Genomic DNA, 144,179 nt, shown 5'->3' with positions numbered 1-144,179 from the left:
AGATACAGCCCATGGATCTGAGATCTCATGAGATCTTCCCCTATGGAAGTCACATCCAAAGGCCAAATAGAGGTAAACATTTTATCTGTGTGTGAACAGCTATTAACTTTATAACTCACCAGCTTTGGAGAAGAGTCATAATTCATGGAATTTCAGTCAGTACAAATAAGGATTAAGAAATACTATTATTTCACCATGGAGCATTGATTAGAGAAGGAATAGTAATGTCAAGCGACTGACATTGCTGTATTGCAGTATATCTAGTTTATGTTCTGTGTAAAATGATATTTTTAATACTTTTAAGATATCAAAATAAATGGTGCAGACTGGTGGGTGCCTTGGGGGTTTTACCTGGTGGCTGATATTATGGGAAGAACTATACACACAATAAAGTGCATATATAAGGTCTAGAAATTGCCTAATCGAATATATTGGGAGTGATCAGCTGAATGATGCAGGCCAAGTGAATTTAGGTGTATGAATAGCAATCCAGATAATACAAGGAAATTTTTCTCATGTCTAGGTAAACAAAACGTATTAGATCACTTCTAATTCCTACTGTATTACACAGATATGGCCTCCAAATTACAGAGCAGTTGATTTATTTCCCAAGTCAAAGTAAGCTCTGTCTGGGCAAATTCTCTTGAAGAGTTTCATTATGGGCTCACAGGCCTCTGTGTGTGTGCGCATATGTGCGTGCATACGCACTTAAAAATAACATAAATTATACTGGCAAAAGCAAGGAAGAAATCATACCTGTTCTCTTCTGTTTTTATTCTTTGCCTGTTTTTCTGTAAGGTACTTTGACCTTCTCATGTCACTTCATAGTGTCTGTTAAATGTTTTGTGGATATTTTAACCAATCCATCATTTGTCTTTTGACAACTGCATTTTTATTAAAATTCTTTCAGTATTATTTGCTCAACCAAAAAACTTTAAAACACAAATTTCAATGTAGTCAAATCTGTCCATCTTTATTTATGGTTAAGAATGTCTTTCCTACAAGCTTAATAATATCTTCCCTCACACATAGTTAAACTTTCTCTCAAATTATCTTTGAATATTTTTACTATGTTTCTTCGTTCATAACTTTTAATCTATTGGGGATTTATTTTTGTTTCATGGATTGAATTTAAAAAATCTGTAAAGGACTTCCCTGGTGGCACAGTGGTTAAGAATCCGCCTGCCAATGCAGGGGACACGGGTTGGAGCCCTGGTCCGGGAAGATCCCACATGCCGTGGAGCAACTAAGCCCGTGAGCCACAACTACTGAGCCTGTGCTCTGGAGCCCGCGAGCCACAAGTACTGAAGCCTGCGCACCTAGAGCCCATGCTCTGCAGCCAGAGAAGCCACCGCAGTGAGAAGCCTGCACACTGCAATGAAGAGTAGCCCCTGCTCAGTGCAACTAGAGAAAGCCCGCGTGCAGCAACGAAGACCCAAACACAGCCAAAAATAAATAAATAAATAAATTTATAAAAAAAAAAAAAATCTGTAAGAACATGAAAAGATGCTCACCTCCCTAAGTTCACTGAAAGGAAAATTACAGCATGTGACACATCATTTTGTTCAAATCAGAATGGCAAAAATCACAGAGTTAATAATACCTCTGCTGGTTAGCATGTGTATAAATGGGCATTAGTACATACCACTGATAGGCCTGTGATTTGCTATAGCATTTTCGAAATGTAATTTGATGACATATTTAGTTTTGAGAATCTAACACTTAGAAATTTGAAAAAGCACTGATACATAAAATATTTAAAAGAAGTTTCAAGGGACACTTTCTTAACGTAAAAATCATGTTTGTTTGTCATCTGAGAGAAGGACTTGTGCACCCACAATTTGGAAGGTGATTCAGTGATGGGAATGAGGGACCAGGGGGAGTGAGACAGGGAAGATTGACAAACCAAAATAAGAATGAAATGTGATCATCCCTGAGGGAAATAAGGCCTGATTCTGCCACCTGAATAACTTACAGGATCGTCCACTGGAGGTCAGAGGTGACAACACAACCATTAGAGAAGCTCCAGAGGGAGAAGGAAAAAAAAAAAAACCAAAAGACTCAGGGCACATGTTTGAAGCAACATGCTGTCAGCTTAAGCTGATTCTGCATTTGCATGGAATTGTTCTCTTCAACTGTGGCTGGAATCAGAGGTGGCCCGAAAGAACTTGTCAGGAGACTCCTGATATAATATCAATCAGTAGGTGACTGCTTCCATAAATTATCGTATATCAGTTAGATGGAACATGATACAGCTATTTAAAAATGAGTGGCATACACCTATATTGACCTAGAAAAATGTCAATAATATATTAGTAAGTAAAATGTGGAAGGACTTATACTTTCATGATCTCATTTTTAAAATTAAAAACCCTGCATGTGTGTGTGTGCATGCACCCATGCATGTGCACAATTTTATTGTATATCTTTGTATAAATATAGAGAACATCTAGAAGAATATATACCAAACTGTTAATATTTATCAACTTAAAGATTAGGAGTAGAAGAGAGGAAATTATTAAGCATTCTTTCCCAACTCTGCATTGTCTAAATTGTTGCCCCCAAATTATTGTTGGGGTTTTTTAAGTAATTAATTGAGGGACATTAAAAGTTAGCTGATACATTCCTAGTTTGAGCTTTATTCCCACTCAAGAGCTTCCTCTGGAAGTCTGTTGCATTGCTGGACAGTCATAATTCTTTATCACTAATAAAAATCATTCTACTTCTAAGCCCCAAAGAAGTCTCTATTTTTGTTTGTTCTATTTCTACTCTAGATTGGCACTGTTCAGTACGGCAGCCCCCAGACACATGTACTATTATTAAGTATTTGAAATGTGACTAGTCCAAATTGAGGTGTGCTCTAAGCATAAATACATACCACATTTTGAAGACTTAGTACAAAAAAGAATGCAGATATCTCACTAATAAATTTTTTTATTATGTGTTGAAATGATAATATTTTGGATATATTGATTTAAATAAAATACATTAAAATTAATTTCCACTATTTCCTTTTACTTTTTTAATGTGACTACTATCAATAGAAAGTTTAAACTTACATATGTGGTTTGCATTATATTTCTATCGGACAGTGCTGCTCTAGAAGAACATTATTTTTTCTTCATGTCAATTGGTTCAATCTTATCAGATGATGCAGTTTCTGGAATCATCTCTCAGCTATTATCCTGGTTTCTGTACTTCAGGAAGTACTTGACACATAATAAGCACTCCATAAAGATGTGCTGTTGTTGACTTGAATAGGGCTTTGTAACATAGGAGAAGGTGCTTTCCAGGAAAGAGCTGTCATCAGGAGAAGACTCTACAGAGGATTTGGTGATTAAGAAATCATTAATGTTCTTGGAAGCAACATGCTCTTCATGATGTGTAGGACAGAAGTAAGACTACACAAAGTTAAGAAGTGAGTGAGTGGTGATTAAGTAGAAGCTATAAACTTAGATTCCTTTGTTGGCCAGGATACAGAGATAGTGATTTAGGTGGTCCAGAGAAAGTTTAAAATAAAGAGACTTAAGTATACTTTTTGTAAAGAGAGACACCATTCCTGAGCCTCACTCCATCATTACAACCACCTCATACCCCTCTTTTTTCCCTTTTAATGGGATTTTAATCGGCTGAAAGATGACACCAACAATTAGCAACAGCTTTCCTGAAGATGGAAAATACTAAATAATTTCACCCTTATTCCATCTGAGACCACCTTTCAAAGAAGTGCGGGCAATGCACTGCCCAACCTAGAGGGCACCGTGCACGTAGGCCACCCTGATTCAAGCTGGTGGATGTCAGTGATGGGTAGAAGTCAAGGAAGAGGGAAGATTAAGAAATAGGGTAACAATGTCTGTTGTCCACACTAATTGACAATGAAAAAAATTTTTAAGTTTGATAAGGGAAAAGCTTCATAACATTGGTTTTGGCATTGATTTCCTGGATATAACACCAAAAGCAAAACTAAATAAGTGAGACTACATCAAACTAAAAAGCTTCTGCACAGCAGAGGAAACAGAGTCAAAAAACAGTCTATGGAATGGGAGAAAATACTTGAAAACCACATACCTGATAAAGAGTTAATATCCAAAATATGTAAGGGACTCCTTAAAAAAAGCAAAAAAGCAAATAACCCGATTTCAAATGGACAAAGGACTTAATACACATTTTTCCAAAGAAGACATACAAGTAGCCAACACATGTAGGAAAAGACGCTGAACATCACTAATCATCAGGAAATGCAAATCAAAACCAAAATTAGATATCACCTCACACCTGTTAGAATGGCTATAATCAAAAAGACAAAAGATAAATGTTGAAAAGGATGTGGAGAAATTGGAACCCTTGTGCACTGTTGCTGGGAGCATAAAATGGTATAGCCTCAATGGAAAGCAGTATGAATTTTCCTCAAAAAAATATAAAGAGAACTACCATACACTACAGCTCCCACTTCAGGATATATATATCCAGAATTGAAAAAAATAAAATTAATTGAAATCCAGACCTCAAAGAGATTTCTGCACTCCCATGTTCATGTCAGCATTATTCACAATAGCCAAAAGGTGGAAGCAACCTAAATTGCCCATTGACAAATGAACAGATAAAGAAAATGTGGTATATATACATACAATGGAATTTTGTATTCATATTCAGCCATTAAAAAGGAAATACTATCATGCGAGACCACATGGATACACACTGAGGACTTTATGCTAAATGAAATACACCAGTCAGAAGGACAAATACTCCATGATTTCACTTCTACAAGGTATCTAAAGTAGTTAAACTCATAGGAACAGAAAGTAGGATGATGGTTGCCAGGGGATGAGGGGAGAGGGATATGGGGAGTTGCTATTCAATTGGTATAAGATTTCAGTTACGCAAGATGGAAAATCTCTTGAGATCCACAGTACAACACTGTACTGTACACTTAGAAATTTAAGAGGGTAGGTCTCATGTTGCATGTATTTTACCACATTTTTTTTAAAAGAACATATTGGCTTTTTCATTATTTAATCTGTGACATTTTTCCTCATGAAACTCATTGTTCAACTCCACTGGCTTACAAATATTCAAACTGACCATGTTGCTCAAACCCTTGTAATGGAATTGAATAAAAACTTGGATTAAAAGATCAACTTTGAAATATGCATAATACATTCACTGACTTAAATCTAAAACAAAAAGTGTAATGATTTCTTTTAGTGGATGGAGATGATCGTAAATTAAATGTAAAGTTATTTGCTATTTCTTGCTGATGCCAAAGTTTTGTCACATCAACAATAAGATAGAGTTTGGTTTGGGGGTTATTTGTTTGTTTGTATTTAGTTTTCATAGCAGCTAGTACAAGAATTCCTCTTACGGGAAGAGTTGTTTTTGTTGGGAAAAATGCTTTGATAAGCCCACATGGAGCATAAGCTAAAATTTATGGGTCTTGGCATTGGGTGGTGACAAAACTTTGTAGAAAGATAGAAATCACTCCATATAATTGAAAGAAAAGAATTAGGAGCTTCAGAGGAAATTCGGGAAGTTGGGGTGGAAAGTAAGGAGGGGAGAAAGAGCGCAAACAAAATGATGGCTTGCTATGTGTGATGTGACCCTTTTAAAGAAAAGGCCTACGAAAAATAATCTAACACTAGTTCATCAGATTCTTGTGGAGTCTGAATAGGCTGCATTTAAAAACAAGATATCTTTACAAAATTATCATTTCTAAAATAAATTAGATATGTTGTTTTTATCTACTGAAAAAAATGCCACATTAATAATATCACCTGAGTAATGTGGATGATGTGCTTATATTTTACCTAAACTAAGCAAAAAAACTGAAGGAAGATAAATATTTGGAGTCTAAATTATCTAGTTTTTCTGACATAACTCAACTGCAGTACACTGTTTATTTCCTCAGGGTTTTAGGTATGTGTGTGTTCTAAAACTGACCCAAATGCTAACTAACATTTAGACCTTTTTATGTTTAAAAGTCATTTGTGTTCAAAATGCCAAATTCATTTCCTATTCCTGGACTGTCAAAACTTCACTCAGCAATTATATCCAGTTACCAAGCTCAGATGCCTCCTGGGTAGGGAGTTCATAGTCCAAACAATCCTAGGTGGGGCAAATATGTAAAATAGGTTGTTGCTAGGAATTTCCAGGTCCTTCAATTCCCTTTTTTAGAGTTTCTGTACAAGATCTTTCTCAATCATCTGATGCAGCTTAATTCTAAAACTTAAAGAATCTGACGCAGCTTAATTCTAAAACTTAAAGAATAAATTTGCCTTATTAAACTAAGTCACACCAAAAGGAATGAAATTGTGCCATTTGCAGAGATGTGGATGGACCTAAAGACTGTCATACAGAGTGTAGTAAGTCAGAAAGAGAAAAACAAATACTGTATAATATCGCTTACATGTGGAATCTAGAAAAATGATATCGATGAACTTATTTGCAAAGCAGAAATAGAGACACAGACATATAGAACAAACGTATGGATACCAAGGGGGGAAAAGGGGGTGGGGTGAATTGGGAGATTGGAATTGACATAAATACACTACTATGTATACAATAGGTAACTAATGAGAACCTACTGTATAGCACAGGGAACTCTACTCAATGTTCTGTGGTGACCTAAATGGGAAGGAAATCCAAAAAAGAGGGGATATATGTATACGTATAGTTGATTCACTTTGCTGTACAGCAGAAACTAACACAACATTGTAAAGCAACTGTACTCCAATAAAAATTCATTTAAAAATATGGTAAAACAGAAAAAAAGTACTTTATCTAATTTACAAATACTTATCTATAAGGGAACGGTTGTTTTAAAATAATTCTTAGATCAGAGAAACTCTTTGTGTGTGATACATTAAATAAATAGGTAGCTGTTCAATTCAAAATGAATAAATAAATAAATAAACTAAGTCACACCAAGAGATTTGCTGTGGAAAGAAAAACTGAATTCTAAAGGAGATTACTGGGAGTGGGCAATGCTGAGCGTAAAGGAATGAATCAAAAATAATATAATATCCAGTGCCAGGAGCAGGTCAATGTGAGAAATATATTTGAGTAGGTATCACACTCCATTGACTGACTGTCTCTTTATGTCTTAGTCTAATCTTGACCCTTTGGGCATCCCTGTGGCTCAGGGATAATGATGGAGGAAATATTTGATTTTGAAGCGTCAAAATTTTCTAGAATAAACAAAATGCTTTCTAATTCCCCTCTCACTTGAGTAATATAGGAATAAAGTAACCAATAGCATTCCGCTGTCTTGAGTTTCACTAGTTAGTGGAGAGAAGCCTCCTGTTTATATTATTTATAACAAATTGTATTAGTTCCATGATCAGCCTGACAAATAGGAAAAGCACAGTGTCACAGAATAGCAGATCTGCTCTTTGAAAGCAAAGGCCATTTCTTTATATGTCCCCAAAGAGCTTTACCCTAGTAACATTCAATGAAGTTTGCTGAACAATTTATCTCAAACATTATTTAGTAAAATATTCACCCAATGCAGGAATTAATACCAACAAATAAAGATCCCCACTCAAAGTGTCATGAAAATAATGTTTTGTTCATAGTGTCCCCCCCCAAAAAAACCCCTGATGAATGAATAATTTTTTAAAAATATATCATTGGCCTTCATCAGGTACATGAAAAGATGCTCAACATCACTAATTATTAGAGGTACCACCTCACACTGGTCAGAATGATCATCATTTAAAAAGTCTACAAATAACAAATGCTAGAAAGGGTGTGGAGAAAAGGGAACCATCCTACTCTATTGGTAGGAATGTAAGTTGGTACAGCCACTATGAAAAACAGTATGGAGGTTCCTCAAAAAACTAAAAATAGAGTTGCCATATGATCCAGCAATCCCACTCCTGGGCATATATACAGCCAAAACTCTAATTCAAAAAGATACATGCACCCCTATGTTCACAGCAGCACTATTCACAATAACCAAGACATGGAAACAACCTAAATGTCCAGTGACAAATGAATGGATAAAGAAGATGCAACACATATATACAATGGAATACTACTCAGCCATAGAAAACAATGAAATAATGCCATTTACAGCAACACAGATGGACCTAGAGATTATCATACTAAGTGAGGTTAGTCAGAAAGAGAAAGACAAATACCATATGTTATCACTTATATGTGGAATCTAAAATATGACACAAATGAACTTATCTGTGAAACAGACTCACAGACATAGAGAACAGACTTGTGATTGCCAAGGGGGAGGGGGTTGGGGGAGGGATGGATTGGGAGTTTGGGATTAGCAGATGCAACCTATCATATATAGAATGGATAAACAACAAGGCCCTACTGCATAGCACAGAGAACTATATTCAATATCCCATGATAAACCATAATGGAAAAGAATATTTAAAAATAAGTATATATATGTATAACTGAATCACTTTGCTGTACAGCAGTAATTAACACAACATTGTAAATCAACTATACTTCAATAAAAAAATAAAATAATATAAAAGGAATCATACAATTTAAAAAACATAATAGAAAAGAATATGAAAAACAATGTATATATATGTATAACTGAATCACTTTGTTGTACAGCAGAAATTAACATTGTAAATCAACTATACTGGACTAAAATAAAGTTTTAAAAAATACATATATATATATATATACACATACATACATATAGAAATACATATAAAAATATATATGTATATAGTTATATACATATATATGTATATGTGTATGTATGTGTATATGTATATACATATATGTATATGTGTATATGTATATATGTATATACATATACATATATATGTGTATATATGTGTATAGGTGGCCTTGGCCAGAACAATGGACAGAAAAAATTAAAATTAACAAATTTAACCAATTGATTTAACCAATGAGATTCAATTGAAAAGACATGTAAAGTCCAGAATTTAGTATAAAATAAAGGCATATGCACTATAGCCTATCCAAAGAAGCAGATGATTAGACTATGGAATAGACTTGGAGGATATGGCAAACCTCTTTATATATCAGAAAGGCTGTCTTACGTAAAAGGGCTGATCTTAATTTGTCTAGCTTCAGAAAGCAGAATAGGACCAATGAGTTGAAGTTGTAAGGAAACATTTTTTTAAAGGCTTTATGGTAATTATAGCTAACCAATGAAAAATACTCCTTATACTCTATCATTCCAGTCCACTAATTGATTCTATATGGTAGAACCTCAAACTATTTTTCTTATCTTTTAAATCATGCTTGCATAATTTTAAAATGAGTGAAAAGTTCAAATTCCATGCAAGTATCATAAAGTATAGTAAGATTGATTTTTCTTTTCATCCAGCTGCCTTAGTGTCATGCACTCTCAGATTTAATTTCTACATCATGAAAAAAGAGTGATTATTGCTTTTAATTTCAAGATTATTAGGACTTTAAGACTTTAAGACCTAGTGCAATTGCCCATAAAATCCCCCCTCAGCATTCCTACTGGTTGGACATTCCCAGCAATGGGTGTAAATCACTGGTTCCCAAGACAACCCATAGCATCTCTAAACCACCATGGCAATTAGAAAGTTCTTAGTGTGGTGCGTAGAATAATGGCCCCCAAAGATTTTATATCCAAACCCCCCAAACCTGTGAATATATTATCTTATATGGCAAAACAGAATTTACAGATCAAGTTAAGGATCTTGAGATGGGAGATTATCCTAGATTATCCAGGTAGGCCCAATAAGGGTCCTTATAATAGGGAGACAAGAGGGTCAGAGTCAGGGAGATTGGAAGATGATACACTGCTGGCTCTGAAGATGGAGAAAGGAGGACAGGAACCAAGGAATGAAGGCTGCCTCAAGAAACTAGATAGGCAAGGAAACAGATTCTCCAGTGCAGCCTTGCTGACACCTTGACTTTAGTCCCATAAGATCCATTTCTTCTGACCTCTAGAACTAAAAAGTAATAAATCTGTGGTATTTGCAGCCACTAAGTTTGTGGTGATTTGTTACAGCAACAAAAGAAAACTAATATACCTTCTATTGAACCAAAATGTCTCTCCCCGAAGCATCATTGGTCTCTGGTCCACGTTGAATAGGTTTAATCTTTTTTCCGTATGAGGGCTTTTCAACAAATCGAAGATCAAAATTTTGACCTCACTAAAACATTCCTGTTTCAGCTTTTACATCCTTAGTTCCTTCACCCTCTTCTCACATGACTACTCTAATTTAATTAGCTTTCCTATTCTTTGTCTTCTGGAAAAGTCCCCTTTAGTTCTGTGGCTTAGAGCAGAATCATGTTATCCAAATGTCATCTGACCAGCACAATGGTATAATTCTTTGGTGGCAGCAAAACCCACTGACACAAATCACATTTAGTCCAATCTCTTATTTTTCTTTAACTTTTACTGAGCACTGATGTAGAACACACTACAACTTACTAAGAACAGTGGTGTTTAATAATTTGAGCAAGACACAAGACATCATTCTTACATATTACTAGAAAAGTTTCTTGAGGTTTCTTAAGATATGGTCATAGAGACAATTAATTAAATGAGTTTACTCAATTAATAAAATGAGTTTACAATTACCTGCAATTATTCATGTATACTTTCTCTTCTTGAGAAACCTAACAACATCCTGGTTTCTGTTTCATTGTATTTGATCAACTTTTGAACTTTCTTTTTCTTTCTTATACTTTCAGGGAGATTTTAAGATCTGCTCTTTATTCCCAGTGTTCTGAAGTTTCACAATAATGTGATTTGGTGTGTGGTTTGCTTATATTGTTACACTAGGCACTTGGCAAAGCTTTTTAATCTTATTTTCTTATATTATTTCTTCTATACTTTTCTTCCTTCCATTTGTCTGCTTTCTCTTTATAAGATCTTGAACCACTTAAATTATTTGTCTAATTTCTTTTTGTTCTACATTTTCCATCTTCTTGTTTTGGGTTGCTCATTTTGGTTTTGTTGTTGCTGTTACACTATTTTCTGGGAAATTTACTACATTAGTTTCCTATGGCTGTCATAACAAAATGCCACAGAATGGGTGGTTTAAATGACAGAAATTTATTTTCTCACAGTTCTGGAGGCTGGAAGTCCAAGGTCAAGTTGCCAGTGGAGGTGGTTTCTTCTGAGACCTCTCTCCTCAGCCTGCACGCATCAGCCTTCTCACTGCTCTTCACAGGTTGTCCCTCTGTGTGCACACACCCTGCTGTCTGTCTGGGTGTTCTATATGAACATCAGTCAGATTGGATTAGAGCATACTCTAAGAGCCTCATGTAACTTAATTACCTCTTTAAAGCCCTATCTCCAATTACTGTCAGGTTCTGAGGTACTGGGGTTAGGGGGATGGGTTAGGGCTTCAACATATGAGTCTGGTGGGGGACACAATTCAGTCTGTGACATTTATTCAACTTTTCTATCAAACATTTGGTTTAATTTTTAATTTCTGCCATCAATTTTTTTCTAGAGCTCTTTTTTATTCTCTTAATATACCTTTTTATTGTATCCTGTCCTTGTTCATGGATTTATTATCTTTTCTTATCTCTCTGAGAATCTGTTTGGTCTTTTCTTTTTTCTTTACTTCTTACGTTGTCTTTGCTTCCTCTGAGTTCACTTCATGTAAAGTTTTTCCTCAAATATCTAGGGATCTTTGAAAGTTCATCCACATTTAAGAGGGACCTATTTAAGAGACTGAAAAGCTGATTAGAAACTGTGAAAATAGGAAAGACTTGACAGTGGACTTTGCTGTAGGATGATCAGGCTGTAAGCCAGCTTATTTTGTTGGGTCAAGAGAAAGGAGCACATTAAGGAAATGAGTGATGAGCAGTGAGCTGTGGCCATGGAACACAAGGTTAAGATCATAATAGATTTGTTTGTGATAGTTCCCTGTATGATGGGAGCCCTCAGGTCTCAATAAATTCAATGAACGTGAAGAACAACAATGGTGTGGGATTGATTTCACATGGTCCAAAGAGACGAGAAGCTTTAAGCTAGCATAAAACTCATACACACCGTACACAAAAATAAGCTCAAAATGGCTTAAAGTCCTAAATGTAAGACCTAAAACCATAAATCTGCTAGAGAAAAACTTAGGCAGAACACTCTTAGCAATATCTTTCTGGATCTGTCTCCTGAGACAAAAGAAACAAAAGCAAAAATAAACAAATAGGATCTAATTAAACTTAAAACCTTTTGCACAGCAAAGGAAACCATCAACAAAATGAAAAGACAACCTACTGAATGCGAGAAAATATTTGCAAATGAAATGACTGATAAGAGGGTAATATCCAAAATATATAAATAGCTCATATAGCTCAATATCAAAAATATAACCCAATTAAAAATGGGCAGAAGACATGAATAGACATTTTTCCAAAGAAGACATACAGATGGTCAATACGTACATGAAAACATGGCCAACATCACTAATCATCAGAGAAATACAAGTCAAAACTACAATGAAATCTCACCTCATACCTGTCAGGATGGCTAGCATCCAAAGGTCTACAAATAACAAATGCTGGCAAGGATGTGGAGAAAAGGGAACCCTAGTACCCTGTTAGTGGGAATGTAAATTGGTGCAGCCACTGTGGAAAACAGTATGGAGGTTCTCAAGAAACTAAAAACAGAACTACTATATAATCCAGCAATTCCACTCCTGGGTATATAACTGAAGAAAGTGAAAACACTACTTCAAAAAGATACATGCACCTCAATGTTCATAGCACCATTACTTACAATAGCCAACATATGGAACCAACCCAAATGTCCATCAACAGATGAATGGACAAAGGAGAAGTGATATATATATATACAATGGAATATTAGCCATAAAAAAGAATGAAATTCTTCCATTTGCAACAATGTGGATAGACCTAGAGGGTATTATGCTTAGCAAAATAAGTCAGAGAAAGACAAATACTCTATGTCATCACTCATATGTGGAATCTAAAAAATAAAACAAACAAATGTATATAACAAAATAGAAACAGACTCACAGATATAGAGAACAAACTAGTGGTTACCACTGGGGAGAGGGTAGGGGAGAGGGGCAAGATAGGGGTAGAGGATTAAGAAATACAAACTACTATGTATAAAATAAATAAGCAACAAGGATATACTGTACAGCACAGGGAAATATAGCCATTATTTTGTAAGAACTTTAAATGGTGTATAATCTATAAAAATATTGAATCACTGTGTTATACACCTAAAACTCATATAATATAAATTACCTACACTTCAATTAAAAAAAAATCATGGTCTAGCCAGAAAGTAGGAGGTAGGGGGACTTGACTGGGCAAGAATATAAGAGGGATCTTCCTGATGCAGGAACCACAGGGTGGGCAGTATAATACTGTGAGTTTTTGTGGCACACCAAACAAGACATCACGTTTATCACTGCCACTTTGGCACTGTTCTCTGCTATGTTTGTGCAGTGGGCGTAGGGCAAGATGGAAGGAAGAGCTTGTTCTGTATTGCATTTAAGTGCTTTTATAATCAGAGGAAAAACAGTAATTCAATTTTAAGAGACTTTCAAATCAAGGCTACTCCACATAACCTCCACTCAGTTTTAATAATATTTTGCATTTATTAAAAATGTTTCTACTTGTTCAATTAATGTATTTTGTAAACTTTGATTCATTCTCTAAGCCCTCATCAGAACTGTGGCAGGAACTAGCCCCTCCATCGCTTGAGGGCACTAGGTGTTAAGAACATTGCCCAGATCAACAAGCTGGGAGAAGAGGACAGCTCTATTTCCTTTAAACCTGGTTGTTTCCCTGTCACACAGAGTGAAAAAAAAAAAAAAAAAAAAATGGGCCTTAGTATCATCTGACAGAGCAGCCCTGCCAAAATCCACCAAAGGAAAAAAACTAAGTAAAGAAATAGTTACCTTCAAGTCTTTTCTCATGAAGTCTTTCTGCCTTAAGGAAAAGAGAAGGTATATTGTGCTCATCCTATCCAAATTTCTTCCTTCTGTGTCCCCCATGCCACCACCCCCTAGTCTTCTTAACCTGAAATTCCTTTAACCAGAGACCAAAAAAAAAAAAAAAAACCTTGAAAATACCAATACCATAAAATTAAAAATCACATTTACTTTCTTTTTTTTAACTTTTTATTTTATATTGGAGTATAGCCAATTAACAATGTTGTGATAGTTTCAGGTGCACAGCAAAGCGACTCGGCCACACATATACATGTATCCATTCTCCCCCAAACTCCCCTCCCATCCAGGCTGCCACATAACATTGAGCAGAGTTCCCTGTGCTATACAGTAGGTCCTTGTTGGTTATCCGTTTTAAATATAGCAATGTGTACATGTCAGTCCCAAATTCCCTAACTATCCCTTTCCTCCACCCTTCCCCACTGGTAACCGTAAGTTCGTTCTCTAGGTCTGTGAGTCTGTTTCTGTTTCGTAAATAATTCATTTGTATCATTTCTTTTCAGAATCCGCATATAAGCGATATCATACCATTACAAATCATATTTTCTTTAAATTACACAAAAATGTGTCCGAAGATGCCTCTTAGTTGAGGGGAGACGGAAAATTTGTCTTATTTGCATTTTACTTTATTGTTTAAAAAAATGCCTAGAATGGCAGGGAAAAGACCAGAGAGGAAGAAGCTGGGAGCACTAAGTGTGCTTGTTTTCTACTTTCAGTCACTCCCCCATTTCACTTGGGGCCCAGCTTAGTAAGAGAGGGTTTGTTCTCAGGCAGGTATGGAGGGTTTGACAACCACTGAGAGTTACTTAGAAACAGGAAATTGAAATGCCAAAGACAGCAAATATTTTTACAGACCACACTTTTCCTTCATTCTCATTGACAAAATTGCAATTAAATAACTTTTATCAAGAGGCAGTAGGAGTCGTTTGGTTTTTTTTTTTAAGTTTAAAAATTTTTAAAGATAGCTCACATGGTCTCATATTCTGAAAAAATACAGATTATGAGACTTCAAAAAACAATTTGAACTAGGACATGTGGTCTTTCTCTACTAAAGAGAGCTTTGCAAAGAGATTGTTTCATTAAAAAACAAGTTTAAAAGAATCAAGCCCCACTGGAATCAAACCTTTATCAGAGCTAGAACCTCTGAGAGCTTGTCTTGAGTCCTGAAATCCCTATCAGAAATCACTCCTGGAAATTAAGAGATTAAAAGCATTGTTGATCTGGGTGTATATTATGAGAAAGACCCACAATTCGGGTCTGTCTCTGGCACTTACAAGTCACATATCCTTTGCCAACTTACTTGTACTCTTGGATTTCAGTCTCTCCTCATTTGTAAAGAGGGCCAATAACATTTGTCTGCTAAAATGAGGATTAGATGGGGTGATGCGTGAAAAGCACAATGCCAGACACTCAGTAAACCATATCTACTATTAGTAGTAGTAGTAGTAGTACTACTTATTAAACCACCCATTATCTTCATGCCTCTAGGAATATGACAATCTGGTATTGGATCTGGGGGGAAGGAAAGGCTTATCCACAGAGATTTTGCAGGCCAGTCCTGAGGAAGTGCCCTGTGAAGAGCTCCAAGCAGCTGAGGGCCAGCATGAGGACACTGGTGAAAAAGAAGAAGGGGCCAACCACAGGGCTGCTGAAAACCCTCTTAGAGAACTGCCCAGAGCTGTCCCTGCTCTTGTTCACTGGCTTAAGGTTCAGATTAATATTTCAAAAATGTGCCGAATATTCTTCTTAAAAGATTTTTAATAGACTGAAACCTAAATATAGACTACGAAGAGAGTGGGGAGAAATCCAATCAACTGTTTAGTTCCCAATACCTCTTAAGTTGCTCCTGACCGTGAGCATGTGAAGAATGCTCATTAGGAGCAAATCTGAATGCTGAGAACGATATCCATCTTCAGTCCCAGAGGAATCCCAGGGCTCTTGTTTCCATCTCTTGCTGAGAACAAGCAATACTGCCAAAACGGACAGACAGAGTGCCCTGGGAGACCAGTTCACCAGTGGGTTCATGAAGGCTACACATGTGGGGTGAGTGGACGTGTTCTAATGACTCACCCACAAGCCTGGTGCTCAGAAAGCAGCAGAGAAAGGAGGGTCTCCAGTGTAGACCTGGGGAATTTAAGGGAGTCAGGGCAGGGTGAGGGGATGGTAAGCACAGGATTCTGAAAATTCGCATTAAGGATAAGGAATTCCAATTTTTACTATGCAGACAAATCAAATTTCCCAGGAATTTCTAGAAAACTCAGAATCATCCATGATAATCATCAGGGCCTCTTTCTCCAGTCTAGTCACTTGTTGTATCTGTCTGTTCTTTCATCAAGCCTCTTGCATCTGCCCCTTTCTTTCTATGACCACTACCCAAATTCAGGCCCCTACCCCGTCATGTCCTAACTTAACGCTATCATTTCACAGTGCTCTTTCTTACCCCTCCTCCTCCTCAGAGGTAAAGTCTTCTAAAAATTCTCCTAGCTGCATGTGAAACTGTAGCAGGATTCTCAACCAGAGTGTAAGAAACATTCACTTTAAGAGTAACTAGAAGATTGTTGAGGTGGCCCTAAGGGGTGTGGGATGAGGGAGGATGACTTACATGAGAGATTGAAAATAACTCTTCCTCAGGGAGGGGCGGCCCTTACATAAAAGCTTGGCCTGATAATAATGCTTCAGCGTTAGAAGAGAGGGCAGATTTTCGGTATGATTCCAGTTAGTCAATTTTCCTCTGAACCAGGCCCTATGGACTCATGATGGAGTCCCCAAGGAGACAGGGCCTAAACGTACAAACAGAAAGAATGAAGCTCTGGGCTTCCCTGGTGGCGCAGTGGTTGAGAGTTTGCCTGCCGATGCAGGGGACACGGGTTCGTGCCCCGGTCCGGGAAGATCCCACATGCCGTGGAGCGGCTGGGCCCGTGAGCCATGGCCGCGTACCGCAAAAAAAAAAAAAAAAAAAGAATGAAGCTCAGTATGAAGACAGAAAAGAGAGTCTCCCCACATCAGGGAAGAAAATGAAGTGGTTTCAGTGTGCCGAAGAAGCAATCATGGTAACGAGGGCCCTGTGAGTGGCATTGGCACCATCCAGTGTCCAGCCTCCATAACAAAAGGTGGAAGCTGGCAGTGATAGGAGGGGGATTTCCCAACATCTCCCCAAAGGCATCAGAAGGTTCTTGGCACCTTTTGCATTTGCTTCACCGGAAGCAGCAGTCCCAGGAGCAAATGGTCCTGTACAGCCAAAGCAGAGAAGAACATGGCAAACCAGTGTGAGCTGGAAACACTGTTGTGCTCATTATCTTTATTTTTTATTTATTTATTTTTTGCGGTACGCGGGTCTCTCACCGCTGTGGCCTCTCCCGTTGCGGAGCACAGGCTCTGGATGCGCAGGCTCAGCGGCCATGGCTCACGGGCCCAGCTGCTCCGCGGCATGTGGGATCCTCCCACACCAGGGCACGAACCCGTGTCCCCTGCATCGGCAGGCAGACTCTCAACCACTGCGCCACCAGGGAAGCCCTGTGCTCATTACCTTTTGTGAGATAGTCCTAAGACTCTACAAATTTGGGAAGATTTCTTTGAAGGGAATTTGTAAGTCTCCACCAAAATGGTGGGGACATTTATGCTATTGCTGTAGTCCCTTTTTTACCTTCAGGTTGGGGTGGCTTGAGGAAATCTGGTATTTAATCACAAGACAGTTCACCGGAGGAGAGAAACTGATACTTGTTAAATGCCTACTATATGTTAGGTATCACGATAAGTACATTTGCCTCTATTAATCTTTACCATAACTCTAAAATCAGATGTTTTTATCCCTTTTTAATTAAAGGTGAAGAAACTGAGGTTCAGGGTAGTTAAATTACCTGCACAGGATCACATAGCTTGCCAGGATTGTGAGCTTGAACGCTTTCCTTCAACAAAGCTGCATTTACCGTCTTGCCCATCTTCCTGGCTGTCTTAGCTCAGGAAATGGCTCCAACATCCACCCAGTTGTCAAGCCTGAAACCAAACATCCAGAGTGACTTGTCTCTCCCTTTCCACTCACACCTAGTCAACCATTGGATCCTTTTGTCCCTACCTTCTAATTATTTCTCCATCCCTCCCTTTGACCTCAACCTCACTTATACTACCTGAGCTAAAGTCACCATTATCTCTTCTCTGATTTGCAGAAAAACTTTCCAACTGATCTCTCTCCATGCTGTTTGTCCTCATTAAATCATTCTCCAAATATATCAAAAGTAGTCTCATTTAAATTGTGGTAAAATACACATAAAATGTATCATCTTAACCATTTTTAAGTGTGCAGTCAGTGGCCATTAAGTATGTTCACATGGTTCTCCCATCATCACCACCATCCATCCACAGAACTCTTTTCATCTGACAAAACTGAAATTCTGTGCAAGTTAAACAATAACACCCATTCCCTCCTCCTCCCAGCACCTGGCAACCATCATACTGTTTTCTGTCTATGAGTCTGACTACTCTAGGTACCTCAAATAAGTGGAATCACACAATATTTGTCCTTTTATGTCTGGCTTATTTCACTTAGCATAATACCCTCAAGTTTCATCCATGTTGTAGCATGTATCATATTTCCTTGCTTTTTAAAGCTGATTAATATTCCATTGCATGTATGTATAATGCTTTGTTTATACATTCCTCTGTGGATGGACACTTGGGTTACTTCCACCTTTTAGTTATTAATAATGCTGCTATGGACATGGGTTTATATCTGTTTGAGCCTCTGCTTTCAATTCTTTTGGTTATATACCTACAAGTGGAATCATATGGTAGATTTAATTTTTTGAGGAATCACCATACTGTTTTCCATGGTGGCTGCACCATTTACATTCTTACTAAGAGTGCACAAGGGATCCAGCTTCTTCATATTCCTACCAACACTTGTTATTTTCTGGTTTTTTGATAGTAGCCACCTAAATGGTGATATCTCATTGTGGTTTTGATTTGCTTTAGTGATGTTGAGCATCTTCTTGTGTGCTTGTTGGACACCTGTGTGTCTTTTTTTGGAGAAATATCTATTCAAGTCCTGTGCTCATTTTTCAGTTGAGCTGTTTGGGGTGGGGGTAGGGTTGTTATTAAAGTACAGCCTTACTTTTATTTTCCACTGTAATTTTTAGTTTCCAACTATTATTCTACCAGATTTTATTTCTTCACAATTTAAGGCCATGTTTAAGGTGTACAACAGTTAAAGATAGTTGTGTTTTTTTAGTAGATTGTTCCTTTTACCAATCTGGAAGGCAGACATCCCTTTTAATGCGTTTTGCCCTGAATCTGTGATTTTAATATTGATATACTATGTATTTGTTGTTGCTGTTTAGTAATTGCCTGGCAATCAGCTTTTACCTTTCATAATTTTCATATTTCTAGTCATGACTTTTCTTTTCCACTTAGAGAAGTCCTTTGAACATTTGTGACAATATGGATGGACCTCGAGGGCATTATGCTAAGTGAAATAAGCCAGACAAAGACAAATACCATATGATCTCTCTTACATGTGGCATTTAAAAAAAAAAAAAAAAGCTCATAGATACAGATACACAGAATAGATTGAAGGTTGCCAAAGGCAGGGGTGGGGGAGAAATGGGTAAAGTGTATCAAAAGGTTTTAAAAAAAAAAGATGTAGAATCAATTTCACCCATCATTCAATCTGGGCTAACTTTTGACTTGCTTCATCCAACAGAATGTAGAAAAAATAAATGCTTCTGCTTTTGCTCCCTTGGAACACAGCCCTGAGACTGCAAATTGAGGGAGTCGAGTCTAGCCTACTGGAGGACGAGAGGCCAGTGGAGGAGAGCTGTTCCTGCTGAGTCCCCAGAGACCAATCATCTGACCAACAGTGTGCTCCAACTGTGAGCAAGGCCGTGTTAGATCATCCAGTCCCGGTTCAGAGGCCATAACTTCTGCAGCTGCAAAAGTAATTCCAGGGGATATCAGCAGAGGATCCCAGACCAGACTGCTGACCGCAGAATCATGAGCTAATAAGATGGCTGTGATTTTAAGAAACTAAGTTTGGATTGGTTTGTTACATGGCAATAAATAAGTAATACACCAAGTGTAGCATGGAGGCTGGGACTTAAAAAAACAAAAACAAGGGAGGAAATAACCAGTATCAGGATTACTAAGGGAGGCGTTTTGCTGGGCATGATTGGTCTTCGCAGAGTTTAAGCCTTGGCCTCTGCTTCAAGATGCTGAAAATACAGAAGAGAGACAAAACATGTGTCCATGAAAAGGATCAGGAAGATATTTGGGGCAAGTGAGTGATCCAGGCAGGAGGTTCAGAGGAGAGAGAGACCCTGACTGGGGAAGCCCTGGAAGCTACTCCAGCGGGGGTAGGAGCTGAACCCCTGCCACTTCCTACCATGAGAGCCTTTAATGCCTAAGAGACTCAAATGATCTGAAAGAAGACTGCATTTCATAGTGGCTACAAGTGTGGGCTGGGAAGTCAAATGGAACTGAGTTTGCATCCCATCTCTGCAACTAATTGCTTTGTGACCTTGTGCAAATTGCTTGACCTCTCTGTGCCTCTATTACCTCATTTGTAAAATGGGAGTAATAATAGTACCTCCCTTATAAGCTTGTCATAAGCAATTAAAGAGATTGGTACAGAGTACATGTTCAGTTGCATTGAGTATTACTAACATTATCATTTTCTTACACCTCTATGAACAGAGTTTGATGTACCAGTTTGGGCAGGGAGACAGACTGCACTTCTGTGGAGAGGCCCAAGCAACAGGCATCCCTCATTCCTCTATCCCCTCAGCTGTCATTTATGATGCACACTGTATGTGCTAAGAACAGCTACCATTTCCGCCCAGGTTGTTGAGGAACTGCCCAGAAGGGAATTGAAGGGAAATGAGTCAAATGTGATTGTCATAGAGCACACAGGTTTTGTTAATGTTCTACTTCTAAAGGTGGGTGGTAGTAACATGATTGAGGATTTTTAAATTATTTTTTAAACATAACACATATGTTATTTTCATCCTTTGTACATACATAAATTTTGGAAGTAAAAATATATAAGTAGGTAGATATACATCAAGGGTTGAAAAAGTCTAGGTTTTGGCCATACCATGTTGGTGTACACAGCATTTTAAAAATTTTGATGAAGTGACCCACATTTTTAAATAAGGAAAATGTTATGTAAAAATCCAAATTTTGGCCTTATCTTGAAAAATTGGAAGACGGGGCAACACTGAGCATAGTCCTGAAGGTGATGCTCAGACCTGGAGCAGCAACAGTTTTTGGGTTTGGAGTGTTTGCTCAAGGTCCCCCATGCCCACCACTTCCTATTCTCCCTCAAATCTGGATCCCTTATCATTCAATTTTGTAATTCTCCATATGATTTTAATGGCTATACATATAATATAGCAATTCTACAATAAGCAATGTAATCATAAAATCTGTGTAAAACTTTACAGTTACTTCCTTAGGAAATTGCTCAGAAGTGTAACATATGTGTCAAAGGATATTCTCATTTAAAACTTTAATTCCAGGAAAATGAATATTCATTCATTTTAAAAATTAATTAATTATTAATTTAGAATGTATGAGAATGCCTATAGTCTCTGAATGGACTGGAATATATGAGAATGCCTATGGTCTCTGACTGTAACCAATAAGGAATATCAGTAATTAGCCTTTCCTACTCTAATGGATGAAAACCAATAGCTAATTATTCTTCTAATTTGCATTTATTTAACCAAAAATAAGGTTAGCCCTTTTTTCATGTTTATGACCATTTCTACAGTAAGTTGTCTATTTACATCTCTGGACATTTTCTCATCATTTCTTAGTGATTTATAAAATATCTTTGTGTATCAGAGATATTAACTGATAGTACCTATCAGTTTGTCATCTATTTTTTAAATTTATTTTATTGAAGTATAGTTGATTTACAATGTTGTGTTAATTTCTGCTGTACAGCAAAGTTATACACATGTATACATTCTTTTCATGTTCTTTTCCATTAAATTTATCACAGGATATTGAATATAGTTCCCTGTGCTTTATAGTAGGGCCTTGTTTTTTCTCCATTCTATATATAATAGTTTGCATCTGTTAGTCCCAAACTCCCAGTCTACCCCTCTCCCGCCCTTCTTCCCCTTTGGAAACCACAGGTCTGTTTTCTACGTTTGTGAGTCTGTTTCACAGATAAGTTCATTTGTGTCATATTTTAGATTCCACGTATGGTATTTGTCTTTCTCTTTCTGACTTACTTCTCTTAGCATGACAATCTCTATGTCCATCCATGTTGCTGCAAATGGCATTATTTCATTCTTTTTTATGGCTGAGTATTCCATTGTGTGTATGTACCACATTTTCTTCATCCATTCATCTGTCAGTGGTGTTTGTCACCTATTTTTAAGCATTGTTTATGATGGGCATTGAGAAGGGTTGTCAACATAGAGACTTACAATGTTATGTTATGTTAGTCTTATTAATCTTTATAAGGGCCAATAGAAAGAATTAAAATATTGATTAGGTACCTTTTTTCTTTCAAATATAACAAATTTACCTTTTGTTATGAAAGTAATATGTCCATTGTTTTTAAAAATTCAACAGGATTGAATACAGGAATATTTAAAGAAGAAAGTAAAATTAACTCCAAATCCTACCATCCATAGTGTCTATATTTTAAATATTACAGAAAAAACTTTCTCTGCAAGTTTATTGAGCCCCTTGGAGAAAAATGAATGTATATCTTTATCACTATCTTTGCTAAACAGAGGAACTTTGCTGGTAAAATTTGGCTCTACTTTTAACCACCACAATGTAAATAACTTGGCTTGTTTATAAAGTAGCCACACAGGGGCAGCTTTCTAATCTTTCACCCCGAAATCAAGTGGCAGGGCTGTTCTTAGAGATGGCCAAGCCATATAGGGCCTTTGGATCATCGGTGGCTCATCAATGACCAAGTACACAGGCCAAGTAGGAGTTTCCCCCCTTTTCTGGTGGACTTTCAAGGCTAACAGTCAAGGACACTCACCTTTGTCTGCTTTTTCGCTAGTCTTCTGAGCACATAGCGAATGGGCCATATTAGGGAAAGTGAGGCCTAGGTATCAAATAGCAATAAAAGTCTAAATGGTGTATGAGGACAAAAGGCCAGCAGCCTTATCCCGTACCTTCAATGCCTAACCCCCTGTCTTCTTTGGAGACTTTATTTTTTGTTTATGTCTATAGTCTAATCATTTTACATTAAAGAACCCAATGAGTTTAAACTCAATTGTCATTTCTCTAAATTCATTTATAAACTCTATTTCTACTTCTCTAAATCCATTTGTTGGGAGTACACATATTTGATACAGGTACAACTGTACAAATATTCTATTATGTGTTGTTCATTATTCATCTCAACAATCTCTTATGTACTTTTCAGTGACCAAAAGAACCCCCAGAGCTTTTATTTCTAGTGGCTTTGTAGCATTCTATCTTCTTAAAATAACTTTTTTGATTATTTGTTTTGCTATTACTTTCTTCCTGAACACTTGAATTGCTCTCAATGTTATATCCTTTTAAATTCAAGACAAGTCTGTACGAATCACGTTTTGGTTGTTTCCTTTGAGTTTATTTCCTTGAGTCGTAGGCCCGAGGTTAAACGTTATAAACAGCTTTACAACTCAAGTGAGTAGCACTTTCGGTGAAACAACTGTGGTCTCATCATGTGATCTCCTTTCATCAGAGTTAGTTTCATTAGTACTAATGAAGGAATAAAGAAGAATTTCTCTGGTGGGAACCACTCAGCTGTGACAGCCACCCTTGGCCACTGCCGAAAACCCATTGACATTTTGCTCAAATTCCCTCAGACCTGGGCCCTGCAAAAATTTCTCAAAGGTGAGTCTGACCCATTCACTCAGAAAGAAAGAGCTTCTCTGTGGGCAGCTGTCCTGTTTGCCAACCTCAACACGTTGCTCCATCACAAGGCCTCCAATAGACTAAGTAAGTGCCTTAACCCCAAAGCAGACAGCAGACACTGCTCTGCAGTTCCGCACTCAACCACAAAGACATCAGGTTGCACTCTCTGGAGTGTGCCCTCCTTACCCAGGTCATCCATGAGCAGTCTGGCCAGGGGCCTGGCCTCTCTGGAATTTGTGTAGTGTATTTTGTGAATGCTGCCAACCCTGCCCACCCTTCCTATAACACCCAAGTCCAAACACCATGAACTCCACTTCCCTCAACCAATAAATATCTTTTGGGAGCATTTACTTCCACGCTTGGCCCCTAATCAATTCTCAACATAGTAGCCAGAGTGATCCATGTAAATGTAGATCAGATCATGTCTGTCTTGTGCTCAGCACACTCTACCCTCCCCCAAAGTCTTCCCAAACCAAAGGACTTTCAATGGCTATAAGGCCCTCTGCAATCTGGCTCCCTGTCAAGTATATGACCACTTCTCCTACCTCCCACTCACTCTGCTCGAGACATGCTGGTTCTCTTGCTACTCTCCAGCACATCAAACTCACTCCCACCTCAGGCTTTCTGCCCTCGTTCTCTCACAGAGAGAACACACTTCCCCTAGAAAGCAATCAGCATACCTCACTCCCTTCCTTTAGGTATTTGGCCAAATGACATATCTCAGTGAGCCTTCCTTGAACCAGGTTGAAATTGAAACCATACCCCTCTTTCCACTTACTATTCTCCTTTCCTGCTTTTATTTCCATACCATTACTACACATACCCACTATATTACAATTATACATACACCTATGTGCTTATAGCCAGTCCCCACCACCATGCCCTAAGGTCCATGAGAGCAGAGATTTTTGTCTGTTTTCTTCACTGCTATATCTTCAGTGACTCCCAGGCTGACTCACTGGCACATGGCGGTCATCCAACACGAAATTTTTGATGAATTACTACAGGCCTTGCACAATGCCAGGCACTAAGGAGATACAAAAATTTACAGGAACAACCCCCATCCCCCAGAAACTCTTGGTTTAGTTGGGAAGTTGGATAATTGCTAATACCTTATAAAGTCAGATTTCTAAGGCTGACACCCTAGAAACTACTTAGTTCCTCCCAGACACTGTGACTGCACCTAAGAGGAGATGCCTCCCGGAGGAGGGTATTTTATGGGTTGTGGTTTTGTGGCCGAACCGCCTGGTTTCACATAGACACTGCTAGCTTGGACTAAAGCTAAAAATATTTTAGCTTTTTTTTTTTTTAATCCTCATTTGTGCTTTTTCTATGCACATTTTTTTTTATTAAAATGGTAGAGGATAATAATTTTCAATCTTGGATTATATGCAACTTTGAGTCAAACAGGCCCATATAACAAAGTGTCTAACTGAACTTTTAGAGAGAGTTTCTCTTGATTCAAAACCATACCTAGAACAACATTAGGATGACTACTATTTAAAAAAACAAAACTAAACAAAACAGGCAATAACAACTGTTGGAGAGGATGTGGAGAAACTCGAACTCTTGGGAGTTGGTGGGAATATAAAATGGTGCAGTCATTATGGAAAACAGTATGGCAAAAACAGTATCCTCAAAAAATTAAATGCAGAACTACCATACGATGCAGTATTTCCACTTCTGGGTATATACCCCCCAAATTGAAAGCAGGATCTCAAAAGAGATATTTGCACCCCCATATCCATAGCAGCATTGTTCACAGTAGCCAAAGAGTGAAAGCAACCCAAATGTCCATCTACAAATGAATGGATAAGTAAAATGTGGCATACACATACAATGGAATATTATTTGGGCTTACAAGGGAAGGAAATTCTGACATATGCTACAACATGAATGAACCTTGAGGACATTATGCTAAGTGAAATGAGCCAGTCACAGTGTATGGTTCCACTTACATGAAGTACCTAGAGTAGTCAAACTCATGGAAACTGAAAGTAGAATGGTGGTGGTCAAGGCTAGGGGAGAAGGGGAATGGGGAGTTGTTTAATGGGATCGAGTTTCAGTTTTGCAAGTTGTAAAGGTCCTGGTGATTGACTGCACAACAGTGTGATATACTCAACACTACTGAACCATACGCTTAAAAATGGTTAAGATCGTAAATTTTCCATTATACATATTTACCACAATTAAAATTTTTTTCATTAAAAAAACACCTAGAAAAAGATAAGAATCTCCCTGTTGGACATTTAAATACCTGGGCACCAACTCTTTCTTGTGCAAGCACATCGGTCTCAGTAGATCAAAACAATTTTTTTAAAAGAAGGAAAAACATCAGCAGGTATTAGATGGTCTACAGTGGGAATACCACAGTAATCTAAAGTTTCTCTATATTCAACCCTTCCTCCATTTCCTGAAATGATTGTCTTCTGATGAAATCAATAGTCCCCAAGTGAGGAGTGAGCTAGAGGATACTTTTCACACTTAGGATTCACCATCTACTGATGTAGCCTGTCACAAAGTATAACTGGTTCATGAGAGACGGTGCCTCCAAGAGATGAAATGGTTAAGGAACTAATGATATGGATCTTGGGGCTTAATTAAAGACTGACCGGTGAATAAGATTTCTTCTCATTGCAGGCAGAGGACCCAGCATGAGGAAGACAGAGAGGCCTGACAGGGAATAGTGTATGTGTCAGCATTGGTTTCAGTGAATACTTTGGTGTTTGTAGCCATGAGCATGCATAGGAAGGACTAGTGATAGAAGAGAACATTCTATTCATTATCTTTGGGAAAATTATTTAATCTCTCTAAGCTCAGTTTTCTCATTTAAAAAGTGGAGATAGAACTGCTAACCTCACAGAGTTGTTGCAAAGGTTAGATGAGATTAACTGAAATGTCCTGTTATACTGACTAGCCCATGAGACACATAATAATTGTTAATTATCAGTATTATTCTGGAAATCATGAAAGATCTCATGATCCAAGGCAAAGAATTTTAATTATAGCCTGTAAAAATGAAAAGCCAATAAAGGGTTTTTTTTTATTCTTTAAAAAAAAACGCTTAAGAGCAGTATGACTAGATGTACATTTAGAAAAAAATATTCAGGTGACATTTTAGAAATGGACAAGATCACGGAGCAGTAAAGGAAGGGAGACAAGTTTGGAGCCTGGTACAAGTTCCAGGTGACAAATAAGGAGTGTGCGAACAAAGGTAACTGACCAAAACATCCAAACGGATCATGTTTATTCTCAGTCAGCAGGAATGGGAATATTCAAGTGAGCATGGGAAAGGTTTCTTTTTGTTTATTTCTCTTTGTGTCTCCCAAGAGGAAAAGAGATAGCAGTAAAAATAATAAACAAAGTTTTCCTGCCCTAGGCCCTATAAGCAAGTAGCCAAGGTCTATAGTGCTATGCAGGGAGCAAACTGACTGCAAGTTCTTCTGAAACTGAACTTCCCAGAGCCTGAAACATACAGGCATAGGACATAAATACTGGGGAGATTCCATCACTGAGAAGATTCTCGTTGAATTATTCACTCTCAGCTAAAAGAAGAAGCTGCTTCTGGTTAAACAGTGAAATAGATTCCCAGATGGATCTGGGTATTTGAAAAATCTTTTGTATAATCCTATTTAGATACAACAAGGATTTTAAAAATATTTTTACTAGCAGTACTCTTTATTTAAATTAAATCATGCACAGATCAACAATATATAAAAGACATGAAAGTCTTGAACTGTTTTTGACTAAATATGGATATAATACATTTGAGGCTGGCATGGAGAAGATGGGTGGGAAGGAAAGAAATTTCCTCTCAACAGCCTTCTCCACGATCCTTCTAGAAACCAGTTTGAAAACCACTTATGCACAATGAGCAAAACTTTTACCCTTGCACAGAAGGCAGCTTTTTCAGTTTGGAGTTTGAATGATGCCAAATAGGAGTGCACAAGTAATAGAGTGAACTTTTTTTTTTTTTTAACATCTTTATTGGAGTATAATTGCTTTACAATGGTATGCTAGTTTCAGCTTCACAACAAAATGAATCAGTTATATATATACATATATTCCCATATCTCTTCCCGCTTGCGTCTCCCTCCCTCCCACCCTCCCTATCCCACCCCTCCAGGTGGTCACAAAGCACCAAGCTGATCTCCCTGTGCTATGCGGCTGCTTCCCACTAGCTATCTACCTTACGTTTGGTAGTGTATATATGTCCATGCCTCTTTATCGCTTTGTCACCGTTTACCCTTCCCCCTCCCCATAGCCTCAAGTCCATTCTCTAGTAAGTCTGTGTCTTTATTCCTGTTTCACCCCTAGGTTTTTCATGACATTTTTTTTTTTTTTAAATTCCATATATATGTGTTAGCATACGGTATTTGTCTCTCTCTTTCTGACTTACTTCACAATAGAGTGAACTTTTAATATATTAAGCGTATATCCCCACCCATGCCACCTCTTTGTTTTCTAGACTTTACCTAGGAGTCAGATAACATTAAATCCTCAGGGTCAGAGCCAAAGCAATCACAGCCAGAGAACAAAGAATTCTAGTCACATAGGTTCTGGTGATACACATTTCAAGCCTCAAATTATACTTCTGTAAATCCATGTCATAAACCATAGCTTTATGAAATGTGGTTTTATAATTTTTTTAAGTCTTTATTGAATTTGTTACAATATTGCTTCTGTTTCATGTTTTGGTTTTTTAGCCACAAGGCATGTGGGATCTTAGCTCCCCGACCAGGAATCGAACCTGCACCCCCTGCATTGGAAGGCAAAGTCTTAACCACTGGACAGCCAGGGAAGTCCCAAGATATGGTTTTTTAAAATATCAAAAAATAATACTTTTAGAAGAATTCTAAACTTATCAGCATGAAAAATAAGTTTAGAAGAAGTCTTGCTTGGTCACTTAAAGAGGAGAATAAATGCTAGTTAATTCATTAATTAATAATATTTCTGAAATCAGAGAAGTCATGGGCATTCTGACCGCTTCGCCCCATTCCTATCCCTTGAGAGTGGGGAGGAAAGAATGACCAAAGTTCCATTAGCTCTGGGGAATTCTGAAAGCTGGGCCTCACTTCCCATGCACCAAGGGAAGAGACAACACACCTAGCACAGATTTTGATACATTTATCCCACCATCAATATGGTCTGGCAACAGTAAATTTAAAACAGTTTAGGGAGAGAGGCACTGCAAGGCTGGGTCCCAAAGGGCCATGAGAAGTATCTGAAAGCTTCCTGTGCCTCCAAGAGGAGCATGGGAAGTGGCCAAATGAGGGCCCCAGTATTGGAGCAGGAATTTCAGGCTTATTTCCCTGAACTAACCAAGTCAAAACCTTAAATGACTTAGTAATCACTAATTTAACTGAATTTACCTGATGTTTTCTGCCGGTGGAGATGGAGCTTTGAGGTAAAAAACGAATTCAGTTATAAGAAAATAAAGCAAGCACATTTTGTGCAACTGAATTTATGACTTGTGGAAATCTGTACCCAAACACTAATAAAGAATATTTTTGCTATCAAGAATCCCAATCTATGCTAGAAGTTAGCTTTATTAAAGCATCTTCAGATGGATCATAAAATTTAAAAACAGAGATATACAGTAGTTTCTCCATAAGGACAATAACAGAACCGTATTTTATTACAAAAACCCTTGGGGGCAGATGAGTTTCTGAACTCAAGACTATTTTAGATTTTATACAGGTAATATGTAATATTATATATTACCCCAGCAGGGTCTGGGATAGCACATCACAATCAATCAGAATATGAATATACACACTACATGAGATAAAAACTACAGATAAAGACAAGTCAGTGCAATTCAAGTTTTGTCTCCAATTTGTTTCAGATTAGTCTAGGTTTTGCTACTAAATGAGTTATTTAAAAGCTTTCAGTTTTCAGAGCATCTTGAATTTAAGAATTGAAGATAAGGGATTATGAATCTGTAGAAAATTTCATATGGTTCAGAGAAGGTATCAAAACAAAGTGAAACTTGAGTTGCACCTTGAAGACTTGGAAGGACTCTAAAGGGGAGAGAAGAAAGACATACAGACAGAAGCAATGACCTGACTACAAGATGTAAGAGAGGACAAATATGTCTAGGAAATCCAAGTAAATCAGATTGGAAGGGTTGTGGTAAGACCTAAGATTTTAAAGGTAGGAAGAAGGAGAAGATAGGAGAAGATTTTGGAAGGTCAGGCTAAAATTAGAGAATTTTTGTAGAAAGCACTCAGAGGGCACAGTGACTTTCAATCTAGAGAGAGTCGTGATTATTGGTACACATGATCAAGTGCCAAGAGCTGAAAGCTTCTATGACAAGATACAACAGCAAGGGGAGAAGCAGGAGGCTCACACTGGTCCTGTCCCAGAGACCAGTACCAGACAAGATTCTGTACAGTGTTGAAGGGTTTGGTCATCTTCAACCTCTGTTCAGAATACACTCAGGACCAAGACTTTAAGATGAAACAGCAGGATGTCTCAAATGGCAGTCAACAGGAACCAGATGTCCCCATAACACAGAAAACCACTGGAGGAAGAAAAGGAATTCATATTTCATTAGTTTCAATACAATTACAGGAGTACCTCACACGTGGTACTTATTGTTTAACTGCTGTTTTAGTTAGGAGAGGTTGAAATCTAAAACATTTTATTTCTTGCTCAAGTTCCATGGCCAGCACTTGTCTGTGGAATTCTCTCCTGTCTACAGTGTCCCAGAAACTTCAGTTGACAGAGGTTCTACCATCTTGTGCCTACACCAGCTCGAATGTGTGGTGTCCCAGTTTGCCTTGGCCCAAAAGAGACATGTGTCTTTTCTACTTTCTATCTATTGATGGCCCCAAAGGAGGCTAGGAAATGAAGGGAAACAGAATATTTGGTGAGCGCTAGCTAAGTCACAACTGACTTATCTTATAATAATTTTATAGATTGTTTTATAGATTTTATAATAATTTTAATTTTTTTAGAAATAGATGTCTCAGGATAACTTTGTGGAATATTGAAGAAAATATAACTTTACTTAGCATTAGTTGTAAATATATTCTTGCTTTGCTTATAAATCCGCACATTGTGAATTTTACTGAAAATTCTTTCCATGCCAAAATTCAAGACATAAATTAGACAATACTGAAATAATTCAGCAAATTTTAACTCAATAAAGTTTGACATTACCTTGTGAATTTTATATTTGCTTGGGTATCTATCCCTTACCCCAAGACTTATTATAAAAGCAATTGCTTTATTTACCAAGAAATAGTATTTATCTGTAAACCTTTTCCAATCAAGAAAATGTTCAATGATTATAAAGTGGGCATATGATGTTTTTTCTTCACTTTTCCAGATAGGAAGCAAATTCAGTCCAGGGCAGTGGTTGGGGGTAGACATCATCTTGACAATCAGAACTATGATTTGGAAAGATTAATCTGATGCCAGTATTCCAAATGGGCTGAAGATTGTAGGTAAAGAAAGCAGATAAGCAGCTAATAAAAAGTTCAGCTGTGAAGTAATGATTGTGTGCCATTTCACAAAAGAAATACTTCATGAACAGGAACCTTCTTTCAGGCTAAGACAGGGACAATTCAGCCTATAGTGTCTAAACTTCATTAGGACAGAGGTTACCATGCAGAGATGATGTCTTGGGACCACTGGATCTTCCAGCTTCCCTTTCCATTTCATTGGTGCCTTCCCTTAAGTCAGAGGAGATAAAGCTGCTGTGGCACTGACTGTGCCACAACCACAGGCCCTGACTCACACTATTGGTAAACAGAGTAGAAGTACTGTCACAAGGCCTGGGGCTTGCTGAGGAGGAAGCCTGAGATAATAAACCCCAGAGCTTAATTTAGAAGAACACTTACAATGATAGGCTTATGAAATAGCACTTTACTGCCATTAACCAAAAAAAGAATGTGGTGGCATTTCAAAAAATATAAACTTTGTGCTCTTTTTCATTCATAGATCACCTAAAGATGAAAACTTTAACTGCGGGGAAGCAACCTTGCTAGTTACCAAACTTTACGGCATTCTCAATTTTTGGCAGAGGCATCCACTTTATTTATCTTACCTGTGGTCGGAAATAACCATTGGTTATTTGGGGGGCGGGGGGGTTGTCTGTCTGTTTATTAGTTTAATTTGGTTCTGTTTTAATTGGTCTTGAAGTTAACGTGCTCAAGAATTTGCAGTAGAAAGAAGTTCTATGAAGGCAGCAGATTCTTGATTTTTTTTTTCCTTCTCTAAGATTCCCCATTAAATGCCCACATTCAACCCAATAATAATTAGAGGTACAAAAAAGAAGTGAAGAGTAAGCTCAACACGGTAAAATTCTACCTCCATGTGTTCCACTCATGTAGCTTTGTTCCCCTAACACTTTTCTAGGCACAAGACACCTATAGGAGAATAAAAGCAAGCTATTGGTCTCCCCTCCTGCCCTTCCTTCTTCCCCCAACCCCTTCCCCAGCACACACAAACACACACAATCACTCATTTCTTTGAAAACGATAATTACCATCAGAAACATGCAAGGTTAAATAAAATGTTCTTTGGACTTACTAGTAATTCACCTATGCTTCCCATTTTTTTTGAGACTCTTTAAGAAAATGCAGAGAAGGGTGCTGTGCCAGATGAGTCAAGAAAAGCAAACTACAGTCCTCATTTTCAAAAGAGGAATGAAGTTGGAGGCTACAAACTCCAGATAAGTGATGGAAATATTATCAAAGATATTAGTAAACATGGTTTGTGAACTTATAAGGGGGAATGATGGCTCACTAGAAGACGTCACGTATACTCTAAGAACAAGTCATACAAGACTGAGTTCATGTCCATTTTTGAAGATTCAACTCATGAGAGAGCAGGAGAACCTCATGGCTATAGTGAGTGTATCTAGATTTCATAACACATGTGGTCTTTCATAATCTCCATGAACTCTGATTAAGTGTGGGCTGGATGCCAGTACAGATGGGTGACTTAACTTAGAGGTGAATAGCTAAACACCCCACGTTCAGGATCCATGCCCAGCTGAGTTAGTTTTCTAGCAGCTTGACACAGGGCTCATTCTCAGAGCTCATTCTCTGTGTTACTTAACCCATTTATCAAGAACTTCCATTGGGACCTACGTATCAGGGACATCAAATCTGCACAACTTAAAATTATAAGAGTTGTTGACAATTAGCTCCAAAGAGATCTCAGCAAGATGAAATAAGGAGCCATATCTTAAAACACATGAGAAATAAAGCCTTGCTTTAGAATTTCTCTCATAAAAGCTGAAGCATCTTTAACTTTTTAATGCTTCACCTATCATATTTGTCTCATATTTTTCCTAATGTGCTATTTACCCATAAATTGCCTTTCTGGCTGTCTGTATCTTAAACTTTAATATATAGTGAAATCTAAATACTTTTCCTTTGCAATTTTTTCAGTGCCTTTATATTTAGAATTATTTTTCTCAGCCAAAATGCAGATAGAGGGCTTCCCTGGTGGTGCAGTGGTTGAGAGTCCACCTGCCGATGCAGGGGACACGGGTTCGTGCCCTGGTCCGGGAGGATCCCACATGCCGCGGAGCGGCTGGGCCCGTGAGCCATGGCCACTGAGCCTGCGTGCCCAGGCCACAACAGTGAGAGGCCCGCGTACTGCAAAAAAAACCCACAACAAAACAAAAAACAAACAAACAAAAAATGTAGATAGAAATTAACAATACTTTTAACATTGTTTATAGTTTAACATTTTACCTTTAATTTTTCAAATTATTTCTAATTTATCTGTGTGTATTGTATAAGAGTAGGCTTCAAATGTATTTTTGTTTTAAATATCCAAGTGTCCCAATAATTTATTGACTAATCTATCCCCTCCCCTTTAATTTGGCATGCTTCCTTTATCACCTCTTATATTCTTGTTTTTCCTAGGGTGTGCTAATTAATTATCTTTCCTAGGGTGTGTTTATTAATTAATTAATTATCTTAATTATTTATTTATAATTAATTATTTTTATATTATATTTTAATATAATAATAAAATATAATATATTATAATATATATAATATATATAAATATAATATATTTATATTATATTTATAATTAATTATTATAATTAATTATTATAATTAATTATTAATTAATTAAAAATCAGAAGACTAGCAGAAAAGATCTTCAACAGCTAAAGATATAAAGAAGGATAATTACAATTGCAAAATACCTAAAAGTATTTTAAAGGTTTAATTTCAAAACAAGAGAAAGAGAGCTGGCCTGAAGTGGGAAGGAGGAGAGAAAGTATGATAGAAATTTCCCATACAATATCAGTATTCCTTTAGAATTAATATCCAGAAGAGGAATTGTACTGTCAATGGATTTCATATTTATGACTTTAAACATATATTGTCAAATTTCCATCTGTCAATGTCATGAATTTAAAATTCCATCTAGTAGTATATTAGAGTTTGGTTTCTTACAACAGCTTAAAACCTAATTAAACATTCTAAGATTGTATTTTTTCAAAATGCAAATAGCTGTATTTTTTCTGAATGTAAGAGTGACGTCTATTCATTGAAAACATTCAGAAAATAAAATATGAAGAGGAATATTTAAAAAGAAATTTATTTAAATTTATTTAAATTTTAAATTTATTTATTTAAAAAGAAATTTACCGTACAACTCTGCCAAATTCTAATCTCTGTGTTAAGATCAGCAAAGGAAACCATCCTCCTTTTTCTGCATGTCCCCTAACTCTACTTGAGCTTAAAAACCTACTTTTAAAGCAAGTTGGAGAACTGTTGGAGTAACAATTATCACCACATGACTGGAGGGATGTCCACAAGCCATAAGGAACTGCTAGTCCTGCCTGGGTGTTACTCCACCTTAGGAAAACACCCCCAGAATGATAATGGTGGGAACACTGTCATTAGAGTTTCACAGAGCTAATTTAAATACTGTCACATCCTGGCTGTGTGACCTGGGTGTGGTTCTAAGTATCTATTTCCTCTCTATAAAATGAGATATCATTGGACTCTTGTGAGAATTAGATGAAAAAATGAATGGATGGCATTTGACAGTGCTGAGCACACAGTAGGTATTCAGTAACAAATGGCTCCCTGCCCCTCTCCTAACTGCATCTTTCCTGAGAGAGCCCAGGGGTATGCGAACAGAGCAGCCACATTCTTTGTCCTTCATTCCGCAGTAAGACCAAGACAGAGGTTTTACTAGGAGTAGTGGCCACACAGGTTTCCCAGTCATCGTCCCCCACTGACCTTTGACCAAAGTTAACTTCTGTGGCAACTACCCACAAGGTTTAAGAGACCAGTTAATGACCCAAGACCTTCCTCCTATATAATATTTTCCATTGATCCCTTTCCATCCATTCTTTGTCCTGAAGTCTGGCAGACAATTGATTCAAGTGCATAATATTATAGAACCTCCCCAGGGTAGAGGTAGTGGAACAGAGCCTAGTCTGACTACAAAGTTAGTAGTGGAATCACCCGAACCACCTCTCATGTTTCTAAGGGTGGGGGTGAATCTAAGGATTATAGGGAAACAATTTGAACAAGACATCATTTATCATTAGCCAGTGTGAGAACACATTATAATGTAACTCAGGGCCACAGAATCAGTGAATACTATGTTAGCAATATTAACCAGAGTTATTCATTCAAGAGAATATAAAGTCAGAGTATCACGTTAAGTATTGACAATCAGTAATGCCTGAGGCTACAACATTTGCAATTCACAAAAAGGAACTAAGAGACTAGAAATTTGATTATTGTAGTGAGGGTCCTAGAAAAAAAGTGTGGGATTAGGTCAAAGATATCAACAGTGAAGGGGTTAAAGGAGAAGAAATGCTGGAAATAGAAGAAGAGAGAACTATTAAGAAAGAGATTTTGACTGTGAGACAGCCCTCCCAGCCCCCCAGGCCTAAGCAGTGAGTCCTGACCCTCATGGGAGCAAGAGACCAAAGGGAGCTATGGAGATATACCTTGGGCAAGGTGTCCAATTTCCCCACACTACCCACAAACTTGTAGAACTTCGAGAAAATTACCTAAACTCTCCAGTATAATATGATGTGAGCTTTCACAGGGGTTCCATGTGGTTTCAGCTGAGGGCAAGTGAATCACTAATTTCCTCATCACGACCACATGAGGGCATCAGTAGCCCCTCACTATGGACTGCTGGGCAGTGAGAAAAATCCACCTGCAGGTAATGGCCTCACTGAAGACACACTAAGACAACCTCTGTCAAATAGTGAAGGGGTGGGCTGCCACGTAAGTGAGTTACACAGCCAAGAGTTGTTTAGACATTTTGGTAATGGCTCTTTCCATGGGGAGATTGCCCTTCTCCCTATTTCCTCTCTCAGACAGAGCTGAGTACTGTTTTCCCCATCCTTAGATATTTGGAAATGCTGGCTCTTCCTGCCTAGGCCCCAGGGCCTCCATCTTAGGTCTTCATGTTCATGGTTACCTGCCGCTACTGTTTTAGACTCTGTCTCAGAAATTTCTCTTCAGCATCTCCCCTAGGGTGCAGCACCCACTCCCTGAGTCAAGTCCCCCAAGCACAGTCCCCCATTTCCATCACCATTTCCTGCTTCCCCAGCCCCTGCTCCCACATTCCACTTCTTATTTGTCTCTACCTGGTCACAATATTAGAGCTCTTTGACCAGCTCCTCCCCTGGCCCTATTAGATTAATTCACCCTACATTGCAATTTTTTCTGCAAATTAATTTATGAACTGATCTAAATATATGATCCTTCAAGGTGGGGGTTTTGATCTGTTTTGTTCACTGCTGTGCCCTGAGCATCTGGAATGAGCCTGGCACCTAGTTAGCTGTTAGTAAATATTTTTCTGCGTTAATTAATAAATCACATTAGAAATGAATCCTTTCTTCCCACAACTTCTCCTCTAGCTTCAGCATCCATCCTTCAGCCAGAAGGTCCCCTTCTCCTTGCCATGGTCAACCCAGAGCCACCTCAAGAACTTGAAAGCCACATTTATATTTTTAAAGAGAATCAACCCTCAGAAGCTGTTTTGTTTTCTTATAAATTTTTAAATACCTAAGACTCCATATTTACATACCTTACAAATATATATTATCTACTTCCTTTATTTAATCTTTTGGGGGGTTTCTTAGTCTCCAAATCTTTCAGGTAGAGAGGAATGCTTTGAGAAAAAGACATATTCTTCTCTCTCTGTATAAACTCATAGAGCGTGACTTTGATGTATGGGATGGCACATACTTTAAATATGAAAGGAGAACCAGACGTTAAGAATTTGAAACTATTGAGGGAGTGGCCTAGATGGCGGAGTAGGAAGAAACTGAGCTCACCTCCTCCTATGAGCTCACCAAAGTTACAGCTATTTACAGAACAACTATTGACGAGAAAAACCAGAAGACTAGCAGAAAAGATCTTCAACAGCTAAAGATATAAAGAAGGAACCACAATGAGATGGTAGGAAGAATGGAGACGTGATATAGTCAACACCCATACCCCTGGGTGGGCAACCCACAAACAGGAGGATAATTACAATTGCAGAGGTTCTCCTCAAGGAGTGAGGGGCCCAAGCCCTACATTGGGCTCCCCAGCCCAGGGGTTCTGCATCAGGAAAATGAGCCCCCAAAGCACTTGGCTTTGAAGGCCAGCAGGGCTTACGTTCAGGGGAGCCAGAAGGCTGTGGAAAATAATCTGGGGGAGCTCGCTCTACAAAGAGGACACTGGTATTGGCAGACACAGTTTTGGAATCCTTCTTCTAGCTTATTAGCACTGGGACCCAGCCCTGCCCCCTGCCTTTTGGCACCAGTACTGGGATGTCTTGGGCCAAGCAACTAGGCAGAGGCACAGCCCCACCCACCAGCCAGCCTGATGCCTTAAGACCCCCTGAGCCCACAGCCACCCCATGTCCCAGCCCTGCCCACCAGAGGGCCCAGGATCCAGTCCCACACACCACTGTGAAGCACTAGTCCCAGGTCCCTCAGGGCCCTGCAGTCAGAGACCCTAGGATCCAGTTCTACCCACCAATGGGCCAGCACTAACCTTGGAACCAGCCTCACCCACCAGTGGGTAGATACCAGGACCCCCTGGGCACTGGCCCAGCCCACCAACAGGAAAAACAACAACTCCAGGATCCCAGGGCCCTGCAACCAAAGACCCTGGGACCCAGATCTGTCCACCAGTGAGCCAGCCGTAGCCCTGGGACCCACTGGACTTTGGCCTCACTCACCAGTGTGCAGGCACCAGCTCTGGGCTCCCCTGTGGCCCAGCCCTGCCTACCGACAGGTCAGCACAAGCCCCAAGACTCCCTGGACCCTGGCCCTGCCCCTCAGCAAGCCAACACCAGCTTTGGGGTACCCCAAAGCCAGCCAGACATGTCAGGAACTGGCCTTGCCCATCAGCAGGCTGACGCTAGACCTGAGACCCCCAGCTCTGCAACCACCCCTCCAGAACCCAGCTCTGCCCACCAGTGGGCCAGCACTAGTCCTGGGACTACCCCCCCACCCCCACCCCAGGGCCTTGCAGCCAGCAGCCTCATGACCCAGCTCTGCCCATCAGTAGCCAGCAGCCTCCACTCAAGGCAGGGCCTGGCAACCAATCAGAGCTGGAGCCAGCCATGCCTACCAGACTGCCCACAGTAGTCAGCCAGCCACAACAGAAGAACCCATGCAACCCAAACAGATGAGACCACTAGAGCGTATAGCTCTGATGACCAGAAAAGAGGGATGCATAGGATGTCTCCTACTAGAAGCCACTTCTCCAAGGTCGGGAAACATAACCAACCTACCAGGTACATAGAAATAAAAACAACAAATTAGGCAAAATGAGGGAACAGAGGAAGAAATATGTTCAAAACAAAGGAACAAGATAAAGCCCCAGAAGAACTAAGTGAAGTGGGAGAGGTGATCTACCCAATAAAATGTTCAAGGTAATGATTGTAAAGATGCTCAAAGAACTCAAGAGAAAATTGGATGAACAGAGTGAGAGGTTAGCAGTTTTTAACAAAGAGTTAGAAAATATAAAGGAGAACCAAACAGAAATAAAGAATACAATAACTGAGATGAAAAATACACTAGAAGGAATTAGTAGTGGATTAGATGATACAGAGAAACATCAGCGTGCTGGAAGACAGAGTAGTGGAAATCACTCAAGCTGAACAGAAAAAAATTTTTTAAAATAAAAAGAAATGAGGACAGTATAAGAGAATTTCAGGACAACATCAAGCATACTAACATTCACATTGTAGGGGTCCCAGAGGAGAAGAGAAAGAAAGGAGCAGAGAGCATATCTGAAGACATAACAGCTGAAAACTTCCCTAACCTGGGAAAGGAAACAGGCAACCAGGTCCAGGAAGTGAGTCCCACACAAGATCAGCCCAAAGAAGATCACAAAGATAATTAAAATAGCAAAACTTAAAGATAAAGAGAGAATATTAAGAGCAGCAAGGGAAAAACAACAAGTTACATAGAGGGAAACTCCCATAATGCTATCAGCTGACTTTTCAACAGAAACTCTGCAGGCCACAAGGGAGTGGCATGACATACTCAAAGCAATGAAAGGAAAAAACCTACAACCAAGAATACTCTACCTGGCAAGTCTCTCATTCAGATTTTATGGGGAGATCAAAAATTTTACAGACAAGCAAAAGCTAAACCCCAGCTTTGCTTGCTATTGACACCACCAAACCAGCTTTATAAGAAATGTTAAAGGGACTTCTCTAATCGAAAAAAAAAAGGCCACAACTAGAAACATGCAAATTACAAAAGGAAAAATCTCACTGGTAAAGGCAGATATACAGTAAAGGTAGTAAATCAGTCATGTATAAAGCTAATAGGAAGGTGAAAAGACAAAAGGAGTAAAATCATCTATATCTGCAATAAGCAGTTAAGGGATACACAAAACAAAAGCACATGAAATATGATGTCAGAAAGAGTAAACTTGAGAGGGGGAGTAAAAATGCAGAGTTGTTAAATTGTGTTTGAACTTAAGAGATCAGCAACTTAAAATAATCACATGTATACATAGACTACCTGTAATATCTTTGTATGGTGACATTGTAACTGGACTTACCATGGTGATCATTTTGAAATGTATAGAGATATCAAATCACTCTGTTGTGTAACAGGAACTAAAATAGTGTTGTAGGTCAATTATACTTCTAAAACAGACAAACAAACTCATAGAAAAAGAGATCAGATTTATGGTTACCAGAAGCAGGGGGTAGAGGGAGCGGAAATTAGATAAAGGTGGTCAAAAGATGCAAACTTCTAGTTATAAGATAAATAAGCACCAGGGATGTAATGTTCAACATGATGAATATAATGAACACTGCTATATGTTATATATGAGAGGTGTTAGGAGAGTAAATCCTAAGACTTCGCATCACAAGGAGAAAAATTTTTTTTCTGTTTCTTTAATATTGTATCTACGTGAGATAATGGGTGTTCACTAAAATCACTGTGATAATCATTTCATGATGTATCTAAGTCAAGTCACTATGCTGTACACCCTAAACTTATAGTGTTATATGTCAATTATATCTCAATAAAACTGGAAGAAAAATGAATTTGAAACTATTAATAAGTAGCTTGTGCTGCTGCCACTCCACGTTTTAGGTTTTAACAGTGACACAGAAATACATTGGCTTTGGAGCCCACTGAGTTCAGCCACTATGTGCTTGACCTCAAACAAATCGTTGCAGGCTCCTGACCCTGAGGTACCAGAGTGTAAAATGAGGGCAACAATATCTACCTCACAAAGTGAATGGTGTGAAGACAAAAGATTATATATATGAAGCAAATGATGCAAAAATCTGGTATATAGTAAGTGCTCAATAAATTATAGTTATTTTTAAATATTTCTACTATTACTCAAGAGGTCATTTGTGTCATAATGAACTGTGTCTTCAATTAAATTAAGAAGCCACAGGATGATGTTGATGTCTTTATGGCCTAAGTAGTAGAAATCATCTTGTCTTCTTTTTCATTTCACCAAAGTATTTGGTATTTTCAAATACCAAACTAGAGAAGGTTTTTGCCCAAAGTCTCCCTATCAGGTCTCTTGGTTTTCTGTCCACTAACCATAGTTCAGGTATAGTTTACCTGAGATGGAAATAAGTGTGCTTTTCTTGTTTGGTACAATAGGATAGAGCTCTATTTTTAAATATAAAAGTTATTAATATACAGAACACACATTTTAAAGCTAACAATCTAAAAAGAAAATAAATACCAAAGGACAATACTTTTGGTAGGTTTTTCATTAATATTTAACTGATAGGGTTTATTTCAATACCAAATCTTGATAACTCTCTTGACTTCCATTAACGTAAGTCCCTTTCTGGAAACTGTAACCAAATCAAAGATCTAGGGCTTCCAGCCCTCTCAGTATCTTTTAGATGGTGGTTCTTCTCATCAATTTCTAGTTTCCTTCCTCTAGTTAACCAAAGGGTAGACTTTCCTTTCCTTTCTCCTCTCTCTCTTCTATGGTCACAAAAGCACAACTCCTCATGTCTCCGCACTAGTTGCAGTCTAGGAACCAACATCTTAGGTGCTGCACTGGACCCCCACCGAAGTCTTGTCTCTCCAACTAACTAGCAGAGCTATGAGGTTTTGGGCCAGTCACATCACCTCTCTGAAAATTCAGTGCCCTCATCTCCAGAACTATGTAACCTTGAGTTTACTGAAGCTCAAAGAATCTATGACTTCATGATTCCTCACCTTGCCAAGTGTCATGTATAAATGAAGATTAAAATGGTTAACTTTAAAGTTAGCAGAAATAATAATAATATAGGAAAACAAATTCAGTAAAACTAGGCCTCTTGCATAGACAATCAAAATATTGATATAACATAAACTTCTGACAGATTCAGCTGCTCCAATTTCTTGGAACCCAATCAGAAATCAGATCAATATTTTAAGGGTCTCTAATGAGTTCCTTTCCTCAATTTTTGATTCATGCATGCCTTTGTGCTTTGTCCCTTTTAGATTGTAAATTCTGCCAAGAATGGGAATAGATTTTTTCTAGCTCGGTATCTATCACATAATAATCCATCAAGAAACACTTGATAATGGAATATTACTCAGCCATAAAAAGAAATGAAATTGAGTTATTTGTAGTGAGGTGGATGGACCTAGAGTCTGTCATACAGAGTGAAGTAAGTCAGAAAGAGAAAAACAAATATCGTATGCTAACACATATATACGGAATATAAAAAGAATGGTCATGAATCTAAGGGCAAGATGGGAATAAAGACACAGACCTACTAGAGAATGGACTTGAGGATACGGGGAGGGGGAAGGGTAAGCTGGGACAAAGTGAGAGAGTGGCATGGACATATATACACTACCAAACGCAAAATAGATAGCTAGTGGGAAGCAGCCGCATAGCACAGAGAGCTCAGATTCCTGCTTTGTGACCACCTAGAGGGGTGGGATAGGGAGGGTGGGAGGGAGGGAGATGTAAGAGGGAAGAGATATGGGGACATATGTATATGTATAGCTGATTCACTTTGTTATAAAGCGGAAACTAACACACCATTGTAAGGCAATTATACTCCAATAAAGATGTTAAAAAAAAAACACTTGATAACTGATTAGTGACTCACCAATTAACAAAATCTGCCTTTTATTGACAGTTACATGGATCCCATTTGACAGCACTGTAAAAAAATATGAAATGCATTGAACACTTTGACTTTTATTTGGTTTATGGTCTCCATAGTTTACTCTTTCATTGGGAAACCTATCAAATAAATTTACCTGGTCCTGCATTTATGCCAAATTATATGTACTGTGAACTCCATAATTTATTTGTGCTTTTCATACCACATATTCTTTCAGTAGTTCCACATTTCAAGATATTGTATCTGGTGGCATAGACTGTATAACCTAACAAAAAAGTATACAGTTAAAAGTGCTCATATTTTACAATTCATTCAAACCCGAACCGTAAACTTCCTTTAAATAGAAAAGGGCAATACCTTTACTAATTCCCAACCCTTGTTAAACTCTTGCATATAATTTCTCCATTCTTGTTCCTAGGCTACATAGCATTGCTGGAAAATTTTTTATAAACCCCATGCTTAAAAGTGTCTTGGAGACGGGCTTTCCTGGTGGTGTAGTGGTTGAGAGTCCGCCTGCCAATGCAGCGGACACGGGTTCGTGCCCTGGTCCGGGAAGATCCCACATGCCGCAGATCGGCTGGGCCCATGAGCCATAGCTGCTGGGCCTGCGCGTCCGGAGCCTGTGCTCCACAACGGGAGAAGCCGCAACAGTGAGAGGCCCGCATACCGCAAAAAAAAAAAAAAAAAAAAAAGTGTCCTGGAGTAAGAAAATAAAGGACAAATACGAACAGGGTCATAACCTGCAATTCAAATATTGATGGCTAATACATGTGCTTAAATGAAAAGCCAAGGTAAAATTTAACAACTGTTCGAAAATTCAGTTTCCTTACTTTGTTATTTCTGGCTTTCAACTGTTATAATCAAAGGCACTGATTTCCCATGAACATCAAAGACAGCAGATACACACTATAAAGTGCATGAGAAAATTTTGTTTTCAGTTTTTTGCCAAAATTGCATAGATACTTCAAAGGGAGAAACAAAGTGTGAGAATTCTAGACTCATCTATGCTCGTCACCAACTTGAGATTTGTTGTGAGTTCCTTATTGTAATCACCAGTGCCCCTTGTTATTATCTTTTCCTTTCCCACATTCAACGCTGACTAAGTCTTTTATTCTGGCCAACTCATTTAACCTGTCTGGCAGATTCTGATAGATTCTTTTTTGTCACTCATCAAGCTCATAACAAAGTAGTGAAAATTTGGGAGATTTTGAAGACTTGAAGAATGTTAAATGAGGGCTTCCCTGGTGGCGCAGTGGTTGAGAATCCTCCTGCCAATGCAGCGGACATGGGTTCGATCCCTGGTCCAGAAAGATCCCAAATATCACAGAGCAACTAAGCCCGTGTGCCACAACTACTGAAGCCCATGTGCCTAGAGCCCATGCTCCGCAACAAGAGAAGCCACCGCAATGAGAAGCCCGCGCACTGCAATGAAGAGTTAGCCCCCACTCACTGCAACTAGAGAAAGCCCATGCGCATCAACAAAGACCCAACGCAGCCAAAAATAAGTAAATAAATTTATTTTTTTTTAAAAAAGAATGTCAGATGAAAAGGGTATTTAATGGTGATGTAGTGGAGGTGCTCGAAAGATAGAGATTGGAGATAGATATGGGTACAAGGACTCCCAGCAGATACCCAGATATGTAAGCCAACGCTCAACATTGTGCTCTGTGGAAATCCACTGATTGTGAACTAGCTCACCTACAACCTCAGCCTTCTCTTGGATTGTTCCTCCCCCGACCTTGACCTGACAGTAGGTCAAAACTCCCCAGCAGTGTCTACTTCCGCCAATCCCCAGAATTACATTAATATAGGAAGCAACGTACTCTGACCTCCTCCCAGTCACTGCCACACCATCCCTCTATCACCAGCTCTCAGCAATGCCTCATCCATTGACTCCCTGTCCCCTTCTTGCTGCTGTTTTCTACCGACCTCTAGACCCTTCAGTATCTCTCTTGATAATTTAGCCTTTGGCTTGCAGTCTTCTCTCAACTGATTCATGGCAATATCTTGTTAATCTCAATGTCCATCTGAATGGCCCTTTCCACACTCCAGCCTCAGCATTTTTACACCACCTCTGTACCTTCATTGAAGCACCCACATTTACCTTTGGGTTGTTATTCTGCAGAATTGCTCCCTTTCAAGTTTTTAAGTCTAGATTTCCCTTCTTTGACAACACCTAATCCTTCCTCCCTTTCCATGTCCACTGAAATTGCCGCTCAGTCACCCTCAGCCCAGCTTTCAGCCTGTTCGTTCCTCCCTTACCTCACTTCCTCCTTTATTTGCCTTCTTTTCCACTCTTGGCTCTGGTAATGAGCAAGTTTAATAAAATTCCTATTAGTACTCCAGAATCCCTTATACCTTCCTTCTTCCATGACCCTGGCCTTGGCAAGCCCTAGCTCTGAGCAAACTGTCATCTACTTTCTCTGCTCACCTATCAGGCTGCTGAATATTACTGAAGAAATCCTCAAACTTGAGTCACCTGTTTCATTCCAAAATCTGGCCTCAGTTGGGCCTGCACTGCTGTTCACAATTTTGGAATTTACCTCTGAACGAGCCTCTATCACATGCTGTATCAAACTGTTATTAGAAATCTCCAAGTCTACCCTCCTCCTCTTCTGTTTTCTTAATAATGCTCCATATGATGTAAATTTAATCGCTTTCCCTTCTCTGTACTTCAAAATTTCAGCTTGTATTGTATAATCCATCCTCTTCTTCTTTGCTCCTTTTTCAGAGGCAGGCATTTCTGTCCTGCTGATTACATGTGTCCATTCCTTTCCCAACTCCTCCAAGAATGTATTCTACTCATCATCACACCCACCTCTTCCTCAGGCATACTTTCTCAACCTACAATTACATCCAGGTCTCCCTCATACTCATACAAATTTCCCTCAGCCAACCTACCCCCATGAGGTACCACACTTCCTGTATCTTCTTGCAATCATCAGATGGAACAGTGTCTACGCTTGATGCCTCCAACTTCAACTTTCATTTACTCCTCAATTATGTGCATCTGACCAAACAAGGTCAGTCTCTCCAAGGTCACCAATGACCAACTAGTCACATAATCTTTTTCATTAATAAGCATTTTCTCAAGGAACATTTAAGGACATGGGAAACTTCCCATGATATAATGTTAAATTTTTTAAGTAACAAAATTAAACAGTACGGTCCCAATTTGTATTATTTAAAGTGTTGGCAAGCATGTTAACGTGTGTGTCTGTTCAGGAAGGGAGTGGGATTATACGAAGTACCTAGAATAGTCACATTCATAGAGTCAGAAAGTATATTGGTAGATACCAGGGGCCGGCGGGTGGGATGGGGGAGGAGGAATGGGGAGTTGGTGGTTAGTGTTTAAAGGGGACAAAGTTTCAGTTTAGGAAGGTGAAAAATTGGGGAGATGGATGGTGGTGAGAGTTGCACAACATGTGGATATACTTAGTGCCACTGAACTGTACAGTTAAATATGGTTAAAATAGTATGTTTTATATTATATAACTTTTACCACAATAAAAAAAAGCATAAAAAAAAGTGAGGGGGGAAAAATCCACCAAAATATTAAAAGTTATCAGATTAAAAATTACTGGTAAAGAAGTCAAATTACGGGGCTTCCCTGGTGGCGCAGTGGTTGAGAGTCCACCTGCCGATTCAGGGGACGTGGGTTCGTGCCCCAGTCCGGAAGGATCCCACGTGCCGCAGAGCGGCTGGGCCCGTGAGCCATGGCCGCTGAGCCTGCGCGTCCAGAGCCTGTGCTCCGCAACGGGAGAGGCCACAACAGTGAGAGGCCCGCCTACCGCAAAGAAAAAAAGGAAAAAAAAAAAAAAAAAAGTCAAATTACGGATACTTTCTATACATTTTTATGCTTTTCCAAATATTCTTTAATGAGTATTACTTTCATAATCAGAGGGGCAAAAAAGGATTGAAATATATATTTTTCCTCATTCTTCTTTCTCAATCCCCTAACGTATCTGGCCCTATTGATTGCAAGTCCCCAGAACTCTTCCCAGGACTGTCCTCACAGGTGTGCAGTCTGTGCACTCACATAGGGTCCCATACTTAGAGACTCTGAACTCAGTTCAGGGCTCCTTCTGTCTCCATTTTGAAATTCTCAGTACTTTTTTAACAGGGGCCCCATATTTTCATTTTGCACTAGGCCCTACAAATTATGTAGCTGGTCCTGATTCTTCCCTTAGCTACAGACACTACATTCTCTTTTTCCTACATCTCTAACCCCCCTTTTCTATTTCATTATTCCACTCACTAAATTCAGTTTTTTATAATCGTTCCCATCACCCACCTTACCCCTCTGCTTTGTTATTCTCACCAATGGCTTCAGCTTTCACTTTGTCAAATGCCACCTAAATATGCTACCTGAATCTTGAGCTTCAAATCTGTGTTTCCACCCATAATCTGGATATTTCCACAAGGATGTTCAATTAGCACTTCATACTTAACATGTCCAAAAAGGAATACAGCCTCTACTTATGTGTTCTTCCATGACCTTCTTCTTCCCCTCAACTTTATATTTTGGAGATTTACTCTTGTTGATGCATGTCGCTATAGTTCATTTATTTTCACTGCTCTATTATATTCCACTATTTGAACATACTTCAATTTATTTCACCATTCTACTTGAGATATATATTTGGGTTCTTTGCCAGGGCGGGGGGTAGGGGGGAAGGTTCATTATTTCTCGTTACATCCTGGTGCACACCTGCAAAAAAAGTTTCCTGGATTATGAAGGTAGGAGTGATATTGCTATGTCATAGAGTACACACAAATTCAACTTTATTCGACAATACCAAACTATTTTCAAAATGGTTGCCGTCAAACTCCTAATTTATCCTGCTGCCCCCGTTTAACCCTTTACCATAAGTTTGTTTTCTATGTCTAGGGGTCTATTTCTGTTTTGTGTATAAGTTCATTTGTATCATTTTTTTTAGATTCCATGTATAAGCGATATAATATGATATTTGTCTTTCTCTGTCTTACTTCACTTAGTATGATAATCTGTAGGTCCATCAATGTTGCTGCAAATGGCATTATTTCATTCTTTTTTATGGCTGAGTAATATTCTATTGTATATATGTACCACATCTTCTTTATCCATTCTTCTGTTGATGGACATTTAGATTGTTTCCATGTCTTAGCTATTGTAAGTAGTGTTGCAATGAACATTGGGGTACACATATCTTTCACACTACTATATATAAAATAGATACCAACAAGGACCTACTGCATAGCACAGGGAAATATACTCAATATTTTGTAATAACCTATAAGAGAAAAGAATCTGAAAAAGAATATATATATGTGTATAACTGAACCAATTTGCTGTACACCTGAAACTAACACAACATTGTAAATCAACTATGCTTCAATTTAAAAAAAAGTTGTTGCCATCCGTTTACATACACTCCCACCTGCAGTATGTGAAAGTTCTTGTTGTTCTATATCCTCACTCACACTTGATATTGTCATATTGAAATTTGTCAATGTCATGGTATTTCACTGCGATTTTGATTTGCATTTCCCTGATAATTAATGATAATGAACATCTTTCATATGATAATTATATATGAAAAGCATCCTGTTCTTGTAGTGCTTTTATAATCAGAAAATTGCTTTTTTTAAATTAAACTCTATACCACAGCCAGCTGTTGTCAGTAGAGAAAATTTTTTCACTCAGTCCCGAAGAAGAATAAAATCTAAAGTCCTATCCTCTCTTAGATGTTAAACTTGACGTCAAGCAGTTCTATTTTAGGATTTGATTGAGTAATATACTCTCAAGACGATGATGTTCTGTAAAACTAGTTCTGTATGGAATCTTTCCATGCAACCAGCTCAGTGCCGTATTTAGAGACAGATTAACTTCAGGGTTAGACACAATGTAGAAGAAAAAACTCTCATGTCACCCAGCAGAACTCAGGTCCTAACACAGCAAGAACAAGAACTAGGGAAGAAAACACAAATATCTATTGTTTGGTGAAGAGTCTACTCCACTCAGGAAAGGACATGTGGAAACCATGGGAAATGAAATTACCCTGCCAACCCCGGCCCAACCCAGCCTCACCTTTCCTATATACTTCCCCTAACACTTTCTGGAATTCCCCAGGCATGTTCTCCTCTTAAGTCACTGCTTCCTGTCCATCATTACCTAAATATTTCACATCAGGGAAGACTAAGTATCCTGAGGCAAGGAATCCCCCAAATTGAGTTGAGGTTAATTAGCTTACAAAATACACGTGACCATGAATTTCAAGTTCCTGAATTACAGAGATGAGATGATGATTAATTCAGTTCAATCTGACAGATATATTTTAAGTAACTACTATGCCTCCCCAAAATATAATAGAACCCTTGCCACTTAAGTAAACAAAGTTTATACATCAAGAACAAGAACAGATTTCACAGCTCTTATTTGAAAATAGAAAGACCACTATTAAGCCACACCCTTATTGCATCATATCTTTGTGCAGTATATTTAATAAAATGCTATATTTAATAAGTCTTTTCCTCACATTTCTCCCCAGTATCTACTGTGAGAAAGCCAGCCTTGACATTTATTTCAAAAGATTCTTGGTAATTCACAATCAATTATTGCTCTACCACTCTGGCCTCTAAAGTAAAAAATAAAAATGGCTAGGTACTTTCCTGGTGATGCAGTGGTTAAGAATCCACCTACCAATGCTGGGGACACAGATTCGATCCCTGGTCCTGGAAGATCCCACATACCACGGAGCAACTAAGGCCATGCACCACAACTACTGAGCCTGCGGTGTAGAGCCCGCAAGCCACAACTACTGAGCCCATGTGCCACAACTACTGAAGCCCGTGTGCCTAGAGCCCATGCTCTGCAATAACAGAAGCCACTGCAATGAGAGGCCCGTGCACCACAACTAAGAGTAGCCCTCACTCACCACAACTAGAGAAAGCACACGAGCAGCAACGAAAACCCAACACAGCCAAAAATATATAAATAAATGTATAAAAAATAATAATAATGGCTAAAATTTATTGAGTGCTCACTAGTGCCAGGAGTTACAGCAAGTGATATGCATAGCATCTCATTTAAACTTCACAACAACCCTCTGAGGCATATTCTCTGCTGCTACTGCTGCTGTTGTTGTTTTATGAATAATTCCCATACAATAATGAGCTATATTTAAAGTATACAAGTTGATAAGTTTTAATAATGTATATTCCTCTGAGACCATCACCATAATCAAGACAATGAAAATATCCATCGCCCCAAAACTTTCCTCATGACCTTTCATAATCTTTCCTTTTCACTCCTCCCTGTTTTCTCCCTCCTTCCCATCCCAAGCAAATACTGATCACTGTAGATTAGTTTGCATTTTCTAGAATTTTTCAAAATGGAATCTCAGAATATGTACTCTTTTTCTGGCTTTTTTACTCAGCATAATTATTCTGAGATTCATTCATATTGTTGTATTTGTCAATAGTTTTTCTGTTTGTTTGTTTTTGTTATTATTGCCTAGTTCCACATTCCATTGTCTGGATATACCATGATCTGTTTACTCATTCACCTCTGACATTTGACCTGCTTCCAGGTTTTGGCTATTACATATAAAGCTTCTGTAAACCTTCACATACACGTTTCTGGATGAGCAGATGCTTTCATTTCTCTTACGTCAATATCTAGGGGAGGAAAGACTAGGTCACCTATAGGTTAGATACATGTTTAATATTTGAGGAATCTGCCCATCCTATTCCTGCTCTAACAAATTACCAAAAAAAAAAAAGTGACTGGCTTAAAACAACACAAATTTATCTCATAGTTCTAGAGGTCAAAATTTTGAGGTCAAGGTGTTGGCCAGGCTGTGTTCCTTCTGGAGGATTCAGGGGAAATTTTATTTGCTTTCCCTTATTAACCACTGATCTGCCTGCATTCCCTAGGCTCATGGTCTCTTTCTCTAACTTCCTGCTTCTATGATCACATCTCCTACTACTGACTCTTATCCCATACCTCCCTCTTATAAGGACCTTTGTGATTATATTATACTCATCTGGATAATCCAGGATAATCCCCTGGATCTCTAAGATCTTTCACTTAATCACATCTACAAAGTCCCTTTACCATGAAATCTACACACAGGTTCCAGGCATTAAGATATGAACATTTCTGAGGAGCCATTATTCAACCCACCAATCTGTCTTCTGAAGAGGTTGTATCATTTTACATCCCCATCAGGGGGATAAGGGAGTTCTAGTTCTTCCACATCCTTACCAACACTTGTTAGTCATTTTTATGTTAATCATTCTAATAGGTTTATATTGAAATCTCATTGTCATTTTAATTTGTACTTCTTGAATAACAGATGTTGAATATCTTTTCATATACTTCTTTGCCATTTGTAAATCTTCTTAGGTGAAGTGTCTGTTCACATCTTTTTCCATTTATTTATTGCCCATTTTGTGGTTGTTTTGCTGTTGGATTTTAAGAGTTCTTTATATATTCTGAATACAAATCTGTTATTAGATATGATTTGCAATATTTTATGCCAACCTGTGGCTTCTCTATTTGTTCTCTTAACAGTGTCTTTCAAAGAGCAGAAGTTTTTCATTTTGATTAGGTTCAATTTATAAAGTTTTTCTTTCATAAGTTGGGCTTTTGGTGTCGTATCTAAAAAATCTTTGCCTAATCTAAAGTCAAAAAGATTTTCTCTTGTGTTTTCTTCTAGACCTTTTATAGTTTTAGTTCTTATGTTTAGGTTTATGGTCCATTTTGAATCAAGCTTTGTGTATGGTGCAAGACATGAATTAAAGTTCTTTGTTTTGCCTATAAATATCTAATTGTTCTAGCACCACTGGTTGAAAAGTCCAACCTTTCTCCACTGAATTGCCTTTGTGCCCTCAGTTGTCCATATATGTGTGTGAGTCTATTTTCACAATCTCTGGTCTATTACATTCATCTATTTGTCTATCTGTATACCATTAGCACACTGTTTAGGTTACCATAATTTATAATACTTGAAAGCAGACAATGTTAAGTCCTCCAACTTTGTTCTTTTCTCAGTTGCCTTGGTTATTTTGAGTCTTTTGCCTTTTTCATTTGAATTTTATAATTATCTTGCAATGCATATGTAAAAGCCTGTGGGAATTATGATTGGGATTATATTAAATTTCTAGATCATTTTGAGGAGAAATGACATCATGGCAACATTGATTCTCCTGACCGATGAACACTGTATATCTCTCCATTATTGAGTTCTTCTCAACAATGTTTTTGTAGATTTCAGTATATACATGTCTTACTTACGTTTTGTCAAATATAACTCTAAGTATTTTCATATTTTAATGCTATTTTAAATAGTGGATTTTTCTTTCAAATTCTGATTGTTCATTGCTAGTTTATACAAATACAATTGATTTTTGTGTATTGATGTTGCATCTTACAAACTTGATAACTCATTTATTAGATCTAGTAGTTTTTTATTTTAACATCTTTATTGGAGTATAACTGCTTTACAATGGTGTGTTAGTTTCTGCTGTATAACAAAGTGAATCAGCTATACATATACATATATCCCCATACCTCCTCCCTCTTGCATCTCTTTCCTACCTCTAGGTGTGTCCTCTAGGTGGACACAAAGCACCCAGCTGATCTCCCTGTGCTATGCGGTTGCTTCCCACTAGCTATTTTACATTTGGTAGTGTATATATGTCCATGCCACTCTCTCACTTCATCCCAGCTTACCCTTCCCCCTCCCTGTGTCCTCAAGTCCATTCTCTACATCTGCGTCTTTATTCCTGTCCTGCCCCTAGGTTCTTCAGAACTTTTTTTTTTTAGATTCCATATATATGTGTTAGCATATGGTATTTGTTTTTCTTTTTCTGACTTACTTCACTCTGTATGACAGACTCTAAGTCCATCCACCTCACTACAAATAACTCAATTTCGTTTCTTTTTATGGCTGAGTAATATTCCATCATATATATGTGCTACATCTTATTTATCCATTCATCTGTCAGTGGACACTTAGGTTGCTAGTAGCTTTTTTTAGACATTGAATCCTCTACATAGAATATTATGTTGTCTGTGAATAAAGACAGTTTTATTTCTTCTTTTCCAAACTGAATGTCTTTTTTCTCCTTTGGTTTGTGTTATAAATTTCCTTATAACTACTAATTTAGTGGCATCCAACAAATTTTCATATGTTGTGATTTCATTTTCACTCAGTTCACAGTTCTTTCTAATTTCCCTTTTGATTTCTTCTTTGACCCATGTGTAATTTAGAAATGTGTTGTTTGGTTTCCAAATATTTGGTGGTTTTTCAGAGATTCTTCTGTTATTGATTTCTAATTTAGTTCCACTGTGGCCAGAGAACATACTTTGTATAACTTCTATCTTTTTAAAGATATTGAGACTTCTATGGCCCAGAATATGATCTTCGTAAATATTCTATACGCACTTGAAAATAAATGTCTGCACCTGAAAATAAACCGCTAGTGTTGAGTGTTCTATAAATGCCAATTAGGTCAGGCTGGTTAATTGTCTTTCAAGTCATATATCTTAACAAGTTTTCTGTCTTTTTTATCAACTATTGAGAGAATTATATTGAAATATCTGATTATAATTGTGGATTTGTCTATTTCTCCTTGCAGTTCTGTTTTTGTTTCATGTATTTTGAAGCAAAGCTCTCTGTTCTGTTTTCGAGAGTATGAACCTTCAGGAACATTATTTCTTCCAGATAAATTGACACCTCTATTATTATGTAATGACCTTCTTTAACCCAAGTAATAATCTTTGCTCTGAAATCTACTTTATGTTATTAATATAGCCACTCCAACTTTCTTTTGACTAATGTTAACATATCGTTTTTCAACCTTTTATTCTTTGTCTTCATGTGTCTTTGTATTTAAAGTGCATTTCTTGTAGACAACATACAGTTAGATCTTCCTTTTAATCCAGTGTGATTTCTACCAATTTCTACCTTTTAATTGGGGTGTTTAGTCCATTTACAATTAATGTGACTATTGATACAGTTAGATTTAAGCCTATCATCTTGCTGCTTTTTCTATTTGTCTCATGTAATATTTGTTCTTTTTTTATTTTCTGCCTTTTTCTAAATTAATTGAATATTTTTTATATTTGCATTTTATCTCCTTTGTTGACAATATTAACTAAAACTTCTGTTTCAACAATATACATTCATTTGCCCATTTCAGCTTCTGTGTTACTTTTGTCACACATTTTATTTCTACATATATATATTACTTTCTATATATGTATATTAGCTTCTACATATGTTTATTAGTTTTCTAGTTTTCTGCATAACAAATTACCATAAACTTAGAGGCTTAACACCACACCCATTTATTATCTCACAGTTCTATAAGAAGTCTGGGATGACCTGGCTAGGTATTGTGCATGGGGTCTCACAGGCTGAAATCAAGATGTAAGCCCACCGTGTTCTCATCTGGAGCATGAGGTCTTCTCCCAATCTTCTTACTGACAATTCAATTCCTGTGGTTTTAGGGCTGAGGTCCCCATTTCCTTGTTGATGGTAGACAAGGGGTCGTTCTCAGTTCCTTGTGGCCACTCTCCAATCTTTGCACATGAACTCCTCTATCTAAAAAGCCAGCACCAATACATCAAATCTTTCTTGTGCTTTCAATCTCTCTGCCTTCCTTTCAGCTACCAGATGGAGAAAATGCCCTGCTTTTAAAAGTATTCATACAATTAGTTAGGTCCACCTGGATAATCTCCGTATCTCAAGGTCAGGTATGCTATAAAACATAACATGGAAGAACATTAGAATATAACACAACAATAATGATACCATCATATTCAATGGTGCCAGAGATTAGAGCATGGTTCTTGGGGGATATTTTTTTTAATAGATCTTTATTGGAGTATAATTTCTTCACAATACTGTGTTAGTTTCTGTTGTACAACAAAGTGAATAAGCCATATGCATACATATATCCCCATATCCCCTCTGTCTTGCGTCTGCCTCCCACCCTCCCTATCCCACCTCTCTAGGTCATCACAAAGCACTGAGCTGATCTCCCTGTGCTATGCTGCTACTTCCCACTAGCCATCCATTTTACATTTGTTAGTGTATGTATGTCAATTCTACTCTCTCACTTTGTCCCAGCTTCCCCTTCCCCCACTATGTCCTCAAGTCCATTCTCTATGTCTATGTCTTTATTCTTGCCCTGCCACTAGGTTCATCAGTACCATTCTTTTAGATTCCATGTATATGTTAGCATATGGTATTTGTTTTTCTCTTTCTAACTTACTTCACTCTGTATGACAGACTCTAGGCCCATGCACCTCACTACAAATAACTCAATTTCATTTCTTTTTATGGCTAATATTGAATTGTATATATGTGCCATGTCTTCTTTATCCATTCACCTGTCGATGGACATTTAGGTTGGTTCCATGTCCTGGCTATTGTACATAGTGCTTCACTGAACATTGGGGTGCATGTCTCTCTTTGAATTATGGTTCTCTCAGGGTATATGCCCAGTAGTGGGGTTGCTGGGCCATATGGTAGTCTATGTTTAGTTTTTAAGGAACCTCCATACTGTTCTCCATAGTGGTTGTATCAATTTACATCCCCACAAACGGTGCAAGAGAGTTCCTTTTTCACCACACCCTTTCCAGCATTTATTGTTTCTAGATTTTTTGATAATGGCCATTCTGACTGGTGTGAGATGATACCTCTTTGTAGTTTTGATTTGCATTTCTCTAATAATTAGTGATGTTGAGCATCTTTCCATATGCCTCATGGCCATCTGTGTGTCTTCTTTGGTGAAATGTCTATTTAGGTCTTCTGTCCATTTTTTAATTGAATTGTTTGTTTTTTTTGATATTGAGCTCCATGAGCTGTTTGTATAGTTTGGAGATTAATCCTTTGTCCATTGTTTCATTTGTAAATATTTTCTCCCATTCTAAGGGTTGTCTTTTCATCTTGTTTATGGTTTCCTTTGTTGTGCAAAAGCTTTTAAGTTTAATTAGGTTCCATTTGTTTATTTTTGTTTTTATTTCCATTACTCTAGGAGGTGGATCACAAAAGATCTTTCTGTGGTTTATGTCACTGTCTGCAGATGACATGATACTATACATAGAAAATCCTAGAGATGCCACCAGAAAACTACTAGAACTAATCAACGAATTTGGTAAGGTTGCAGGATACAAAATTAATGCACAGTAATCTCTTGCATTCCTATACACTAACAATGAAAAATCAGAAAGAGAAATTAAGGAAACAATCTCATTTACCATCACAACAAAAAGAATAAAATACCTAGGAATAAACCTACCTAAGGAGGCGAAAGACTTGTACTCAGAAAACTATAAAACACTGATGAAAGAAATCATAGATGACATAAACAGATGGAGAAATATACCATGTTCTTGGATTAGAAGAATCAACATTGTGAAAATGACTATACTACCCAAAGCAATCTACAGATTCAATGCAATCCCTATCAAACTACCAATGGCATTCTTCACAGAATTAGAACAAAAAATTTTACAATTCATATGGAAACACAAAAGACCCCGAATAGCCAAAGCAATCTTGAGAAAGAAGAATGGAGCTGGAAGATTCAGGCTCCCCGACTTCAAACTATACTACAAAGCTACAGTAATCAAGACAGTATGGTACTGGCACAAAAACAGAAATATAGATCAATGGTACAGGATAGAAAGACCAGAGATAAACTCATGCACATATGGTCACCTAATTTACAACAAAGGAGGCAGGAACATACAATGGAGAAGACAGCCTCTTCAATAAGTGGTGCTGGGAAAACTGGACAGCTACATGTAAAAGAATGAAATTAGAAAACTACCTAACACCATATACAAAAATAAACTCCAAATGGATTAAAGACCTAAATGTAAGAGCAGACACTATAAAACTCTTAGAGGAAAACATAGGAAAAACATTCTTTGGGGGATATTTTTTAAATTCTCCCTACCACAATATGTTATAAACCTCACACCACATTGTTATTATCTTTTTAATATTTAATTTTCTTTCAAAATATTTAAATAAGAAGAATATCTTATATATTTACCCATGTAGTTAGCATGTCCAGTGCTCTTCATTTCACTGTGCAGATCCATATTTCCATCTGCTGTCTTTTTCCTTCTGATTAAACAAGTTTGTTTGTTTGTTTGTTTTAACATTTCTAGTTATGCAGTTCTGCTCATGAATTCTTTAGGCTTTTGCATGTCTAAAAATTCACCTATGTTTCTCAAAGATATTTTTACTGGGTATATAATTCTCAGCAACAGTTTTTCATTTTGGTACATCAAGATGTTGAGTCACCGTCTTCTCAACTGCATTGTTTATGATGAAAAATCTGTTACCATCATTATCTTTGTTCCTCTGTGCATAGTATATCACCCTTTACCACTTATAAGATTTTCTCTATCACTTTTTTAGCAATTTGATAATGATGTGCCTTTGTGTAGTTTTCTTCAAGTTGCTTGTGTTTGGATTTCAACAAATTTCTTGAATCTGTAGGTTTATAATTTTCACTAAATTTGGAAAACTCTCAACCATTATTTCTTCAAATACTTTTCTGTATTTTCCTTTTTCAGGAACTTGCATTACATCTACATTAAGCTGCTTTAAGTTGCCTGAAGGTTCACTGATGCTCTGTTCATTTTTTATTCCTTTTTTCTCTGTGTGTTTCATTTTGGATTGTTTCTATTTCTGTGTCTTCAGGTTTATTATTTTTTTCTGCAATGTCTAATCTGCCATTAACTCCATTTATTGTATTTATTATCTCTGACATTGTAATTTTAATCTCTAGAAGTGGATCTGGGACTGTTTTATGTCTTCTATGTTCTAATTTTATTGAACATATAGAATATAGTTATGTAACTGTTTAAATGCCCATCTGCTAATTCTAACATCTGTACCAGTTATAGATTGGTTTTGATTGATTTTTCTCCTCATTATGGGTCATATTTCCCTGCGCCTTTGCATGTCTGGTAATTTTTGATGGGGCGCCAGACATTGCTCATTTTATTTTGTTGAATGCTGAATATTTTGTTGTTCTAAAAATACTCTTGAGCTTTGTTTTAGGATGCAGTTAAGTTACTTGAAAACAGTTTGATCATTTCAGATCTTGCCTTTAATATTTGTTAGGCAGAACCAGAACTGTGTTTATTCTAGATCTAATTATTTCTCACTATAGAAGCAAAAATCTTTGAGTACTCCACCTGTGAATTATGACATTTTCTAGTCTAGTGAGAACACACTATTCCTGGCCCTGTGTGAGTACTGAACACTGTTCCCTCTACTCCTTTTCAGTGTTTCTGGTGTTTTTCTCCAATCCTGAATAATTTTTCAAACACAGGTGCTGGTCAGAACACAAATAAATACTTGATCAGGTCCTTCTGCAGCTCTGCAGAGTTCAAATATCTGAAAATACTTTGTACTTTCATTCTAAATAACCCAAGGATATTCTTGCCCCTGTCATATATCTCAGCACTATACTGTCATAATCCCTAAACCACTTCCAGCAGTGTGTACACTACTTAAAAATCAGAGTACTTTCTCTAAGTAGGTGCTACATCACCTTTGATAATCTAAAACCTGTTACAGAACTTAAAGATTTTCATTTTTATCTCATACAGCACTTTTCAATAAAATATTGACTACAGGTGTATCATTAATTTTCTTGAAGGTCATATGCATTCAGAACTTCCTAGAGTGATGTCATCTCCTTGCCCATTGCTTGTCCATATTACAGCCCACTCAGGTGGTTCAAATGACTTTTCTGATGGGGCACTCCTACAAGACAAAACAATTCAGGGTCCCATTGAGGGACCCAGGTATTTATATTTAACAGGACAGAATGGTGACTTAGCTTCCTTTTTGGTAAAGTGAAAAAATTTAAACCAGAAATGTGAATATACCTAAATAATAATGTCCTTAAATAACACTAAAAAGCATTATTTCAGTTTGCTTTATCTTAATTTCTGGTGATACTTAATCAGCACTGGTTTGGAATACTATAGCTTTAGGTAGTTTACGTTGTTGGGCATTTAATGACCTGTAGAGAAATACTTGAGAAATTAGCACTCAAAACTAACCAACAATCCTTTTTTAGTCCTTTTACAAGGTAGTGATGTCGCCTTCTAATTTCTCTTTTTACAAACCAGATGTTCAAGTACTACTATTAAGTGTTCTATTTCATAATGCAGAAGACTGAAAGACTTTTGTTGTCATGATAGTTTGTTTTCTTTGGTGATGGACAGCCATAGGAATCTCCTCAATGAGGCAATCCCTTGGAGAGCACTCTGTTCAAATGACTCTTCTCTCTGCCTTCTTCATCTTCAGTTAAGCCTGTCAATAGTCTCTTTGTTCTCAAAACAAAACTACTACCACCACCACAACAACAATAAAAAAAAGAATGTTGGGGAAATCTTCCTCCTTTTCTGAGATGCTATCTGCTGTCTCTCTTTCTCACCATCAAACTTTTTCAAATGCTTGCCACCTCCACTTCCTCATTCACTACTCATTCCAAACTCCTTATAATCTGGCTTTTGCCCTCCATTAATTTACACACTATAGTGTTGTCTGAAGCTATACTATTTCAGAGGTCATCATATGATCAGTTAGTAACAAACCAAATCCTCTTTGGCCTTTACAACTCTGCAACACTTAACATAACAAATCATCCTTTCTTGAAACTCTCCTCCTATTGCCTTTATGATACAACACTCTTTCACTGTTCCTCCCACATCTGCAAAACAATCTCTCTGCTTACTTATCAGGCTCCTTTTTCTGCCCTGAACCCCTAATGCTTAATAAATATATAAGTAATCAATAAGTATAAGATGCCAAATTAATAAGTCAATTCACCAAACTTTAATGCTTCATAAAGGGAAAAAAATGATGTGTGAGATGGATTCCTTGATCTCTCAAAGAATTTCAGTGCAAGGAGTATGTAATCAATGTTGCATGGGTGAAGAGATAATCAGTGCTCTAAGGCAGTCTTGCTTAGAGTGAGGATGACTGGGGGGTCTTCTTGAAGTATTTGGTGTTTGAGATAGACCTGGAAGAATAGGGAGGATTTTGTAGGTAAAGGTGCAGAGGAATAGATTCCCAGTTCAGTGTGAACAAAGGCACAGAGAGGCAGGAAAGTACGAGGTGTTCAGATAATAATGAGTAGAACAGTTTGACCAAAGGAGAGAGTTCATGTGAGGGATACTGAGAGATAAAGCTGGAAAGGCAGATTAGGGTTAGATTATGTAATCTTTGTCCCATTGGTGGGTGGAGCTGGTGGCAACTGCCAGGGAACAATGAACATTGGCCTTGCCAGCATCAAAATTATCAGCTACTCACTTGACCATGATGACTGTGGGCATTTTCCCACTTCTCCACAGTTCCCTATGGCAGCATGTTATCTTATAAGAGTCAGTTCCAGATTTTCTTTTCTTCCAGTTTATTCAAACATTCATTTTAAAACCTACTATATTCCAAACATTGTGCAAGATTCTAAGGATTCCAAAATAAATAGCCTTGCTTCTGTTCCCAGGAGATTCACATTTCAGTAAAATGCCAGCCTTTAGTTTTTTCTTGGCTAAAAATGTTATGCAGATGACATGAAGTCTTATTTGGGGTACAGTCTAAATAAGTTTTGTGTTTCATCTGTTTTGTTTTGGTCATTTATTGGACTTGTCAGTTAATATATATTATTTTTAAAAAGGAAAGGGAGCTAGTCATTCTCATTCTCACTTTAATAAAAGTACATCAAAAAAGACTTTCTCCCTACGGAAAGAGTAGCTGATCTATGTGATTCAGTTATTTACTTACCATCTTCTCCAGGAAGGAAAATGTCAGAATTGTTTTACTCCTAGATATATTTTAGTGTGTGGCTAGAGTAATGCCCTGAAATATTCAGATTTTATTTAACCTAGAAACTCTAGCAGTTTCAGAGGCAGTAGCACTGTTTGGGATGTTTTTTCTGAACACAGTTACAGTAAATGATAACTGAGATTCTGTACCCCACCCCCAACCTCTAACCTAACTCACAAACTATGAAGTAATGCTCCCAAATTATTTTTTTTTTTTGTCCTTCTGGGGAAGAGGAAGAAGAGTAGATAAGGGATTTTCTCTCTTGGATTCTTTGTGACTTCAGAAGCTTAAGATATTAATTATACTACTCTCGCATGAAACTGCTGACACCATTATTTTGGTGCCCATGAACTTCCTCTTTCCCGTCATCATTTCCTCTTTAAAAGCTGTTTCCTATTACTGTCAATACTCTTTTTTATATAACAGTTATATTTTTAAAAGGCGGCAGATGAGCCTGCCCATAAAGCTGACATAGTTATCAAGTGGAAAATCAAATGTAGCAGCAATGTCGCAAGGGCAGGTTTCATTATCAGTATCTTCTTTCCCCCTAAAATAACAAATGAATGTTTTCTTAATAGCATCTTCATTGGTTTTAATGACTGCTGAGAGGGAGATATTTAACAGGGGAATTATATGGAAGTCCAGAGAATGCCCATCCGGAGCTTACTGGATTGTTCTGATGGCACAAGGTAATTCTTTGGGAAATAGAGTTAGCAAGCAGGATCATTTACTAATCATCAGGAAAATGCAAGTCAAAACCACAATGAGATATTACCTCACACCTGTCAGAATGGCTATCATCAAGAAGACAGGAAATAAGAAGCGTTGACGAGGATGCGGAGAAAAGGGAATGTTCCTGCACTATTGGTGGGAATATAAATTGGTCTAGCCACTTGGAAAACAGTATGGAGGTTCTTCAAAAAAATCTAAAATAGAACTACCATATGATCCAGCAATTCCACTACTGGGTATTTATCCAAAGAAAACAAAAATACTAAATTGAAAACGTACCTGCACCCCTGTGTTTGCTGCAGCATTATTTACAATAGCTAAGATATGGAAGCAACCTAAGGATCCATAGATGGATGAATAGGTAAAGAATATGATACACAATATAACGGCATATTATTCAGTCATTAAAAAAAGGAAATCCTGCCATTTGTGACAACATGGATGGACTTGAGGGCATTATGCTAACTGAAATGAATCAGACAAAGAAAGAAAAATATACTATATGACCTCACTTATATGTGGAATCTAAAAAAAACAAAATAAAACAAACAAACAACAACAACAGAAAAAAAAAAAACCTCACAGAAACAGAGAACTGATAAGTGGTTGCCAGAGGCAGGGGATAGATCTTAAAATTCTCATCACAAGAAAAAAAAATTGTAACCAAGTATGGTGATGAATGTCAACTAGACATTATGGTGATCATTTCACAATATATACATATACTGAATTATTATGCTGTATACCTGAAACTAATATAATGCTATGTGTCAATTATATCAACAAAATAAAAATAATAAACCTAGAATCTATAGATTTATGAGCCATGGTCCCCTAGAAAATGTCACATAAACCAGGGTATAAAACGGAGATGTATCATAGACTAAATACTCCCACAATATGAGATAATGTCTCAATACCTCACTTAGAGATCTTGTCTACTCTGAACTAGATAACATGTATTTGATGTAGAAAGGAAAACCCTGAGAGCCACCTTAGCATCTCAGATCTCTTGCTGCTTTTTCTGAGCCTCTTTATTATTTCTATACTGAAATTATTATTAACACTTGATACTGGCTAATATTTCTGATTCTTGTGAGCCTGTCTGACAATCTGATCCTTTGTTTTAGCTCACACTCCTAGGAATGAACAGTCCTATGCCTGCTGTCATCCCTGGCAGAGCAGAAGGAAAAGAAGGAGTCTTCCTTTGACATGGGAGGAAAAACTTTTAATAAAGTTTTAATGCTGGTGATTCAAGCCTCTAAAATCCCCAGACACAAAGAGAATCTGCACCCATCTGCCAACACTTATCCATAGGCCTTCTCCATGTGCTCACAAGAAAGACTGGAGTCAGATAAGAGGAACTGAGAAAGAATGCCAAGGCCCAAGCATAAGAGACATTTGTCTGAGGGAAGAACAGAAGAACTAAGAGAAATCCTCCAGGCACTCTAGGCCTTCATTAAGTATGAAGAAGGGGTCACCTGTAGCTGAGATGGGGCAAAAGAGCTGAGAGAACCCCTTTGAGGTGCAAGCATGTGAATCCTGCTCAAGTCTGAGAACAGGAGGATTAAAAGAAATTTTCCAGGAACTCTAGTCCTTACACTGAGTACAAGGCAACAGAAGTGTATCACTGAAGAACAGGCAGAACAACTGAGAGAGACCCCGTCTGAGATGCAGATACCAGGGTTCTGATCAAATTTGATGCCAGGGCTAAAGAACTGAGAAAAATATTCTGGTCACTTTGGGCTTCAGCAGCAGCCACCTGTTGTTGAGGAAAACAATATAACTGAGAGAGACTCCCTGACATGCAGGCATGTAGGGCTGCTGAATGCTAAAAGCAAGGAAAGATCCAGGCACATATATCTCATGCTTGCTACAGAGAAGATCCTTATCTCACCTTCAAATAATTTAAAGCCATTGGTGAACTGAATCCAACTGAAGTAACCACTAAATCCAAAGCGAGCTCAGCCACAGACTAGATTAACTCAGTCTCCTAGTGGGCTGACAAAAGGAGAGATGTGACTTTCATGAGCAAAAATATTATTTACTTCAAGATCTCATGCTCTTTACACTCAGAGTTTAAAATTCAATCAAAAATTATGAGACACATAAAGAAATAAGGTCATTCAACTTATCCCTAGGAAAGTGTTATGAACTGAATTGTGTTCCCCCCTCTCCCCTGCAAAAAAAAAAAAAACTCGTAGATTGAAGCCCTAAGCTCCAATGTGATTGTATTTGGAGAGAGGACCTTTAAGAAGGTAATTAAGGTTAAGTGAGGTTATAACGGTCAGGCCCTAATATGATAAGATTTTTATCCTCATAAGAAGAGGAGGGACACCAGAGACCTTACTTTCTCAGTGCATACACAGAGGAAAGGCCATGTGAGAACACTATGAGAAGGTGGCCACCTGCAAGCAAGGAAGAGAAGACTCACCAGAAACCAACCCTGCTGACACCTTGAGCTCAGGCTTCTAGCCTCCAGAACTGTGAGAAAATGAATATCTGTCATTTAAACCACCCAGTCTGTAGCTTGTTATTGCAGCTGAGCTAACTAATATAGAGAGAAAACACTCAATAAAATCAGATCCAGATATAAATCAGAGATTAGAATTATTAGACAGGGATTTTAAAGTAACTATAATGAACATATTACAGGATCTAATGAACAAGGAGAAAAACATACATGTACAGATGGGGAATTTCAGCAGAGATATAGAAACTATGTACAAAGCTATGGTACAAATGAACTTATTTACAAAACAGAAATAGAGTCACAGGTGTAGAAAACAAACTTATGGTTACCGGGGTGAAGCGGGGCTGAGGGTTGGGTATAAATTGGGAGACTGGGATTGACATATACACACTACTATATATAAAATAGATAACTAATAAGTTATCTTATTAGTACTGAGAAGGGAACACTTCTCAGTACTCTGTAATGACCTATATGGGAAAAGAATCTAAAAAAGAGTAGATATGTATAACTGATTCACTTTGCTGTACAGCAGAAACTAACGCAACATTGTAAATCAACTATACTCTAACAAAAAAAAATTTTTTTAAGCTAATGGAAATTCTAGAAATAAAAATAAAATTAGACAAATAAATATATTTTTCAGTGGGCTTATCAGCAAGCTGGACACAACAGAAAAAAATCACTGAATTGAAAGTAATTATCAATATTCAGGCTAGGAGGGCAGACAACCAATAATGGCTGATTTCTCATCTAAATTAATGGAATCCAGAGGACTATGGAATTTTTTTAAGTGCTGAAAGACATAAGTTAATTTAGCATTCTATGACCAGAAAAACTATTCATCAAAAATGAAATAAAGACATTTCTGACACACAAAACTACAAAAAATGTTTCACCTGCACACCTGAATTACAAGATATGCTAAAAGAAGTTTCTTAAGCTGAAAGGAAATGACTGCAGATGGAAATCCAGTTCTGCAAGAAGGAATGAGAAACAAACAAAAAAAGTAAATACTTTAGAAAATATATGACTTTTTAAAGCTTATTCATACATATTTTTTAATCTCTTTAAAGGAATATTGATTGTTAAAAACAAAAATAATACTCTTGTAACATTTACTATCTATGTAAAAATAAAATATATAATAAAAAAGCAAAAAAGTCAGGAGTGAAAACTGTAAGGTTTTTACAATTTGTGAAGCAGAAGAACATTTTTTGAAAGTTAGCAGTAATAAATTAAAGTCAATAGCAGAGGCAAAATGGAATACTAAATATACTCAATTTAGAAGAACAGATAGAAAAGGAGAAAGAAGAAAATGGTGCATAAAAGGAAAACAGAAAACAAACACAAGGTGATAGAGTTAAACCCAACATATTTCTAATGATATTAACAGTAAATAGATAGAAACTTAATTAAAAATGTGCTGTTTTCAGAGACCTTCAAGATGGTGGAGGAGTAAGACGTGAAGATCACCTTCCTCCCAACAAAAACATCAGAAACACATCTACATATGGAACAACTCCTACAGAACACCTACTGAACACCAGCAGAAGACCTTAGACTTCCCTAAAGATTTTTTTTTCCTTTTTCTCTTTCTGTGAGTGTGTAAGTGCATGCTTTTTGTGTGATTTTCTCTGTATAGCATTGCTTTTACCATTTGTGCTAGGGTTCTGTCTGTCCAGATTTTTTGTTTTCTTAGTATAGTTTTTAGCGCTTGTTACCATTGGTGGATTTGTTTTTTGGTTTGGTTGCTCTCTTCTATCATTCTTTCTTTCTTTATTTATTACCTTTTAAATTTCTTTAATTTTTAATAATTTTTTTACTTTTCACTTTATTTTATTTTTTCTTTCTCTCTTTATTTTTTCTGCCTTTCCTTCTGAGCAATGTGGCTGACAGGGTCTTGGTGCTCTAGCCAGGTGTGAGGCCTGTGCCTCTGAGGTGGGAGAGCCGAGTTCAGGATATTGGTCGACCAGACAACTCGTGGCTCCACGTAATATCAAACAGCAAAAGCTCTCCCAGAGATCTCCATCTCAACACTAAGACCCAGCTCCACTCAATGACCAGCAAGCTACATTGCTGGACACCCTATACCAAACAACTAGCAAGACAGGAACACAACCACATCCATTAGCAGAGAGCTACCTAAAATCATAATAAGGTCACAGACACTCCAAAACACACCAACAGATGTGGTCCTGCCCACCAGAAAGATAAGATCCAGCCTCATCCACCAGAACACAGGCAGCAGTCCCCTCCACCAGGAAGCCTACACAACCCACTGAACCAACCTTAACCACTGGGGGCAGACATCAAAAACAATGGTAACTACCAACCTGCAGCCTGTGAAAAGGAGACCCCAAACACAGTAAGTTAAGCAAAATGAGAAGACAGATAAACACACAGCAGATGAAGGAGCAAGGCAAAAACCCACCAGACCAAACAAACAAAGAGGAAATAGGCAGTTGATCTGAAAAAGAATTCAGAGTAATGATAGTAAAGATGATCCAAAATTTTGGAAATAGAATGGAGAAAATACAAGAAAGGTTTAACAAGGACCTAGAAGAACTAAAGAGCAAACAAACAATGATGAATAACACAATAAATGAAACTAAAAATTCTCTAGAAGAAATCAATAGCAGAATAACTGATGAAGAACAGAGAAATGACCTAGAAGAGAAAATAATGGAAAAAACTACCACAGAGCAGAATAAAGAAAAAAGAATAAAAAGAATTGAGAACAGTCCCAGAGACCTCTGGAACAATATTATATGCACCAATATTCAAATTATAGGGGATCCAGAAGAAGAAGAGAAAAAGAAAGGGACTAAGAAGGTATTTGAAGAGATTATAGTTGAAAACTTCCCTAATATGGAAAAGGAAATAGTTAATCAAGTGCAGGAAGCACAGAGAGTCACATACAGGATAAATCCAAGGAGAAACACAAGACACATATTAATCAAACTATCAAAAATTAAATTAAAGAAAAAATATTAAAAGCAGCAAGGGAAAAACATCAAATAACATACAAGAGAATCCCCATTAGGTTAACAGCTGATCTTTCAGCAAAAACTCTGCAAGCCAGAAAGGAGTGGCAGACCATATTTAAAGTGATGAAAGGGAAAAAACTACAACCAAGATTACTCTATCCAGCAAGGATCTCATCCAGATTTCATGGAGAAATTAAAAACTTTACAGACAAACAAAAGCTAAGAAAATTCAGCAGCACCAAACCAGTTTTACAGCAAATGCTAAAGGAACTTATTTAGGCAGGAAACACACGAGAAGGAAAACACCTACAATAACAAACCCAAAAAAATTAAGAAAATGGTAATAGGAACATAAATATCAATAACTACCTTAAATGTAAATGGATTAAATGCTCCAACCAAATGTCATAGACTGGCTGAATGGAAAAAAACAAGACCCATATATATGCTGTCTACAAGAGACCCACGTCAGCCCTGGGACACATACAGACTGAAAGTGAGGGGATGGAAAAAGATATTCCATGCAAATGGAAATCAAAAAAAGCTGGAGTTGCAATTCTTATATCAGACAAAATAGACTTTAAAATAAAGACTATTATAAGAGATAAAGAAGGACACGACATAATGATCAAGGGTTCAATCCACGAAGAAGACATAACAGTTGTAAAAATTTATGCACTCAATATAGGAGCATTAAAATACATAAAGCAAATATTAACAGCCATAAAAGGGGAAATAGAAAGTAACACAATCATAATAGGGGACTTTAAAACCTCATATTCACCAATGGACAGATCATCCAAAATGAAAATAAATAAGGAAACACAAGCTTTCAATGATACAATAAACAAGATGGACTTAACTGATATTTATAGGATATTCCATACAAAAACAATAGAAGACACTTTCTTCTCAAGTGCTCATAGAACATTCTCCAGGATAGATCATACCTTGGGTCACAAATCAAGCGTTGGTACATTTAAGAAAATTGAAATCGTATCAAGTATCATTTCTGACCACAACGCTATGAGACCAGATTCCAATTACAGGGAAAAAATCTGTAAAAAATACAAAAACATGGAGGTTAACCTATACACTACTAAATAACCAAGAGATCACTGAAGTACTCAAAGAGGAAATCAAAAAATACCTAGAAACAAATGACAATGAAAACATGACAACTCAAAACCAATGGGATCCAGCAAAAGCAATTCTAACAGGGAAGTTTAGAGCAATACAGTCCTACCTCAAGAAATAAGAAACATCTCAAATAAACAACCTAACCATACACGTAAAGAATTAGAGAAAGCAGAACAAAAAAAAGAAAACCCAAAGTTAGCAGAAGGAAAGAAATCATAGAGATCAGATCAGAAATAAATGAAAAAGAAATGAAGGAAATGATAGCAAAGATCAATAAAACTAAAAGCTGGCTGTTAGAGAAGATAAAGAAAATTGATAAACCATTAGCCAGACTCATCAAGAAAACAAGGGAGATGACTCAAATCAAAAGAATTAGAAATGAAAAAGAAGTAACAACTGACACTGCAGAAATACAAAGGATCATGAGAGACTACTACAAGCAAATATACACCAATAAAATGGACGACCTGGAGGAAATGGACAAATTCTTAGAAAGCACAACCTTCTGAGACTGAACCAGGAAGAAATAGAAAATATAACAGACCAATCACAAGCACTGAAATTGAGACTGTGATTAAAAATCTTCCAACAAACAAAAGCCCAGGATGAGATAGCTACACAAGCAAATTCTATCAAACATTTAGAGAAGACTTAACACCTATCCTTCTCAAACTCTTCCAAAATACAGCAGAAGGAGGAACACTCCCAAACTCATTCGATGAGGCCACCATCATTCTGATACCAAAACCAGACAAAGATGGCACAAAGAAAGAAAATTACAGGCCAATATCACTCATGAACATAGATACAAAAATCCTCAACAAAATACTAGCAAACAGAATCCAACAGCACATTAAAAGGATCATACACCATGATCCAGTGGAGTTTATCCCAGGAATTCAAGGATTCCTCAATATAGGCAAATCAATCAATGTGATAAACCATATAAACAAACTGAAGCAGAAAAACCATATGATCATCTCAATAGATGTAGAAAAAGCTTTCAACAAATTTCAACATTCATTTATGATAAAAACACTCAAGAAAGTAGGCATAGAGGGAACTTACCTCAACGTAATAAAGGCCATATATGACAAACCCACAGCCATCATCGCTGCCAGTGGTGAAAAACAGAAACCATTTCTTCTAAGATCAGGACAAGACAACGTTGTCCTCTCTCACCACTATTATTTATTTAACATAGTTTTGGAAGTTTTAGCCACAGCTATCAGAGAAGAAAAAGAAACAAAAATAATCCAGATCAGAAAAGGAGTAAAGCTGTCACTGCAGATGACATGATACTACACATAGAGATCCTAAAAACGCTACCAGAAAACTACTAGAGCTAATCAATGAATTTGGTAAAGTAGCAGGATACAAAATTAATGCACAGAAACCTCCTGCATTCTTACACACTAACAATGCAAGATCTGAAAGAGAAATTAAGGAAACAATCCCATTTACCACTGCAACAAAAACAATAAAATACCTAGGAATAAACCTACCTAAGGAGACAAAAGACCTGTATGCAGAAAACTATAAGACACGGATGAAAGAAATTAAAGATGATAAAAACAGATGGAGAGATATACCATGACTTGGATTGGAAAATCAACATTGTGAAAATGACTATACTACCCAAAGCAATCTACAGATTCAAAAAATCCCTATCAAAGTACCAATGACATTTTTCACAAAACTAGAACAACAAATTTCACAATTCGTATGGAAACACAAAAGATCCCAAATAGTGAAAGCAATCTTGAGAAAGAAAAATGGAGCTGGAGGAATCAGGCTCCCGGACTTTAGAGTATACTACAGAGCTACAGTAAGCAAGACAGTATGGTACTGGCACAAAAGCAGAAATATAGATCAATGGAGCAGGATAGAAAGCCCAGAGATAAACCCACGCACATATGGCCACCTTAATTTTGATAAAAGAGGCAAGAATATACAAAGGAGAAAAGACAGTCTCTTCAATAAGTGGTGCTGGGAAAACTTGACAGCTACATGTAAAAGAATGAAATTAGAACACTCCATAACACCATACACAAAAATAAACTCAAAATGGATTAAAGACTTAAATGTAAGGCCAGACACTATCAAACTCTTAGAGGAAAACATAGGCAGAACACTCTATGATATAAATCACAGCAAGGTCCTTTTTGACTCACCTCCTAGAGTGTTGCAAATAAAAGCAAAAATAAACAAATGGGACCTAATGAAACTTCAAAGTTTTTGCACAGCAAAGGAAACCATAAACAACACCAAAAGACAACCCTCAGAATGGGAGAAAATATTTTCAAATGAAACAACTGACAAAGGATTAATCTCCACAATTTACAAGCAGTACATGGAGCTCCATATCAAAAAGACAAACAACCCAATCCAAAAATGGGCAGAAGACCTAAAGAGACACTTCTCCAAAGAAGATATACAGATTGCCAACAAACACATGAAAAGATGCTCAACATCACTAATCATTAGAGAAATGCAAATCAAAACTACAGTATCACTCACACTAGTCAGAATGGTCATCATCAAAAAATCTACAAATCTACAAATAATAAATGCTGGAGAGGGTGTGGAGAAAAGGGAACCCTCTTGCACTGTAGGTGGGAATGTAAATTAATACAGCCGCTATGGAGAACAGTATGGAGGTTCCTTAAAAAACTGAAAGTAGAACTACCATATGATCCAGCAATCCCACTACTGGGCATATACCCTGAGAAAACCCTAATTCAAAATGAGTCATGTACCACAATGTTCACTGCAGCTCTGTTTAAAATAGCCAGGACATGGTAGCAACCTAAGTGTCCATCGACAGATGAATGAATAAAGAAGATGTGGCGCATATGTACAATGGAATATTACTCAGCCGTAAAAAATAACAAAATTAAGTTATTTGTAGTGAGGTGGTTGGACCTAGAGTCTGTCATACAGAGTGAAGTAAGTCAGAAAGAGAAAAACAAATACCATATGCTAACACATATATATGGAATGTAATAAAAAATAAAAATGGTTTGGAAGAACCTAGGGGCAGGACAGGAATAAAGACGCAGACATGGAGAATGGACTTGCGGACACAGGGAGGGGGAAGGGTAAGCTGGAACGAAGTGAGAGAGTGGCATGGACATATATACACTACAAAATATAAAATAAGATAGCTAGTGGGATGCAGCTACACTGCACAGGGAGATCAGCTTGGTGTTCTCTGACCACCTAGAGGGGTGGGACAGGGAGGGTGGGAGGGAGATGCAAGAGGGAAGAGATATGGGGATATATGTATACATATAGCTGATTAACTTTGTTATAAAGCAGAAACTAACACACCACTGTAAAGCAATTTTACTCCAATAAACATGTTAAAAAAATTAAATGTGCTGTTTTCAGTTCCTATATTTTTTAACATCTTTATTGGAGTATAATAAAGTGAATCAGCTATACATATGCATATATCCCCATATCTCCTCCCTCTTGCATCTCCCTCCCACGCTCCCTGTCCCACCCCTCTAGGTGGTCACAGAACACCGAGCTGATCTCCCTGTGCTATGTGGCTGCTTCCCACTAGCTATTTTACACTTGGTAGTGTATATATGTCCATGCCACTCTTGCACTTCATCCCAGCTTACACTTCCCCCTCCCCGTGTCCTCAAGTCCATTCTCTACATCTGCGTCTTTATTCCTGTCCTGCTCCTAGGTTCTTCAGAACCTTTTTTTTTTTAAGATTCCATATATATGTGTTAGCATATGGTATTTGTTTTTCTCTTTCTGACTTACTTCACTCTGTATGACAGACTCTAGATCCAGCCACCTCACTACAAATAACTCATTTTTATTTCTTTTTATGGCTGACTAATATTCCATTGTATATATGTGCCACATCTTCTTTATCTATTCATCTGTCGATGGACAGTTAGGTTGCCTCCATGTCCTGGGTATTTTAAACAGAGCTGCAATGAACATTGTGGTACATGACTCTTTTTGAATTATGGTCTTCTCAGTGTATATGCCCAGTAGTGGGATTGCTGGGTTGTATGGTAGTTCTATTTTTAGTTTTTTAAGGAACCTCCCTACTGTTCTCCATAGTGGCTGTATCGATTTTCATTCCCACCAAAAGTGCAAGACAATTCCCTTTTCTCCACACCCTCGCCAGCATTTATTGTTTGTACATTTTTTGATGATGGCTATTCTGACTGGTATGAGGTGATACCTCATTGTAATTTTTTTTGGTGTTTTATACACATTTATTTTAAAACATATAAGAAAATGTAGAGTATCTCACAAAGCATTTGATAAAAAATAGCTTTAAGTACAATTTTTAATCTCTAAAGTCTCTACCAAGGATAAGTATATATACACTTTTAGTCCTAAAAGTGCAATTTTAAAGGCAGATTTCAGACCCTTTAAGCTACATGATAGCTAATGGTCAGATAAAGGACATTAAAAATGTGAATTTATAAAATTTGAGTCAATTCATGAAAGTGTTTTATAAACATTATAAACAAACATCTACCATATAATGTGGTAGATTTCATAATCTGTTTACAAATGCTTAAATCCTTTCTTTTAAAACATTATCTTATAAAGTTATTATTATAAAGTTTTAAATATCCTGGTTTAATTTCCCTTATGTCACCTTCACTAATATCAAGCACATGTTTGTACTACACATATATATACGCTACTGTTTTCCTTGCATAATGTCCCTCCATAAGAATATCTTTAGTCCGAGGAAAAATCGCAGCATGGCAAAATGCTGCTTTAACTGCTTAATAAAGTGTTAAGTGCCCAGGTGATCTGGAAATGCTGCTTCAGACTTCTGAGCAGCAATATAGCTCCTCTGTAGATCTCCCATCTTATCAGATACTGTTGCAAAATTAAAATGCAGCTCATACATGTGGGGTGCTAAGGATGAAGCAGCTTGCAACTGTGCAGTGCTCTTGCGTGTTCGACATGGCCCTTCTGCATCTCCAGCATGGTCAGGTTGTTGTAGGTCTCTGCATGGTTATTGTTGTTAACCAGACCCAGCTTGAAGCACTGATGGGCCAGATTCGTATCTCCTATTCCCACAGCTACATGTCCCAAGTTGTGCCAGACCTCAGCTACCTCCTCTTCATTTTCAGCCAGAGAAAAGGCATGTTCAAATGAGGTCAGAGTCATATCATACTGCTGGGCATAGAAGCAACAGAGCCCCAGGTTGTTGAAAAGCTGGCAGTTATAAACACCCATCTGCAGGAATCGCCTGTAAAACCAGAGAGCTACTTCTGGTTGATCAGAATAAAAATGGTTGCTGCCAATGCATGCAATGGCTTCCACCTGAGTGTTGTCCTGTTTCAAAACCTCGTTGTAGTATTCAGTGGCTGATAAAATATTGTTCATTTCCTCATAGATCCTGGCAATTCCACAAAGTAGGGTTACTTCTCCTGGAAACTTATCTAAGCCTTGTTTGAAAAGATTTAAAGCAGTCACAGGTTGATTCAATGAGATGTAAACTTTTGCCAAGTAGAGAAAAGTATCTACCATTTCCTGCTGCTTCAGGGCTGATTTAAATTGTTTTTCTGCTTCAAGATACATTCCTAACCTGTAGTAACATTCTCCAATCTGCACTTTCCATCACCAGTCCTTGTACTGAGAATGCTCTGTGGAAAGGGCAGCCAAATCCACAACAGTCTTAACATCATTTTCATGATGAAAGATATACTCAAACAAAGCCTTTGCCAATTTAGGTTTCTGGGCATACTTTGTTAAATTCAGTCTAGATAAATTTATAAAAGGTCCATCAGGACTTGTAAGCATGGAAGCCATTCCCAGCCTAAAAAATCTTCCAGATGAGCTGGTGATAGGGCAAGCTGTGTAGGCAGTGCTGGGTGTTCTAATGGCCTATTCCATAGTTCCTGGCCTTCCACTTTGTGTGCTGGGTCTAAGGAAACCTATAATGGGTATTTCAGCTTCAGTGATTAGCCTGACAGCTGGACTAGGCCCTCCTGTCTGGTTAGTTCCAGGGAGTTTCAGAGATGTTCCAGGACATGGAATGTGAGCAATAGTATTTTTGTTCAGTATCATTTCTGCAATTCCTTCCTGATCTACGTCAATTTCATCTATGTACACCACTTCATCTAGTGCTCGTGCTTTTAAAATCCAGGCTGCCAGCTTTGTAACTTTGTACACATTACTTCACCATGTGCCTCAGTATGCTCAATCTGGTCATAAGGGGACTTCTCCAGCATCTGCATGCACAGATCTGCCCAGAGCTGGAAATTCCTGTGCCTAAAATAGCTCCAGGCCAGGAGCAACGGCTCCATCTCCAAGCCCATGGCAGCCGGGAACCAGCCGCGAAAGACCAGGGCCCAGCACAGGGAGGGCGGGGGGCAAGGAGCAGCTCATTGTAGTTTTGATTTGCATTTCTCTGATTAGTGATGTTGAGCATCCCTTCATGTGCTTGTTGGCAATCTGTATATCTTCTTTGGAGAAATGTCTATTTAGGTCTTCTGCCCATTTTTGGATTGGGTTGTTTGTTTTTCTGTTATTGAGCTGCATGAGCTGCTTGTACATTTTGGAGATTAATCCTTTGTCGGTTGCTTCATTTGCAAATATTTCCTCCCATTCTGAGGCCTGTCTTTTCGTCTTGTTTATGGTTTCCTTTGCTGTGCAAAAGCTTTGAAGTTTCATTAGGTCCCATTTGTTTATTTTTGTTTTTATTTCCATTTCTCTAGGAGATGGGTCAAAAAGGATCTTGCTGTGATTTATGTCATAGAGTGTTCTGCCTATGTTTTCCTCTAAGAGTTTGATAGTGTCTGGCCTTACATTTAGGTCTTTAATCCATTTTGAGTTTATTTTTGTGTATAGTGTTATGGAGTGTTCTAATTTCATTCTTTTACATGTAGCTGTCAAGTTTTCCCAGCACCATTTATTGAAGAGGCTGTTCTTTCTCCATTGTATATGCTTGCCTCTTTTATCAAAATTAAGGTGGCCATATGTGCGTGGGTTTATCTCTGGGCTTTCTATCCTGCTCCATTAATCTATAGTTCTGTTTTTGTGCCAGTACCATACTGTCTTGATTACTGTGCTTTGTACTATAGTCTGAAGTCCGGAAGCCTGATTCCTCCAGCTCCATTTTTCCTTCTCCAGATTGCTTTGGCTATTCAAGGTCTTTTGTGTTTCCATACAAATTGTGAAATTTTTTGTTCTACTTCTGTGAAAAATGCCATTTGTGGTTTGATAAGGATTGCATTGAATCTGTAGATTGCTTTGGGCAGTATAGTCATTTTCACAATGTTGATTCTTCCAATCCAAGAACATGATATATCCCTCCATCTGTTTGTATCATCTTTGATTTCTTTCATCCGTGTCTTATAGTTTTCTGCATATAGGTCTTTTGTCTCCTTAGGTAGGTTTATTCCTAGGTATTTTATTCTTTTTGTTGCCGTGGTAAATGGAAGTGTTTCCTTAATTTCTCTTTCAGATTTTTCATCATTAATGTATAGGAATGCAAGAGACTTCTGTGCATTAATTTTGTATCCTGCTACTTTACCAAATTCATTGATTAGCTCTGGTAGTTTTCTGGTAGCATCTTTAGGATTCCCTATGTAAAGTATCATGTCATTTGCAAACAGTGACAGTCTTACTTCATCTTTTCTGATTTCGATTCCTTTTTTTCTTTTTCTTTTCTGATTGCTGTGGCAAAAACTTCCAAAACTATGTTGAATTATACTGGTGAGAGTAGACAACCTTGTCTTGTTCCTGATCCTAGAGGAAATGGTTTCCATTTTTCACCATTGAGAACGATTTTGGCTGTGGGTTTGTCATGTATGGCCTCTTTTATGGTGAGGTAAGTTCCCTCTATGCCTACTTTCTGGAGGGTTTTTATCATAAATGGGTGTTGATTTTTATCAAATGCTTTTTCTGCATCTATTGAGATAATCATATGGTTTTTCTCCTTCAATTTTTTAATATGGTTTATCACTTGATTGTTTTCCGTATATTGAAAATTCCTTGCATTCCTGGGATAAACCCCACTTGATCATGGTGTATGGTCCTTTTAATGTGCTGTTGGATTCTGTTTGCTAGTATTTTCAGTTCCTATTTAGAAAAGAAGAAAGGTATAAAAATCTGTGTTTCAGAGATTGGTTCAAGATGGCGGAGTAGAAGGACATACACTCACTCCCTCTTGGGAGAGCACTGGAATCACAACTGACTACTGAACAATCATCAACAAGAAGATGCTGGAACTCACCAAAAATGATACCCCACATCCAAAGACAAAGGAGAAGTTGCAATGAGATGGAAGGAGGGGCCCAATCACAATAATATCAAATCTCACAACCACTGGGTGGGTGACTCACAAAATGGAGAACACTTATACCACAGAGGTACACCAAAGGGACTGAAAGTACTGAGCCCCAATTCAGGCTTCCCAACCTGGGGGTCTGGCAGCGGGAGTAGGAATTCCTAGAGAATCAGACTTTGAAGGTTAGTGGGATTTGATTGCAGGATTTCAACAGGACTTGGGGAAACAGAGAGTCCACCCTTGGAGGCCACACACAAAGTAGTGTGTGCATCAGGACCTGAGGGAAGGAGCAGTAACTCCATAGGAGACTGAACCAGACCTACCTGCTAGTGTTGGAGGGTCTCCTGCAGAGGCAGGGGGTGGCTTGGCTCACCATAGGGACAAGGACACTGGCAGCAGAAGTTCAGGGAAATACTCCTTGGCATGAGCCCTCCAAGAGTCTGCCATTAGCCCCACCAAAGAGCCGGGTAGGCTTCAGTGCTGGATCACCTCAGGTCAAACAACCAACAGGGAGGGAACCCAGCCCCACCCATCAGCAAACAAGTGGATTAAAGTTTTACTGAGCTCTGCCCACCAGAGCAACACCCAGCTCTACCAGTCCCTCTCATTGGGAAGCTTGAACAAGCCTCTTAGATAGCCTCATCCACCAGAGGGCAGACAGCAGAAGCAAGAAGAACTACAATTCTGCAGCCTGTGGAATGAAAACCACATTCACAGAAAGACAGACAAAATGAAAATTCAGAGGACTATGAACCAGATGAAGGAACAAGATAAAACCCCAGAAAAACAACTAAATGAAGTGAAGATAGACAACCTTCTAGAAAAAGAATTCAGAATGATAGTGAAGATGATCCAGGACCTTGGAAAAAGAATGGAAGCAAAGATCAAGGAGATGCAAGAAATGTTTAACAAAGAGCTAGAAAAATTAAGAACAAACATAGATGAACTATACAAAAACTGAAATGAAAAATACACTAGAAGGAAATAATAGAGAATAACTGAGGCAGAGGAACAGGTAAGTGACCTGGAAGACAGAATGGGGGAAATCACTGCCATGGAACAGAATAAAGAAAAAAGAATGAAAAGAAATGAAGACAGCCTAAGATACCTCTGGGACAACATTAAATGCAACAACATTCTCATTACAGGGGTCCCAGAAGGAGAAGACAGAGAGAAAGGGCCCAAGAAAATATTTGAATATTTGAAAATATTTGAAACAATTGAATATTGATTATAGTCGAAAACCTCCCTAACATGGGAAAGGAAATAGCCACCCAAGTCCAGGAAGTGCAGTGAGTCCCAGGCAGGATAAACCCAAGGAGAAGCATGCTGAGACATATAGTAATCAAATTAACAAAAATTAAAGACAAAGAAAAATTATTGAAAGCAACAAGGGAAAAATGACAAATAGCATACAAGGGAACTCCCATAAGGTTAACAGCTGAATTCTCAGCAGAAACTCTACAAGCCAGAAGTGAGCAGCACGATATATCTAAAGTGATGAAAGGGAAGAACCTACAACCAAGATTACTCTAGCCAGCTAGGATCTCATTCAGTTTTGATGGAGAATTCAAAAGCTTTACAGAAAAGCAAAAGCTAAGAGAATTCAGCACCACTAAACCAGCTCTACAACAAATGCTAAAGGAACTTCTCTAAGTGGGAAACACAAGAGAAGAAAAGGACCGACACAAAGAAACCCACAACAATTAAGAAAATGGTCATAAAATATATATATTGATATTTACCTTAAATGTGAATGGATTAAATGCTCCAACCAAAAGACACGGGCTCACTGAATAGATACAAAAACAAGACCCATATATATGCTGTCTACAAGAGACCAACTTCACACCTAAGGACACATACAGACTGAAAGTGAGGGGATGGAAAAAGATTTTGATAGCATATAAAAATCAAAAGAAAGCTGGAGTAGCAATACTCATATCAGATAAAATAGACTTTAAAATAAAAATATTACAAGAGAAAAGGAAGGACACTACATAATGACCAAGGGATCAATCCAAGAAGAAGATATAACAATTATAAATATATATGCACCCAACATAGGAGCACCTCAATACATAAGGCAACTGCTAACAGCTATAAAAGAGGAAATCAACAGTAACATAATAGTAGTGGAAGACTTTAACACCTCACTTACATGAATGGACAGATCATCCAGACAGAAAATTAGAGAAACACAAGCTTTAAATGACACAATAGACCACACAGATTTAATTGATATTTATAGGACATTCCATCCAAAAGCAACAGAATACACTTTCTTCTCAAGTGCACATGGAACATTATCCAGGATAGATCACATCTTGGGTCACAAATCAAGCCTCAGTAAATTTAAGAAAATTGAAATCATATCAAGTATTTTTTCTGACTGCAACACTATGAGATTAAAAATCAATTACATGGAAAAAAATGAAAAAACACAAACACATGGAGTATAAACAATACATTACTAAATAACCAAGAGATCACTGAAGAAATCAAAGAGGAAATCAGAAAATACCTACAGACAAATTACAACGAAAAGACGATGATCCAAAACCTATGGGATGCAGCAAAAGCACTTCTAAGGGGGAAGTTTATGGCAATGCATCCTACCTCAAGAAACAAGAAAAATCTCAAGTAAGCAATCTAACCTTACATCTAAAGGAACTAGAGAAAGAAGAACAAACAAAACCCAAAGTAGTAGAAGGAAAGAAATCATAAAGATCAGAGGAGAAATAAATGAAATAGAAACAATAGCAAAGATCAATAAAACTAAAAACTGGTTCTTTGAGAAGATAAACAAAATTGATAAACCTTCAGCCAGACTCATCAAGAAAAAGAGGGAGAGGACTCAAATCAATAAAATTAGAAATGAAAAAGGAGAAGTTACAATGGACATTGCAGAAATACAAAGCATCATAAGAGATTACTACAAGCAACTCTATGCCAGTAAAATGGACAACCTAGAAGAAATGGACAAATTCTTAGAAAGGTATAACCTTCCAGACTGAACCAGGAAGAAATAGAAAATATGAACAGACCAATCACAAGTAATGAAATTGAAACTATGATTAAAAATCTTACAGCAAACAAAAGTCCAAGACCAGATGGCTTCACAGATGAATTCTATCAAACATTTAGAGAAGAGCTAACACCATCCTTCTCAAACTCTTCCAAAAAATTGCAGAAGAAGGAACACTCCCAAAGTCATTCTATCAGGCCACCATCACCCTGATACCAAAACCAGACAGAGATACTACAAAAAAAGAAAATTACAGACCCATATCACTGATGAACATAGATACAAATATCCCCAACACAATACTAGCAAACAGAATCCAACAGCACATTAAAAGGATCATACACCATGACCAAGTGGGATTTATCCCAAGGATGCAAGAATTCTACAATATACGCAAATCAATCAGTGTGATACACCATATTAACAAATTGAAAAATAAAAACCATATGATTATCTCAATAGATGCAGAAAAAGCTTTTGACAAAATTCAACACCATTTATGATAAAAACTCTCCAGAAAGTGGGCATAGAGGGAACCTACCTCAACATAATAAAGGCCATATACGATAATCCCACAGCAAACATCATTCTCAATGGTGAAACACTGAAAGCATTTCCTCTAAGATCAGGAACAAGACAAGGATGTCCACTCTCATCACTATTATTCAACATAGTTGTGGAAGTCCTAGGCATGGCAATCAGAGAAGAAAAAGAAATAAAAGGAAGAGAAATTGGAAAAGAAGAAGTAAAACTGTCACTGTTTGCAGATGATATGATACTATACATAGAGAATCCTAAAGATGCTACCAGAAAACTACTAGAGCTAATCAATGAATTTGGTAAAGTTGCAGGATACAAAATTAATGCACTTGGGCTCCCCTGGTGGCGCAGTGGTTGAGAGTCCGCCTGCCAATGCAGGGGACATGGGTTTGTGCCCCGGTCCAGGAAGATCCCACATGCCGTGGAGCGGCTGGGCCTGTGAGTCATGGCCGCTGAACCTACACATCCGGAGCCTGTGCTCTGCGACAGGAGAGGTCACAACAGTGAGAGGCCCATGTACCACACACACACACAAAAAAATTAATTAATTAATGCACAGAAATCTCTTGCATTCCTATACACTAACAATGAAAAATCATAAAGAGAAATTAAGGGAACAATCCCATTCACCATTGCAACAAAAAAGACGAAAATACCTAGGAATAAACCTACCTAAGGAGGTAAAAGACCTGTACTCAACAAGCTATAAGAGACTGATGAAAGAAATCAAAGATGACACAAGTAGATGGAGAGATATACCATGTTCTTGGATTGGAAGAATCAATATTGTGAAAATTACCATACTGCCCAAAGCAATCTACAGATTCAATGAAATCCCTATCAAATTACTAGTGACATTTTTTACAGAACTAGAACAAAAAATCTTAAAATTTCTTTGGAGACATAAAAGACCCCAAATAGCCAAAGCAGTCTTTAGGGAAAAAAACGGAGCTGGAGGAATGAGACTCCCTGACTTCTGACTATACTACAAAGCCACAGTAATCAAGACAATATGGTACTGGCACAAAAACAGAAATATAGATTAATGGAACACGATAGAAAGCCCAGAGATAAACCAACACACCTGTGGTCAATTAATCTATGACAAAGGAGGCAAGGATTTATAATGGAGAAAAGACAGTCTCTTCAATAAGTGGTGCTGGGAAAACTGCACAGCTACATGTAGAAGAATGAAGTTGGAACACTCCCTAACACCATACACAAAAATAAACTCAAAATGGATTAAAAACCTAAATGTAAGACTGGACACTATAAAACTCTTTGAGGAAAACATAGGAAAAACACTCTTTGACATTAATCTCAGCAAGATCTTTTTTGACGGACCTCCTAATGTAATGGAAATAAAAACAAAAATAAACAAATGGGACCTAATGAAACTTAAAATCTTTTGCACAACAAAGGAAACTATTAACAAAACGAAAAGACAACCCTCAGAATGGGAGAAAATATTTGCAAATGAATCAACGGACAAAGGATTAATCTCTAAAATATATAAATAACTCATGCAGCTCAATATTGAAAAAACAAATAACCCAATCAAAAAATGGGCAGAAGACCTAAATAGACATCTCTCCAAAGAAGACATACAGATGGTCAAGAGGCACATGAAAAGCTGCTCAATGTCACTAATTATTAGAGAAATGCAAATCAAAACTGCACTGAGGTATCACCTCACACCAGTTAGAATGGCCATCATCAGAAAATCTACAAACAAAAAATGCTGGAGAGGGTGTGGAGAAAAGGGAACCCTCTTGCACTGTTGGTGGGAATGTATATTGATACAGCCACTATGGAGAACATTATGGAGGTTCCTTAAGAAACTAAAAATAGAATTACCATATGACCCAGCAATCTCACTACAGGGCATATACCCAGAGAAAACCATAATTCAAAAAGACACATGCACTCCAATGTTCATTGCAGCACTATTTACAATAGCCAGGTCACGGAAGCAACCTAAATGCCCATCAACAGACGAATGGATAAAGAAGATGTGGTACATATATACAGTGGAGTATTAGTCATAAAAAGAAATGAAATTGAGTCATTTATAGAGACATGGATGGACCTAGACTCTGTCATACAGAGTGAAGTCAGAAAGAGAAAAACAAATATCATATATTAACGCATATATGTGGAATCTAGAAAAATGGTACAGATGAACCAGTTTCCAAGGCAGAAATAGAGACATAGATGTAGAGAACAAATGTATGGACACCAAGAGGGGAACGTGAGGGGTGGTGGTGGTGGTGGGGTGAATTGGGAGATTGGGAGTGACATATATACACTAATATATATAAAATAGACAACTAATAAGAAACTGCTGTATAAAAAATAAATAAATAAAATTAAATTAAAATTTTTTTTAAAAAAATCTATGTTTCTACCTTAAGAAGCTAGTTTAAAGGAAAAGAAAGAGAAAATAAAATTCAAAGTATCTAGAAGAAAAGAAGTAAAAACAAGAACAGAAAACAAAGCAGAAAATGCAGAATAATAGAAAAAATTAATAAGGTCAAGAGTCTTTTTAAAGATTAATAAAACTGATAAATCTCTAGCAAGAGAAATTAAGAAAAAGAAAGAAGATAAAATCTCCAAATATTAGAAAAGAAAGAAGGTTCCTTATTACAGATCCTACAGATATTAAAAATAATAAGAATTTAGGGGTTTTTAATAAATTATTTATATTTATTTTTGGCTGCATTGGGTCTTCGTTGATGTGTGCAGGTTTTCTCTAGTTGTGGCAAGTGGGGGCTACTCTTCGTTGTGGTGCACAGGCTTCTCATTGCAGTGGCTTCTCTTGCTGTGGAGTACAGGCTCTCGGTGCGTGGGCTCAGCAGTTGTGGCACACGGGATTAGTTGCTCCACGGCATGTGGGATCTTCCCAGACCGGGGCTCAAACCCGTGTCCCCTGCATTGGCAGGCAGATTCTTAACCACTGCTCTACTAGGGAAGTCCAACAAGTTGTTATTTTGAACAACATTTTGCCAATATGTATAACAACTTACATGAAATACACACATTTCTTGAAAAACATGTGTTGTGTACATGCCTGACATTAAGTTTTTAATTGTAATGTTAAGTGCCTGACATTAAGCTTTTCATTGCTGAGGCATCCATTTCAAAGATATCTATCACAAATAAACATATTGCCAGCTGTATGACAGAGCAAAATAACTAGATAAGAAACTAGGCTACTCCTACTGATGAAATTCCCCTTTTATAAAGCCCTAGGTAGCCTAGATAACTGACCACTTTAGTGACCCCTGCCTTTCCCTAATTCCCACTCTTATGCTTTAAATTCACCAATAAAGAGTGAACTCACAAAGCCCTAGACATCTTACTCTCAGACTCTAATAGAGGCAGATCTCCAGGTTTCCTCTCTCTTTCTCTTTCTCCAAGGCCTTGCTGTGTGGCCCTCAGGCATGTTGTGTACCCGCCAGGACCTGTGAGTAATAAATCTTATTCTTAAAAGTTCCCTGATCATTTCTTGCTGAAGTGCATCCTGCAGTCCTAATAAGAACCATAAGGGCCAGCCCAACAACATTGGCCCAGCCACAATACTGGTGAGGGTGAGGGGAGTGTTCTGTGAGTGAGGGTAGGGGAGGGTTCTGTAGGGCAGGGTGAGTGCCTCAGGCACTCCCAGCCAAGAACATCACCATCAAGAGGCGGGTAGGACACAATGACATAACTTATCAAAACTGACAAAACAAGGGAATTCATTGGTGGTCCAGTAGTTAGGACTCTGCCCTTCCATTATAGGGGGCATGTGTTTGAACCCTGGTTGGGGAATTAAGATCCCACACACCATGTAGTATGGCCAAAAAATAAAAGAGAAATTTTTTAAAAAGCAAAATATTTTTAAACAAATGACAAAACAAATAGAAAATCTGAATAGCCTTATATCTGGGATTTTTTAATATCAAATTTTTAATTTAAAAACTGCTAGGGCCCAATAGCTTTGATGGTGAATTCTATCAAACATTTAATAAGGAAATAATGCCAATTCTATAAAACTTCTTTCAAAAACTAGAGGAGGGAAGGAACAATTTCCAAGTCATCACATGAAGACAGGCATAATTCTAATAAAATAAAACAAGCACTATTTAAGGAGATAAAATTACAGACAAACTTCCCTCAAGAATACAGATTTTTAAAAAAATAATAATGATGATGTTGACCTTTTCTGAGCCTTCTGACTTGAATCAACTAAAGCTTGGACTCTGTCAACCACCCAAGCCCCTTCATGAATATGCATGTTCCCTTAGCTTAAAACTTCTCCAATCTTGCTGTTCAGGGAGACACTGCTTTGGGAAAGATCCCCAGTGTTCTCCTTACTTGCTACAAGTAGTAATAAATCTTCCCTTTGAAACCAAGTAGGACCCTGTGGGGCTCCTGAACATGGAAGCCTTTCTGGGTCCCCTGATTCTTGTTTGTAGGGAATAGGCTTCAGCCTCCATGACCTTCCCTGAGTTCCAAAGGGCAGGTTCAAACATTTGCTAATCAGGGAAGGGTGGGGATGCAGAGACAAGGCAGGAACAGTCAAAAAACAATAGTGTAGCCTTGAGGCAGTGGTGTCCTGGTTCCACCTCAAGGAATACACATAACAATATCTTTGAGGTCTTCTGCAGAACTAAACCCCCATCAAAATGGACAATGTTAACTACTTGATGAACATTCTTCATTCCAGAGAGAACGTCACAGTTTGATAACATTGAGAACAACAGAAGCTCATCAGGAAACCACCTAAGGACACATTAAAGGAGTGCAGGCCCTGTACACACCCTGATCCTTATTGGCAACCCCACCCTTGAACCATTGCTATAAAATTCCTTACCAAATCCCCCTGGGTTGGGACACACGGTTTTGAGGGCATGAGTCCGCTGTTTCCCCCTTTGCCTGGCAAAACAATAAAGCTATTCTTTTCTACTTCACCCAAAACTCCGTCTCCGAGATTCAATTCAGCACCAGTGCACAGAGGCCGAGTTTTTGGCATCACTTTCTCCCCATCTTTGGCTTTGTTGTGTTTTTTGGCTTGACACCCTCCAAGAGATAAACCAGTTTTCTGGTAACAGTTGCAGAGTTGATCCAAAGCCTCAGTTGTATTTTTATATATTCTAGCAATGAACAACTGGAAAATAATTTTTTCAATCACAAACTACTAAGAGAAATTTAGCAAAAGCTATGGGAGACTGCCACACATAAAAGCTTCAAAATATTGCCAAGAGAAATTAAAGAAGATCAGTCCTAAAGAGATGGAAGGATATACCATACCATGTTCACAGATTAGAAGACTCAATGTTGTTAAAATATCAGTTCTCTTCAAAATGATCTATTGATTCAGTGCAATTGCAATAAAAATTTTGGCATACTTCTTTGTAGGAATTGACAGTATGACACGAAAACTTACATAGATATGCAAAAGACTTAGAATATCTAAAATAATCTTGAAAAAAGCCAGTATTGGAGGACTTACTCTACATAAGACTCATTTTAAAAATAAACTAATCATTTGGCACAAAAACAGACATATAGATCAATGGAACAGAATATGGAGCCCAGAAATTAACCCACTCAAGTAATCTACAACAAAGGAAGCAAGAATATACAATGGAGAAAAGACAGTCTCTTCAATAAGTGGTTCTGGGAAAATCAGGCAGCTACATGTAAAAACATAAAATTAGAACATTCTCTAACACCATATACAAAAGTAAACTCAATATGGATTAAAGACCTAGATGTAAGACCGGAAACCATAAAACTCCTAGAGGAAAACATAGGCAGAACACTCTTTGGCATAAATTGTAGTAATATTTTTTTGGATCTTTCTCCTAAAGCAAAGGAAATAAAAACAAAAATAAACAAATGGGACCTAACTAAACTTAAAAGCTTTTGTACAGCAAAGGAAGCTATAAACAAAACAAAAAAACAACCTACAGAATGGAAGAAAATATTTGCAAATGATGTGACTCACAAGGGATTAATTTCCAAAATATACAAGCAGCTTATACAGCTCAATATTAAAAAAAAAACCCAATCAAAAAATGGGCAGAAGATCTAAATAGACAGTTCTCCAAAGAAGACATACAGATGGCCAAAAAGCACATGAAAATATGCTCAGCATCACTAATTATTAGAGAAATGCAAATCAGAACTACAATGAGGTATCACCTCACAGTGGTCAGAATGGCCATCATCGAAAAGTCTACAAATAACAAATGCTGAAGAGGGTGTGGAGAAAAGGGTACCCTTGTACTCTTTACATGAGAATGTAAATTGATGTTACCACTATGAAAAACAGTATGGAGATTCCTTTAAAAACTAGAAACAGAGCTACTGTATGATCCAGCAATCCCACTCCTGGGCATATATCCAGGAAAGATTAAAACTCTAATTTGAAAAGATACATGTGCCCCAATGTCATAGCAGTACTATTTACAATAGCCAAGACATGGAAGCAACCTAAGTGTCCATCGACAAATGAATGGATAAAGAAGATGTGAGATATATATATACAATGGAATATTACTCAGCCATAAAATAGGATGAAATAATGCCATTTTCCAGCAACATGGATGGACCTAGAGATCTTCATACTAAGTGAAGTAAGTCAGACAGAGAAAGACAAATATCATATGATATCACTTATATGTGCAATCTAAAAAATGATACAAGTGAACTTATTTACAAAACAGAAATAGGTTCACAGACATAGAAAACAAACTTATGGTTAGGAAAAAGGAAACGGAAGGAAGGGATAAATTAGGAACTAGGGATTAACAGATACTCACTACTATAAATAAAATAGATAACCAACAAGGATCTACTGTATAGCACAGGGAACTATATTCAATACCTTGTAACAACCTATAATGGAAAAGAATATGAAAAAGAATATATATATGTATATATATGTGTATTATGTGTGTGTGTGTAACTGTATCACTTTCCTGTATACCTGAAACATTGTAAATCAACTATATTTCAATTTTTAAAAAGACAGTTCACAAAAGAAGATATAGGCATGGCAATAAGCATATGAAAAATGTTTAACTTCATTAGTCATCAGGGAAATGCAAGTTAAAACCCCAGTGATTACCACTATATACCCACTAGAATGGATAAAATGAAAAAGACTCATAATACCAAATATTATCAAGTACATAGAGCAACCAGAACTCTCATATATTACAGGTGTATGTGTAACACAGAAAACTGGCAATTTCTTAAAAAGTTAAACATACATTCACCCTATGACTCAGCAGTTTCATTCCTAGGTATTTATCCAAGAGATATGAAAACTAGGTCCACAAAAACACTTGTACAAAACTGTTTAGAGCAGTTTTATTAATTATAGCCAAAAACTGAAAACAGTTCAGATGTCCAACAGGAAAGTATATAAACAAAATATGATATATTCATACAACAGCATGCTACTCAGTCACAAAAAGGAATAAACTACTAATACACACAACAGCAAGAAAGAATCCCAAAAACACTATGATAAATGAAAAGAAGCTAGACACACACACACCAAAAAACACATAGTATATGCTTCTATTTATATGAATTTCTAGAACAGGCAAATCTAATCTATGGTGATAGAAAGCAGAACAGTAGTCGCTTCTGGGAGTAAGGGTGGACTGAGAAGGGACATAAGGCATTTTCCCGGGGTGATGAAAATACTCTGTATCTTGACAGAGTTGTGGGTTACATAGGTAAATGCGTTTGTCAAATTCTATTGAACCGTATGCTTAATATCAGCAAATTTCATGATATGAAAGTCATACTTCAAACTAAGCTTTGATGTTAGAAGTCAGAGTAGTGGCTAACTTTGGAGAGGAATAAGGAGTATTTGCTGGAGACGGGACATGAGGAGGGCTTAGGGCTACTGGTAAAGCTACCAGGTGTGTTTACTTTGCGATAACATTCATCTATATACTTTTTTTTATTTGAAGTATAGTTGATTTATAATGTTTCAGGTGCACAGCAAAGTGATTCAGTTATGTATATGTGTATGTATGTATGTATGTATATATATATATATATATATATATATATATAAATTCTTTTTCAGATTCTTTTCCATTATAGATTATTACAAGATACTGAATTTAGTTCCCTGTGCTATACAGTAGGTTCTTGTTGTTATTCTATTTATATATAATAGTGTGTATCTATTAATCCCATCTATATACTCTTTTTGTGCATCTTCTCTATGATTGTTATACTACAATAAAGTCTCAACGAAAGCCTCAGCCAACCACGGGGAGTTCTGACACAAGGATTGTCCCACATTGGGGTGAGAGGGTGTTTACATTACAGGCCTTTACACTCAATTATGGGCTGCCCCGGGAAAGCAGAATGCTTGGGGGAGAAGTGACCCTTCTGATGAGGCATTTACCTCAGAGTGGGCTGACATCTGAGGAGTGTTTGCTGCCAGCACTTCCAGCTAACAAGCTGATAAGAATTCACTCCCAAAGTGGGGGAATTTGAGCAACTCATCACAATGTCTGCTATACATTTTGTTCCTGGATCTCCTACATGAACTTTCAATCAATTATAGAATGAAAAACAAAAAACAAAAGAACAGAAACAGTGCATTAAGAAAATTCCTCAATATTCTGGAAATGTAGTCTGTAGCTCATGAAAAACATTCCCATCAGAAAAAAAAAAAAAATCTGACTACTGAGTTTTAGGACATTTATTTCAAGAGGGGGTTTTGCCTATTTATGTCTATCAAAAATTATGTGTGTCTATGACTCAAACTTCCTCTTACCCTTTTCACTTTTATGCATTCATATTCTCTCAAATCATTTATTCAACAGCAAAATCTATAAATCTAGTTTAATCCCAACGAAAGTTCCATTATAGCTTTCTTTTATGAAACTTCACAAACTAACCTCAAAGTGTTTATGGAAGAGTAAATTTGCAAAAATAACTTTAAAAACTTTAAGATATATAAATGGTGTGGAAAAGCATGCCTTACAAAGTATCAAAGCATAATATAATGTTACAAAACCCAAAGAAGTGTGGCCCTGGCACCAATATAGGCAAATAGATCAGTGGACCAAAGTAGCAATTCCCAATCACTCATGCATATATGAAGTTACATTTTAATAAGTAGTAAAATTAAGGAATATTCCATAAATGTTGTTGGGACAATTGATCTGGCAAATGCATTATTATCCAATCTTATCAAAAAAAATCAGAAACAGTTCACATTCACTTAGAATAGATAACAATAGTTTTTAACCAAATACATTTGCCTGGGCCACCTGGGCATCCCTCAGGACATAAGAAAGTGGGAGATAAATTCTACAAATACTCAGGGAGCTGTCATATCAATTAAATTTTTAGGGGCTTAATAGTCTAGAGCATGCTGGACATTTCCTCCAAAGTAAAGGATCGATTATTTTACTTTGTATCTCTCATCAATAAGTACAACACAAAACCAGCTTGTTCGAGTTCTGAAAGGATATCCCATACCTGGGACATTACCCATTTTCTATGGAGTCCAAAGCAGGAAAGAGAAAGCAAGCAGGCCCAGGTTGTGGTGCAAGGGGCCCTGCTTCTTGAATCATATGACCAGTAGTCACTATTGCACTGGAGGTCTAAGGAGTGGGAAAAGATGTTGTGTGAACTTTGTGACAGCACTAGCGAGAGAGCAAGGCCCTACCCCTGCAGTGGAGAATTGTACATCTTACAAACAACAAATTCTGCTGTTCTACTGAACTATGGTAGAGATGGAGAGCTTGTTCCTGGAACATCAAGTGCACCACTGTCCAGAACTGCTGATCATAAGCTGTCAGACCCACAAAATCATAATAAGGCCCGAGGGCCCAGCAGCAGGCCATCATGAGATGCAAGTGGAACATCTGAGGTTGAGCATGAACAGGGACTGAGGGTTCAAGTAAACTCCATGAGCAGGTAGCTAGATCTGCATGTCATTGTCACCCACCACTATTGCACCAGCTCACACATACAGCCACATAGCAGTTACTTTATAACTAGCTCACCATGATGGTTAATTTATGTGGCAACTTGACTGGACCACAGGGTGCCCAGATATTTGAGCAAATATTATTCTGCGTGTTTCTATGAAGGTGTTTTTGGATGAGATTAACATTTAAATTGGTAGGCTTCTCACCTTCTGAGATGGCCCACACTCTATGGAGTGCATATCTCTCTCAATAAATCTAGTTCTTACCTATCAAAAAAAAAATTGGTAGACTGAGTAAAACAGATTGCCATCCAGAATGTGGGTGGGCCTCATGCAATCAGTTGAAGATCTGAATAGAACAAAAGGTTGATCCTCCCCTGAATATGAGAATTCTCCTGCCTGATGGCCTTCAAACCGAGACATCTGTTCTTCCTGGTTCTACAGAAATTTCTGGCCTCTTGACTCAAAATGGAACATTGGTTCTATATATTTTGGATTTGCCAGCCTCAATAATAGCATAAGCCAATTCTTTATAATAAATTTATGTATATATATTTATACATATATTTATGTATATATACAGGTATACATATACATTATAGATATAGAGATAGAGATGACATAGATATAGACATAGATATAGATATAGATATAGATATAGATCTCCTCTATCGGTTCTGTTTCTCTGGTGAATACTGACTAATACTCATGAAGGGAAAAATGATTAAGCTTGGTCCATGGATTGGTCAGCTCAGTATGTGGGTGTAAGCCTAAGTAGACAGTGGCCAAATTATATTCCTATTCAAGGGTGATTCTGAAAGAGAACAGTGAGAGGAAATCCTCCAATTGGGCCAAGCTTTGGGTGGCACATCTGTTTGAGATTAAAAAAAGGGGGTGGGGGGAATGTGGTCACTAGGGAATATCTTAGTACAACTGATCAAGATTTTGGAAGGAGAAATACTGGAAGACTGGGGTCAAGAAAATCTATAGTAGGAGCATGTGGATGGACATATGGAAATGGATTCAAAGTCTGAAGGTATTGTATTGCATATAATCCCTAAAGAGAATCTATGACAGAAAAAGCACTAAGCACACAAGTAGATAAAATTATTTGATAGTAGACATAACGTCAGCTTCTTCATTGGCCATCCCTTGCATTGGGCGCATGGAAAGGTAGCCATGGTGGCAGAAATGGAGGCTATGCATGAGATGAAAACCATGGGCTCCCACTTACCAAAGTTGATCTAGCTATTGCTACTGCCAAATCTCCTATCTGCCAACAACAGGTCAACCCTAACTTCCTGTTACAGGACTCTCAATGAGACTGTGGTAGTTTGTCTCAAATGTGGCCACCATCAATTCCTCTCTTCCCTTTATGCACATGCCATCCCCACCATCAAGAGGTAGAATGTGTTCCTCCTTTCCCTTGGATCCAGGCTGAGCCTTAGTGACTTACTTACCAATAAAAATATAGACATTCTGGGGAATTCCCTGGTGGTCCAGTGGCTAAGACTCCACACTCCCAATGCAGGGGGCCTGGGTTCAGTCACTGGAACTAGATCCCGCATGCTGCAACTAAGAGTTCCCATGCCACAACTAAGAGTTCACATGTCACAACTAAAGATCCTGCATGCTGGGCTACCCTGGTGGTGCAGTGGTTAAGAATTCACCTGCCAATGCAGGAGACATGGGTTCGAGCCCTGGTCTGGGAAGATCCCATATGCCGCAGAGCAAATAAGCCCATGCGCCACAACTACTGAGTCTGCGCTCTAGGGCCCACAAGCCACAACTACTGAGCCCACGTGCCACAACTACTGAAGCCCGTGTGCCTAGAGCTCATACTCCACAACAAGAGAAGCCACTGCAATGAGAAGCCTGTGCACCACAACGAAGAGTATCACCTGCTCGCCACAACTAGAGAAAAGCCCGCATGCAGCAACGAATACCCAATGCAGCAGGAAAGAAAGAAAGAAAGAAAGAAAGAAAGAAAGAAAGAAAGAAAGAAAGAAAGAAGGAAGGAAGGAAGGAAGGAAGGAAAGGAAGGAAGGAAGGAAGGAAGGAAGGAAGGAAGGAAGGAAGGAAGGAAGGAAGGAAGAAAGAAAGAAAGATCCTGCATGCCACTACTAAGACCCGATGCAGCCAAATAAATATTAAAAAAAAAATACAGGGCTTCCCTGGTGGCGCAGTGGTTGAGAGTCCGCCTGCCGATGCAGGGGACATGCGTTCGTGCCCCGGTCCGGGAGGATCCCACATGCCACGGAGCGGCTGGGCCCGTGAGCCATGGCCGCTGGGCCTGCGCGTCCGGAGCCTGTGCTCCACAACGGGAGAGGCCACAGCAGTGAGAGGCCTGCGTACCACAAAAAAAAAAAAAAAAAAAAAAAAAAAACAGATATTCTGTAACTTTCAAAGCTAAGTTGTAAGAAGCCTTGCAACTGTTACCTAGACCTCTCAGAATGCACCTCTCAGAACGGACCTCTCAGAAACCTCTTTCCTGGAACTCTTGTTTGAGAGATACCAGCTGTCAAATAAGCAGCTTGAGACATCTACCCTGAGATGACCATGCTATGAGAAAACAAGCCAACTATAGAGTCCCTGAACAACGAGATGTCACGGAGAGGGAGAGAGAGAGAGAGGCCAAGGTACACAGAGACTCCAAACATCTGAGGAAAAAGCCTCCTTAGAAGTGAATCCTCTAGCCTCAGACACCCCAGCTACAGCCATGTGGACCAGAGACATACTGGCCAGCTGAGTCCTTCCTGACTTCCTAAACCAGGAAATCATGAGTAAAACAGAATTGTTATTTTAAGTCACTAAGTTATGGGGTGGTTTATTATACAATAATAAAACCAACCAGCCATTCTCTTCACACCCTCTCTACCATTTGTTGTTTGTAGATTTTCTGATGATATCCATTCTAACTGGTATGAGGGAACCCTCTTGCACTGTTGGTGGGAATGTAAATTGATACAGCTACTATGGAGAACAGGATGGAGGTTCCTTAAAAAACTAAAAATAGAACTACCATACGACCCAGCCATCCTGCTACTGGGCATATACCCTGAGAAAACCATAATTCAAAAAGAGTCATGTACCACAATGTTCATTACAGTTCTATTTATAATAGCCAGGACAAGGAAGCAACCTAAGTGTTCATCAACAGATGAATGGATAAAGAAGACGTGGCATATATATACACTGGAATATTACTCAGCCATAAAAAGAAACGAAATTGAGTTATTTGTAGTAAGGTGGATGGACCTAGAGTCTGTCATACAGAGTGAAGTAAGTCAGAAAGAGAAAAACAAATACCATATGCTAACACATATATATGGAATCTAAAAAAAAATGGTCATGAAGAACCTAGGGGCAAGACAGGAATAAAGACACAGACCTACTAGAGAATGGACTTGAGGATATGGGGAGGGGGAAGGGTAAACTGGGACAAAGTGAAAGAGTGGGATGGACATATATACACTACCAAATGTAAAATAGATAGCTAGTGGGAAGCAGCCGCATAGCATAGGGAGATCTGCTTGGCAGTTTGTGACCACCTAGAGGGGTGAGATAGGGACAGTGGGAGGGAGGGAGATGCAAAAGGGAAGAGATATGGGGACATATATATATGCACAGCTGATTCACTTTGATATAAAGCAGAAACTAACACACTATTGTAAAGCAATTATACTCCAATAAAGATGTTAAAAAAAAAAAGAAGAAGATGTGGTACATATATACAATGGAATATTACTCAACCGTAAAAAGGAATGAAATTGGGTCATTTGTAGAGATGTGGATGGATCTAGGGACTGTCATACAGAATGAAGTAAGTCAGAAAGAGAAAAACAAATATCATATATTAACGCATATATGTGGAACCTAGAAAAATGTTACAGATGAACCAGTTTGCAGGGCAGAAATAGAGACACAGATGTAGAGAACAAACGTATGGACACCAAGACAGGGAAAGTGGCAGGGGTGGTGGTATGATGAATTGGGAGATTGGGATTGACATATATACACTAATATGTATAAAATGGATAACTAATAAGAACCTGCTGTATAAAAAAATAAAATAAAATTCAAAAAAAAAAAAACCCAACCAGCCAGTTCGTGGTATTTGACCACATTAGACCCCTTCCACCTTGGAAAAGGTAACAATTCATTCTTACACTAATATGCAAATATTCCAGGTAGGGGTTAGCCTCTCCTATGTGCAGGCCTGAGAGCTTGGAAGGTATTTGACCCACTGTCCCAGCATCCCACATTATATCACCTCACATCAAGAGAACAACAACAAAGGAAGTACAGGAGTCAGCACGTGACCGCAGAATCTACTAGCTCATACTATACGAAGGAGAACTCGCTAAAATGACAGATCAGAGGCAATACCTTGCAAGGAGTATTGCACAGGAGTGCCATCCTTTAGAATGTTGTACTTTAAATCGTTGACCTTTAAATGGTTCCTAATAGATCCCTAATAGGTTGAATACATGGGTCCAGGAACTAAGAAGTGGAAGTAGAAGTGGCCCCACTTACCATCACTCCTGGTGACCCACTTAGGGAGATTCTCGAAGTTCTTGGAGAAGCTTCCTGTTGTTGCAACTCAGGGCTTTTCAGAGTTAGAGGAATATCTCCACCAGCAGACACAGGTAAAGTTCCACTGATCTCCATAGTGCCTCTGCCTCCTGAGCCCTTTAGCTTCTCATTCCACGATAACAGCTGTCCATAAGAGGAGTCGTTTGATGTGGGCTGCCCCAGGAAGGGGACATGACTTTGGGCCAGGTAGCTGTCTATGGCAATCTTGAAGAGGACTGGCAGCTAAGGGCTGGATGTTGACAGCATTCCCAGCAGTTAAAGAAATAAGACTTTCTGTCCTGTAGGAGAATCTGAGCAGTGCATCATACTAGTTCTTATCTATCTCACATTGTATTTGGAGAAGATAATACGGGAGACCTTATATTTCATATGTAGATATTTATACTTGACCTCAATAAAATTCCTGATAGTTGTAAAAGCAAACCCAAGAGGTCTTATTTGAGCCTTCCTTGTAGAGACTGAAAATGTTAGTGAAAAAACAAAGGTTTTCAACTGACCAATGGAGCAGAGTGAAGGGTTCCAGAAACAGGCCCAGACATATAAAGTCAACTAGTTGACAAAGGTGACCCTGTGATTTAGTAAAAAAAGGATAGTCATTTTAATAAATAGTGCTGGGTAAATTGGATTTTCATCTGAAAGCTAATGCATTTTGATGCCTACCTCACATCATACTAAAAAGTTAACTATAAACAGATTATAGATCTACCTGTAAAGGATAAGCTTTTAGAGGAAAACAAGTTGTTAAACATTTCCCAGCACATTGATATCCTACTCTCCCACCAGGTCACTTTTCATCCTTGAGCCACCCAGCTCTTTCTTCCTCAACTGATGAGCACTGAGAAAATTGACACCGTAAGGCGTAAGCTCATAACTTCTGTCAAATAATGAACCTACCTGAATTTATGCCCATATTCTCTATTTTCTCTCTTATTAAAATAAAAGCTCTACCTCTGTCCTATCAAAATAAAAACAATCAAGTAAAAACAAAAAAGCCTCCACTTTTGTTCTGTGCCTCAGTTTCCTTACCTATAAGCAAAGTAAGACTAATAATAGCTCCTGCTCCATTGTAGGAGTAGGTAGTATTAAATTAGTGATGGTAATAATAGTTAAAATATTGACTGTTTCATGACAAGTATTAAATAAGGTGTTAGTTACTACTCTACCCAGCACATATCTTGAGGAAGTTGACTCTATGATCTCCACTTCCTCACCTCTCATTCACTTTTAAAATCAAATCGCATTGCACCCATGCAAAATCTACTGTAAAGTCTTCCCGTTGCATGTGGAATAAAATTTTAATCCTTTACCATGTAATCTACAAGACCTTTCCCTTGTGATCCGGCCCCTGGTCATCTCATATTTTCTCTTAATTCTTCCATTCTGTCAATCACTATGCCTTAGATTAAATGACCTTTTTTTTACTTCCTCCAATATTCCAATGTCATTCCTGTCTTTGTAATTGGGGTTTTCTTTTTTATTTGCCTCCCTCCATGAGCCACCATGAAAGTAGACATCATGTCTCTTTTCGCATCCATCAATCCCCAAACACCCAGAATAATGTCCGCTACATAATAAGTACTCAAAAAAAAAAGTATGTGGACATCAAGAATTAGTTAATGAAAAACCCATTCTAACCTGGCTTCTTTCCATATCATGTTTCCAAATCCAGTAGACACGTAGACACATCTCTTCACATGTTATTCTATTTTCTCTGTTATTCCACAATTCACTCCATGAAACTCTCCTCTTTGGCTTTTGTGAGCCCAATGTTTCTTGATTTTTCTCCAACCCCATTGTGTTTTCTCCTGTTAAATATTCTGTGCAGGTTCCTCATCCTCTCTGGATATCTAAATTTTGAGTGTGTCAGGCATGGCTGGAGCCTGGGAATTATCTCTCCCTAGGTGCCCATGTCATCTGTGTCAAACGTGACATGTCGCTTTGGTATGAAGATTGCCGTGAACAAATCAGTTAGAGGGTGGGGAACAGTTCTGGCATTTTTCCATCCCAAATGGAATTTCTAGTTAGACACTTGAATCTTCAGAATAGGTAAGATGATTTCTTCATGTGTGATGGAAGACAGGGAAATCCCTTATCAATTCATGGCCTTGCCTTTGGAGTTTTGTGATAATCTCAGGCTCTGGCTGTCTGCCCTTCTAGCCTGAATATTGCTTCTTTTCTCTGCCCAGGCTTGTCGTCCGCTCTTCCCTTAATCTGTCATGCGCCAACTCCCAGCACCTTTGTTCTCACACTACACCCTCTCTGAACCTCCTATTTGTAACATCTATCATGTACTCTCTGCAGGCACACACAGGTGAGGTAGGACAGCAAGGCAATCATGCATGAGAAGAGGAAAAGCAATTAACATCTGTACATTTTATCACATGGCCACAAATCACCTCCCTGAATGGATTTAACTCAACATAATTTCTCTCATTCACCTGCCACTTCTGCATGCTCCCTTCCAGTGTCACTGTACCCTTCCTGCAGAGGTTAGCCAAAGAGACCAGACTTGCCACAGAACCACAATGTCTGAAATCTAAAGAAAGGACCAACAGAAATGAATAAGTACATCCACTTCTTATATTCTCTTTCTAGCCAATTCAAACACTATTTAATCTGTATGAATCAGGGCTGTGTTTTGAAAAGGGCATCACCTTAAAACACAGGAAAGGAATTGAAGGCCATCCTTTCAGAAAAAAATATTTGACTAGATGTTAACAGGCAGAGAACTCTACAGATGTGAGTTTCTCAAACATTTTTGCTTGGTAATAGATGTATTTTTCCCTTTGCCTGATACTGTCCCTTTGTTAGTATAGTCAACAAAAGAAGTGGGGTGGGGGGCAGGGAGAAAGACTAACCTAGTTATTCTTGGTCCAGGTACTTTCCTGGGCAGATGTATCTGTCAGAATTAGGAAGCTGATCACCAGTGATGGAAGATATGTCTTCACCAGGAGAAGCTGCCAACAGGTTCTTTAGGATTTCTGATTCTAGAAAATAATGGGTGGCAACAAAAAATTATGACCTGAATTATTTTATTTACTAAATAATTCCTGTTCATAATTTATTCCAACTTATTCTGAACTACCTCAGCAGAAAGAAATGTTAAATTATTTGCAAGTTCTGTATGTACCTAGCTTACCTCCTGCAATCAAGGCTATAGTTCAGGAAGCTGCCTTGTTTATTTCCTTTCTCCTACTTTAGCACTAGCACAGGGAGGGATTGTTTTATGGTTTATTTTTCCAGAAGGATGATGCAGGGTCACGCTGCACCAAGTTCCTAAGAGAAAACCAACGTCAATAATACACAGGAGATATAAGCCTCATTACCCCTAGAAACAGGTAAAAAGAACAAGAGACATGGCAATAAACCCCACATTTAAACAAATCTGTGGAAGATGAAAATTGGATGGAGTGGTGACTGGTTTAACTTAGTAAAGGAAGGTGAACTCTAAATACCCATAGTGAGGATAACAAAGAAAGGCAAGTTTATCCACTCCATACGTTGGAATTGCTGGTTTGATAGTCGGTCTCCCCCAACAAATCCATAAGCTCCTCCTCGAGGGCAGGATGGAATCTGTCATCACTCAGGTTTTCATCCTAGAACCTAATAAAATGCTTGGCTGATAATAGGGGCTCAAAAATTATTTGTGCATAAAAAGAGTGAATATATTAATGTGTTGAAGTATCTACTGGTAGGCCTATTTACTTAATCAGCCTTTAAAATCATGTTCTATGGTCAAGATTTTCCTTAGGGAGCTAGCCTGACATGACAGCTTTATTATTTAGACAGAATTCATGAAACAAACTAGCAAGAGACAACAAAGAGATAGTTTTCTTTTGCTACTATAACAAATGACCAAAAACTTCGTTCCTTAAAACAACATAAATTTATTATCTTTCAATTCTAGAGGTCAGCTGTGTTTGTTTCTGGAAGCTCCCTTTCCTTGACTTTTCCAGTTTCTAGAAGCCACCCACATTCCCTGGTTCACAGCCCCCTTCCTCCATTTTCAAAGCCAGCGACTGTGGGATGAGTCCTTCTCACAGTATGTCTATCTCATCCTTGTTCTATCATCACATCTGTCTCTGACCCAGCTATGAATGTTTCTCAACTTTTAAAGATATGTGTGATTAGATCAGGCCTACTTAGATAATCCAGGATCTTTCATGTTAAGATCCTTACCTTAATCACATCTGCAAAGCCCCTTTTCATGTGTAAAGTAATATAACACACAGTTCTCAGATAAAGATATGGACATCTTTGGGGAGCTATTTTTTGCCCACCACAAATGTCTTCCATCCAAGTACCATTGGAGTACTTGGGCAAATGCCCTCAGCACCTCTTAGAAGAGTCTTGCTTCCCTGAAACAAGATCAGTGTCAGCCATGCTCAGCTGGGAAGGAAAATCCCTCCATAAACTAAATCATAAAATACCACCTCAGGGCAAGCCCCCAAATGTCCCCTCTCCTAACAAGACTTGATCTGACTTTAGTCATGTCTCTCACAGGGATCACCTGACTGACTACGTACATCAGGCTATATCAAGCTGACCCATTTTTCTTTTTCAGAGAGACAAAGATACTAACCATGCAGAACCATGCATCTACTAAAATATGTTGAAGACTGAAAAGGAAAAAATGTAAATTAGCCCTCAGAAGAAATCCTTTCAGTTCATGTTTCATTAGAATAGTATCTTTCCACAGCTAAAGGTCATTCATCAATCTAGTTTTTGTTAGAAGTGTTTTCTTTTCAATTTGGTGATGGGTTTTTTTTTTTGCCCTCACTTCCCCACTTTGCTTTTCTCTTCTCCCACCATTTGGAATGGGTTAATGACTTTTCTTTGCTGTCTTCTATAGTTACTGGATAGTATTTCTCCCAATCCAAACACTCCTGACAGTGAACTCATCTTCCTTCACGACCTAGTCTTCCTGTGTCTTCCTTGTCTTTTCTATTTCACAGCACCTGCTCTCAGGAGACTGTGTTCAGACAAGCACTGGCTGGCTGAGTTATCATTACCATTCCAGCACCATGACACCCACCGTCAAGAGGGGCCCAAGACATCTATTAGCATTAACCTCTGAAGAAAGGACAGCAGTGTTTTTCAAATGGCTATAGAGTTCACTTGAGATTTGATTGTTTATTACAAACTAAGAGGTTCTTATTTTGATTCTCTGAGATTTGAGTGTAGGAGCGCACATGAGATTTCTTCAAAATGCATCGCTCCTATACAGGCTATGCTGCAACTCAACCTTCTTAGAAACTGACACTTCAAGTAACAATATGATTAAACTTACATTTCTTGGGGAAGAGGTATGTGTGATTTGAGAATGAAACCTATACTTGCTATACTAATTTCCCCAGGTAATCAGAATTATGAAATGCTGCCAGTTGAAAATTTCCATTTCCCAGCACTTGGGAAACATTTGAAATACAGGACAAACCCTCCTACTAGGAAGTTTGGTTAAGGTGTTTAATTAAAATTCTAAGCTATCACAGAAATCAGACATTAAGTCTGATTCTTCAACCCCTCCCACAGTGTGTTTGCCACATCTTCACTGGTAGCTGGCCCACTCTCTCCATAAAACACCCTCCTGCACAGCATACACTGAGCCTTAAAGTGGCCAGGAAAGTCCTGCCCGAGCTCCACAGCTAAACCACCATCTCCTCTCTACTAACCCTGACCTTGGCTGCCACTGCTCAGGGTTTCATTGTTTTCCTTCCCAGGTACTAGAAGGGCACAGGCCACCTACTAACTCTTCTTTGACATTCTTCCTCTCCACTGGAGGCTCTCATCACCTACATTCCTTTCACTGTGACCATCAAAAGGGTAACTTATTCATGAGTCCTGTTACTGATGGTTACAATTTTGTTTCTCCTCCCCCACCCTCCCACCCAACAATGTGTACTTCTCCTTGTTTTTGTCAGGTACTTTCTTTCTGTCTTATCTCAAGACTTCTTCTTTGATTCACGAATCAATTCACGAATTTCCTAAATTCGTGCCTGTGAGTTTATGCAGGTATCACTGTAGCATTACACTGTAAATAACAATAGGCACAAGATCCATGCTGAAAAATATAAGGGTTCACTTGCTGTAAATGTTATACAGGATAACACACAGAGAATAGCACACAGAAGGCTAGTACCTTGACTTCTGAGCAACAACTAGGGCATCTCTGGAGTCAATCAGGATCCCATCTTATTCATAATTGGCTTGCAATATTTCAAATTTCTAGGAACTAAGTGGTTGATAATCTATAGTACTTACCACTATGCCTATCACATAATGAGCTCTCAATAAATGACTCTTGGGAAATTCCCTGTGGTGCAGTGGTTAAGAATCTGCCCTCCAACACAGGGGACACGGGTTCGATCCCTTGTCTGGGAAGATCCCACATGCCGCGGAGCAACTAGGCCCGTGCACCACAGATGCAGAGCCTGAGCTCTAGAGCCCGTGAGCCATAACTACTGAGCCCACGTGCTGCAACTACTGAAGCCCGCGCACCTAGAGCCCTTGATCCACAACAAGAGAAACCACAGCAATGAGAAGCCCACACACCACAACGAAGTGTAGCCCCTGCTCGCCACAACTACAGAGAGCCTGTGCACAGCAATGAAGACCCAATGTAGCCAAAAATCAATCAATCAATCAATACAAAATAAATAAGTAAACAAAATGACTCTTGAATGGATAGATATATTAATGAATTCACAGTCTGGGAAGAAACTGGTGAGACTTATTTCAATACACTGTACCTGAAAGTTCTTCCATTACTTCAAAGTCAGAATATGTATGCTATCTCTTGAATGAGTGCCAACCATTTTGAAAAGAAGTTGATAACTGAGTGTAGATTAAGGTAAAACCCAGTAGTGATGACATACCTCCATGCTGATTGGCTTCATTTTTCTTCTGCATGTCACAGCTCCCAACCTTCCTGTCAGAAGTCATTCTGTCCTCCTTATTGAAACCATTCTTCACAGTCAAGGTATCTGCAAGGAAAAACACAAACAACAGAGAAAGCTAATACTTTGTATTTGTTCCTCTTGAAGAGAGCTCACAGGTTAGTCCTTCTCCTGTTTTGTTTTGTTTTTTCAACATCTTTATTGGAGTATAATTGCTTTACAACATTGTGTTAGTTTCTGCTGTATAACAAAGTGAATCAGCTATATGTATACATATATCTCCATATCTCCTCCCTCTTGTGTCTGCCTCCCACCTCCCTATCTGACCTCTCTAGGTGGTCACAAAGCACCGAGCTGATCTCCCTGTGCTATGCAGCTGCTTCCCACTAGCTATCTATTTTACATTTGGGAATGAATACATATCCATGCCACTCTCTCACTTCGTCCCAGCTTACCCTTCTGCCTCCCCTTGTCCTCAAGTCCATTCTCTACATCTGCATTTTTATTACTGTCCTGCCCTAGGTTCCTCAGAACCTTTTTTTTTTTTTTAGATTCCACATATATGTGTTAACATACTGTATTTGTTTTTCTTTCTGACTTACTTCGCTTTGTATGACAGACTTTAGGTGCATCCACCTCACTATAAATAACTCAATTTCGTTTCTTTTTATGGCTGAGTAATATTCAGTTGTATATATGTGCCACATCTTTATTCATTCATCTGTCAACGGACACTTAGGTTGTTTCCATGTCCTGGCTATTGTAAACAGAGCTGCAATGAACATTGTGGTACATGTCTCTTTTTGAATTATGGTTTTCTCAGGGTATATGCCCAGTAGTGGGATTGCTGGGTCATATGGTAGTTCTATTTGTAGTTTTTTAAAGAATCTCCATACTATTCTCCATAGTGGCTATACCAATTTACGTTCCCACCAACAGTGCAAGAGGGTTCCCTTTTCTCCACACCCTCTCCAGCATTTATTGTTTGCAGATTTTCTGACGGTGGCCATTCTGACTGGTGTGAGGTGATACTTCATTGTAGTTTTGATTTGCATTTCTCTAATGATTAGTGATGTTGAGCATCCTTTCATGTGTTTGTTGGCAATCTGTATATCTTCTTTGGAGAAATGTCTCTTTAGGTCTTCTGCCCATTTTTGGATTGGGTTGTTTGTTTTATTGATATTGAGCAGCATGGGCTGCTTGCAAATTTTGGAGATTAATCCTTTGTCAGTTGCTTCATTTGCAAATATTTTATCCCATTCTGAGGCCTGTCTTTTCATCTTGTTTATGGTTTCCTTTGCTGTGCAAAAGCTTTTAAGTTTCATTAGGTCCCATCCGTTTATTTTTGCTTTTATTTCCATTTCTCTAGGAGGTGGGTCAAAAAGGATCTTGCTGTGATTTATGTCATAGAGTGTTCTATGTTTTCCTCTAAGAGTTTTATAGTGTCTGGCCTTACATTTAGGTCTTTAATCCATTTTGAGTTTATTTTTGTGTATGGTGTTAGGGTGTATTCTAATTTCATTCTTTTATGTGTAGCTGTCCAGTTTTCCCAGCACCACTTATTGAAGAGGCTGTCTTTTCTCCTTTGTATATTCTTACATCCTTTATCAAAAATAAGGTGACCATATGTGTGTGGGTTTATCTCTGTGATTTCTATCCTGTTCCATTGATCTATATTTCTGCTTTTGTGCCAGTACCATACTGTCTTGATTACTGTAGCTTTGTAGTATAGTCTGAAGTACAGGCGCCTGATTCCTCCAGCTCCGTTTTTCTTTCTCAAGATTGCTTTGGCTATTCAGGTTCTTTTGTGTTTCCATACAAATAGTGAAAAATTTTGTTCTAGTTCTGTGAAAAATGCCATTGGTAGTTTGATAGGGATTGCATTAAATCTGTAGAATGCTTTGGGTAGTATAGTCATTTTCACAATGTTGATTCTTCCAATCCAAGAACATGATATATCTCTCCATCTATTTGTGTCATCTTCAATTTTTTTCATCAGTGTCTTATAGTTTTCTACATACAGGTCTTTTGTCTCCTTAGGTAGGTTTATTCCTAGGTATTTTATTCTTTTTGTTGCAGTGGTAAATGGGAGTGTTTTCTTGATTTCACTTTCAGATTTTTCATCATTAGTATATAGGAATGCCAGAGATTTCTGTGCATTAATTTTGTATCCTGCTACTTTACCAAATTCATTGATTAGTTCTAGTAGTTTTCTGGTAGCATCTTTAGGATTCTCTGTGTATAGTATCATGTCATCTGCAAACAGTGACAGCTTTACCTCTTCTTTTCTGATTTGGATTCCTTTTATTTCTTTTTCTTCTCTGATTGCTATGGCTAAAACTTCCAAAATTATGTTGCATAATAGTGGTGAGAATGTAGTCCTTCTCCTTTTATCTCTACCAACTCTTCATCCCTCATTCACCAACAAGCTTCTTTCTCACCCTGCCTTGAGAAACCTTTTCCCACCCTGCCTTGGGGAAATATGTAACCTTATGATGAATGGTATACCAAGGGGCAAGATAAGAACAACTTCAATTCTTTCTAGGAAAACATCATTCTTTTTTCAGCTTCGTAAATTCTCTCAACTTCCAAGAAGCAGAAAAGAGAAAGAGACTTGAGATTCTATGCCAACTTAGGGAATGACCCTGCTCTAAAGTGGCAAGTCCAAGTTTTGATCAATTCTGGATCATTTCCATTCTTGGTAAAACAAATGAAACTGTTTGGCATAGCTGCACAGGGACTACTCTATGGAAAACATAGTGGGTACAGTTTGACCTAGAATCCCAGGCTCAAACAGGTGAGTCCTACTTTTGGATTCAAAAATCTCTGTTCACAAGAATAAGAAGGAATCGGGGGGGGGGGGGGGGGGGGGCGGGGGTAAGTAACAATATAACGTTAGGTGACTCCCCTCTTTGCTTCTCACTATGCCTGGGTTAGACCCAGATCCACATAAGATATTCAAAATATGTTATGGAGCCCCAGCTTTTATAACATTGATTCCACAGCATTTATTGCTTCATCATGTACCATAAGGATAAGAATATGAGTGAAATCACCTGCTTGCTTCTTCCTCAGTCAAAAAAGTATGCATTGCTGTAAGGCCCATCTTGCTCTCCCATTCAACTACTTGCTTTAATAATGTAGGAGTGTTAAATAGACATCTTTAAAATGTCAGTTGGGATGAAGATAGTTTGTTTCAGTTTTGCTATAGAGTTATCATCAGTTCTAACTCATCCAACAGCTAGAAACTAGAATGCTGCTGGTGCTCAAAGTCTGTAGAAAAGACAGATCTCACAGGTTGTTAATTGCAATTTTACATAATCTGGTTGAATACTTAGAAGATTATAGTAGGAAAAAGTAATTGGCCCTGTAATCAAAGTGAAATTGCCAGTATTTGATTTGAAAGGACCAAAGGTTCAAAGGTGGCTGCTGATCCCATGCTGGGAGGTGAGATGCTCAATATATGAAGCACCTGCTTCTCCTCATCTCACCACCACTCAAGTACCCAGGATTGTTGTGTTGGCCTCTTTGGCCATGAGAAAATCATCAGCCCAATGTCTATCAGTTTCTCTTTGTCTGGAAAGGAAGCTACCCACAGAACCTTTCGCATAGTATATCTCAAAGATAAAAGGATGAAATTTTCCCCAGGAGGCCTATCTTCATGCCAGGCCAGGAAGACTCACATTAAAATTGTGTTTCCAAATCAGCACTTCACCTCAGTATCTAAATGCCCTTTGATTATTCCTGACTTCTATTCTTCAAATCCGGTGCAGCCTCATGTGCCCTCAGGTGATGGATTATGCTACCTCTGCTACAGCCGGAACCTGTCTGAACATTAAGCCAAACCTGGCCTAGTGGGTTATTGTTCATGGAAAGCAACCGTACATCTCTGAAGACAAAAATTATAAGCCATTTTCTAAAAGCTGAATAAAGGGAGGAAGAACATTAACCTATCCTAGATCATTGTGAGATTAATCTCCCTATTGGTCTTGGGAAATGCTTCATCTCTGTGTAGAAGTCAATCTTTACTTGTCACACACTATGCGATCACCATGGGAAAGAAGTAAAAGTGATACCACATTCCTCTAGTTTGCAAAGTAGCTCCCCTAGAATTCTCTTTCATATGCTACTCCCAGGTCTCTGTGGTCAGCTAATAATTTTTTAAACCTACTCTTTGATGGAAAACATATAGCCCTCTGCAATACTTTATGTATAAATTTGTATTTGCAAATATAGTCTTCCATTGGTTTACTCCAGGCACAGTCCTCATCAGAAAAGTTCAACTAGAGTTCAATGCATTCAAAGGTTTACCATAACTCATCTAGGGCTCAAGATTAGTCAGTTTTTAATGATACAAATGAACTTATTTACAAAACAGAAACAGACTCACAGACTTAGAAAACAAACTATGGTTACCAAAGGGGAAAGGTGAGGGGAGTGATAAATTAGGAGTTTAGGATTAACATATACACACTACTATATATAAAATAGATAAACAACAAGGATCTACTGTATGGCACAGGGAGCTCTACTCAGTATTCTGTAATAACATAAATGGGAAAAGAATTTGAAAAAGAATAGATATATGTACACGTATAACTGAATCACTTTGCTCTACACAACATTGTAAATCAATACAACATTGTAAATCAACTATATTCCAATATAAAATAAAATTTTTTAAAAAAATAAAAAATTTTTAGGGCTTCCCTGGTGGCGCAGTGGTTGAGAGTCCGCCTGCCAATGCAGGGGACATGGGTTCGAGCCCTGGTCTGGGAAGATCCCACATGCCACGGAACAACTAGGCCCGTGAGCCACAACTACTGAGCCTGCACATCTGGAGCCTGTGCTCCGCAACAAGAGAGGCCACGATAGTGAGAGGCCCGTGTACCGCGATGAAGAGTGGCCTCCACTTGCCACAACTAGAGAAAGCCCTCGCACAGAAACGAAGACCCAACACAGTCAAAAATAAATAAATAAATTTTAAAAAATAAAAAATTTTAAAATTTTTTGAAAAGATTAGTCAGTTTTTGCCAGTGGGGATATCTACTTCTAAACCCTTCTCTTAAACTCTACTTTGGAAGAAGCCCTCTCTGTCACGAAATCCTTCCCCTTCTTATGTACCTATTGGCACACCCCTTGGAATTTAAAAGAAATATTGAGTGAGTGAGCGTTTAGCTTTGCTGAGAATGAAGTTCCTAGATCCAGAAGGGGCACTGAGTATGCAAATCAAAATTACCAAGATTCTTGTGTTTGCTACTGTGGTAACCTCAAGGTAGCCCAAGAAGTAGCAGGGAGCTGGGGCCTCTGAGGTACTAGCTTCTTAGTTCCCAAGGATGTCTATTAACTAAATACTAGAAGAAAAGAAGATGGGGTGGAAGTCTTCCAGACCTGGCATGAAGATGGGGTGAAATTTGGATAGTCAAAGAGGAGGTAGAAAGTTCCAGGCAGGTGAACAGCATAAGGAATCACTAAGAAGAGAAATAAATTTAATGTGTTTGAAGGTAGAAGCAATCAGACTGCCCAATAAGTAAATAAGATTTTACACTAGTGAGTCTATTCATTTAACAAATACTTATAAATATATACAAAGATGTATGTAAATATTGAGCATGTATCTTATGCCAGTTATGGTTCTAGGAACTGGGGAGACAGCAGTGAACAAAACAAACAAAAAAATCCCTGCCCTCATGGAGATTACATTCTAGTTGGGGGAGACAAATAATAATCAAGTAAAATATACGATGTGTCAGATGGAATAACTGCTATGGGGAAAAATAAGTCAAGGAAGGGGATCAGTCAGTCAGGAAAGGCTTTGGTGCTGGTTTAAGGAATTGGAAAAATAACCTCTACTTGGTCCCCTGGTCCTGTATCTCCTCGACAGGAGAGCTAGAGTTAAGATTTGAGGACAGGATTTGAGTTAGACAAAGGAGAGAACTCCTTTGTCTAACTCAAATCCAGCCTGCTATAGCATAATCCTACTTCCATTTTCTGCCTTCCCATGTCATTTGGCATCAGCACAACAGTATTTATCTGAAAGTTGCAAGCCTAGGAGACTCCTCAGTGGGTATTCGCCTTGGGAATCTAGGCAGCCTACTTCAGGGTCCCTGCAATTACTCTCTAGAGGTGAGGATCTTGGGGGATTTGGGTGTATGGGCTGGTTGATTAGTTGGTAAGTCAAGTTTCATTTAATTTTGTTTTTATGTTTTTTCCATAGAAAGAAAACTTTCTTAACAGGTCAGATAGAGCAATAAATACTGTACATCTGTATTCTGGGGCATGGGCAGCTCAGATACAGGAAACATCTTGTCCATGAATGAGACTTATGATGCCAACAGATATTTATTGCAGGCAGCATTGTGTGAGGTTAATTGGTCTACTTATCATGGTTCTGACCTAAGCCAAATGCCACTGAGCCTAGACAAGGTGAGATAGCCAAGCAGGTCTGGGGACTGAGGTAAGTTGATGTGTAGAAAGATTGGAAATGACTTGAAGGAAAGTAAGCCGAGAGAGTTTCCATGACCTTGTAACAACTTTTTAAAAGCTTCTGGCACAGGCATCTTCGTGGTTAATAGAGCCAACTCATAGCATGTACTTTTCCCTGTGTATAAGAGTTTTTTTTTAAAGTTTGTGTCTTCAGTTTTCTTCCATATGTTCCTTGTACTCACACTTCCTTGCTAAGATGGCTTGTTTTTTGTTGTTTTTTGCCCATCCTCCATCACTTCAAACTATGACGTTCCCTCCACTTTTGAAATTCCCCCCATTTCTGAAACTCCCTCAGCCCTGTTCAGCCATCCACCTATGAGACTGGTCAGACTTCCCACAAGCCTTTGGTTGATTTCTAAATGCTGTTCCTGGCTCACAGCTTCCTGTGATGAAACTGAAACTAGTTGGTTACCGATGACAAAGAGCTGACTCTTTACCAATAAATACAGCCAAAAAGTAGCTGAGACACTCACCTCTGGGTCAGGCTTGATCTCTGCAAGAGCAATTGTGAGGGCTCAAAGGAAATGAGGTCCCTTCATAAGCATGACGATCGCCACATCAACATAAAGACAAATGGGGCACCTCTATTGGAATACCACCCCTTGAAAAAGGATGCGTTTTGGCACCTGTGCCACCACAGAAAGACCAACTAGCTGAGTCAAAAGCAGACTCCTGAGTCACTAGCCAGACAACACTCCAAGTCCCTGGAAACCATAATATCATGCACAACCAATCAAACACTTCATATTTCTGGTTGGTTTGTTTGCTTTAACTTAAGGCTTTTTTGAGTAGCCTTATCTCAGAGTCTGTGTAGATATATTATCTCCCCTGGTTTATAGTTTACCTCTGCCTACCTGCCTCCGCATATAAACTATACTCAAGTAGTGCTTTGGAACATTAAGTATTCTCCCTTCTACGCAAACAAACAGTCTTGGACACAAGGAACTTCATCACAAACTCAAGTGTTCAATAACTGGCCAGTGTATAAAGTACTCAACAACACAAAAGTAATCAAAAGTATTTTTAAATGTAGTTAAGGATTACAAAAAATAAACTGAGCACACACTTTGACATTTCAGATCCAGAATGAATACGTGGCTGGCTCCGCCCACTTCTGCCTCCTCATGAAGAGCAAGATCTAGACAAAAGTCATGAGTGCATGAGTGTTCAGTGGTTACTGTGGCTTTGCAAGAAAAGCCAACTGCTATATAACCACAGGGCTCATCTGTTTGTTCTTTAAAAAGTACTGTAAATAACAGTTTCCATAGTAGTAGTAGTTTTAATTAGCAAAATTTAACAGATCAATACTAATCTGTTTACAAATTAATTTATAAGATTAACAAAATTTCATTAACAAGATCCAAATTGAATAGACCATGTAAATATCTGATCAGTCTTCCGGCAATTTTTTTATAGTACACAACTCATCATGAAATGAGAATTTCTGTGTGTGTCCTAGAAGCATATTGATGGAAAACAGGAAGACCTACAGCCACACAGCCAGGCCCAGCATAAAGCACCATGACCCAGTCTGAACCGTGGATGCTCAGGAGCGTGACCTCAGGAGGGTACACTGACATTCTCCTCTTGCTCATCCCCCTAATTGTACCTTCCTCTTACTCACATCTAGTGAATGACTTCTTATTTTACCAAGATAGCTTAAGGCCTTCCTAAGGTTCCTCATCTACCATTTAATTTCTACGGCTTGGTCCTACATTCACCCTCACACTTAAATCATAACTAGTCGCAGACATAGAGAATGGACTTGAGGACATGGGGAGGGGGAAGGGTAAGCTGTGACAAAGCGAGAGAGTGGCATGGACATATATACACTACCAAACGTAAGGTAGATAGCTAGTGGGAAGCAGCCGCATAGCACAGGGAGATCAGCTCGGTGCTTTGTGACCCTCTAGAGAGGTGGGATAGGGAGGGTGGGAGGGAGGGAGACGCAAGAGGGAGGGGATATGGGGATATACATATGCATATAGCTGATTCACTTTGTTGTACAGTAGAAACTAATACAACATTGTAAGGCAATTATTCTCCAATAAAGATGTTAAAAAAAAATCATAACTAGTCTTCCTGCCTCCAGATCTCCCCACCTCTGCCAATCCAGTTTTTATTTCAACCTGGTCTACCTACCTAAATCCCAGTTTCCACTATGACACCCCTCTGCTCAAAAGCCTTCCAAGAATCCATATGTCTCTCAGCATGGCCCTCTAAAATTTGACTGCAGCTATTCCCAACATAAATGTTCTCAATCCAGATCATTCTTTTGTATATTCTATACTCTACAAAGATTGTCCTCTCTTCTGTCTTACTCCAAAACTTCTAGAAAACAGAAACTGGGGCAATGATTATAGGATATTTCTTTATTTAGGGAGGTACAATCCTGGGACAAGAGTGAAAAAACGGAAAGGGAGACAGGGAAAGATGACAAGCAAGAAGAGATAAGCATCTCCATAATAACCACAACACCAATAAACAGCGACCAGCCAGTAACAATCACCAACCAGGTACCAACAATGGCTTCTACTTCACTATGAGCTTGAAAAATCTCAGTCACTTGGCAGGTCACATACTCAGCTACCCAGAATGTCTCTAGACAGGTTGGTAAGAGAAAATGTCTTAGATGAGTCTGTTAAAGGAAGAAAGGGAAGGAATACATATCAGCCCAAATTCTCTCCAGCTCCTATTTTTCTTTTGCCAAAGTCAACTCTCTTCTTGGTTGTATCTTCTGGACCCATTAAGAGCTGCTTAGGAAGATAGAGCCCATGCTAAATAGTGTGATATTCCATACAAGTCTCAAAGTGATAGGAGGAGCCAGAGGCATGGAGCTGGTCAGTCTTGGGTGGTGGAATCTCATAGACCACAGACTCTTTCAGGCTCAGCAGCTGAGGCAGAGCAGATGAATGGAAAAGGTCAAAGTCCTTGAAACAGATGAGACTAAGAGAATCTGCGAGGCATGTAAAGTCAACATGTTGTCTCCCCATGTAGTCAAAGCCAGGCTTTCCATAAAGTTTACCCACTGAATTCCTTGTTTGGGTGCTTGCTTACATACTGCTAGATTTGTGAATGTTATTTAAAGGTGGTATGTGTGTGTGTTTATTCTCCTTCATTAAATTTTAATCTCATTAATGGCAGATACCATGCGTGTATTTGGATCATGTACATGGATCCCCATCTCAAGTGGCACAGTAATGGTGCATAAATGGTATCCCATCGGCAGTTGTTTAATAAGTAAAAGAGCAAAACCACCTAGAGAATAGCAGATTTGGGGATCACTTTAGCCCAGGAGAACACAAGAGCAGTATCTTTCCTTTTGGCTTCACAGAAATCATCTGAGCTTTGAAAGAAACCTTAATGGACACTTAAATCATTCCCTCATTGCACCCTATGCTCCCAAGTCATTTCCTGCACAGTGAAATGATGTAGGTTCAAAAACAACTTAGAAGCAACTGGCTCTTATTTTTAAAAAAAAGGAAAAGAAAATGAACTATTTTCCTCTCCAACAGTAAATTAGTTCAAAGTAGATCTTGCATTCATCATTCAAATATTTTTCTTTTTTTTTTGTGAACAAATACCAATCCAAATTCAAGACCATGCAACATGATTAAATTGTTAAGACTGTGGACTCTGGAGCCATAGTCCCTGGTTCAAATCTCAACTCTGCCACTTACTAGCTATATGACCTTAGGAGAGTTACTCAACTTCTATTCCCCACAGTTTCCTTATAGATAAAATGAGAATAATAATAGCACATACCCCAAAGGGTTTTATGAACATTAAGTGTGTAAGCATCTGTAATATCTGGAAAACTACCTGAAACATGGCAAGCCACACATAAGAGTTTGCTTAACAAATAAGATTATGGGGCTTGGAGAGGAAAGATAGGAACAAGTAAAATTATATACTGCTCTGGTTGGTTGAATGTGGCTGTAAACTCTTTAAGGTCAGACAGCACATCAATGCTAGTAAATAGCACATCAATGATGATGTATAAATGTGGAGTATTTTAGTAAATAAATGAGGGGGAAAGTTATGAAGAGGAGTGAGAAAGCCCAGCTTGCAGCTAAAAGGTGACTAACTAGAAAACATCTAGTCCACACTCCAAGAAAAGCATTTATTTAGTTGACTGAAAAATCTGTGGGTCCCACCCAACATGCTGTTTTTTTATTTCCTCATTCTTCTGTCACCTCAGCAGGTGTGGCTTATCCTTCTGGACTCCTGTCCTATTTGCAATGTTACCTCTGTTCTTCTTTCTCTTTGTCCCTCAGACACCTAATTGGGTCCTTACCATCTGTTCGACTTCCTAGCTTCAAGACCGCTCTAGAGAGAGGCTACAACAGCCCAGGGCAAATGCCAGACCAAACACATCCCAGCTTTCATAGCAACTAACTCTTTGTTACTCCTACCCAAAGACTCCCAAGGTTTCTCTTCCTAAGGAGGGGATATACCTTGGGGTTACACCCTTGCCTCACTACTACTCTCTAGCATTCCTCCTCATATGCCTCTCCACCAGCCTCCTTACAGAGTTAACACTTTACAGATCCAAACATAACATTATAAATGTAATCTGAGGATGTTCAAGGTGCCAGTTTTATTAAAGGAGATCATTTGCTCAATTCAGTTTGAGTTGACTTAATATTTGCAGCCATTGGACCACACCAGTCCCAGGAAAAGGTCATGGGCCCAAGTTTCACACAGTGGCATTTTACTTCAAGCCCCCTCCAAGTTTTTCCTGGGACTTAAACCCTATCAAGTTCTACATCTTCCCCATAGTAATGAATATCAACATTCTATTGTGTGGTGATTTGTACAGTGAATTCCCTCCCTCAGTGTGGCATTTGGCACATCAAAGGAGGCCAATAAGGGGGTGCCTTCTAGAGAGGGGCTTTGAACTAGGTCTCTGAGGTGTGCACTGGTCATGAATTTGTGGAAGAAAATAAGGAATCACTTTTGCAAAAGAAGTACACATCCTGTTAAAGGAGCATTGTGTGGGAGATGAATTTTTAATGTCTTGTTCACTTTACCCTATGTTCACAGGATTTCCTTCTGAAGAGCTTGTGATAACTTGGCCACGACCCACAGGTCAGGCTCTTTGACAGTTGGGTCTTTTGAATATGAAGAATAATAAAATTTTAGGGACCTTAAGGTAGCATAGTCTAATTCCCTTACTTCTAGAAAGGAAACTTGGTCCAAAGAGGTGAAACAGCATAGTCGAAAGACTCATTAAAAACGTGTTAAAATCAGAACTAGGATTTGAATCCAGACCTAATTATACTGGGCTCTAGGGCCAGGACACATCGTAATAAAAGTAACCTGAAAATTGTAACATTGTATAAACTATCAACACAATGACTCAGTACTAGATAGCAGGAAAGTTTATTATTTTATTAAAAATTATTTCTTCTTTAACTATAGTGTGTTCAACTCTTTTGGCAATCAGACAAGCCTAGGAGTAAAGTTAAAGAAATGTGTAAGATGTAAATAAAGAAAAATGAAGGGCATTTAAAAAGAAATTGAAAAGATGAGAGAAGTCTCCACATAACTGAACAGGAGTACATGTACTGCCTACATATACATTTTCTCCAGTGACATTAAACGGGAGAATCAAATAAATTATGGTATAGGCACTTTGCAACTATTAGCTCATGAAATCCTCACAACATCCCTGTGAGGCACAGAGAGTGAAGTAACCTGGCCGTGGTTGGCTCTTACAAAGAGTAATAAAGTGAGAACACCAGGGTCACATCCAGACAATCTCACTCCAGGACTTTGCTCTTACTGACTACTCTTTTCAAGCAGTAATTATATGAAAATATGTTCAACATCACTAGTATCAGAGAAGTAAAAATTCAAGCCCTATTTTCATTTTCAACATTTCAATCAAAGTGGCAAAAATTAAATGAATTGATGATACCTAATTTGGGTGAGAATGTGTGGAAGTTGATACCCTGTTATGCTTTTGGGGGTGCACGATTTGCTTCAGCCTATTCATGGAGAAATTTGGCACTATTTGTTAAAACATAACATGTGCATATCCTTTGAAGCAAGGTTTCCACTTGTAGGTGTTTCCTAGAAAGATGTTCACAAACTGGCACACGAAATGTTCAAGGCAGCATTGTTTGTAATACTCAAAATTTTGAAATAAATTAAATGTCCATCAGTAAGGGATTACTTAAACTATGGACAGCCATTCTGTGGAAGACCTAGGAGGCGTGATAAGGAATGTGGCAAATTTCTATGTACTGTCATGGGAAGGCAAGTTTCATCTCCTGTATTGCTAGAGAGAGGTAAAATGATACAACCCCCATGAAGGGCAATTTGGTAATATCTTATCAAAATTACAAATGCACACATTTGACCCAGAAACGCCACTTCCAGGAATTTATTCTATAAAAGTTATTTGGAATGTGTGATACATGCTATACATAAAGTTATGCAATGCAATGATTTTTAAATGGGGAAATATTGAAAACAAACTAAATCAGTAGGTAGCAAGTTAAATAAATTATGAAAAATTCACATAATGCAATACCATGCAGTACTACCTATAAAATGATTATGGAACTGTACTACATACTACACTGCTGCAGTCGTTAAAAGAAAAAGAAGGCTTTTCATTTGCTAATCTGGAATAACTCCAAGAAATATTAATTTTTTAAGTAAGGTGCTATATATATATATATATATATATATGTATGTATAGTATGCTATAATTTATTTTTAAAAACAGGGGGTAAAGACTTATATGAGCAAAGAATTCCTCTGGGTAGCTACACAAGAAACTGGTAATACTGGTGGCCTCCAGGGAAAACTATATGACTAAGACTCAGAGGGAGGTGAGAGACTTTTCACTTTTTTAAAACGTTTTGAATTTATATATACATACATATATATATATTCTTTATTCAAAAAATATAAATTTTACAAATAAAATGAAGAAAGCTACAGAACACATGAAATGTGAGCTCTATTAATATTTTTAAATGATGTTTCATTATTTTTTATGTATACATCTATGTACATAAGTGAGTAGAAAAGGGCCCAATAATATTTACACAGAGGAAGAGAAAAGGAGGAAGAGGACTTTAATCTTTTCATCCTTCATGGTTTGATATCATATAAATTTTTATGAAGAAAATACACAGATATACATACACACACACATATATATATATATTTATGTATTCCTGTACAAGTAAAAAAAACAATCTTTCAAAGGAGTACATGGGAATAAGAAATCCTTATTTCTCATTCCCCCTTCTAATTAATCTTATGCAAATCATGTAACCTCTCATGGCCTCAATTCCCTCGTCTATAAAGTGAGAGGATTGGACTTGGTGATACGTAAGGTCATTCTTGCTTGATAATCCAAGAGTTGATCTACCAATCCATAACCCAATTAAATGTAAATGAATTATTAGCCAATCACTGAGATATTAAGCAAGCATATGGCAGGCTACTACTTTAAAGGATAACTATGTTTTAAAACTCTTGAAAAATCTCAGACTCGAATGAAATTCTAACAGTAAGAGCTCAGGGGTAGAGAAAGATTTTTCTTTCTAAAATCCCTTCAGTCACTGGTTGGTCATTAAGCTTGTCTTGGCTACACCCCAAGATACCATTGTGTGACCACATAAAATGAGGCACAAAACCTTCACAGCTCTGAATTCATGAATCAAATGGTCCCACCAGCTTTCCAGAATATCACGCAGCCCCAGTCTCCTTTTCTGGCTTCTTCTAGCTTTCAACTTAATGTTTACTTTGTTAATTTTTCTCACTAAAGTTAAGAAATACAATTTCAGAAATGCAATTGTCTTTCAACCATAAATTTTGTTAACTCTGCCCTATATGAAAATTAGTCTAGCTCATTATGTCGGTGTATTGTTATTCAAACATGGAAAGAACGTACACCAGCATGATTTGAAAAGTTAGCAGGCAGAACTTTCTCTCTCCTTTTTTCTTTTTTAATATCAAGTAGTTCATGGATCAGAGTTGAAGTATGGTAGAAAAGAGAGTGAGAGGTCATATCAAACAGGGGCTTAGAAATCTTTCTGGCTCACAGTCTCAAACATCTTTTTTCCGGTACCACCGGAATTAGTAGACTTAAGGAAAAGGATATCTCAAGTCAGAAAAAAAAAAAATACAATGAAACCTTGACCCTAAAACTTGTGACAGATGTTTGTTTAGGTTCCAGTCCTACAGGAGCTAACTCTTCTGTTTATGAATGCCAAAATCTGCCTAGAAATTGTAGAAGAAAAAGCACTAGTTCTAGCGTTAAAAGTCAAATTCAAGTGTTGGGTCTCACTCACCAGCCATGGACCTTGGGCAAGGAGCTTATCCTCCCAGGGCCTCATTTCCTTGATGTGAGTTTCATCCTCCAGGACTTAAGTTCAGGTTTCTCTGCATTCATTATAGGGCCTAACAGAGTGTTATGGCCTTTGCAGAAATTCAGCAAGTGTTTGCTGATAAGTCTAATCCCATGTCCCTAGCATGTTCTCATGGCTAGAACTTCTATGGGGGAGATTTAAAGGATCCAGATAAATTCTGGTTTACATTCCAATTCTTTTCCAACCATGGCACAGGGTAGGAGTTAACAGTTCAGTCCCTGGAAGGAGATACTCCTGAGTTCAAATTCTGTCTCACTACTTTCTAGCTCTCTGACCTTAGGCAAATTTATTTCTTAACCTCTCTTAACTTCTGTTTTCTCACCTATAAAAATTCTGGTACCTGCTATATATGGTTAGTATAAGAATTAAATAACATAATGCTTGTAACATACATAAAGTACAGCACATGATAAATGCTCAAAAAATATTAACAAGATTGTTACTTGACTAACCTTTACAGCCATATCCATCTGTTTTCTGGCTATAGGGACAGCAGTGCTTGCCATTAGCTTCATCAATAATAGTTGTTACTTAACCAGTATCTGAGCCAAGTCCTAAACTTTCCTGATGAGCTGTTCTGCATGCAACCTAAGTTCCAATTGTACCTATCTGATCAGTATCTTTTGGAAGCATTAGCAATATAATTTTTGTTATGCTTAAATAAAGTAGTACCCGAGTAGAAGCATGAATTAAAAGCAAGTCAGTAACAAATACTGTATGACATCATTTGTACGTGGAATCTAAAAACTAGTACAAATGACTTATTTATGAAACAGATACAGACTCACAGACATAGAAAACAAATTTATGGTTACCAAATAGGAGGCAGGGGAGGGATAAATTAGGAGTATGGGATTAACAGATACATGCTACCATATATAAAACGGATAAACAACAAGGACTTAACTGTTTAGCATAGGGAACTATATTAAATATCTCGTAACAACCTGTAATGGAAAATAATTTTTTAAGAGTATATATATAACCAAATCACTTTGCTGTACACCTGAAATTAACACAATATTGTAAATCAATTATACTTTAATTATTTTAAAGTCAGTAAGTTTTTTATTCCAAATGCTGTTTTTCTTCAAATCCCAACTTAGGTGCTACCTTCTCTGTGGAGCCTACCCCCATCTCTTTGCCTTCCATGCTCCATGCCCTGAATTTATTCACTTAGGACTTTTTCTCTGCTTAGTACCTTAGGTAGGTTTCTATTATAGCAACTATCATCTGTATTATAGTTATGCTTATTTCCTCTTCTAGACTGTATGTGCCTCCAGGTCAGGTGCTAGGTCTTATCATCATCTTTTACCCACCAAATACAACCACAATGCCTATCATATACTCCAAAAAATGTGAAACAGACTAGAGGTAAAATGAGTTGAATTCTGAGGTTCTACCTCAGAAGTATATGAAAACTTATCCCCAAAATGGCTAGAAAATAGCCTGAAGAGAAAGCTAGAGGAAGGAAATATAGAGGCCAGATTGCATATACAATACAGCAAAGCTTAAGAATTCTGAGTTCATAAATCAATCTATTTTATATTCATTTTGGATTCCCCTTCTCTGATCACCTAGTTACTTATGAGAGGTCAAAGCAAGATGGAAAGAATCCTAGACTAGGAATCTAGAGACCTAGATTTAGTCCCAGCTCTGCCATGAACTGTCTGTCACTTCCTGTCTCTAAGTCTGTGTCGGACATTATGATTCAAAAGATCCTTTCAAACTCTCTTCCCACACTGGCACAACATCTGATCTATTGTCATTAACCTCATTCTACAACTAGAAAAATCTAAACAAATACTACAACAACTCATTCCAGAACCCTACAACAACTGACTGCCATAGTTAAAGGTGGAACATGGAAGGAAAGGTTTCCTGTCTGGAGCCCAGCCCTGGAGAGTCATCCCATACCTAGTGGCACACGGGACTTGTAGGGAGAGTCAATGCTTCTCTGTCCTGGGGCTTACCTGGTGGCACAGTGGTTAAGAATCCGCATACCAATGCAGGGGACATGGGTTCGAGCCCTGGTCCAGGAAGATCCCACATGCCGCGGAGCATCTAAGCCCATGTGCCACAACTACTGAGCCTGCACTCTAGAGCCCACAAACCACAACTGAAGCCCGCACGCCTAGAGCCCATGCTCTGCAACAAGAGAAGCCACCGCAATAAGAAGCCCGATCAGCCAACTAAGAGTAGCCCCCGCTTGCCGCAACCAGAGAAAGCTTGCGCACAGCAACAAAGACCCAATGCAGCTAAAAATAAATAAATAAAAATAAATTAGTTAATTAAAAAAAAAAAAAGCTTCTCTGTCCTCTGCCAAAAACAGGAAGTTCCCACACCCATGGGAGCCAAAGGAGTGTATAGTGTTGGCAGTCAGCATAGCCTCCTGGGTTCCAAATAGACATGCAGGGATGTCTTCATCAATGTTCCTGCCAGACACCTGGGGATAGAAATTGCACAAGATCCACCTATGAAAACAGGAGTGTTGTCTAGATCATCCTGTTTGCTGTAGTTATTGGGACGTTATCCAAGTCTGACAGCTAGATCCAGGACCAAATCCAGAGTTGAGAACTTGACTGATCATTTGGTTTAGAAACCCACATCCAAATAGAGTACACTGAAATCTTGAAAAGGAAGTCTAAAAGTGTGGATTGTATGCACACATTTTAGACGAAAATCCATTCGGCTTCTCAGAAGACAAGGTAAGAACCAAGAATCAGGAAGTAGGATCACAAGAGCAGAATAGAAGACCCTGAGCTCACCTCCTCCACAGACACAACAAAACTACAATTACTTATAGAACAACTCTCTCTGAAAATGACCTGAAGACTAGCAGAACAGCTCATCTACAATTAAGGATAAAGAAAAACCACATCAAGGTGGGTAGGAAGGGCAGACTCATAATCTAGTCAGTATACAAACCCCAGCACGGTGATGCACAAGCAAGAGGGGATGTCATAAATGCAAAGGTCCTCTCTAAGGAGCAAAGGGTTCAAGAACCACATTGGGTAACCCACCTCTGGGGACCAGCACTTGGAAGATAAGCCCATATAACTGGCTTTGAAAACTAATGGGGCTTAAGTCTGGGAGAGCCAGAGGACTGTAGGAAACCTAGACTCTGCTCTTAAAGGGCTCATGCATAAACTCACCCACTCTGAGTCCCAGCTCAGATAGCAGTTTCAAAAGGGCCTGGCACTCTAGCTGGTCTGCCAAAGCCACCACCCCAGCATGCCCCTGGCCCACACCCACTCCAATGCCAGCTGTCCTGCCAAGACAGCAGCCCTGGCACACCCTGGGAAAGGCCCAGACTGTGGCCACTGCAGCTTCAGCCATCCCACCAGGGCAGTGGCTCTGACATGCCTTGGGAAAGCCCCAGCTTGTACCTGCTCCAGCTCTAGCTGTCCCACCAAGGCACCCCTGGTCCAACCCAGAGTACCCTGCAAATCTGCCCCTGACCCATGCCTGCTCCAGCCCTAGTTGGCATGCCAAAATCTACCGAGCACATGCAGTCTACATAGGGAATACTCCAACACAAGACTACATCTTCAAGACCAGAGGATGTAACTATTTCACCTAATTCATAGAAGCAACCACAGAAAACCAAAAAAAATGAGGAGACAGAGGAATTTGTTCCAAACAAAAGAATAGATAAAACCCCAGGGGGGAAAAAAAAAAACTAATGAAAAAGAGATACGTAATTTACATGATAAAGAGTTCAAAGCCACAGTCATAAAGATCCACAGAACTCAGGAGAAGAATGGAATAGCACAGTGAGAACTTCAACAAAGAGTTGGAAAATATAGAAAGGAAACAACCAGAGCTGAAGAATACAGAGAATGAAATAAAAAATACACTAGAGGGAATCAACAGGAGACCATATATTACAGAGAATGTATAAGTGACCTGGAAGACAGAATGATGGAAATCACCCAGTCAAAAGAGCAAAAGAAAACAATTTTTTAAATGAGGATACTTTAAGGAACTTATATGACAACATCAAGCATACTAATATTTGTATTATAGGGATCTCAGAAGGAGAAGAGAGAAAGGGCCAGAAAAATTATTTGAAGAAATAATGGCTGATGAGAATCCCCTGGTGGTCCAGTGGTTAGGATTCGGTCGTTTCACTGCCATGTGGCCCATATTCAAGCCCTGGTCAGGGAACTAATATCCTGCAAGCAACACAGCACAGCCAAAAAAAAAAAAACAAAGGCTGAAAACTTCCCTAAACTGAGGAAGGAAACAGATATCCAGTTCCAGGAATCATAGAGACAACCAACAAGAGGAACCCAAACAGACCCACACCAAGGCATATCACAATTAAAATGGAAAAAGCTAAAGAGAAAATTTTAAAGGCAGAAAAAGAAGAACAATGAGTCACACAAAAGGGAACCCCCATACGGCCATTAGCCGATTTTATTTTATTTTTAACATCTTTATTGGAGTATAATTGTTTTACAATGGTGTGTTAGTTTCTGCTTTATAACAAAGTGAATCAGTTATATATATACATATGTTCCCACATCTCTTCCCTCTTGCATCTCCCTCCCTCTCACCCTGCTTATCCAACCCCTATAGGTGGTCACAAAGCACCGAGCTGATCTCCCTGTGCTATGCAGCTGCTTCCCACTAGCTATCTATTTTACATTTGGTACTGTATATATGTCCATGCCAGTCTCTCACTTTGTCACAGCTTACCCCTCCCCCTCCTCATATCCTCAAGTCCATTCTCTAGTACGTCTGTGTCTTTATTCCCGTCTTACCCCTAGGTTCTTCATGACCTTTTTTTTTTTCCCTTAGATTCCATACATATGTGTTAGCATACAGTATTTGTTTCTCTCTTTCTGACTTACTTCACTCTGTATGACAGACTCTAGGTCCATCCACCTCACTACAAATAATTCACTATCGTTTCTTTTTATGGCTGACTAATATTCAATTGTATATATGTGCCACATCTTCTTTATCCATTCATCCGATAATGGACACTTAGGTTGCTTCCATCTCCTGGATCTTGTAAATAGAGCTGCAATGAACATTTTGGTACATGACACTTTCTGAATTTTGGTTTTCTCAGGGCATATGCCCAGTAGTGGGATTGCTGGGTTGTATGGTAGCTCTATTTTTAGTTTTTTAAGGAACCGCCATACTGTTTTCCATAGTGGCTCTATCAATTTACATTCCCACCAACAGTGCAAGAGCGTTTCCTTTTCTCCACACCCTCTCCAGCATTTATTGTTTGTAGATTTTTTGATGATGGCCATTCTGACTCGTGTGAGGTGATACCTCATTATAGTTTTGATTTGCATTTCTCTAATGATTAATGATGTTGAGCATTCTTTCATGTATTTGTTGGCAATATGTATATCTTCTTGGGATAAATGTCTATTTAGGTCTTCTGCCCTTTTTTTGGATTGGGTTGTTTGTTTTTTTGTTATTGAGCTGCATGAGCTGCTTGTACATTTTGGAGATTAATCCTTTGTCAGTTGCATCATTTGCAAATATTTTCTCCCATTTTGAGGGTTGTCTTTTGGTCTTGTTTATGGTTTCCTTTGCTGTGCAAAAGCTTTGAAGTTTCATTAGGTCCCATTTGTTTATTTTTGTTTTTATTTCCATTCCTCTAGGAGGTGGGTCAAAAAGGATCTTGCTGTGATTTATGTCATAGAGTGTTATGCCTATGTTTTCCTCTAAGAGTTTTATAGTGTCTGGCCTTACATTTAGGTCTTTAATCCATTTTGAGCTTATTTTTGTGTATGGTGTTAGGGAGTGTTCTAATCTCATACTTTTACGTGTACTTGTCCAGTTTTCACAGCACCACTTATTGAAGAGGCTGTCTTTTCTCCTTTGTATATTCTTGCCTCCTTTATCAAAGATAAGGTGACCATATGTGCATGGGTTTATCTCTGGGCTTTCTATCCTGTTCCATTGATCTATATTTCTGTTTTTGTGCCAGTACCATACTGTCTTGATTACTGTAGCTTTGTAGTATAGTCTGAAGTCAGGGAGCCTGATTCCTCCAACTCTACTTTTCATTTTCAAGATTGCTTTGGCTATTCGGGGTCTTTTGTGTTTCCATACAAATTGTGAAATTTCTTGTTCTAGTTCTGTGAAAAATGCCAGTGGTAGTTTGATAGGGATTGCATTGAATCTGTAGATTCCTTTGAGTAGTAGAGTCTTTTTCACAATGTTTATTATTCCAATCCAAGAACATGGGATATCTCTCCATCTATTTGTATCATCTTTAACTTCTTTCATCAGTGTCTTACAATTTTCTGCATACAGGTCTTTTGTCTCCTTAGGTAGGTTTCTTCCTAGATATTTTATTCTTTTTGTTGCAATGGTAAATGGGAGTGTTTTCTTAATTTCACTTTCAGATTTTTCATCATTAGTGTATAGGTATGCCAGAGATTTCTGTGCATTAATTTTGTGGGTTTTTTTTTTTTTTTTTTTTTGCGGTACACGGGTCTCTCACAGTTGTGGCTTCTCCCATCGCGGAGCACAGGCTCCGGACGTGCAGGCCCAGCGGCCATGGCTCACGGGCCCAGCCGCTCCGTGGCATGTGGGATCTTTCCGGACCGGGGCACGAACCTGTGTCCCCTGCATCGGCAGGCGGACTCTCAACCACTGCGCCACCAGGGAAGCCCTGTGCATTAATTTTGTATCCTGCTACTTTACCAAATTCATTGATTAGCTCTAGTAGTTTTCTGGTAGCATCTTTAGGATTCTCTATGTGTAGTATCATGTCATCTACAAACAGTGACAGCTTTACTTCTTCTTTTCCAATTTGGATTACTTTTATTTCTTTTTCTTCTCTAATTGATGTGGCTAAAACTTCCAAAACTATGTTGAATAAGAGTGGTGAGAGTGGGCACCCTTGTCTTGTTCCTGATCTTAGTGGAAATGCTTTCAGTATTTCACCATTGAGAATGATGTTGGCTGTGGCTTTGTCATATATGACCTTTATTATGTTGAGGAAAGTTCCCTCTATGCCTACTTTCTGCAGGGATTTTAATCATAAATGGGTGCTGAATTTGGTCGAAAGCTTTCTCTAAATCTATTGAGATGATCATATGGTGTTTCTCCTTCAATTGGTTAATATGGTGTATCACGTAGATTGATTTACATATATTGAGGAATCCTTGCATTCCTGGAATAAACCCCACTTGATCATGGTGTATGATCCTTTTAATGTGCTGTTGGATTCTGTTTGCTAGTATTTTGTTTAGGATTTTTGAATCTATGTTTATCAGTGATATTGGCCTGTAGGTTTCTTTCTTTGTGACATCTTATGTCTGGTTTTAGTATCAGGGTGATGTTGGCCTCGCAGAATGAGTTTGGGAGTGTTCCTCCCTCTGCAATATTTTGGAAGAGTTTAAAAAGGATAGGTGTTAGCTCTTCTCTAAATGTTTGATAGAATTCGCCTGTGAAGCCATCTGGTCCTGGGCTTTTGTTGGAAGATTTTTCATCACAGTCTCAATTTCAGTGCTTGTGATTGCTCTGTTCATATTTTCTGTTTCTTGCTGATTCAGTCTTGGCAGGTTGTGCATTTCTAAGAATTTGTTCATTTCTTCCAGGTTGTCCATTTTATTGGCATGGAGTCGCCTGTAGTAATCTCTCATGATCTTTTGTATTTCTGCAGTGTCCATTGTTACTCCTCCTTTTTCATTTCTAATTCTGTTGATTTGAGTCTTCTCTCTTGTTTCCTTGATGAGTCTGGCTATTGGTTTAGCAATTTTGTTTATCTTCCCAAAGAACCACCTTTTAGTTTTATTGATCTTTGCTATTGTTTCCTTCATTTCTTTTTCATTTATTTCTGATGTGATTTTTATGATTTCTTTCCTTCTGCTAACTTTGGGGATTTTTTGTTCTTCTTTCTCTAGTTGCTTTAGGTGCAAGGTTAGGTTGTTTATTTGAGATGTTTCCTGCTTCTTAAGGAAGGATTGTATTGCTATAAACTTCCCTCTTAGAACTGCTTTTCCTGCATCCCATAGGTTTTGGGTTGTCGTGTCTCTGTTGTCATTTGTTTCTAGGTATTTTTTGATTTCATCTTTGATTTCTTAAGTGATCACTTCGTTATTAAGTACTGTATTGTTTAGCCTCCATGTGTTTTTGTTTTTTACACATCTTTTCCTGTAACTGATATCTAGTCTCAGAGCGTTGTGGTCAGAAAAGATACTTGATATGATTTCAATTTTCTTAAATAAACCAAGTCTTGATTTGTGACCCAAGATATGATCTATCCTGGAGACTGTTCCATGAGCACTTGAGAAAAATGTGTATTCTATTGTTTTTGGATGGAATGTCCTAAAAATATCAATTAAGTCCATCTTCTTTAATGTATCATTTAAAGCTTGTGTTTCCTTATTTATTTTCATTTTGGATGATTTGTCCATTGGTGAAAGACAGGTGTTAAAGTCCCTTACTATGATTGTGTTACTGTTGATTTCCCCTTTTATGGCTGATAGTATTTGCCTTATGTATTGAGGTGCTCCTATGTTGGGTGCATAAATATTTACAATTGTTATATCTTCTTCTTGGATCGATCCCTTGATCATTATGTAGTGTCCTTCTTTGTCTCTTGTAATACTCCTTATTTTAAAATCTATTTTGTCTGATATGAGAATTGCTACTCCAGCTTTCTTTTGGTTTCCATTTGCATGGAATATCATTTTCCATCCCCTCACTTTCAGTCTGTATGTGTCCCTAGGGCTGAAGTGGGTCTCTTGTAGACAGCATATATATGCATCTTGTTTTTGTATCCATTCAGCCAGTCTGTGTCTTTTGGTGGGAGCATTTAATCCATTTACATTTAAGGTAATTATCGATATGTATGTTCCTATTCCCATTTTCTTCATTGTTTTGGGTTTGTTATTATAGGTCTTTTCCTTCTCTTCTGTTTCTTGCCTAGAGAAGATCCTTTAGCATTTGTTGTAAAGCTGGTTTGGTGGTGGTGAACTCTCTCAGCTTTTGCTTGTCTGTAAAGGTTTTAATTTCTCCATCAAATATGAATGAGATCCTTGCTGGGTAGAGTAATCTTGGTTGTAGTTTTTTCTCCTTCATCACTTTAAATATGTCCTGCCAGTCCCTTCTGCCTTGCAGAGTTTCTGCTGAAAGATCAGCTGTTAACATTATGGGGATTCCCTTGGGTATTATTTGTTGTTTTTCCCTTGCTGCTTTTAATATGTTTTCTTTGTATTTAATTTTTGACAGTTTGATTAATATGCGTCTTGGCATGCTTCTCCTTGGATTTATCCTGTTTGAGACTCTCCATGCTTCCTGCACTTGATTAACTATTTCCTTTCCCATATTAGGGAAGTTTTCAACTATAATCTCTTCAAATATTTTCTCATTCCCTTTCTTTTCCTTTTTTTTTTTTTTTTTTTCAGTATGCGGGCCTCTCACTGTTGTGGCCTCTCTCGTTGCAGAGCACAGGCTCCAGACACGCAGGCTTAGCGGCCATGGCTCATGGGCCCAGCCGCTCCATGACATGTGGGATCTTACTGGACCGGGGCACGAACGCATGTCCCCTGCATCCGTAGGCAGCCTCTCAACCACTGCATCACCAGGGAAGCCCATCTCAGTCCCTTTCTTTTTCTCTTCTTCTTCTGGGACCCCTATAGTTCGAATGTTGGTGTGTTTAATGTTGTCCCAGAGGTCTCTGAGACTGTCCTCAGTTCTTTTCATTGTTTTTTCTTTATTCTGCTCTGCAGTAGTTATTTGCACTATTTTATCTTCCAGGTCACCTATCCATTCTTCTGCCTCAGTTATTCGCTATTGATCCCTTCTAGAATTTTTTTTTTCTTTTGTGGTAGGCAGGCCTCTCACTGTTGTGGCCTCTCTCATTGTGGAGCACAGGCTCCGGACGTGCAGGCTCAGCGGCCATGGCTCACGGGCCCAGCCGCTCCATGGCATGTGGGATCTTCGCAGACTGGGGCACAAACCCGTGTCCCCTGCATCAGCAGGCAGACTCTCAACCACTGTGCCACCAGGGAAGCCCTAGAGTATTTTTAATTTCATTTATTGTGTTGTTCATCATTGCTTGTTTCCTCTTTAGTTCTTCTAGGTCCTTGTTAAATGTTTCTTGCATTTTGTCTATTCTATTTGCAAGATTCTGGATCATTTTTACTATCATTATTCTGAAATCTTTTTCAGGTAGACTGCCTATTTCCTCTTCATTTGTTAGGTCTGGTGGGTTTTTATCTTGCTCTTTCATCTGCTGTGTGTTTTTCTGTCTTCTCATTTTGCTTATCTTACTGTGTTTGGGGTCTCCTTTTTGCAGGCTGCAGGTTCGTAGTTCTGTTGTTTTTGGTGTCTGTCCCCAGGGGCTAAAGTTGGTTCAGTGAGTTGTGTAGGCTTCCTGGTGGAGGGGACTAGTGCCTGTGTTCTGGTGGATGAGGCTGGATCTTGTCTTTCTGGTGGGCAGGTCCACGTCTGGTGGTATGTTTTGGGGTGTCTGTGGCCTTATTATGATTCTAGGCAGCCTCTCTACTAATGGGTGTGGGGCTGTGTTCCTGTCTTGCTAGTTGTTTGGCATAGGGTGTCCAGCACTGTAGTTAGCTGGTCGTTGAGTGAAGCTGGGTGTTGGTGTTGAGATGGAGATCTCTGGGAGATTTTCACCGTTTGACATTATGTGGAGCTGGGAAGTCTCTTGTGGACCAGTGTCCTGAAGTTGGCTCTCCCACCTCAGAGGCACAGCACTGAGTCCTGGCTGGAGCACCAAGAGCCCTTCATCCACACAGCTGAGAATAAGAGGGAGGAAAAGAAAAAGAAAGAAAGAAAGAAAGGAAGGAAGGAAGAAAGGAAGGAAGGAAGGAAGAAGATATAAAATAAGATAAAATAAAGATAAAATAAAATAAAGTTATTAAAATAAAAACAATTATTAAGAAAAAAAAATTTTTAAGTAAAAAACAAACATACAAACAAAAAAACGGATGGACGGGACCCTAGGATAAATGGTGAAAGCAAAGCTCTACAGACAAAATCTCACACAGAAGCATACACATACACACTCACAAAAAGAGGAAAAGGGGAAAAAATAATATACCTTGCTCCCAAAGTCCACCTCCTCAATTTTGGATGATTCATTGGCTATTCGGGTATTCCACGGATGCAGGATACATCAAATTGATTGTGGAGATTCAATCCGATGCTCCTGTGGCTGCTGGGGCAGATTTCCCCTTCTCTTCTTTGTTCTCACTGCTTCTGGGGATCAGCTTTGGATTTGGACACGCCTCTGCATGTAGGTCGCCAGTGGGCGTCTGTTCTTCGCTCAGACAGGACGGGGTTAAAGGAGCAGCTGATTCAGGGGCCCTGGCTCACTCAGGCCACGGTGGGGGGTGGGGTGACACGGATGCGGGGCGAGCCTGCGGCGGCAGAGGCCAGCATGACGTTGCACCAGCGTGACGAGCGTTCTCCTGGAGAAGTTGTCCCTGGATCCTGGGACCCTGGCAGTGGTGGGCTGCACAAGCTCCCGGGAGGGGAGGTGGCGATAGTGACCTGTGCTCACACATAGGCTTCTTGGTGGCGGCAGCAGCGGCCTTAGCATCTCATGTCCGTCTCTGGGGTCCTCGCTGATAGCCGCGGCTTGCACCCATCTCAAGCTCCTTTAAGCAGTGCTCTTAATCCCCTCTCCTCATGTACCAGGAAACAAAGAGGGAAGAAATGTCTCTTGCCTCTTCAGCAGGTCCAGACTTTTTCCCGGACTCCCTCCCGGCTAGCCGTGGTGCACTAACCCCTTCAGGCTGTGTTCACGCCGCTAGTCCTTTCCCTGCGATCCCACCGAAGCCCAAGCCTCAGCTCCCAGCCCCGCCCACCCCGGCGGGTGAGCAGACAAGCCTCTCGAGCTGGTGAGTGCCGGTCGGCACTGATCCTCTGTGCAGGAATCTCTCCACTTTGCCCTCCGCACCCCTGTTGCTGCGCTCTCCTCCGCAGCTCCGAAGCTTCCCCCCCTTTGCCACCCGCAGTCTTCACCGGCGAAGGGGCTTCCTAGTGTGTGGAAACCTTTCCTCCTTCACAGTTCCCTCCCACTGGTGCAGGTCTCGTCCCTATTCTTTGTCTCTGTTTATTCTTTTTTCTTTTGCCCTACCCAGGTACGTGGGGAGTTTCTTGCCTTTTCGGAGGTCTGAGGTCTTCTGCCAGCATTGAGTGGGTGTTCTGTAGGAGTTGTTCCACGTATAGATGTATTTCTGATGTATCTGTGGGGAGGAAGGTGATCTCCACGTCTTACTCTTCTGCCATCTTCCCCCTCTCCCTCCATCAGCTGATTTTAAAGCAGAAACTTTGCAGGCCAGAAGGGAGTAGTATAATGTATCTGAAGTGCTGAAATGAAAAAACTTACAACTCAGCAATGCAATCATTCCAAATTGATGGAGATAAAGACTGGAGAGATAAACAAACAAACAAAAACTAAAAGAGTGCATTACTGGTCTTACGAGAATGTTAATGTTTCAAGTGGAAAAGAAAAGGCCATAACTAGAAATGCAAAAATATATGAAAGAAAAAATCTCACTGGTAAAGGCAAATATACGGTAAAGGAATTGGATTGATCACTTAAAAAGCCAGTATGAAGATTAAAAGACAAAATACAAAAATCATAACTTTAACTGTAATAAGTAGTTAACAGATACACAAAATAAAAAGATATAGAATATGACATCAAAAACAAAACCCTGGGAGTTGGGAAGGGAAAATGAAGTGCTTCTAGAATGCATTCAAACTTAAGTGACTATCAGCTTAAACACCAGAGGGAATAGATAGATAGATAGATATGAACCTCATGGTAACAACAAACCAAAAGCCTACAATAAGTACCCAAAAAATAAAGAGAAAGAAATCAAAATATAACACTTAAGAAAATCTTAAACCACAAGGAAGAGACTAAAAGAAGAAAGGAACAGAGAAGAGCTACAAAAATCACCAGAAGTAACAAAATGGCAGAAGTACTAACCAATCAATAATTACTTTAAATGTAAATGGACCAAATGCTCCAATCAAAAGACATAGAGTGGCTGGGACTTCTCTGGTGGTCCAGTGGGTAAGACTCCATTCTCCCAATGCAGGGGGGCCGGGTTCGATCCCTGGTTGGGGAACTAAATCCTGCATGCATGTTGCAACTGATAGTCTGCATGCCATAATTAAAGATCCCACATGCCACAACTAAGAGCTCTCATGCAACAACTAAGATCCGGTGCAACCAAAAGAAATAAATAAATATATTTTTTTAAAAAGACATAGAGTGGCTGGCTGGATACAAAAAACAAGACCCATATATATGCTGCCTATAAGAGATTCACTTCAGATCTAATGACACACACATACTGAAAGTGAACAGATGGAAAAAAAATATTCCCTGCAATTGGAAAGAAAAAGAAAGCTGGAGTAGCAATTCTCATATAAGAAAAAATAGACTTTAAGGACCATTAACAAGAGACAAAGAAGGACATAATGATCAAGGGATCAATCCAAGAAGAGGATATAACACTCAAAATATATATATACGTAGCCAACATAGGAGCACCTAAATACGTAAAGCAAATACTAACAAACATAAAGGGAAAAATTGATGGTAACAATGTTAGTAAGGGTTTTAATACCCTACTCATATCAATGGATAGACCATACTGACAGAAAATCAGTAAGGAAATATTAACCTTAAACAACACATTAGACCTGAGGACTTTAATAGATATATAGAGAAAATTCCATCCAAAAGCAGCAGTACATACATTCTTTTCAAGTGCAAATGGAACATTCCACAGGATAGATCAACATGCTAGGCCACAAAACAAGTCTCAATAAACTTAAGAAGATTGAAATTATATCAAGCATCTTTTCCTACCATAACACTATAAGACTAGAAATCAACAAGAAAAAAACCAGAAAACACACAAACACATGGAGACTAAACAATGTACTAAACAACCAATGGGTCAATGAAGAAATCAAAGTGGGAATCAAAAAACACCTGGAGCCAAATGAAACTGGAAACACAACTTTCCAAAGTTATGGGATGCAGCAAAAGCAGTTCTAAGAGAGAAGTTCATAATGAGAGAGGCCTACCTCAAAAAACAAGAAAATTGTCAAATAAACAACCTAAACTTATACCTAAAGAAACTAGAAAAAGAGCAAAGAAAGCCCAAAGTTAGTAAAAGGAAGGAAATAATAAAGAGCAGAGCAGAAATAAATGAAATAGAGACTGCAAAAAACAATACAAAACATCAATGAAACAGACAGCTGTTTCTCTGAAGAGATAAACAAAACTGACAAGCCTTTAGTTAAACTCATTAAGAAAATAAGAGGGCCCAAATCAGTAAAATCAAAAATGAAAAAAGAGACATTACAACCAATACCACAGAATCAAAGAGCCTACTATGAAAAATTATATGCCAACAAACAGAACAACTTAGAAGGAATGGATACATACATGCCTAGAAACATACAATCTTCTAAGACTAAATCAGGAAGAAATAGAAAATCTGAACAGACAGATTGCTAGTAATGAAAAAACTTCCAACAAACAAAAGTCAAAGACCAGACAGCTTCACAGGAGAATTCCACTACACATTTAAAGATGAGTGAATACCTTTCCTTCTCAAACTGTTCCAAAAATTGAAGAGGAAAGAACACTTCCAGACTCATTCTAAAAGCCAGCATTACCCTGATATGAAAACCAGACCAAGACACTACCAAAAAAAAAGGAAATTACAGTCCACACACCTGATGAACAGATGCAAAAATTTTCAATAACATATTAGCAAACCAAATTCAACAATACATTAAAAGGATCATATACCATGGTCATGTGGGACTTATTCCAAGGACATAAGGATGGTTCAATATCTGCAAAATCAATGACATATACCACTTTAACAAAATTAAGGACAAAAATCACATGATCATTTCAATAGATTCCAAAAAAGCATTTGACAAAATCCAACATCCATTTATGATAAAAATCCTCAACAAAGTGGGTATAGAGGAAATGTACCTCAACATAATAAAGGCCATATGTGAGTCCACAGCTAACATCACAGTCAATGGTGAAAAACTGAAACGTTTCCTCTAAGATCAGGAAAAATACAAGGATACTATCACCACTTTTATTCAAAAACATATTGTAAGTAAGTCCTAGACACAGCAATCAGACAAGAAATAAAAGGCATCCATATTGGAAGGGAAGAAGTAAAACTGTCACTATTTGCTGTTGACATGATACTATATATAGATAACTCTAAATACTCCACCAAAAAAACTATTAGAATAAATTAGTTCAGTAAAGTAGGATTCAAAAATCAATTAATAAAAATTGTTGCATTTCTATACACTAATAACAAACTATCAGAAAGAGAAATTAAGAAAACAATTCTACTTAAAATTCCATCAAAAGAATAAAATACCTTAGAATAAATTTAGCCAAGGAGGTGAAAGATCTGTACTCTGAAAACCATAAGACATTGATGAAAGAAACTGAAGACAACACAAATAAATGAAAAGATATACCTTACTCATAGATTAGAAGAATTAACATTGTTAAACATTCATAATACCCAAGGCAATCTACAGATTCAATGCAATCCCTATCAAAATACCCATGACATTTTTTGCAGAACCAGAACAAGTAGTCCTAAAGATGGTATGGATCCACAAAAGACCCTGAATAGCCAAAACAACCTTGAAAATAAACAAAGCTGGAGGTATCTCATGCCCTGGTTTCAAACTATACTACAAGGTTATAGTAATCAAAACAGTATGGTATTGGCACACAAACAGACAGAACAGAACAGAAAGCCCAGAAATAAACCCACATTTATGTGGTCAATTAATCTATAATGAAAGAGACAAGAATATACTATGGGGAAAAGAGTCTCTTCAATAAATGGTTTTCAAAAAACTGGATAGCTACATGTAAAAGAATGAAACTAAGCCATTTTCTAGTACCATGTACAAAAATAAACTAAAAATGAATTAAAAACTAAATGTAAGACCTGAAACTATAAAAATCCTAAAAGAAAACTTGGGCAGTATGCTCTTTGACATTGGTCTTAATATTTTTCTGGATCTGTCTCCTCAGGCAAGGAAACAAAAGCAAAAATAACTGCATGGAAATATATCAAACTAAAAGGATTTTGCACAGTGAAGGAAATCATCAATAAATGAAAAGGCAACCTACAGACTGGGAGAAGATATTTGAAAATGATATGTCCAATACAGGGTTAATATCCAAAATATATGAAGAACTCCTACAACTCAGGATCAAAAAACAAACAATCCACATGAAAAATAGGCAGAGGACCTAGTAGACTTTTTTCCAAAGAAGATATACAGAGGGCCAACAGGCACATGAAAATACTCAACATCACTAATCTTCAGGAACATGGCAATAAAAAGTCACAAGAAGATATCACTTCACACCTGTCGGAATGTCTGTCATCAAAAAGACAAGAAATAACAAGTATTGGCAAGGATGTGGAGAAAAGGGAACCCTCCTGCCCTACTCATGGGAATGTAATTGGCACAGCCACAATGAAAAAAACAGTATGGAAATTCCTCAAAACATTGAAAAATAGAACTATCATACAATCCAGCAATTCCACTTCAGTTCTTTATCAAAATAACCAAAGAAAAACACTAACTCAATAAGATTTCTTCACCCCCATATTCATTGCAACATTTTTTAAATTTATTTATTTTATTTATTTATTCTTGGCTGCATTGGGTCTTCATTGCTGTGTGCGGGTTCTCTCTAGTTGTTGCTGGCAGAGGCTACTCTTCATTGTGGTGCACGTTCTTCTCATTGCTGTGGCTTCTCTTGTTGCAGAGCACAGGCTCTAGGCATGTGGGCTTCAGTAGTTGTGGCACATGGGCTCAGTAGTTGTGGTCCACGGGCTCTAGAGCGCAGGCTCTGTAGTTGTGGTGCATGGGCTTAGTTGCTCCGCGACATGTGGGATCATCCCGGACCAGGGATCAAACCCATGTCCTTGGCATTGGCAGGCAGATTCTTAACCACTGTGCCACCAGAGAAGTCCCCAATGCAGCATTATTTACAACAGCCAAGATATGAAAGCAACCTAAGTGTCCATCGATAGACAAATCAGTAAAGTAGATGTGGTATATATATACACAATGGAATATTACTCAGCCATAAAAAAGAATGAAACCTTGCCACTTGCAACAACACAGATGGACCTGGTGGGTATTGTGTTAAGTGAAATAAGCTAGACAGAGAAAGACAAAGATCATATGATTTCACTTATATGTGAAATCTAAAACACAAAAGAGCAAACTTAACAAAACAGAAACAGACTCATAAATACAGACAGCAATCCAGTGGTTTCCACAGAGGGGAGGGAGGTGGGGGTGGATGGGCAACACAGATTAAGGAGACTAAGAGGTACAAATTTCCTGTTGTAAAATAAATAAGTCACAGAGATATAATGTATAGCATAGGGAATATAGTCAATAATATTGTAATAACTTTGTATGGTGACAGATGGTAAATAGATTTATAGTGGTGATCATTTCATAATGTATAAAAATATTGAATCACTGTTATACACCTGAAATATTCTAAGTCAAGTATACTTCAATAAAAAAATTATGAATCATAGTTTAGTTTAAAATTAAACAATTGTAACGTGCAAAGTTTCATCTAACTGAATAGTTGTGAGATTTTGAAGAGTCTGGGAGTCTTCTGTGTGTACATATGATTTTTTTATTGAGATATAATTCACATATCATAAAAATTTTCCCTTTTAAAGTGTACGTATAGGGACTTCCCTGGTGGTCCAGTGGTTAAGACTTCACCTTCCAATGCAAGAGGTGTGGGTTCGATCCCTGGTCGGGGAACTAAGATCTCACATGCCTCGTGGCCAGAAAACCAAGACCCAAAACAGAAGCAATATTGTAACCAATTCAATAAAGACTTTTAAAATGGTCCACATCAAAGTATAACATGTTCTTGGATTGGAAGAATCAATATTGTGAAAGTAACTACTACCCAAAGCAATCTACAGACTCAATACAATCCCTATCAAACTACCAATGGCATTTTCACAGAACTAGAACAAAAAATTTTACAATTTGTATGGAAACACAAAAGACCTCGAATAGTAAAAGCAATCTTGAGGGAAAAAAAAAATGGAGCTGGAGGAATCAGGCTCCCTGACTTCAGACTATACTACAAAGCTACAGTAATCAAGACAGTATGGTACTGGCACAAAAGCAGAAATATAAATCAATGGAACAGGATAGAAAGCCCAGAGATAAACCCACACACCTATGGTCACCTAATCCATGACAAAGGAAGCCAGAATATAAAATGGAGAAAAGATAACGTCTTCAATAAGTGGTGCTGGGAAAACTGGACAGCTACAAGTAAATGATTTAAATTAGAACACTCCCTAACACCATACACAAAAATAAACAAAATGGATTAAAGACCTAAATGTAAGGCCAGACACTGTAAAACTCTTAGAGGAAAAGGCAGAACACTCTTTGACATATATTGCAGCAAGATCTTTTTTGACCCACCTCCTAGAGTAATGAGAACAAAAACAAAAATAAACAAATGGGACCTAATGAAACTTAAAAGCTTTTGCACAGCAAAGGAAACCATAAACAAGATTAAAAGACAACTCTAAGAATGGGAGAAAATATTTGCAAACGAAGCAACTGACAAAAGATTAATCTCCAAAATATACAAACAGCTCATGCAACTCAGTATCAAAAAAACAAACAACCCAATCAAAAAATGGGTGGAAGACCTAAATGGACATTTCTCCAAAGAAAACATAATGATGGCCAAGACACACATGAAAAGATGCTCAACATTACTAATTATTAGAGAAATGAAAATCAAAACTATAATGAGATATCATCTCACACAGGTCAGAATGGTCATCATCAAAAAATCTACAAACCATAAATGCTGGAGAGGGTGTGGAGAAAAGGGAACCCTCCTGCACTGTTGGTGGGAATGTAAATTGATATAGCTACTATGGAGAACAGTATGGAAGTTCCTTAAAAAACTAAAAATAGAATTACTGTATGACCCAGCAATCCCACTACTGGGCATATACCCAGAAAAAACCATAATTCAAAGAGACACATGCACCCTAATATTCACTGCAGCACTATTTACAATAGCCAGGTCATGGAAGCAAACTAAATGTCCATCAACAGAGGAGTGGATAAAGAAGATGTGGTACATATATACAATGGAATAGTACTCAGCTGTAAAAAGGAACGAAATTGGGTCATTTGTAGAGACGTGGATGGACTTAGAGACTGCCGTACAGAATGCAGAAAGTCAGAAAGAGGAAAACGAATATCATATATTAACGCATATATGTGGAATGTAGAAAAATGTACAGATGAACCTGTTTGCAAGGCAGAAATAGAGAACAGACGTAGACAACAAACATATGGACATCAAGTGGGGAAAGGGGGAGTGGGATGAATTGGGAGACTGGGATTGACGTATGTACACTATTGACACTATGCATAAAATAGATAACTAATGAGAACTTACTGTATAGCATAGGGAACTCTACTCAATGATCTGATGACCTAACTAGGAAGGAAATCCAAAAAAGAGGGTATGTATGTATACGTATGGCTGATTCACTTTGCTGTACAGTAGAAACTAACACAACATTGTAAAGCAACTACACTCCAATAAAATTTTTTTAAATAATCCTGTCCCCCCGCCCCACAGCAGGGGTCTCCTTCTAAGACAGAGGGTTCAAATCCTGAGTCCACCACATCCAGGCTATGTGTACTTAAGCAAATGTGTGTATGTCATTGAGTCTCAGTTTTTTCATCTGTAAAATAGTCAGAAAAATTTGTTCTTGTATCTTCATGATTTTGGCAGGGTAATAGGAAACCCTGACTCATTGGTATAAATGAGAAAAAAATTGATTATCTCAAACAATCATAAGAAACCCTATGGTAGGGTAGCTCCAGGGTTCATTAATTCAGTTGCACAATTGTATCATCAAGGACCCATGTCCTTTTCATCTTTCTGTTCCACCAAACTCCTTCATGGTCACAAAATGGCTGCTGCAGTGCCAGGCATCACATCCAGACCTAACAGTACCCAGCAAAAGAGAAGACAGTGTTTCTTATATTTCTCTTATTTTCCCAGAATTCCTCCTCCTTCAGCAGACTTCCCCTTTTGTCTTATGGTCCAGAACCTGCTTCACATGGCTATTTCTATACCAATACCTAGTAAGGGAAATAGAGTCACAATGGTTGGCCTGGGGGAAGACCATGACTGTAGAGCACCGTGGAGAACTTTGAACAAAATGAGGTGCTATGAATAAGGAAGAGTCAGGACTTCAGGAGAGACATCCATGCCAATCCATAAGCTCCCACATATAGTTCCTGAAATATGAATGCCAATCACTGAGCACAGTGCCTACCACATGGCAGATGCCTTAAGTGTGTTCATTTGTTCTCCCCTTTTTATTTCCCTCCAAAAACACAAGACTCTCAGCCTGGCCTCTACTGACCCAGCCTCCATCCCTCGGGCTGGGGTCTCCACTGCCCAGTGCCCCTTCTACCCTGTCATCGGGTTCCATCACCACCACCTTCTTTTGTTTCTGTCTCAAAAGCTTAGGATGAACAAGGATCTCCCCATTGTCCCCCATGACCTCGGATTCCTAAAAATTAAAAGACGGGAAGTCCTTGATTCTCATGGAAATGCTTTCGCCAGGGAGTCAGAAATTAATAGCAGTATGAAGAGAGGCCTGTAGTATTTAACCACCCCATCCAGACAACAAAAGTGATCAGAATACATCGTTATCCAAGCGAGGTGTGGAGACTGACTGCCGGCTATGACATTATTACATTCGGAAATGTCAGAAGCGTGGGAACCCGGGGAAGATGAACAGTATGGTTGAAAATGGCTTTTGATTAAAAAAAAAAAAGAAATCCCCAGCATTCATCTAAAACAATTTTTATTGTGTTTTCCATAAAGTCCAATTTATTCATGTGAAGGACTGTCCTTTATTCTGTTTTAAAATGAAAATGTCCTTTTTCTTATGAAATTATAGTGATAATAAATGGTAGATTGTAAAAAAAATCTAAAAAAATAAAGTATACATATAATTCAGTGGTTTTTAATATAGTCAAAGTAGTTGTACAACAATCACTACCATCTAATTTCAGAACATTTTCATCACCCAAAAAATGAAACTCCGCACATATTAGCAGTCACTTCCCATCCTCCCCTCCCCTCAGCTCCTGACAACCACTAATTTATGTCTATGGATTTGCCTATTCTGGACATTTTATATAGATGGAATCATACAATATGTTGTCTTTTGTGTCTGGCTTCTTTCTGTGCTACTCTCTTTCTCCACAACCCTAGACCACAGAACCTCATAAGAAAGGGGAAAGCCATCTTAAAGACATTATTTTTCTTTTCTAAAAATTCCTTTAAAATACCACACTAAATGGTTAGAATATATACTCATAGACCAAGACTCTGGTCTAGCCTATCTCCAACCCAGAGGAAGGAACACTGCTCAAACTTTCCAGGCAGGATATCACGAGAAACTTGAGGGCTTCAGAGGACTCTGAATCCAAACCCTGGCAAAGTAATTCACTAGCTCTAGGTTGACCTTGAGCCATCTATTTAACTACCCTATTTTCATTTTCCTCATCTACAAAATGAGCATGACAACAATATATTCTTCGTGAGGTTATTATGAGTACTAGAAAAAATTATATGAAGTAACTAAGGCCTGGCCTAAAGAGAGCCCTAAAAATATATTTTTTTTAATTGGGGTATAGTTCCTTTACAATGTTGTGTTAGTTTCTCCTGTACAGCAAAGTGAGTCAGCTACATATAGACATATATCCCCTTTTTTGGATTTCCTTCCCATTTAGGTCATCAGATCATTGAGTAGAGCTCCCTGTGCTATACAGTAAGTTCTCATAAGTTATCTATTTTATACATAGTGTCAGGGTAGAAGACCTCAGACCTCCCAAAAGGCAAACTAATTATTTCCATTGTATATATGTGCCACATCTTCTTTATCCATTCATCTGTCGATGGACACTTAGGTTGCTCCCATGTCCTGGCTATTGTAAATAGTGCTGCAATAAACATTGTGGTACATGACTCTTTTTGAATTATGGTTTTCTCAAGGTATATGCCCAGTAGTGGGATTGCTGGGTCAAATGGTAGGTCTATTTTTAGTTTTTTAAGGAACCTCCCTACTGTTCTCCATAGTGGCTATATCAATTTACATTCCCACCAACAGTGCAAGAGGGTTCCCTTTTCTCCACACCCTCTCCAGCAATTATTGTTTGTAGATTTTTTGATGGTGGCCATTCTGACCAGTGTGAGGTGATACCTCATTGTAGTTTTGATATGCATATCTCTAATAATCAGTGATATTAAGCATCTTTTCATGTGCATCTTGGCCATCTGTATGTCTTCTTTGGATAAATGTCCATTTAGGTCTTCTGCCCATTTTTTGATTGGGTTGTTTGTTTTTTTGATATTGAGCTGCATTAAAATATTATTATTACTAATTCCACTATTATTTTCTCTTCTACTATTATTTTTCTCCTAAGTGCTTTTTTTTTAATCACCTATGAAAGATATTCTGGAAACTGAACAATGAATTATAGTGGTCATGGTCCTTGCCGTCAAGGAAATAATACACTATGGGAAATGTACATCTTTTAAATCTAAGGTTCTATGTCCCTAGTGTACTTTAGTCCTACCACTTACTGTTGTAGAGGAATGGAATGAAGAGTATTTTGCATTATTTGTGCACACGTTTCTTTCATCTTCACTACCAGATTAGGAACTTGTGTTGGCTTGAGTCTTCCAAGAAACAGGTGCCAAGATGAAATGAGTCATGCAGGAGATTTCTTGGGAGAAATACCTGTGAAGAATTAAGAGAAGAGGCAGCAGGCATAATGGGGAGAGTCTTCAGACCATGACGCAGGTCTGACACTTGGGAAAGAAGAGGAGACAAGAAAAAAGACTGGGTAATAGGAAGGTCAGACTGAAGTACACCTTTGAGAAAGTCTAAGCCAGGCCGACTGGGAGTCCTTAAGCAAAGATTACCCATTAGAGGTGTCCCGTGTTGGGCAGAAATGGCTGCACTCAGTCACCAGCTGAGAGAAGCCCGGGAAGAGTGAGGCCTGGCAGTGTGAAAACAGGGGCTGATCCCAAAGGTGCTGCAGCTGGAGACTCTGGATGAACCACACTCTTTGCAGGAGGTTCTTAATGAAAGTTGATTTGAGCAGCACACCTCCACAGCCTCTATAAAACTCTCAAAGTCAAAAATTATTGGTATCATTATTTATACTTAGTACATTTTCAATAATTGTTTCTTGAAAACTGAGTAAATGCCAATTTTCAGCCATTAGCAAGAAGCGCAACCCATTTACTCAATCCAGGTGGCTTCAATTTCATAATTCCTGAAGAGGGGAAATGTTTTCCACCATTTGAACTATATGACAGGCCTAGAAAATATTCCCATGGCATAGAAGATCCCAACCCACAAACAAAAAGCAGGGTAAAAAAAAAAAAAAAAAAAAAGCAGGGTGGTGTGCTGAGGCCCTGAGCCAAAAGCAACAGGAAAAAGTGTCAGGCAAAAATGACTTTGAGGCCTGAATTAAACCCATCATTGATTTGATTATCCACCTAATTTCGCTTGTATAGACACAGCAACAAGATGAAGCAATCAACAGAAGGTGTGGCCTCAAAGCTAGAAACAAGATGGCAGATAAAGTGCTTCTGAAACAGACAACAGAACAGAGAAAGCCTCAGGAGCCTGGGCCAGTGGTGAGATTCTAATCATGGAGATACACTTGCCTAAAACATGCAGCAACTGGAAAGCAGGTCACCACAGCACCCACGGGAGTCGTGAAAAGGATAACTCCAGTTTTCAAAGAATCAAAATAGCTAAGGGTGAGGCAAGAAGAAGAAATGAGTCACAAATCTGGAAGTAAAGTGAGATCTCTAAGCTAATGACAACAAATAAAGGAAGGCAGAGAGAGGAACAGTGTTCTTATTGGGTTCATTTTTCACTTTCATAAAGGGCAGCAATCTACTTCAATTTAAAGATTATTTATTGAGTGCCTGCTATACACAGAAAGAAGCAAGTTTTCAAGAACATTCATATGTCCAACAAACATTGCTGAGCACCAGCCCCCATGAGCCAGGAATGTGCTAGACTTTGGGGAAACACAGAAAATCATTCCCAGTTGCTGCTCTCAATCCTGCCAAAGAGACAGACCCACAAAACAATTAAAATGCACATGATACATTGCAGATCATGCAATGATAGAGGAAGGTCCAAGTACTATGAGAACACTCTTAGTAGGGTGACCATATAACACATCATCCAAACCAGAGCCCTATAAGAATGAAAGGGGACATTATCAATAATTACACTGGTACCACAGGCATAAACTAGGACTATTACTGGGCAAAGCAGATAAATGTCATCCTAGCCACAAGGAATAAAATTGGAAAGAAGAGAATTAGGAAGAAAATGGGGGTAGTGGGAACAAAACACTGGAATGAAGGGGCTAAATTGACAAAAAGAAAAGGGAGGAGAGAAATGGATAAGGCAGAGTATGAAGAAGAAATAGTTTAAAGGAGCTGTCATAACTATGAAGCTGGAACTATCTTAAAAATAAACTCATGATTTTACTGTGGAGAAAATAAGAAGAAATGGGTAGGAGAAAACAAACATTTGTTAAGCACCTACAATATGCTAAGCACTATGCCAGGCACCTAAAAAGCATGATCTTATTTAGTCCAACCTAAAACATAGGTATAATTATCCTCAGTTTACAGATGAAGACACTGAGACTCACTGAGTTTAAGTGACAGCTGAGATTTGAACCTCTGATCGTGAATTCCAAAGTCTGCACCCATAAAATTAGTAGCACAGGCAGAATTAGTACCTAGGACTATTCTAATTTTTAGGCCAGTGCTACGTTTACTGCACAATAGGGTAATGAGTTTTTACTGGGTTGAATAGTGTTCCCCCCAAATTCACGTCTCCCTGGAACCTCAGAGTGTGACCTTATTTGGTAATAGGGTCTTTGCAAAAGTAACCAAGTTAAGATGAGGTCATACTGGATTAGGGTGGGCTCTAAATCAATAACTGGCATCCTGAAGAGGTAAATTCTGAACATACACACATGAAGAGGAGAATGCCACATGAAAGCACAGAGGAGAATATCATATAAGCATGGAGGCAGAGACTGGAGTGATATTTCTACAAGGCAAGAAATGCCAAGGATTGCTGGCAACCACCAGAAGCTAGAATGAGACAAGGAAGTATTCTTCCCTAGAGCCTTCTGAAGAAGCACAGCCCTACCAACACCTTGATTTCAGACTTCTGGCTTCCAGAACAGTAAGACAATAAATTTGTTTTTAAGCCACCAAGACAGTGGTACTTTGTTATAGTAGACTTAGTAAACTAATACAGAGCTAGAGAAAGGAACAGTAGGAGACAGCAGGAAGGACAGAGATGGGAGGAGGGTTATAGGAAGGTCAGTGGCAAAGAACCGAAGGCTGAGAAATTCTAAGTAAAACATAACTGGAGCAAGGGAAAAAGTGATGTCACAAAACCCCCCCAAATCAAAAGTAGTTTCTTTGGTTCCAGGATGATACCTCCCCTGACCTCCAAGCTCACCATTCTCACCATTACCCCTTCTTGCTTTTAAGGTCTCTATAAGATCATTGGTCAGCTCTGCACAAGTAAAAAGAAAAAAGTAATGAAAACAAGAAAAGAATTGACATAAGTTACTGATAGCAGTAAAACCTACAAAACTGTGAATGTCAGGTATGAATGAGTCACAGTTTCAACTAGCAAAGTTGATTTTGATAAGTTGAGGATAGATATGGTAATTACTAAACAAACATAGTAAGAGGATGTGCAAATATCATGCAAACAAAGGGCAAAATAGAATAATGAAAAACATTAAATCAATCTAAAACAATAAGTGAAGAAGAGGAAAACAGCATAGAACAAAAGAGGAAATAGAAAGCAAAGATTAAAATTTAAACCCAGGAGACCTTCAAGATGGTGGAGGAATAAGACGTGGAGATCACCTTCCTCCTTACAAATACATCAGAAATACATCTACATGTGGAACAACTCCTACAGAACACCTACTGAACGCTGGCAGAAGACCTCAGACTTCCCAAAAGGCAAGAAACTCCCCACGTACCTGGGTAGGGCAAAAGAAAAAAGAAAAAACATAGACAAAAGAATAAGGACAGAACCTGCACCTCTGGGAGGGTGCTGTGAAGGAGGAAAGGTTTCCACACACTAGGAAGCCCCTTCACTGGCAGAGACTGGGGGGAACGGGGGTGGGGGGCGGGGGAAGCTTTCGAGCTATGGAAGAGAGCGCAGTAACAGGGATGCAGAGGGCAAAGCAAAGAGATTCCCGCAAAGAGGATCGGTGCCGACCAGCACGCAACAGCCCGAGAGGCTTGTCTGCTCACCCGCCAGGGTGGGCGATGGCTGGGAGCTGAGGCTCAGGCTTCAGAGGTCAGATCCCAGGGAGAGGACCGGGGTTGGCTGCGTGAACACAGCCTGAAGGGGGCTAGTGCACCACAGCTAGCTGGCAGGGAGCTCGGGAAAATATCTAGACCTGCCTAAGAGGCAAGAGACCATTGTTTCGGGGTGCGAGAAGAGAGGGGATTCAGAGCAACACCTAAACGAGCTCCAGAGACGGGCGCGAGCCGCAGCTATCACTGCAGATACCAGAGACGGGCATGAAATGCAAAGGCTGCTGCTGAGGCCACCAAGAAGCCTGTGTGCAAGCACAGGTCAGTATTCACGCCTCCCCTCCCGGGAGGCTGTGCAACCTGCCACTGCCAGGGTCCCGTAATCCAGGGACAACTTCCCCGGGAGAACACACGGGCTGGTGCCTCAGGCTGGTGCAACGTCATGCTGGCCTCTGCAGCTGCAGGCTTGCCCGGCATTCCGTTCCCCTCCCTCCCCCCAGCCTGACTGAGGCAGAGCCCCCAAATCAGCTGCTCCTTTAACCCCGTCCTATCTGAGTGAAGAACAGATGCCATCAGGCGACCTACACGCAGAGGCAGGACTAAATACAAAGCTGAACACCAGAAGTTTGTTCAAATAAGAGAACAAAGAGAACAAAGAAGAGAAATGGAAATTTCTCCCAGCAGCCTCATTAGCAGCAGATTAAATCTCCACCATCAACTTCATGCACCCTGAATCTCTGGAAAACCTGAATGGACAACAAATCATCCCAAAATAGAGGCAGCGGACTTTGGGAGCAACTGTAGACTTGGGGTTTGCTTTCTGCATCTAATTTGTTTCTATGTTTATCTCAATTCAGTATTTAGAGTTTACTATCATTGGTAGATTTGCTTATTGATTTGGTTGCTCTCTTCCTTTCTTTTTTAATTTATATATTTTTTTTCCTTTTTCCCTTTCTGTGAGTGTACATGAGTATGCTTCTTTGTATGATTTTGTCTGTATAGCTTTGCTTTTACCATTTGTCCTAGGGTTCTGTCCTTTTTTCTTTACTATACTATTTAGCACTTGTCATCATTGGTGGATTTGATTTTTGGTTTGGTTGCTCTCTTCTTTCTTTCTATTTTTTTATTACTTTTTTACTTTAATAAATATTTTATATAATTTTTTTTCTTTCTCTCTTTTTTCTCTCTTTTCTTCTGAACCAGGTGGCTGACAAGGTCTTGGTGCTCTGGTCATGTGTCAGGCCTCTGAGATGGGAGAGCCAAGTTCAGGACATTGGTCCAGCAGAGACCTCCCAGCTCCACATAATATCAAATGGTAAAAGCTCTCGGGAGATCTCTAGCTCAACGCAAAGACCCAGCTCCACTCAATGACCAGCAAGCTACAGTGCTGGACACCCTGGCAAACAACTAGCAAGACAGAAACATAACCCCACCCATTAGCAGAGAGGCTGCTTAAAATCATAGGTCACAAACACCCAAAAACACACCACTGGACAGAGTGGTGCCCACCAGAAAGACAAGATCCAGACTCATCCACCAGAAAACAGGCACTAGTCCCCTCCAACAGGAAGCCTATGCAAGTGACTGAACCAACCTCACCCACTGGGGGCAGATGCCAAAAACAATGAGAACTATGAACCTGCACCCTGTGAAAAGGAGACCCCAAACACAGTAAATTAAACAAAATGAGAAGACAGAGAAATATGCAGCAGGTAAAGGAGCAAGGGAAAAATCCACCAGACCAAACAAATTTAGAAGAAATAGGCAGTCTACCTGAAAAAAAATTCACAGTAATGATAGTAAAGATGATCCAAAATCTTCAAAATAGAATGGAGAAAATACAAGAAACATTTAACAAGGACCCAGAAGAACTAAAGAACAAACAAACAATGATGAATAACACAATAAATGAAATTTAA

The 144,179-nt window shown here is 38.4% G+C and overlaps 1 protein-coding gene and 1 long non-coding RNA gene across 5 annotated transcripts; both read right to left on the bottom strand.

Annotated features, from left to right (window-relative positions):
- Window positions 1-29,317: 29,317 nt before the first annotated feature.
- LOC113619196 (uncharacterized) lies at window positions 29,318-140,823 on the bottom strand. 4 transcript variants are annotated; one of them, XR_003432325.1, is made up of 4 exons: window positions 138,508-140,823; window positions 100,855-100,962; window positions 96,838-96,966; window positions 29,318-30,318 (listed from the first exon to the last, which is right to left on the bottom strand). It is a non-coding gene; the product is annotated as an uncharacterized LOC113619196 (long non-coding RNA). The 4 variants fall into 4 exon arrangements; XR_003432324.1 differs by lacking the exon at window positions 138,508-140,823 and adding an exon at window positions 126,808-126,924; XR_003432322.1 differs by lacking the exon at window positions 138,508-140,823 and adding an exon at window positions 117,731-117,781.
- LOC113619191 (tetratricopeptide repeat protein 8-like) lies at window positions 71,906-73,952 on the bottom strand. The gene is given in 3 exon segments (XM_027103972.1): window positions 71,906-72,497; window positions 72,500-73,717; window positions 73,753-73,952. Coding segments are annotated over 3 exon segments (1,596 nt in total). The 5' UTR covers window positions 73,882-73,952; the 3' UTR covers window positions 71,906-72,248.
- Window positions 140,824-144,179: the final 3,356 nt, after the last annotated feature.

This window comes from Aethalodelphis obliquidens, unplaced genomic scaffold (genome assembly GCF_003676395.1).
Source record: "Aethalodelphis obliquidens isolate GAN/ISIS:26980383/991018 unplaced genomic scaffold, ASM367639v1 scaffold1, whole genome shotgun sequence".
NCBI classification, from domain to species: Eukaryota; Metazoa; Chordata; class Mammalia; order Artiodactyla; family Delphinidae; genus Aethalodelphis; species Aethalodelphis obliquidens.
This window is presented reverse-complemented; position numbering and strand designations above follow the sequence as displayed.